At 33.3% G+C, this 144,179-nt stretch overlaps 1 protein-coding gene and 1 pseudogene across 1 annotated transcript; both read right to left on the bottom strand.

Annotated features, from left to right (window-relative positions):
- Positions 1-67,713: 67,713 nt before the first annotated feature.
- Positions 67,714-104,181, bottom strand: LOC149572525 (peroxidase 39-like; annotated as a pseudogene).
- A 6,890-nt stretch (positions 104,182-111,071) lies between these two features.
- On the bottom strand, positions 111,072-112,850 carry LOC149572524 (peroxidase 27-like). Its single transcript, XM_089811586.1, has 4 exons — positions 112,617-112,850; positions 112,258-112,449; positions 111,565-111,730; positions 111,072-111,475 (listed from the first exon to the last, which is right to left on the bottom strand). The coding sequence occupies exons 1-4, from the start codon at positions 112,839-112,841 to the stop codon at positions 111,072-111,074; spliced, it is 987 nt and encodes a 328-aa protein (XP_089667712.1). The 5' UTR covers positions 112,842-112,850.
- Positions 112,851-144,179: the final 31,329 nt, after the last annotated feature.

The following is a 144,179-nucleotide window of genomic DNA, read 5'->3' as shown; positions in this document are numbered from 1 at the left end:
CATGACAACCCTTTCTTTTGACCGACCATCCCTATAAATAAGAAATTAAGATATTTTCCCATTCATTCTCCATTTTCAAATTTAGGGTTAGAAAAATTATTTAGGATTTATTCTAGAAAATTTTCCTTTAATCCTCTTTGACTTTACCTCAAAACAGTTTGCCATGAATTTTGTGCAACCAAATCATCAATCTGATCTTCCACCTGGTTCACATAATCCAATAAAATAAACTTGTTAGCTCATATCCATCAAATTCATGATCTTTTAACTAATGCAACCACTCAACATTGACTTGCTTTTGATACTTGTCACATACTATGTTGCTCAACATCCTCTATAAAATCACTTGGCATGAACTAAAGTTTACTAGTGCTTATCATTAACTAAACTTTACTCAATATCCACTATTTTTCTTGGCCTACACTAGAAAAAAATTTTACTTGGCTCTAACTAATTTTTTGCTTGGCTTGTGTTAGTTCATAGTGACTGATCAAGAAAGTACTGTACATACTTCATAAATTCTTTGAGGCTCAAGGTACCGCCCCAAATTTTTTTCTTTTGGGCCATGGCCGACATGTGGCTGACATATGGCTGACATGTTGTAACCCTAAAGTAGCATAAAATTACTTGTATAAAAGGGCTTAGGGTTAGGTATTTTTTCATTATGTTATGTTGTGATGCAAAATTGGTTCTTGCGGTGGTATTGAGCTATAAGAAATTATAGATTGTAATAAGGTTGTAATCACTAGATTGTAATAAGATCAAACTTGCTGTTTGGTGGACGTAGCCTAGGGATTGGGTGAACCATATTAAATCTTGGTGTCTTGTGTTCTTTTTTGTGTGTTCTATTATTTTTTGTTATTGGTTATATTTGCATCTAATTGTTATTTCTGTCTATGGTTTAATCCTAACAAGTGGTATTAGAGCAAGGGTTGTTTTTTAGTTATCCTCTATAGGAAAGTCTCACGGTTGAGTGAGAGGCTCATAGTTGAGTGGGAGCAATAGAAAATGAGGATAAGTTGAGGGTTGATAGGTTTAATGGGCAGAACTTCCAGTTATGGAAGATGCAAATGGAAGACTATCTTTATCAGAAGGATTTATGTAAGCTGTTGGAAGGCAAAGCCAAGAATCAAGGATCTATGTCAAATGATGAATGAGATCTTTTGGACAAAAAGACACTCAGAAGCATTCATTTATGCCTAGCACCATCGGTGGCATTTAATATTACAAAAGTGAAGATGACAGAAGAATTGATGAAAACCTTAGCAACACTGTATGAAAAGCCCTCTACTTCAAACAAGGTATTTTTCATGAAGCATTTATTTAATATGAAAATGGAAGAAGGTGGATCTATTTTAGATCATTTAAATGAGTCTAATACTATCACTAATTAGTTATCTTTTGTGGGTACCAATTTTGATGAAGAAATTAGGGCTCTCTTGATTTTGTGTTGTTTTCCTGAAAGCTTGAATGGCTTGGTAATGGCTGTGAGTAATTCTATTCCTAGATCTAGTACCCTAAAATGTGAAGATTTGATCGGTGCTGTTTTGAGTGAGGAAACTCGTAGGAAATCCTCAGGTGGATCTACATCAAGAAGTGCTTTGAATGCATAGAACAAGGGCAGAATGACTGAGAGAGGAAGTAACTTTGGAAATCATGGAAAATCAAAGGGGAATAGGTCTCAATTGAGGGGACCAAATGATTGTTGGTATTATGGGAAATCGGGTCATAAAAAGAAAGATTTCTAGAATTGAAAGAAAAATGAAGAAGATAAATCAGATGGAGACAAGGAGGCAAATGTGGTAAGTAAAAAATATGAAGAGGATGATTTGCTTCTTTCTTTAGAAAGTGTTGATGATTCATGGGTTTTAAATTCTGGTGCTTCATTTCATGCTACACCTCATAGAGGTTATTTCATTGATTATGTCCAAGGGGATCTTCAGCTTGTTTATTTGGGGGATAATGAACCCTTTCAGATTGTTGGAAAGGGAAAAATTAAGATTAAGTTGTAGAATGGGAATCATTGGCTACTACATGAGGGAAGACATGTTCCAAGGCTGAGTAGAAATTTAATTTTAGTAGGGAAACTCGGTGATGAGGGTTGTGTAGTTACTTTTAATGATAAAAATTGAAAGGCTTCAAAAGGTTCCCTTGTAGTAGAAAAAGGTGTGAAAGTAAGCACCTTATATCTTTGTACAAGTCATATTGTTCCTTCTACTTTAATTGTTTCAGAGAAAAATGACTGTTTAGGAACAATTGCTATAGTTGAGCAGGGAGAACAAATAGCTACTATAGATTATGATACAACATTGTGGCACAATAGAATTGGGAACATGACTAAGAAAGGTATGAAAGTAATTCATTCAAAGAAATTTTTACTAGTTCTGAAATGTGTTAATATGGATTTTTGTGAAAGTTGCATGTATGGAAAAAAAGAGAGAGTGAATTTTGTAAAGACAGGGAATAAAACCAAAAAGAAGAAATTAGAACTTGTGCATACCAATGTATGGGGACTGGCTCAGGTATCTTCCCTTGGTGGCTCTCATTATTAGGTTACATTTATTGATGATGCAACTAGAAAAGTATGAGTTTATTTCCTTAGACAAAAATCTCATGTATTTCAAACTTTTAAGAAATGGAAATGTTTGGTTGAAAATGAGATTTGTAAGAAATTAAAATTTCTCAAATCTGATAATGATGGCGAGTATTATAGTCATAAATTTGAAGATTATTACTCCACAAATGGTATTCGTAGATAGAAAACTGTTCCAAGGACTCCACAAGAAAATGAAATGGAGTGGCTAAATGCATGAACATGACTATAACAGAGTGTGCAAGGAGCACAAGGTTGCATGCTGGGTTGTCCTCACACATGTGGGAAGAGGCTTTCAATACTATTGTATATTTGATTAATAGAGGCCCCTCTACTCCTTTGGGCTATGGTATTCCAGAGGAAGCATGGATTGGTAAGAAGGTGAGTTATTCTTTTCTGAAAACCTTTAGTTGTGAAGCATTTACTCACATAGATTTTGAAAATAGAACAAGCTAGAAGCTAAGTCAAAGAAATGTGTATTTTTTGGATATGACATTAATGAATTTGGTTATAGGCTTTGAGATTTTGAAAATTAGAAAATTGTAAGAAGCAGGGATGTCATATTCAATGAGAATGTGTTGTACAAAGATTTGTTGTAGCAACATGAGAAGAAAGAAGATGATTATGTAGTGCTAGATGATACTCCAAAAGTTGATGTTTTAGCCATTCGTCACGATGTGCAACAATTGCAACAACAAATACCACACACACTGGTGAATGTTAGATGGTCAACAAGGAAAATTAGACCTCCAAAAAGATTTTCTCCCTCTTTGTATTCTATTTTACTTACTGATGCTGGTGAACTTGAAAGTTATGATGAAGCTATGGAGGTGGATACTAAGATTTAGTGGGAGTCTACAATGAAAGATGAAATGGAATCTTTGTTGAAGAATAAGACATGAGATTTGTGAAAGTTGTCTACAAGTAAAAAGGCTTTACAGAATAAGTGGGTTTATAGGTTAAAATAAGAGGATGGAGGTAAGAAAATATTTAAAGCCAAGTTAGTTGTAAAAGGATTTGCATAGAAAAAGAGAATTGATTTTGATGAGATATTTTCTCCTGTTGTTAAAATGACTTCTATCTATACTATTTTAAGTCTTGTGGCTACTAAAGATTTTCATTTGGAGTAGCTTGATGTTAAAATAGCCTTTCTTCATGGAGATTTGGATGAAGAGATATATATGGATTAGCCACAGGGATTTATGGTCAAAGGTAAGGAGAACTTAGTGTGCAAATTGAAGAAAAGTTTATATGGCTTCAAGTAAGCACCTCAGCAATGGTATCTGAAATTTGATAGGTTTATGCATGAGCATGGCTATAATATGTGTCATTCATATTATTGTGTTTATTTTAAGATTTTGGATGATGATAGCTACAATATTTTATGTTTATATGTTGATGATATGCTTGTAGTTGGGTCTAACATGGATCATATTAAGGGGCTAAAACACCAGTTAGCACATGCATTTTCTATGAAGGATTTGGGGGAAGCAAAAAAAATCCTTGGTATGAAGATTTGTATAGATAGGAACAACAAAACATTGATGCTATCTCAAGTTGATTATGTGGAGAAGGTGTTGCAACATTTGTCTATGGAGAATGCTAAAGCTGTTAGCACACTTTTACCTAGTCATTTGAAGTTGACTAAGGAGATCTTTCCCAAGACACATGAAGAGGAGGATAAGATGTCCAAGGTACCCTATGCTTTATCTATAGAAAGTTTGATGTATGCTATGGTATGTACCAGACCAGATATTGCACATACAATGGAAGTTGTTAGCAGGTATATGAGTCATCTAGGAATTGAGCATAGGAATGCAGTCAAATGGATTCTCAGATATTTGAGAGGCACATCTAATAAGTGTTTACACTTTGGGGGCTCTACTACTAATTTAAAAGGCTATATTGACTTATATTTGGTAGGGGATATTGATACTAGGCAAAGTACTACAAGTTTTGTCTTTACTGTTGGTGGGGCACTTGTGAGCTAGGTTTCTAGGTTATAGAAGATTAATGCTTTATCCACTATAGAGGTAGAGTATGTTGCTACTACAGAGGCAGCCAAGGAGATGATATGATTTTAGTTCTTCTTGAAAGAATTGGGACATCCTCAGAAGGATAATTATTTGTTCACAAATAGTCAGAGTGCCATTCATCTTGCCAAGAATTTAGCTCTGCATTCGAAGACCAAACACATACAGTTGCAGTACAATTTCATTTGGTCAGTTTTGGAGGATGGAAAATTAAAGTTGGAGAAGATACATACAACTAACAATTTGGTAGATATGTTAACAAAGGTAGTAACAAGGGAGAAATTGAACTCCTCTCCACTTTTGGTTGGTTTTCTAGACTGAACATCAATAAAAGAACAACCAAGTCCAGGGTGGTTTGATCTAGTGGGAGCCCCATGTGGTAGCAGTATTGCTATAGGATTAGTCTCCAAGTGGGAAATTGTTGTTTAGTGTGGAGCTTGATCAATCCCCAAGTGGGAGATTGTTAGTTTGTGGTGATTGATCAGGAAAGTATTGTACATACTTCATAAGTTTTTTGGGGCTTAGGGCAATGCCCCAAATTTTTTTTTGGGGCCATGGCCAACATGTCATTGACATGTTGTAACCCTAAAGTGGCATAAAATTACTTGTATAAAAGGGCTTAGTGTTAGGTATTTTTTTATTATATTATGTTGTGATGTGAAATTGGTTCTTGTGGCAGTATTGAGTTGTAAGGGATTACAAATTGTAATCTAGTTGTAATCACTAGATTGTAATAAGATCAAACTTGCTATTTGGTGGACATAGCCCAGGGATTGGGTGAACCACATTAAATCTTTGTTCCTTGTGTTCTTTTCTATGTGTTCTATTATTTTTTGTTATTGGTTATATTTGCATGTAATTGTTATTTCTATTCATGGTTTAATCCTAATAGCTTGCACTAACTTTTCTTGACACCTACTATCCATTCGGTCAAGGTTGGCAAACAAACTTTGTCTAACTTGTTCTTCTAACCTTGCTTAGAGTAACTAGCCTATGTAACCTTAAGTAGATTATCAATACATCATGTTATCACTATCTTAGTTTATTCTTTTACTCCTCTACATAATTATGACTCAACCTTTCCTCTAGGTGCTATTGTTATATCTTTTGATCAAATCCTCTTCATCAATCAAATAATTGATAGTGCTTAAATAATATAAGTAGTTGTCTTACCAAAAAACATAAGGTTTTACATTAGTGGAAAAAAAATGATTGAAACATATTTATCATACTTATATCAATTTATTCTCAATAGTCTCCCTCTTTAATAATCTCTTCTTCAATCTATTCTCAACAATCTCCCTCTTTGGCATTGCTGACAAACCAAACTGATCAACCAAACTGACTAGGTTAAAATAGTTAGACCAACAAAATACCAAAAATAAAATAATTCCTTGTGTTGAAATCTCTCCCTCTATTAAAAAATTTCATCTTCTCAATAGGTTACAAAACTCTTTTGAGTCATCCTTATAACTCTCTTTAAATTACTTCTTGTATCTCCCTCTTACTAGGTAGATGTTAGGATTTCTCCTTCTTTTTTTTGCTAATCAATAACTATCTCCCTCTTTCTTGTATTTCCCTTGATCAAAAATTATTTCCCTCTTTGACAATAATGCCAAAGACTTGTCATATTAATATGCAGATATGAACTTCTTTAGTTTCTCCCTCTACCACCTTACTTGTGACTAATTTGTAATTTTAGTTATTGACTACTTTAAGAAACTACTTAAGTAAGATCCACTACATTAATTTGTAATATATGACATTCAACTTGTTTGATACATGGCACTCCTTTTGTTACTTAGATAGCCTTTGATAGCGCTATCACCCCTAGTTTACCTCTTAGATACTCATGAGCATCTTTAGGTAATTCTTTTGTAAAGATATCAACAATTTTTTATTTTGTGTTGAAATATTCCATCTTCACCTCTTTATCTTGAACTAATTCTCTCAGGTAATGATAATTGATTGCAATATGCTTAGTCTTTGTGTGCATCACATGATTCTTTGATATATTTATAGCACTTATATTATCACAATAAAGTGTCACTGGTTCTATGATCTCTTCCTTCATTCCTTTGAGTAGCTATTTGATCTATACAATATTTGAACAATTAATAGTAGTAGCAACATATTCAACTTGAGCAGTAGATTGTGAGGTGCAGTTCTATTTCTTGCTAGTGCATGCGACCAACCTCTTGCCTAAGAAAAAATGCTCCTCCACTGATTCTCTTTCTATCATCAATTTTTCTAGCCCAATCAACATTAGTATAGGCTCTTAATTCAAATTTCTCATTTTTCTTATAGTATAAACCATACTCCTTTGTTCCTTTCAGATATCTCATTATTCTCTTTACATCCATTAGATGATTCTCCCTAGGATTAGTAGAGAATCTTGCACCTATCCCTATAGATAATGCAATGTCAAGTCTTCTATGTACTACATATTGTAATTTTCCAATCATAGACCTGTATAATGTTTGATTCACCTCAGCTGAATCATCATTCTTTGACAATTTGTGTTTTGTCACCATAGGCGTATTTACTAGTTTGGATTCCTCCAATCCAAAAGTTCTTAGTATTTCCGGACATATTTTGACTGAGTGATGTATATACCATATTTTATCTCATATAGTTGCAAACCCACAAAGAACTTGATCTCTCCAAACATAGACATCTCAAATTCTTGCTTCATTTCATTTGCAAAAGCCTTACATAAAGCATCTTGACCTCCAAATATGATATCATCAAAAATTTTTTTGGATAATAAAATACCTTTTCCTTTTTCTATCTTCATGTACAGATTACTATTATCATCAGCCCTTTTAAATCGAATCTTCACAAAATAATTATGAAGTCTCTCATACCATGCTCTTGGTGCTTGTTTCAAACCATAAAAAGCTTTGTGTAATATATATACCATTTTCTTATTGTTAACATCAAAAAATACTTCTAACTATTCTATGTAAACTTCTTCCTCTAATATGCATTCAAAAATACAAATTTAACATCCATTTGATAAACTTTGAAACCTTTGTATGCATAATAAGCAAGTAAAGTTCTTACTCCTAATCTAGAAATAGGAGCAAATGTCTCTCCATAGTCAATTCCTTCCTGTTGTGCATATCCTTTGTAGACAAACCTTGCCTTGTTTCTTGTAACTTCACCATTTTCATCTAGCTTATTTCTAAATACCCACTTGGTGTCAATCACATTTTTGTCTTCTAGTCTAGGAACTAGAGTCCATGTTTTATTTTTCTCAATTTGTTCAATCTCTTCTTCCATGAATTTACTCCAATCCACATCTTCTAATGCATCTCTAAATGATTTAGTTTCTTTCATTCTTGGTAAGCATGTATCATTTCTTAATCTATTTCTTGTCATTGGTCTAGCATCTTTATCTCCAATAAAAAGTGCAACAAGATGATGTCGCTTGACATAATTGGACAATCTTGGTCCAACTCTAATTTCCTCATTTGGTCTTTCAACTTCAGAGTCACTATGTGCATCTCTATTAGGTAGCTCAAAATCTCTACTAATATCAAAATTAGAATGTGCTTCAACTTCATTTTGTAACTTAGCATTTGAATGTAGCTTGGTTCCTAAATGCAACTTGACATTCATAGTATATGACTTGGTAGTCACTAAACTTGCTATTGGTTTGTGGCTTGATTTACAAGATCTTCTTCAATAGGCACCCCTTCATAAAAGTATACAAATAATTTTTATTCTTCTACTTCTTTCATAGGTTTAGCCTTATATACTTCTGTATATTCATCAAAATTTACATTTGCACCTTCTACAACTTTTTTAGTGTTAGTATTTAAACACTTATAAGATTTACTTCTTGTGAAATATCTTAGGAATATACCATCTTCACTTTTTGCATCTAGTTTACCATTCCTAAAGTCTTTGAGAATATAACATTTGCTTCCAACTACCTTAAAATATTTTACATTGGGTGAGTATCCATACCATAGTTCAAAAGTTGCTGAATGAGTACCTTTCTTGACTTGTACATATTTCAAGGTATAGACTACTATACTTATAACTTCTCTTTAGTATTTCAAGGAAACATTTTTCTCGATCATGAGTGTTCTAGAACAATCCATTAAAGATCTATTCCTCCTTTCAGCAATTCCATTTTGTGAAGGGATTCTGGGGGTAGATCTCTATCTTTTGATCCCTCTGCCATTACAAAAAATCTCAAACTCATGTGATGTAAATTCTCCTCAATTGTCAGATCTCAAACATTTTAGACTTTACATGTTTCCTTCTCAACTCTTGCTAAGGACCACTTAAACATTTGGAAAGCATTAGATTTCTATTTTAGAAACATAACTGTCATCATTCTAGAATAATCATCAAAAAATAACATAATTTACCTATCTCCTTTGTAGGTTTTCACTTCAATTGGTCCACACAAGTTAGTATGAATAATCTCTAGAATTCTTTTAGAGATATGAGCTTTACTCTTAAAACTTGACTTTGTCATTTTTCCTACTTGACATTGTTTGCATATTATATTATTAGGTTTCTTCAACTTAGGAAAACCTCTAACTTTTCTCATGTTACTAATGCTAACCAAGTTATCAAAATTAATATGAGATAACCTTTTGTGCCATAGCCACACATCATCAAACTTTACAATTAGACAAGTAGCATCCTCTATATCAAGATAGAATAGATCACTCTTAGTTTGATCACCCTTTCCAATTAGTTTCCCATTAGTATCATATATCTTAGCAATCTTGTTTTCAAACTCAACCTTACATCCTAAATTATTTAGTTGTGAAACAATTAAGAGATTATAGTTAAGTCCTTCAACATAGTAAGCATTGTCACATAAAATCTTATCTGCGATTTTGATAGAACCTTTTCCTTTTATCAAACATGGTGCATCATTACCAAATCTTACACTATTTCCATCATAACAACTTAAGGTACTAAACTTAATTTTATCTCTATTCATGTGATATGAACACTCACTATCAATGATCCATCTATTATTCTTGTTCACACAAGTCACAAGTGTAGTTGCCTCATCTTCATTAGATTCATCTCTTGTTTCTTATTCATAAATATAACAAGACTTCTTTCCATTTTATTTGTAGTCCTTATTGTCTTCATCTCTTCTACTTTTGTACTTGTCACCACCTCTTTAGTTCTTCTTCTTTGAACATCTAGTAGCAATATTACCAACTTCATTAAAATTAAAACAAATGATAGGTAATTTACCTTTGAACTTGCCTTTACCTTTGTGAAATTTCCTTGTCATTAGTGCTTCAAGTTGTTCTACATCCTTTTCATTTGTATCACTATCATTGGACACATACTTTGTCTTCTTCTTCTTCTTCTCATTAGGTTCCATCAATGACAACTTAGCTTTGAAAGTAGATTCAATATTTTCGAGTTTGTAATTATCAAAGTTAGATAACTCAAAGGTAGTAAGCCTACCCACCAGAACTTCAAGCGATAGATTATTCCCTATTATACATCTTAGTTCTTGAATTGTAGAAAATCTAATAGCATATATAGGTAGCAGTGTTCTTAAAATTTTTCTTAGTATAGTATCATTATCTATTTTACCATTAGCTCCTCTTATTACATTAAAAACTTATTTTATCCTTTGGACACATGGATCAATATTTTTGTTAGAAAGGACAGGGTTACCATTGCACCAAAAAATTGACTTGTTAATGCACGATATAACCAATAGTCTTATAGAACCATAGTAGGTAGTTAAGTGATGTCACAAATTATGTTAGGGGTGCTGACCACTACCAACAATCTACGTCCCAACATTACTCATCAGGGCTAGCGGGATTGAAACTTGTGACCAAGCTCTAATACCAATTGTTAGAAAGGATAGGGTTGTCGTTGCACCAAAAGATTGACCTGTTAATGCCCAATACAACCAACAATTTTATAAAAGAACAAGAGGCAATTAATCAATCTTGCAAATCTTGTGAGGGATACTGGCATACTACAAACAATTTTCACCTTCTTCCATTTTCATATAATCAAACTTACCTATGAGGCTTTCAACTTTTGATATCATCAAATTTAGCATAACTTAGGGAAGAGGCAATCTCCAACATTGCCTAATTGTGTTCTTTATTCTTTTTAATACCTCAGCTATTGGGGCTCCAACAGGATCAACAAGCTCAGTAGTAATGGTAGATTGTGCATGATCTCCAAGTCCTCCAAGGTGTAGTTTCATCAAATTTTTTCAAATAGGAAAGTTATCTCTATTTAGGTTGGGTATTTCTCTTTTTGACATCTTAATCTTTGTGCTTCTAGTATCTTCAAACTAGTCCTCTTAAGCAGATGGCTCTAATACCAATTTTTGGAATACTTTAGAATAACTAAGAGGGGGAGTGTGAATCAATTATACAAGGTCCTAATGTATAAATAAAACTTTTCATAGCTTAGTGAACCCATAAAACATTTATCATCATGCATGCATCCATAAGATTATGCAATCACTTAAAACTTGTAGGTTACTATCAAATCAATTTGTAGAAATGTAAACATGAAATGTAATAGATTTAGTAATAAATTTAACACAATGATTTATGTGTAAATCCAATTTGAGAAAATCCACCAATAACATGCTACTCTTTTTCACTCTTCTAAAGTGATGCCCTATGAAAGGCCAACCCTATTAAAGGTTACAATACACACTATTAAATGTGAACCTATTAAAGGTTTTCAATCACCCTATTAGGAGTGAGCCTTGTTAGAGGACTTTAGACCATTCACTTTCAATGCCACTTGGTTAAAGGATTTACAAATGACTTTTAGGTCAACCTTAATCCAAAGGATTTATCCTAAACTAATATAATTATTAGAGAGTAACAGTAATGCTTGAGACATTTTATTAGGTGAGACATTTCTTTCTTTTTTTTCTCTTCATGAATTTACATGCTCTCCACTTCTCTTCTTTTATCTCTTGAGTTAAGCTTTGTCTGCATATCTCTACTATCCTACTCTTTCACATCTTGATGATGGATCATGTAGTATGATCCAAATCATTGATGGTTAAAAAAAACACACAATCAAATCTAGAAACTTCTTATTTAAAAATGGATTGTGGAAATCTAATGATGTTAATTAAGTAATGCTTGATTTGATAATAACTTATAGTTCCATTTATAGATTATAGATCTCTATTTTAGTCCTTTGTTCTGCTTAGCCTTTACACATTTTAGCTCTGATAGCTTGTTCACCCTTTAAGAATTCATGTCCTTATTCCTTCTTGCTTAACACACCAATGCAAACTCTTCTCTTAAGGTACTCGATGAAGCAAAACCCTTGAATCCTTGTCTTCCTTAGATTCTCTCACATGACAACCCATGCTTCTAACTAGCCATCCCTATAAATAGAAAATTAAGATATTTTTCTATTCATTCTCCATTGTCCAATTTAGGATTAGGATATATTAGCTAGGATACAATGAATCTACCTCATATTTCATATTTCTTCTAGAAATTTCTTCTTAAATCCTCTTTGAATTCACCTCAAAATGGTTTACCATGAATTCTGTGCTACCAACTCATCAATCTTATCTTCCACCTAGTTCACATAATCTAAGAAAACAAACTTGTTGGCTCAGATCCATCAAATTCATAATATTTCAACTAATGTAGCCACTTGGCATTGACTTGCTTCTAATGCTCGACACATACTATATTTCTTGACATCCTCTGTAAAATCACTCGACACGAACTAAAGTTTACTAGTGGTCAAAATCAACTAAACTTGGTATCCACTATTTTTCTCAACATACACTAGAATAGACTTTTACTCAGCTCCAATTGATTTTTTGCTCATCTTACACTAACTTTTCTTGACACCAAGTATCCACTTGGTCAAGCTTGGTAGACAAAGTTTGTTTAACTTGTTCTTCTAAACTTTCTTAGTGTAACCAACCTTTGTAACCTTAAGTAGATTATCAATAAATCATGTTATCATTGTCTTAGCTGATTCTTGTACCCCTTTACATAATCATAACTCAGCCTTTCCTCTAGGTGCTATTATTACATCTTTTTGATCAAATCCTCTTCATCAATCAATTAAGTGATAATACTTAAATCATAAAAGCAGTTGTCCTACCAACACATAGTAGGTTTGACATCAGTGAAAAATAATGATTAAAACATATTTATCATACTTATATCAATTTGTTCTCATTAGTCTCCCTCTTTATCAATCCCTTCTTCAATCTATTCTCAATAATGGGTTATGTGGAAACAATTATATTTTACTTGCAAGTTTCCTTACAAGATGTATCAAAGCTATAGTTTTCTTGTTGTAACCCTAGATTGAATATATGTGAATGCATGAGAGGATAAAAGCAACAAGAATATATATAAGTTGTTTATTTCATATGTGAGGGTTTTGGGTTTTTTTTTTAATATGGTGGGATGTTGGTAGATTATGGGAATGTAAATTTGTTGGTCAAAAGATTTTTTTAGATGTTTCATTTAACTGAGGGTTTTAGGGGGTAGTTTGTAGAAATGACCTCTTGAGCAAAAATAAACCTCACCACTGGATTTAGGTTGGATTTTCCATACATTTTGATATATAATATGCCCTAGTTTGTTCATGTTGATAGAAAATACAAAAAAGTTTTTAGTTTCAGCCCATGACGATTGTTAAGTTTATTCTTGTTAGAATTTTTGTCACAAAATAAATAAAATGCAATGAAAATGAAAATCTTGGTAAAATGATCATAACTTTCTCTCAGGATATCAAATTTTAGATTTCTTATAGCCATTAGAAAGCTAATTTAGAGCACTACAACTTAGTATAGTTTTGTTTCTATGATTTGGACATTTTGTCAAGTTTTAAGAGCCCAAAATTTAGATGTTGTTTATTTTGAGAACATATTTGAGCTCTTGGTGCATGTTTTGATTAAGTAAAAAATAGATTTTGAAAGGATCCAAAACCTTGTACAAAGGGACAAGAAAGATATAACAATAAGTATCTTAAAACAATTGTGGAATACTACCCGATAAACTAGAGGGACACACCAAAGTTCTCAAAAAGAGGGAAACAACCCAAGAAGCCACAGATTATCAAGATTTACATTTTGGTCCAATATTTTGAGAATGTAAAGACATATCAAATGAAGGTTTGGAGGATTTTTCTTTTTTTTCCTTTAACTAATGTCCAACCATCCTCCACCTTCCCAATAGCCTTTTGCCAATCCCCACTAACCCCCAAAACCTTCACAATAGGAGAAGCACAATAGCATTTTGGGTAGAGTCAGCAACAAAATAAGGGACATAAAAAAATTCTGATTTAAAGCCATCAAAGTGACAAAAATCAAATCAATAGAATTAACAATAAGAGAAAGGTCAACAATGACATTCTGACTCAAAACTATCATAGGGACAACAATCGAATCATCGGAGATAGAAACATAATCCTCAACCAAAGAGAGATCAATATGAGAAGAGCTATCCAACCCATCCACATCCATGGATACTTTCTAAATCATAAAGTGATCATCCAAAACCCCCAACCACCAAGAAGGTGATTTCTTTGATCTAACCTTGTTAGAAGAACATCATGTAGTAAGATGACTGGTCTTATGAAATTTCTTGTATTTGAAGGGAATACCCTCACAATCAAGAAGATAAATCCAATAAACATTCAGAGAAGCCAACTTCATCTTTTCAGGGAGCCCCTTGGAGACATCCATCTCCACAAGGATGCAATCATACATCATCCTATAGATATTGGAGGAAATTGAATCAACCAACAAGAAATCCCCAAGATCATCCCCTATAACCTGCAAGACTTAATTTAGCCAAAAGTGAAGGGGAAGATTCAACAACCTTACCCAAAGAGGAATCTTATTAAAGGATTTAGTAGTCTAATCAAAAGCTAGATACCAAGGTTTAGCCATCAGGGGGAACCTTTCCTCCCAATAGAAGCCATGACATAGGATGAAATTTATGTCATCAACATTTCAAAATTTTACAATAAAAAACCCCTTGCCATAGGGTAAATCTAAACTAAATATAAAATTATTGGTTCCCAATATTTGGAAATCCAAGCATACAAATTTAAAAGAGAGGGTCAAAAACCCCTAAAATGAAAAAATAGTAGAAATAGAAGAGTAATCCTCCACATATGTGGAAATATCATCAACAATTTATAAATCTAGATGAAGCACAATTGTGTTACTTATAGAAAAAGACACAACCCAACGACTAACAAAAGGCACAACTGGCTAGATTCCCTTCTTCAAAATAGGAGAACCAATACCTACCTCAAAAGCAACCACATTCGTATAAGAAATTTTAGATCTCCCCACAACAACCCAAGATGCAACTAGAGAATGTTAAGCATCTACAACATGAGCACCTAGAGAAACATGAGTAGGACCTACAATAGTAATTTGAGCCACAACAGGAGGGCAGAAAGCCTCCACAACTGTAGAAAGAGGACATAGGGAATCCTTGGTAATAGCATGTAGATGATAGGTAAGAGATAATGCATGTTGAACCCCATCCTCACCAACATGGGCAGAAGAAGGCACATAAGCTGAAGAGGGAGCCTTCATTTCAAATGGAAGCCAACTTTGGTGAATGTTAAGCATGATTAATTTGGTAATATATTGATTTGAATGGTTAATAATAAATATTGACCATGATAACATTGTGAGTTTATGGCATTACATATTTTGGAGATTTGAGATTTGATGTCATTATATACTCAGTTTATATTTCAGATTGGTCTCATGGTGATATGGTTATTAGTGTTTGGTTGGATATGTATGATGACTTTTTGGGTCTACAAGTTGTGTAGTGTTATAAGAGGTCTATATTTATAGGTTGCATTTATGGCTTGGATATGGGTTGTCTTTTCCCATTGATCTTTCATTATTGATGCATATTCATACTGGTGACTTGGATTTTGGTTGTCTATGGCCTTAGTCACATGACTTTCTAATTTTTCTTTATGTAGAAGGGATGAGATGTTGTTACTAGGTACAATCATGGTGGAGGATAATGGTTGACTATTTTATGTTGATAAGTTGTACACTTTGAGACTTAGATGCTTGATTTATAGATGTGATCAAAATGTCATAGATTTTGGCATGACATGATTAGATATACATGTACATCCTTGATGTTCATTGGTTTGGATTCCTAAATTGGATGTGGTAGTATATCTTCTTTGATTTAGGATCATGGTTATTTGATTTCTTTTGAGGAGCTCATCATGTGAACTTTGAGTTCTTTGATGGTTTGATGCCTTGGTTGATTCTCATGGTTAGAGAATGGGTTTTCATCATGATTTCACAGATAAATTAGATACATGGTTTAATTAGAGCTTGTGAAAATGATGAGGTAATAGTGCAAGATTTGTTCCTAGTTTGGTTTTTATCTTCTTAGATTGGAGATCTTGGTTTCACTTGGTTACGACACTTGGTTGTGCATGTAGACTTGGAGTATCTTCATGTAGGGGATGTATTCTATGATACGATGAGTGAATTGGTACCATAGTTGAGTGGGAGTTATTTTCATTGATATATTTATTGAGTGTTTGCAGATGACTTAGATTGGGTTGCTGTAGACACATCTTTGACATTTGCATGGTGCACTTGGTTCTTCATGGTGTGTAGAGATAGCTGCATCTTGAGGACTCATGAGGTTCTTGGTAAAGGTGTGGTTTATGCTTTTTTTTGACATGTTATCCTTAGTGTTAGAATGGTTTCATTATTATGTCATGATATACTCCTGATACACATTTAGAGTTTTGACATGTTATTGTATGTTCATATGGAGCATGTTATCTCTTTGATTGAGATGGTTTAGATCATGTTGTAATCCTTATGTTCCTGAGGCCATGGTTGGAACTTTGACATTGATCTTGGTTTAGTTTCTTGGTATTGAGTACACTGATCATTTGCTAGATACTTCATGATATTTCTATGTTGCATTTAAAGTTGGCATGAGTTTATTGGTTATAGTTGCTCATGGATACTTAAAGATGGTGGTGATTCTAATTTCACTTAGATTAGAGAAGTATTTGTTGGGATAGTCAATGGGTTAAACAATAAGTCCAAGGGGCATTCACCTGATATGGACTTGAGAGGAGATTGTTCTTAAATTATTTGTGGTTGGAGATTTGGATATTTTGATGATAATTCTCATTCCCCACTCTTGGTCTACTCATAAACTTACTACTTGAGAGCTATATCCCATTATTTCTCTTAGGTGAATTATTTTTATGCCCATCTTTCATTGATATGGATCTTGAGATATAGTACCTGAGTTAGTTGTGGAGGGTTCATTTGAGAGATGATTTAGTATTGGTTATCTCCATGTGCATGAGTTGTTGCTATGCTGGTTGAGTTTGGGAGATGGTTTTATATTGGGCATATTCCTTAGATTATTTAGGAATTGTTTATGAGTTTGGTCTTCTTGTGAGAGGCTTACATCCATTATTAGTTATATGGTATGGTTTGGGTTATATGGAGGAGACCATACTTGCACAATTTAAATCTAGAGGTGTGTGTAGAAGGACATGGTAAAAGTTATAATTTTCATGATTTCTTTGTGGTCTCAGTTATCTTTCTAGATGTTCAATTTCACTTACATTTGATTTGATATTTGTGGGAGATTTTAATCACTAGTTTATATTCACATATATCATGTGAGAGATGACATGGGTATTCCTTTATCTCTTTCCTTTTTTAGTTGTGAAGAACTTGGGAGAGTGTTGGAGACTTTTTATGAGAGATATTCTTGTAGGTTATAGTTTATGTGTTGTGGATGTCCTTGATACTAAATGGATTCACTTCTTTGAGACATTGTGAGTGGATTGGTTATAGATTTGACATTATCTTTTATAGTGGGAGGTTCTTGGTGTATATGTGGAAGGTATTGTTCTTGAGGTTTGTAATTGCAAGTTATAGATTGAATACATTGGTGATGCAAGGTTCACTTAGTATACTTTTGGAGGTATGGATAGTTGGATGGGTTGGCACTTGTTGTCATTTCTATTTTAGCTATGGATATTTGAGAACTACGAATACATGTGATTACCTTTGGACAAGGTTCTTCTTCTTGGCATTTTATTTGGTACATGATTTTATGAATCTTATGTGATAGGTTAGGTGGCTTTCTCTTTGGATGGCTTCTATGTATGTATGGTGGTAGTGGCATCATAGAATGTGGGATCATTCATGTTTGAGATGCCAAATAGTTTGATTTTGTTGTAGGTACTAGGATGGAGCACCTGATGTACTTTGATCCTTAATGGTGGATGTACTAGGGAGGATTTCTCCCTTGCTCATTTATATGGCTATAGATTGACCCTATGCAATGTATACAACAAGTGGGATATTGTTGAGATTATGTGTATTTCACACATTGCATAATATAATTATATTTTATTATTTCATTTGATTTTATTATGCAATGTAGTACCTGGGGGAACCTAGATGGATTTGCAACATGGAGAGATTCCCATAGGATATACTTGATGAGTGGTATTGTAACATTGTGATAATATTTGATGTAATTATTTAATATTGGAGAAAATATTGAATGTTTAATATTAAATGTGGGTCAATGGGTTAGGTAGCACGTGGTTTATGTAATACCACTTGGTGGCTTTGTGGGACTTGCTACTATATAAGAAACCAAAAGGGTAGTTTTACATAAAAGAAATAAGGAAAGAAGGTAAAAATGAAAGTGTGAATTCATGATTATTCATATGGATTTTTTAGTTGTGGCTATGGCATTGAAGGCTTCCATGGTTGTATTGCAATAGTTTGCTGAATAATACATGGTGATGGATTCTTTTGGAGGCTAATTTTTTCCCTCAATGAGAGTTTTCTAGGGTATATCTCATGTCATATTTTTGTGGGTATGTTGTCTATTATCTTTCTTATGGATTTTAATTGCATATTTATTTCACATCAATTATGGGTTATGTGGTAACGATAATATCTTTTGTTGCAAATTTCCTTATAGAGCCTAAGCTATACATTAGATTTTAATCATATTTTTTTTTGGTTGTTTTAGTATGTCATTTTACACCTAAAAAATATTTTTTGGCTCTAAGTATTAATGAAACTCATTATAGAAATTGTTAAGTGTCGAAGGGTCAAAAAAATTATTAGCTAAATGCATTGTCTCATACCCATTCAAAGATGCATTGATAGTCGTTCACTAAAAAACATTACTAATTGTAGCCAATTGTCCTAATAGTAATACAAAATTCAATTAATTAACAATCTAAGAATACATAAAGTATGTGATGATTAAAAATAACATTCAATGACATACATTCACCTTTGAGATCAAAAGTTGCTTTTTTTGGAGTTTTTTGTGGACCTACCATTCAAAGTAGAAAATAATCCCACATGACATGGGCATAATAAAATACTAAACTAAGTAATCTTAGAGAGAAAATTGAAACATGTTATGACATTTTTTTGGGAGTGCAAATTTTGTGGGAATTCATGAATGAAGTGAAGGTGACCATTAGTTTCATATGATTATTTTAGTTATTAAACACATAAGATTTGTCATTATAGAAATCTTCTTTCATGACCAAGAAGACTAATTAAGATGAAACTGAGCTATATGTACAAGATCTCATTTTCTATGGTAGTGGCTATGAAACCATGGAAATGGACAATATAACAAAGGTAACTTTAATAAAAAAAAGTCTTCCTTCAAGCCCACTCCTAACATGATAATTAAATCCTTTAAAAAGGTCACATTTAATAGTGTGTTTTATAACCTTTAATAGGGTGGGATCCTAATAGAGATCACTTAAGACGATTGAAAGATTGGTGACATGTTACCCATGGTTTTTCCAAAATTGGGTTTCATGTTAAATCCTAGTGTCAAACTTTTATGGATTTTATTTATAATGATTTACTATTAATATTTTAAATTCTGCACAAGTTTGTTATATTTAGCACAACAGACTGCTAGTTTATGTTACTAAAAGTTTAAGATAGTGATAGGGACTGAGCTAATGGATGTTGAGATATGAAGTAGTTTAAGTATTTGTTTGTTCAATTGGTACATCTTGAACTTGGATAATTGATTCACCCCCCTCATAGTTATTCTAAGTATTCTAAAATTTGGTATCAGAGCTTTGGTGCTTGTAGAGAAAAGTTTGAAATTACATAAAGCTAAAGATGAAGATGTACAAAAAGGAGGTGCCAAGGTTGAATAAAGAGAACTTCACTACATGGAAAATTTTATGAGGCTACATCTAGTAGGAATAGGTGATGTTACAATACATTTTGTAGATAATGCATATGTGGAGTAACAATACTTCCTCTGATATCTCAACAACTGAAGGAGAAATAAGAACACAACCATGCTATGTTGGAGATTGCATCAGTCCTAAGCTATGCCAAGTTTGATGATAAGGAAATGTGGGATACCCTAAAAACTATCTATGGAGGATATAAAAATGTTTTGAGGAAAAAATCACAAATCTTGAGAGGTAAGTTTGATGAAATGAGAATGATGGAAGGTGAGAACATTGTCTAGAATTATGGAAGAATTAAAGAGGTTGTTAATTATATAAGAGGAGAAAATGAGATGATTGATGATGAGACTATGATCAAAAAGGTATTGAGAAATCTACTTCCTGTTTATATTATTAGGGTTTTTGTAATACAAGAATTTAGATGCACTCCTAGTAATAACCTAACTTTAGAAGGTGTGATTGGTAGACTTACTACTTTCGAGATGTCATGTTTTGATAACTTCCACCCTACCAATGTTTAATCTTCTTTTAAATCATAATTGGTTCTTAGTAAGAAAGGAAAACTAAAATATGTTAAAAGTGACAGTGATTTTTTTGATGATGAGCTTAAAGCACTGATGGCTAGAAGACTTCAAAGCAACAGAAGACAATACAAAGGTAAACTTTCTATAATCTATTTTTTCACGTAACAAATTTGGTCATATTACTACAATATGTCTTGATAGAGAAGACAAGGATGAAAGAAAGGAAATAAAGTACAAAGGAAGAAGAGATGACTAAGATAATAGGAGAGATAAGGACTATAAATAAAAAGGTAAGAAATCTTGTTACATTATTGAAGATGAAACTAATACTGAATCAAAAAGTAATTATGAAGAAGTGTTCTATATTTCTATGGAAGTAGATTTTGATGAAGATGAGAAAAATGCATTAATCTCTTATATAAGAAAAGGTGATAGGTGGATTGTTGATAATGGTTGTTCACATCACATGATTGGTGATAAAACTAAATTTGAAATCATGACACCATAAAAGGGTAGTTGTGTTAGGTTTGGTAATGATGCATAATGTCTTGTGAAAGGTTAAGGATCAATAAAATTGAATGATAAGATCAAGTGTGATAATGTTTATTGTGTTGAAGGACTTAACTATAATTTTTTGAGTGTTTTATAGTTGAATAAATTAGGACATAGGGTTGAAGTTCATCCTAAGAAGGCCAAGATGTTTGATACTATTGGTGAATTGATTGGAAGTGGTGATCAAACAAAAGGTAACTTGTTCTATCTAGATTTATCTGATGAGACATTTTTTTTGCACAATATGAAGACATATGGTTATGACATAAGATGTTATATTATGTGAACTTTTACAATTTGGTAAGCATTAGTAAGATGAAAAGAGTAAGAGGTTTTCCAAAAATGAAGAAACCTGACAGTGCTATGTGTAAACAATGTCAATTGGGAAAAATGAACAAGTCTATTTTTAATAGAAAGTCATATTCATCTAATGATATTTTAGAATTGGTTCACATTGAAATTGGTAGACCTATTGGTGTTGAAAGATATTTTGGAGATAAATAATTCATTCTATTTTTTGATGATTATTCTAGGATGATGATTGTGATGTTTCTTAAAGGAAACTATGATGCTTTTCCATTGTTTAAGTGGTATTCGACAAGAGTTGAAAAGGAAACATGTAAGAGTCTAAAATGCTTGAGATCTAATAGAGGTGGAGAATTTATCTCTAATTAATTTAATACATTCTAAAATGATAGAGGAATCAAAGGGCATATGTAAACACCTAGAACCCTCCCCAAAATGAAATAGTTGGAAGGATAAATAGATTAGTTATGGACTATGCTAGATAATTTATGATGGAGAAGAATGTATCGTAGAAGTTAGGGAGAGAAATTGTAAGTACAACATTTTATATCTTTTGTTGATCTCGGATTGGTTTTGACAAGTAAGTGTCAACACACTTAAGCCACTTATTTAGTTTATGCCAAACTAGTAATACATGTCGAGTACAACATATAAATATTAGACCATGCTGAGTTGCAATGAGTGCTAAGTTACTCATATGCTGAGTCATTCAAGTGCCAAGAAAATAGACCATTTTGAGTGATTTAGGAGTTGAGTAAATAGTGGATGCCAAGTAGTGCAGGTGTTGAGTCAGAGTAGAAATACAGTGCATGCCAAGCATCAAAGACTTCATATGCCAAGTGACATCGATTGGACATATTTGTCACAAACAACTATGTAAACTATTTTTTAGCTGACCTAAGGATAGATTACAATCTTTTGGATATAAGGAAAAATTTATATTTGGAATCTCCATGTAATTACATGTAGCGAATTAGAAAATGGGAAGGTTTAAGTGGCAATAAGGATGAATCTCAGCCATAGATTCATACCTAACCCTAAGTCTCCTAGTCTTCTTAAGGAGGAAAAAACCCTAAATTTCATATTAGTGTGTAAGGGATTGAAGGAGAAATATAGAGAAGTATGCATGCAAAAATATAGCATTCTTGGAGACTTAGAAGTTATGAAGAAAGAGTGAATTGCAAAATCTATTAGAGAAGAATAGAAGATAGAGAGAAGGATACAACATTGAGACATGTGATTGAGAAGGATTAAGAAGATAAGTGTTTAGAGGTGATTCAACATCAAGCAAGCCAGTGCCAATCCTAGGATCTATGGTGAGACATTTTAGCAGGTGATTTCAGTCAAATCTCTTAATAGAGTAGTCCTAGTAGGTTGTATGAAATCCTTTAACATGGTTCTTACTTAGTTGTAAGTTGAAGTCCTCTAACAAGGCACACTTCTAATAGTGTGTTGAAATCCTCTAACAAGGTGAGACCTAATAGTCCTTGTAAGCCTTTAATAGGGAAGACCTTTCATAGGGTATATCATGATTCATGGTCAAAACATTGTAACCTTAATTGGATACACTTTACAACTATAGTAGTGAAGATTTGTGGGTGTCATCCCCACCCCAATTTTACCTTCTCACTTGGAGGGTTTCTCGATAATCATATTTGGTGTTATATGTGTGATTGCTTACATGTTTACATGATTTAGATGTATGTGCTTTACATGTTATTTCATTTTATCTATTGAATGAATGAGATGGATCTGAGGTGAACATTTTACTGGTTCATGTTTTAACTATTTATTCACCTCCACTCTCAGAAGTTTAATTCCAACAATTGGTATCAGAGATTTTTTCTCTAAAAGAGAAGCTTTACAAATTTGAGGAAAGATCTTGAAATGGAAGTCTACAAGTTGGGAAAGACTATTGAGAACTAGGATATTGAAATACATCTTATACTACATCAATTGAATAAAGCTAGAGATTCTTTGAAGAGTTCCTTTAAGAGAATGAAATAAATTGCTATTATAGAGAATGACACACAATGCATAGAGATAAACACTACTGAGCTATTTGTATATGGAGACTCAAACGAATTTGATGCAACAGTTGTATATTTAATAAAAAAGAGCAAAATTCAAGCTAAGGAAATTAGATATCTCAAGTTAGAGCAAGAATCACAAGCCATACTGGTATGTGAGGTGGTTGAACAAAAGAAGAAAGCCATGGAAGAAAAAGCCATGATTGAAGAAGACAAGAGAGTTTTTGCCAACAGACTAGAAGAGAAGTCAATATAACTAACCAAGATTTCCAACATGCAATTGGATACTCTAAGTCAAATGATGAATGCCAACTATGAACTGAATGTCAAGGACATTGAGATTATTACATTGAAGTTGTAGAACGAACACTTGAAAAATGACCTAAAGAGAGAAAAGGAGTTTTCTAAAAGTTTTAACAAACAAAGTGAAGCCATCAAATACTTTGAGCAATTAACTAAGATCCCCTATATCTAACAATGATACATTTGGATTCGGACACCCAAGCACTAAAGAAAGAGATTCATCTAAAAGTACTAAAGAAAAGAACAAAAAGGTAAGAACTCCAAACCTACTTGTAATAATTGTGGAAAGAAAGGACATATTGCTAATGTATGCAAGAGCAAGAATACAAATTAGAATGCTAAGACTAAGAGCATGGTTCATTGTCAGAAGTGAAACAAGCAAGGTCATTAGGCACATGAATGCAGGACTAGGACCATGAACACATAAAGATTTGAAGGTTATTTCTACAATTGTCAGAAGTATGGGCATAGAGCTTTTGGATGTAGATCCAAATCCATGTGGTCATCAAAAAAGCAAGCAAAGGTAAGGAGCAATGACAACTCTTTTTATTGGGATTATAATACAAGATATAGCTATCATTATTGTCAAGAATATGTACATGTTCTTGATAATTGTATAAGGACACACTTTAGTGGTAACTACAAAAGGTGGTTGAGTCAAATCACATTTTTTAGCTATTTGAAGACTGGTCACATCAGTAAGCATTGTCCAACTAGGTCAAAGGCACCAAGTTGTCAATTTGATAAAGGAAAAGATAAGGTTGATGTTGAACACATGAGAGATGAGATGAACAAGACATGGAAAAAGAAAGATGATTGCAACACATCAAATGGAGAAGAGATCACTTCACCCAATGGGTTAGGAGATGACACCTCATCAAACTAGGCAATCAAGAGGTATGTGGAACTAACATTTAAAGTGTTATATCATACGTTAGTTCCAAAGGAGATAGTAATAAAAAGACTACATTAGCATGAATAAAGATGCAAGATGTTGAAAATTCAAGTTAAATCTTTAAGTTTTTCATGTTGTTTCCAAGCATCAAATGTTTTCAATGGATGCCAAGTGGAATGATAGTTGATGCCAACCTAGTAGTCTGGCTAGTTGATGACAAACTCGTAGTAGCTGTTGAGTGATTGAAATATCAGAGGATGCTGAGTGATCCTAAGATTGGTTAATGCTGAGCTTATAGCTGTGTAAGCACTCAACATTAAATGCAACATTTTTGAAGGGTATACGATTAATTTTTGCTCACTATTCATCATTTCAAGTTCGAGAAAGAGTGAGTAGAGAAAAAGGTGAATCAAAAACTTATTCAAAATGTTTGTAGAGACTTTGATAGTGATCTCACACTAGTTCTTTAGATTTCACAAGGTATTTATAACAAGCTAAGCTACACAATTTTTGTTCACAAAAACCCTAGTTTGACGAATGGTGTCTATTTCAAACAATGTTGAAGAGAAGGAATTTTTTAAGGCCATTCCTAACATCGCCTACAAACAAGACCCTTCTAGCACTCTATCAATGATACTACCTAATGTAATTATGGTTCAAGATGTGAGAAAATGTTATAATGGAAAAATTGGTAGCATTGGGGACTTAGAAATTAGAGAAGCATATGATATATTATGTGAAAATGGTGTTCTAAAGGAAGAATATACAATTGTTGAGAGAAATAGTTTAACGCATGTCCTAGATTTTCCTAGTGTATTTAAAATTGAATAGATTAGAATTGTGTTGAGCCGAATACATGATGGATCTTTATGGTTGGAGGGTGGGCCTATTAAGATATCTAAGAGGATAATTCATAGGGTTACTAGTTACCCAATCTTAGATTGGCCCAAGAATCTGAGGAGTGATTCCAAGGAAGTTACAGAGAAAAATACTGGAGAAAAATGGAATAAGAGAGACATGAAAATAGATACTATTACTAATCCAATGCTAAACTTTTCTATTAGGGTAATCTCTCATAAATTCTATCAATATAGCATATTGAATAGTGTACCCTACATAGCTATGGATGTTGGGTATAAAATTGTAAAGAAAGATCATACATATGATCTAGCAGAACTTCAACTACAACAACTGATGGAGAACCTTGGAGTTATTCAAAAAACCAAGAGCGCACAATGCAAGTTTGGTGCAATACTGGTTTGCATATTCTTTTATGTATAGAATACATTTCCCTCTTTTGGTAATGTAGGATGGAAAACCAACAAGCCATTTGTGGTACAGATCAATGAGTTCATTGAGGAAATGGGAGAAAACTTTGAGACATTGATGACAAGCTACTTTGAAGATTTTAAGAAATTAATGAAGGAAAGAATGAGGATACTCGTTTCATTGGTTGAGAAACATTATAATGATATATGCTTTCTTGTTGATGCTGATTACACATTTTTGCAAGCTACAACACCAAGGGTAAGATGGTTGAGACCACTTGGATATGAGATTAATGTAGATGAAGCCTCAACAACCATCATTGCACTACTAATAGAATAAATTGATAAAAGTGCAAAGATATTTGGCAAGTATGAGATGGTAAAATCAAAGATTACCATGGATTTAAAAACTACATCAACTATCAAGAAGAAAGATAAGATAGTAAAAAAGCTTAAAGAAAAAATTGGTGAGGATGCAGATGAGGAAGAGGAAGAAGATGAAGAGGATGAAGACGAAGAACAAGAACAAACTCAAGGACCTCTTTCATTGAACCAAGGATTGGGAGAAGACAAGGAAGAGGAGGAAATTGAAGGTGCAAAGGGAGAAGAAGTTGAGGAAGCACCTAGTCCTATTGAGCTAGAGAAGAGGAAGGCTTAGGCATAACTAGTGGCTAAGGCAAAGAAAGTTCTAAAACCAAGTCCAGTGATGCAGAAGCATCCAGAGGTATAAGGGAAATCCTGTGTCACCAAAAAAAAAATGTACTTAGACTTAGTTTTTTATTTCATGTTTTTTCATTTTTGGATACCCATTTGGGTCAAATAAAGGTTCCAACTCTCACAGTTCCACCATTAGTTTCCTAGGTTAGAGTATTTGAGCACCTTGGGATACATGTAAATGCCAAAAAAAGAGAGTATGCAATTGAGCCATCATTTTGATAAACTATAAGGTTTAAATGGGTTAGATGATTGTAATTGTAATTTAGAGCATTCTATAAAAAGAATCAGGTCAAAAGTCACCACGATTTGAAAGTTATTGCAGTTTTTTGATTTTTGGAGACCTCCTAAGAATGCTTCAAAGTTAGGTTAGGGGCATTAAATGAACTCATGTAGGGCCAAAAAATGGAGGATGTGCAAAGCTGGTCCATAGGGCTATAGAGCACTTTGAGAGCTTTTTGGAAATGTAAACGGTTTGTCAATCAGAGCTATAGTTCAAAAGTTATGCCTCCCGAAAGTTTGGTTACCATTTCTAGACTCTTCTATTTTCATGCCGACTTCTAATGTGACTTCTGGAGCCTTCTATTTGGTTGGTGGATGCCATCTAGCACTTTCTAGAATGTATTCCTAATCCTTAACCCTTTGGGGTCTATTTAAGAACATTTTTGGCATTGTACTATTGTAAGCCCATAGGGCATGTTTTAAAGTCCATTTTATCTATACTACATGTAATATCATATTTACATAGTAATTAAAATTTACCCTTTCCTGTTGTATCCATTCTGTGCTGGGTTGTGTCTCCATCAAGTGGTATCAGAGCTGATTTTCCTAAGTGTGTAGACAAAGTGTTGACTGTGAGGCAATTTGCACCAGGAGTATGTGGTTGTGGGTTTAAAGATGCCTCCACAAAGAGAGCATGGTGGAAGGTCCAAAGCTATTAATCCTAAGGAGGTTAGAGCCCTCCAAAGACAAGTCCAAGCATTGCAGGAGGAGCTCCATAGGGGAGCAAATGTTGCTGTAGGTGACAAAAGTGAGGATGACAATGAAGAAGAATTTGGACTAGAAGGGGAAGTTGACGGGGAAGTTCTAAATCAGGAAGAGGAAAGGCTTTTTAGGTCCATTGCTAAGTTTGGGAAAAGACATACAATTGATGTTGGTGTATTTTCAAGAAATCTAAAACCAGATGAGTTGATCGACTGGATCAATGAACTGGAAGAGTACTTTGAATATGAGGATATCAGGGATCTAGATAGGGTTAAGTTTGCAAAGGCCAAACTAAAAGGCCATGCCAAGATATGGTGGCAAGAGGTTCAATTGGAAATAAATAGAAGCAGAAAGGATAAGATCACAAGGTGGGATCATATGGTGGACAAATTGAAGAAGCAGTTCATTCCTATTGACTATGAACTTGATCTGTTTGAGAAGATGCATGGGTTGAAGCAAGTAGGAAGATCAATCCAAGAATATATGGAGGAGTTTTACTGACTTTTGATTAGAGTAGGGCATGCAGAAGCAAATAAGGAGAAGATTTCTCGTTATATCAGTTGGTTGCGACCTAGCATCTAGGAGGAATTAAGTCTGGTAAGAAAGACTAGTATTGAAGAAGCATACTAGTTTGAACTATGAGTTGAAGAAAAGCTAAACAAAAGGTTTGAAGGGAGATGAAGAGGGCATGGTCAAGGAGGAAGGGGCAGTGGTAGGTCATTTGGGGGTCGAAATGAGACCCCAAAGAAAAATGAAGATGTGGGTACTAGCAGAAACCAGAGGAATGAGGGTTTCAACCACTCCCATGATCAAGACTTTGGAAATCAGAGAGGAAGAGGTAAAGGAAATGGAAAAGTAAGAGGAAGCTTCCATGGTACCTATTTCCATTGCAATGAAGAAGGTCATTGTGCCTTTGAATGCCCTCAACATCAAGGAAGGACAGATAGGAGAACTGAAGGCCAAGCTAGGGTTGCTCATGTGGATGAGGATGCACAGTCATCACATTCAGAGGATGCAAAAAGAGGAGAGACTTTAGTAAATGAAAGGGTCCTACTAAGTGATGAGATTGAACTAGGAAAAAGGAGGAGTCTATTCTGTACTAGGTGCAAGTGTGAGGATAAATGTTGTGATGTGATCATTGATGGTGGTAGCACTGATAACTTGGTATCAGAGGAGATGGTCTCTAAGCTAAAGCTCAAGAGGGAGAAACACCCCTAGTCCTATTGGATTTCCTGGGTGAAGGATGATCATAAGGTCCTAGTAAGTGAACAATGTTTAGTGAAGTTCAAAATTGAGACTTACCATGATGAAGTTCTTTGTGATATTATTCCAATGGATGTTTGCCATCTATTGTTGGATAGACTGTGGTAGTTTGATAGGCATGCAGTACATGATGGTCATGCAAACATGTACTCTTTGACAAAGGATGGAATTTGCCACAAACTAAAGCCCATGAAGAAGGAAGGAAAAAATGTATGTAGCAGTGCTAGGATTTGCCTTTTTGATGGAAGGAAGTTTTTAGATGGCATGAAACATAGCATATGTGTTATGGTTTGATTCCTAGAAAAGATAAAGAAGGTAGTAGTGAAATACCACTTGAAGTTTCAAATTTACTAGGTGAGTTTGGAGATATCATCTCTGATAATGCTCCAGAAGGATTGCCATAGGTAAGGTGAATCAGTCATCAGATAGATTTAATCCTAGGAGCTAGTTTGCCTAATAAGGCTACTCATAGGATGATTCCTACTGAAACTAACGAGCTAAATAGACAGGTTCAAGAGTTATTGAGGAAGGGGTTGATTCGAGAAAGCCTAAGTCCATGTGCAACACCTACAGTATTGGCAACAAAGAAGGATGGAGAGTGGAGGATGTGTAAAAACTCTCAAGCTATCAATAGGATAACCATAAAGTATCAGTTTCCTTTGCCAAGAATGGAGGATCTTATGGATTGCTTGAGTGGAGCTCAATATTTCACAAAGATAGATCTCAAGAGTGGCTATAACCAGATATGAATATGAGAAGGAGATGAGTGGAAAATTTCCTTCAAGACCAAGGAGGGTCTTTATGAGTGGTTGGTCATGCCCTTTGGATTGACGAACGCCCCCAACACCTTCATGTAGCTTATGAATGAGGTACTTAAGAAATTCTTGGGAAAATTTATTATTGTCTATTTGGATGATATTTTAATTTTTAGGAAGACTTTGGAAGAACATTTATTGCATATTCATAGTTTCCTTGAAAGGTTAAGGGAAGAGAAATAATAAGAGGGGATAGAAAAGAGTTCAAGTGGACTGTAGCAGCTACGAGAGGTTTTGAATTGCTAAAGAATAAGGTGACAGAACAACTTATGTTGGCACTTCCAAATTTTAGAAAGGTATTCCAGGTGGATTGTGATGCTACTGGCAGTGCTATTGGAGTTGTATTGAGCCAAGAAGGTAATCTTATTGCATATTTTAGTGAAAAATTGAATGATGCAAAGAAGAAGTATTCTATTTATGATTAAGAGTTCTATGCAATAGTTCAAGCCTTAAAGAAATGGAGACATTATTTATTGCCGAAGGAATTTTTTTTATATACTGATCACCAAGCATTATAGTACCTAAATAGCCAAGGTAAATTGAACCAGAGGCATATGAAGTGGATAGAGTTCTTGCAGAGCTATACATTTGTGTTGAAGCATAGAAGTGGAAAATCTAACAAGGTTGCAGATGCCTTAAGCAGGAGGCAGTTGTTGCTTACAATAATGCAGGTTGAGGTAGTTGGGTTTGATGAACTCAAGAATTTGTACCCTAAGGATCTTGATTTTGTTGAAGTGTGGAAAGCTTGTAAAGAGCCTGTTGTTGTAGACGGAACCAAGTTGCTAGACTATTTGATTCAGGATGGTATATTGTTCAAGGGCAGTCAATTATGCATTCCAAGGAGTTCCATGAGGGAAAATTAGATTAAGGAGAAGCATAGTGGAGGGATGGCAGGACATTTTGGTCGAGACAAGACCATTGCCATTCTTAGAGAACATTATTTTTGGCCTCAGATATCACATGATGTGAAGAAGTTTGTACAAAGTTGTTAGGTTTGTCAAGTGGCCAAGGGATTTAATCACAATACTGGACTATATCAGCCATTGCCTGTTCCATCAAAGCCATGGGAGGACATAAGTATGGATTTTGTTTTTGAATTTTCGAGGATGCAAAGGGGTAATGACTTAGTATTTGTGGTGGTTGCTAGGTTCTCCAAAATGACACATTTTATTCCTTGCCACAAAACTCATGATGCTATCCATATTGTAGACTTGTTTTTCAGAGAGGTAGTGAGACTACATGGTCTCCCAAGGAGTATAGTTTCTGATAGAGATACTAAATTTGTGGGGTATTTCTGGAGGACATTTTGGAAGAAGTTGAGAACAGACTTGAAATTCAGTTCCACACATCACCTGTAGACTGATGGTCAAATTGAAGTGGTAAATAGAAGTTTGGGCAATTTTCTGAGATGTTTAGTTGGGGATAAGCCCAAGGGATGGGATTTGATTCTACCACAAGCATAATTTTCTTACAATAACTCTATAAATAGGAGTATTGGAAAATCACCATTCCAAATTGTACATGGAAATAGCCCAAGGACTGCACCATAATTGAGGAAGATAGAGCAAGGGGAGAGGACAAGTGCTAAAGTAGAAGAGTTTGCTAAACATATCAAGCGCCTACATGAGGAGGTCCAGACACACATTACCAAGATGAATCAACAGTATAAAGCTAGGGCTGATCAAAAGAGGAGACATAAAGAGTTCCAAGTAGGGGATCTAGTCATGGTACACCTAAGAAAAGAAAGATTTCCAGTAGGTACTTACAACAAGCTAAAGATGAAGAAATTTGGCCCCTAAATTTTTTTGAAGAAACATGACTTAGGAAATGCATATGAGGTGGAGTTACCAGACGGAATTCACATTTCTCCTATCTTCAACATCGCAGACTTAATAGAGTATCATGATGATGGTGCAGATGAGGAGCTGATGTTAGAGCCATGTCCAATTCTTGCTTCTAAGAAGGAGGAGATTGAAGACATTCTAGATCATCATGTGGGTAGGAGTACCAAAAATAGGTAGTATGAAGAGTATTTGGTTAAGTGGAAAGGCCGACCGATCGAGGACTCAACTTGGATATCAGCAGCTGAGGTTTCCCATTTGGGATTTCCTCTACCATCCATAAAGTGACAGGGTCACTTTTCAATCTACCCTAGGTGTCTGATGTAGGAGCATCCATAGGTATAAGGGAAATCCTTTGTCACCAAAAAAAAAAAAATGTACTTAGACTTGGTTTCTATTTCATGTGTTTTCATTTTTGGAAACCCATTTGCATCAAATAAAGGTTCCAACTCTCATAGTTCCACTATCAATTTCCTAGATTAGAGTATTTGAGCACCTTGGGATACATGTAAATGCCAAAAAAATAGGATTCTATAATTGAGGAATCATTTTGGTAAACTAGGAAGGTGTAAATGGGTCAGATGATTGTAATTGTTATTTAGAGCATTCTAGAAAAAGAATCAAGTCAAAAGTCACCATAGTTTGAAAGTTATTGCAGTTTTTCAATTTCTAGAGACCTCCTAAGGATGCTTCAAAGTCAAGTTAGGGGAATTAAATGATCTTGTATAGGGCTTAAAAATGGGGGACTAGCAAAGCTGGTCCATAGGGCTATAGAGCGCTTTGAGAGCTTTCCGAAAATGTAAACAGTTCATCAATTGGAGCTACGGTTCAAAAGTTATGCCTCCCAAAAGTTTGGTTACTATTTTTGGACTCTTCTAATTTCGTGCCAACTTCTAATGCGACTTCTGGAGCCTTCTATTTGGTCGGTTGATGCCATCTAGCACTTTCTAGAATGTATTCCTAATCCTTAACCCTTCAGGGTCTATTTAAGAACATTTTTGGCATTGTAAAAGGCAGTTCAGAGTGGAGTTTGAGAGAAGGAATTGGGAGAAGAAATTATCTCCTGATTTATACTATTGTAAGCCCATAGGGTATGTTTTAAAGTCCATTTTCTCTATACTGCATGTAATAGCATATTTACATAATAATTAAAATTTTCCCTTTCCTGTTGTGTCCATTTTGTGTTGGGTTGTGTCCCCATCATCCAGTCAAGCCTACTACCCCTACCACCAGACAAAGCATATGTGCTACAACATAGAAAGCCTAGGAGAAGACTAAGGTAAAATATCAAGGAGGCCAAGTGCAAAAGAAATAAAGAAGAAAATATGTGGCTCAACTAGATTCAGATGAAGAGAGGATAGAATTAGACAAAAATAATCAATTTCAAGTGGTAAGTCACAATCCTTTATCTAATCTTGAAAAATTATATGAAAATATCAAAAGCAATGTAGATTTATCTGGTTTGAAACATATTGATTTTGATAAATTAGGAAGAGAAGAGAAGAGTCAAGTGGAAGAGGAATTATATGCCATGATGTCAAAGTTCAAGAATACTCCACTAGAATTTTCTAGCTCCATATCAAAAGGTTTATATGATGTTGTTGAGAAAAGTGGCATTATTGTTTAAATTTAGAGAAACAAATTAGAGAAACAACATTAGCTCAAGTGATGCTGGAGCTAACAAAGGGACATATTGCTAAGGCTATTAAGAGATATGCTATTAGGTTTACACTTAAGAATAGATTAGTAAACATTCTTCAAAATAATATCGAAGTTGTGGTCAAGAAATCAACCCAAATATGGAAACTAATCTATGGGTTAACCACTATGAAGCAAGGAGAAGTTGATCTCTTTGAAGGTAAAGAAGATGACAAGGATGAGGATAAACAAGATGGTAAAGATGAGGAAAAGGATGATGACAAGGATGATGATGAAAAGCAAGAAGATGATAAGAAATATGATATAGTTGGGGAGGAAACTGAAAAGCAAACTGATGACAAGGCAATAGTTGAACAACAACAAGATAAATAGAGTGTGTAGGACACACAAGTGTCGAACGTCAGTCCCCACATGACACAGTCAAGTCTACTAAAACCATGATTGTTAAGGATGTTCTTGATGCTTCAACTTAGATCATCAATCTCCTAACTACAAAAGACTTGAAGAAGATATTGGACCAATCTACACTTTAAGCTAAGCTATATGAAAATTCAATTTTATTCAATGCAAATGAGATCCAAAAGGTAGTAACTGATATCACAAGGGACAAGGTGAATCCACAAGAATCACCTTCTATCATCTCTTTAGTTACTCATGTGCAACCTTTAACTCAAACAACAATAGATACATCTACTAAGGTTGATACACTTGTTACAATTGAGCAAATGCAGATTGCAAAAGAAGAGAAAGACACTACTGTACAATAGAAAACAAGATAGATGGATTCATCTATACCTACAACACAAGGTCAAGGTGCTAGTAATGTCATTGTGATAGAAAAGAGAAAACTTGAAGAGAGTGAGGAAACACTTAAGGAAAATGGACAAGAGGCCATCTAACCATTAGTAACTCTACCAAGATCTGGCACTCCTTCCACACTTGCTCTTTAGAAGCCAAGCATAGAAGCTATACCATTTTAAATCTTAGTGCCAGGCTCTAGCTCTTCAAAAGTTGAAAAGGTAACTCACTATGGAGATATCACTCTTGATGAAGAGATTATAATACCTAAGTTTGATTGTGATATAATGACGTTAGATCAAATAGGCATATTGCAACAAGCCTTAGAAAAGAAAAAGCATCAAGAAATGATTAGGAGAGAAAATAGGAAGAAGCAAGAACTTCAAGACATTAAGGACATCTTTCTAGATGCATTTAGTCTACCTACTCCTAAAGAGACCAAGCCACTACTAGAACAACTATTAGATGTAGAAGAAAAGGTAAATAATAAAGACATTGATACTAGTGCTAAACTCTTAGAGTTGTTTGAAAAGAAATTCCATAGTAAGGTCAATGAGAAGATATCTAGTGAGATAGCACTGACTCAAGTTGCATTGGCAACACAGGTTGAGGATGTGAAGAAGGTACTTGAGAATATATTCTCATTGTACACCAAATTGTGTGACCCTAAACTCTTCACCCAATAGACTAGACATCATATTTTGAGCCTGGAGAGAAACCTCAACATATTTGTTACAATGTTACCTTAGAACCCAACTTAGAGTGAGAAACATTTTAATAAATTTCTTTAGTCACAAAGTCAATTAGTTGTATTAATAGTAGAAGAGGCTAGCATAAGAGCCAAATTTCCATGTATACAAGCATCCCTCACCCCTCATATGGAGATACTACACAAGGAGCTAGGTTATGCAGAAACTTTATTGAAGAAAGAACCTAATCTTTCTACTCTAGATGGCCTAGTACATCTTTCTATTGAGCTTTCCATCCAACTTAAGTCACTAGATGTTGCATGTGAGAACTAGGATGTGGCTCTCAAGATAATACTAGAAATCCATAAATCATTTTTGGAAAAACACACTATACATGTATAGCCCATTTGAAATAAGTGTTAAAAAGGGGGAGAATATCTTATGGGGAATATATATATGGGGGAGAACAGAAAAAGGGGGAGATAGAAATAGAGAGGAGAAATAAAGAAAAATTAAGATATAAAAAGGAACATAGATTTTGGATATAGAACAAATATATTAACTCAGGGGGAGTTATAAATTTTGAGGTTTTGTACATTAGCCAAGTCATGGACATGTTATGCTTGAGATGATTAAGATTGATAGTGATATTCAAGTGTTTTTGACACTCATGTCAAAGGGGGAGATTGTTGATCTCAGATTGGTTTTGACAAGTGAGTGTCAACACACTTAAGCCATTTACTTAGTTCATGCCAAACTAGTAATACATGCTGAGTACAACATATAAATATTAGAACATGTAGAGTAGCAATGATTGTCGAGTCACTCATGTGTCAAGTCACTCAAGTGCTGAGTAGATAGACCATACTGAGTGATTTAGGAGCCAAGTAAATAGTGGATGTCGAGCAGTGTAGGTGCTAAGTTAGAATAGAAATATAGTGCATACCAAGCATCAAAGACATCATATGTCAAGTGACATAGATTGGAAATATTTGTTTGTAATGGCACAATAAACTATGTAAACCATTTTTCAACTGACCTAAGGATAGATTACGATCTTTTGGATATAAGGAAGAATCTATATTTGGATTCCCTATGCAATTGCATACAACCAATCAGAAAATGGGAAGGTTCAAGTGGGAATAAGGATGAATCTCAGCCATAGATTCATACCGAACCCTAAGTCTCCTAGTATTCTAAAGGAGGATGAAACCCTAAATTTCATATGAGTAAGGGATTGAAGGAGAAATATAGAGAAGTTTGCATTTGCAAAAAAATAATTCATAGAGACTTAGAAGTTATGAGGAAAGAGTGAATTGCAAAATTTGTTAGAGAAGAAAAAAGGATAGAGAGAAGGATACAACATTGAGACATGTGATTGAGAAGGATCAAGAAGATAAGAGTTTAGAGGTGATTTGTCATTAGGCAAGCCAATACCAATCACAGGATCTATGCTAAGACATTTTAGTAGGTGATTTTGGTCAAATCTCTTAATAGAGTAGTCCAAGTAGATTGTATGAAATCCTTTAATAGGGTGCTTACTTAGTTTTAAGTTGAAGTCCTCTAACAAGCCACACTTCTAATAGGGTGTTGAAATCCTTTAACAAGGTAGACCTTTTACAAGGTAGATCATGATTCATGGTCAAAACATTGTAACCTTAATTGGATACACTTTACAACTATAGTAGTGAAGATTTATGGGTGTCATCTCCACCCCAGTTTACCTTCTCACTTGGAGGGTTTTTGGATAATCATATCTGGTGTCATATTTGTGATTTCTTACATGTTATTTTAGTTTATCTATTGAATGAATGATATGGATGTGTGGTTAAAGTTTTATGTGTTCATGTTTTAACTATTGATTCACCCCCTCAGTCAAAAGTTTACCTTTCCTATTGTAATTCCAACACCTTTAACAGAGTGCAACTCAAGAAAGGTTCAAATGTTACACCCTTTGAACTATTGTATGGATGTGGACCTAATGTGAAGTATTTTAAAGTTTTTAGAAGAAATTTTTATATACTAAAGGATAATAGAAAAGGAAAATTGATGCTAAGAGTGATGAAGGCATATTCCTAAGATATTCTACTAAGAAGAAAGCTTATAAGTCTTTGAAATCTAACACTAACAAAGTTGTGGAAAGTGCAAATATGAAAGTTGATGAATATGCATAAAAGAATGAAGTTAAATGAAAAAATAAATCTAAAGCTTATAACACATTAATATATGTGAATACAATTTTTCTTTATAGCCTAACATAGCTAAAATTCAGCAACAAAATGTGAATGTTGAGCTATAATAGCCAATTGCCAAGCAACAGACTGTGCGTGCCAAACAATAGTAGAATAATACTGAGGTATATGTAAAAGATGTTGAACATTAGAAAGACAATGTTGAACAAGTAGAACCTAAACTAGAACATGAACCAGAGAGACAAAACAAACTTGAAATAAACTTTCAATATGAACATGTAGAAGAAGAAAGAAGGAAAGAACATGTACTAGGAAAAAAATGTGAGAAGACATCATGCACCTAAGAAAATCATTGGTAATAAAGAATCCAGAGTTATGTAAATGAAAAATATTGAAAACAAATTGATACAAGTATGATAAATGTGTTCCAATCATTGTTTTGTCACTGATGTCAAAGCTACTTTTTGCTAGTAAGATAATGTTGGCATTAAGTTATAATTGCCATTAGTGACAACACTTACTCGATTCTAAATGATTACTGAGTGCATCACTCAGTCTATAGTGTATACCGAGCCTTCAGTGGTTACCTTGTAGGTTCATCACTCTAGTGGTTCATATCGAGCATTCATGAAGCTAGCAAGTGGGTGTGTAGCCTAGCAGTATCTATTGAGCTTCACAGTTTACACCGAGCATCTCAGTATCTACTGAGTAGTCTGACTGTGTCATGGAAGTGCAATGTTTATTGAGTGATACAAGTGCAATGTTTATTCAGTGATGGAAGTGCAATATTTACTGAGTGATGGAAGTGTAGTGTTTACCAAGTGAAATCAAGGTAAATGAAGGATGCAATTTTTACCAAGTACACTACATCTACCAAGTCACCTGTGGTTACCAAATTCAGAACTATGTTGAGTGATTAGTATGGACCTAGCCTTCACTTCTACCAAGTGCATGATGATGTCGAGCAATGCAGTGGATGCCGAGTATCAAAAGGTCACTGAGTAAGTTCAGTGAACCTGAGTTTTCTACTATTTGGCTGACTCAATAATGTTTTGTTCACTTGTGTTTTGGTCAATCTTGCAATTATAATTTTTGGAATGATATATATGTAATGCATTATCATTTTCAATAGGCATGATGAAATAAATGTGTTTGAAGAAAGATATGTAATGTCTTGAAGTAGAAGTGCAAATTAGCAACAGAGTAGAATATTCAGCAAGGTCAACAAGGGACAGTAAAGATTCATCAATCACAAGAGGTGATCTATACTTCAAGGATCTAATTAGCAAATCAAATTTTTAAGTAGATCCACTATTTCATCCTAATAGGTGAATCGGTTTTCTAAATCCTTTAATAGGCTAGACTTAATAGTCTTAGTAAAAATCTCCTAACAGAGTGCATACTTCAGTGCATGTTTGTAAATCCTCTAACAAGGTGGACCTAGCAGTCCTTGATGCTCCTAATAGGGCAGATCACCAGAAGTGGTCAATATAAGCCTTAATAGGCCAACTTTATACTGTAGTAAAGAAGTTTTGTGGGTATCATCCCCACCCCAGTTTTACTTTCTATTTGGAAGGTTTCTAGGTTACCAAATCTCTGTGCACATGCGTTATGAATGCTTGACCTCTCATATACAATAGATTGGATGAATGAATGGTGAATAGTATATATGATTAAAGTGTTGAATTGTCTTAAAAGTTTTGAAGTTACTAATTCACCCCTCCCATCTTAGTAACCTGTCATATCTTGAATATTTCCAACAATTGGTATCAGAGCTTTGTGGTTCTCAGGATAAAGTTTGACAGCTTGAGCAAAGATCAAGGAAAATGGAGATATTCAGACTTGACAAAGCTATTGAAAATGAGAAGCTAGATCTAGAAATGGCTATGGCTCAACTCAAAGAAGCAAAGAAGCATCTTTCTCAATCCCTAAAGAGAAGGAAGGAACTTGCAAGACAAATGAATGATCATTAGTATGTTGAAGAGAAGATTGAAAGCCTTTTACCATCAAGAAGTTTAGATGAAGCTAATGAGGCTATCAAGGAACTCCTAGCAAAGAATGGATCTCTACAAGAAGAGGTAAGAAAGCTTAAAAGAGAAGAAGAGATACAATCAATCAGGATATGTGAAGTTTTGGAAGAGAGAAACAAGGCAACTGAAGACTTAGAAGCAAGAAATAATCAATCCCTTCAACATGAAAATCTTGTTGATCAACTATCTAATGCAAATGAAGAAATTATGAATTTGAGATCTAAAAATGAAAGCCTGAGGAATGATTTAATCATTAAAAGACAAATCAATGAAAGCTTACAAAGTGACTTAAGATCTGAAAGGCAAATCAACAAAATTTTGGAAAATGACCTAAATGCTGAAAAATAAATTAGTAAGAGAATGGTGAAATCTCAAGCAGACATGACTCAACTAAATCAACAAAGTGAGAAAAATATCCATAAGAAAAAAGGGTAAAGCAGGACTTGGTTATAAGGAAGAAGGTGAAACCTCCAAACAAGGTGCCCAAAGGAATCAAAAACTTACTTGCAATCACTGTGGTAAGATAGGTCACACATCAAATAAATGTTGGAGCAATGGAAAACAAAAATTTAATGGTAAATGCTACAATTGTAGTCAACATGGTCATAAAGATAATAAATGCAAGGAGAAACCAAAATTTGAAGGAAATTGTCACAAATGCAAAAGGCATCGTCACAAGGCATTCCAATGTTTATCCAAATCATTCAATCCAGCTGAACAACTTGTTAAGGCAATCTTTGGATGGGATTACAATACTTGGTGTAGATGTCATTACTATGGAGAATATGGACACATTGGAAAAGATTGCTCAAGGCATCACTTGAGAAAAAGAGATACAACAGTAAGATGTTATACATGCATTGAACTTGATCATATAGCTAAAAATAGCATGAAAATAGGAGGAATTGAAGATGAAAAGAAAACTAAAATTGACAGCATTCAGAAGAAAATGAGGCAACAATGGATTCCTAAATCTACTGAGCAAGACAGTTCAAATGATGGTAATATCACTCAAGAAGTGCGTGAGTCCACCACTTCTAACTAGACTCATAAAGAAGGATCGAGAACTATATTACCAAGCTATATCTATAGTAGTTCCAATTGAAAGGAAGCAAAAGATCCAAACAGTATTCCAGATACACAAGGATCAACGAAAGTGTATCTTTTGCCGAATTGCATCTACTAAGGAAGGTCAGTTGAAGACCTTACTGAGCTAGGTCAGGAGGAAATAAAGTTATGTTTAATCATTGAGTTGCAAGCTTCTAATGAGCAAGTGAATGATCGATAGCCTGTCAAGCACTATGTCATCTCATCTACCTTCGTACCAAGCATTAATGACAAAATTTTCATCAAAAAGGTAGAATTTGATTTCATTCTTCATCACGATTTCAAAGCTAAGAAATTTTTAGGTGCAATTCAAGAAATTATGAGTGATTCCAAGCAATTTTATAGAAAAAGATTTGTTCAAAAAATTTCTATCTTTTACCGAGCATCAATGGCATTCAGGAGCAGCAATGGCACCAAGGCAAAGAAGGGTTTGGAGATGTTGGTAAAGGGTGCAGAATGGAAAGTGTCCAACTTCAAAATTGCTCCGACCATTGCAGAATCACTTGACCCTAATGACACTAAAATCTCAAATTCCACCTAATGTACTCATAAATGATATTTTTACACATTTTAAATGTTCTATTCAAGAAATTGGAAACCTAGAAATGGACAATGCCCTAGAAGAAATGAGTATTGATGGCTCTTTGAAACCTGAGCATAAGCATCTTGAAACCAAAGGTTTAACTCATATCTCACATATGCCAAGAAGATTCCAAACCAAGTGGATTAGGTATATTCTGAGTTGGGTGCACAATGGGCAACTATGGCTAGAGTAGCTAGTGTTAATCACAAAGAAGATGATTCACAAGATCGCGGGTCTCCCTATGCTCAACAAAGTGAAGGTTACCAAAACCCTAGGATGAGATGAGTTGTAGAATCAAACCATAGCTGAGTGGGATGGTAGAGGTTTGAAGGTTAGCACTATATTTGATGTCAAACTAAGATTTGGCATTCATGTCATTTCCCACAAAATCTATAACTCTAGTCGACTGAACAATGTACCTTGTGAGGCTATGGATTTGTCCTTAAAAATTGTAAAGAAGAACCTTGAATTTGACCTATTGGAATCACTCTTGAAACAATTGAACAAGAACATGGAGAGTATAAGGACTTCAAAGAATGATCCCTGTAAATTTAGTTCTCTATCGACTTGTTTATTCTTTTATATTCAAAAATTATTTCCATCTAAAGGAACTGTAGTGTGGAGAAAAGATATTCCCATTCTTTATTAGATAAATGAGTTTGTAGTAGAAATGGGTGAAAATTTTGAAAGCATCATGGAAAAGTATTTTGAAGATTTCAAGAAAAGGATGAACAATAGGTTTTGAATTCCTCCAAAATTGGTTGAAGATTATAGAGATGATGTATGCTTTATGGTTGATTGTGATAAGGTATACATTCAGGCAGTTAGACCCTGAGTTGCATGGGTAAAACCTCTTCCCTATGAGGTAAATATTGATGAGGCTAGGGACATTATTGAAGCACTGGCAAATGAGCCAGTAGACTCAAGGCAACCAATTTTCAAAACATATGATGAGGCAAAGGCCAGAATTGAGCTTGAAATCAAGCTACCCCAAGCCATAAGTAAAGGCAAGAGGAAGATAGCCAAATTGAAAATTGCTATAGGCCCTCTTATGCTTATATAAGGAAAAGGTGAGGATGAAGATGATGATGAAGAAGAAGAAGGAGAAGAAGAAAGAGAAGAACATGAATCTGAAGAGGAACTGCCAAAGAAGAAAGGTAAGGCAATTATTACCAAACCTAAGAAAAAGCCTACTACAATATTCTCTAGAAGAACCAGAAAAGGCAAGTAGGAACCTATATTTGTCAAGCCTCCACTCAAATTTGAGAAAAGGCTAAAACAATTGGAAGAGGGAGCAGGCATCACAAATTTCAAGGCATTAAAATTTGAAACAAGAACTGATGCTAAGAAAATGTAGATTGAGGAACTGGTACTCAATAAGATGGGTAAATGGAAATACTCCTCAGACCAGCTTGTCTCTCAAATCTCCAAAGAACTATTGGAGAGATTGCAACTGAGATGGGAGTCAGCCACCCAAACAACTAAAGACATATATGAGCAATCTCTGAGGAATCTTCTACTAAGTCTTACTGAAGTGGAAATAAAGGCAGCAATGAAGGATCATGAAGGTAAAATGATGATTAGATTTCACACATGTTTGATTTTAGTTAAGGACATTGAGAATGTTGTAAATGATGCAAAAAACATGTGGAAGAACATCTATCATCTACAAAAGCTCAGTATTGATCCTGTTGAAATCAAGGATGATGACAACAGTGACAGTGATGATTTTGATAGCACTTCATCTATCACAGTTACTCTAGGAGAGCTGCATGCACTCATGAAAGAAAAGGAGGAAGAAGCACATGAGGAAGGAAAAGAAGAAGAGGATCTAGTTAAAATTGCAGCAGAAGTGATTGCATCCCTTCCTCACTCTCCACCAAAGATAGTTACATCTACTTTGGAGGTAACTTCTGCAAGAGAGATTGTAAGCACAATAGTCACATCAATTTCTCAATCTTCTCCAACTCCTCCCAACTCCAGGTATCTAAAATAGAGGTGCCAAGCACTTCATCTACTAAGCTGTCTGTACTTCTTCAGCTACCAAGCTAGCATCCTTAGCTCCTTCATCATTAGTGAGTGTATTAGTAAGTTCCACAATTTTGTTTTCATTAGTTCCAACAAGTTATATAGTTTTGTTTCCATTAGCATCATATGTATCCACCTTGATTCCAATTAGTTCAGATACTACTATGGGTACTCTACCGAGTATGACACCATTTTTGGGAAGTGTTTCAATTTTTTATTCGGTCAACACTTATGTTGGCATTTCAACCTTGAGTCCTATCCCAATTTTTACTACTAGCCCTTCCATCTACACCATTGTGTCTATTCCTAAGGTCAAACCAGTCATCACAGAAGTCAAACCAAAGCATCCATTAAAACTGTTGATCACTGGAAAGGAAATTGATGAAGACTTTGACCTAGACACTGAGATAGTGATACCTAAGATTGACTATGACACTGCTACCATTGAAGAGATGAGGTTATCTAGTCAACTCATAGAGATGAAAGCTAAGCAGAAGCAGTTAAGATTAGAAAGGGATAAGGAATACATAATAATTGAGAATGCCAAAGATATAATTACAGATGCTATAGGTGTTGAAGTAGATTCTACTCAACACATTTTGATTCGGTTAGAAGAGGCTATACATAAATCTAATGAAGATTCTTCCAGTCAAGAGAAACTTATTGAGAAAGCTGAAAAGAAATTTGATAATAAAGTGCTAGAGCATATTGCTCAAAAGATAGCAATAAAGAAAATTGAATTGTCAACCTTTTTGGGAAATTTTGAAAATTCCTTCAATAATGCAACATCACTTTTTGCTTAGCTTTGTGATGTTTCTAGTTTTACCAAAGAAATAAAGGATAAGTTAAATAAGATTGACATTGATATGCAATCAAATACTTCCAAGCTAAAGATGGACTCTTCCTCCACAACCTCCCATCACACCAAAATTAGATATTTGGTAGATGTATAGGAAAAACTATCGAGAGAGGAAGCAAGGATCTAGTCTACACTCATAGACATCGAACACATGATCCTTCCTATCATGGACACAATGTAGAAACATCTTTCTCATTGCAAAACATTGGTCCATGATCAAAACTTCTCAGTGGCTGATCACTTGATTCAATTATCAGCAGAAGTTCAAATTGCTCTCTCCACCTGTCAAATTTTGTAGCAGACTTGGGATAGTACTTTTGCCACCATCCTCAATGTACATCAATAATTTCTATCTTACTTTGGTGTAGTCATATAAATTGTATATATTTAGTGCTTTGGCATTATCTTCAAAAAGGGGGAGAGATTCAACATAATAAGTGAGGTGAATTATCGCTACAAGTAATAGGGGGAGTTAGCACTCAAAAGAGTTAGCATGTGTACATAAGTATCTTTTTATATACTTTATAAGTCATCAAGGAGATATATAGGAATGTATATGTAGTAGTTCTACAAAGATCAATTTAAAAAAAAAAAAAAAAAACCAAAATTAAGTGTTTTGTCACTAATGCCAAAGGGGGAGATTGTTGGCATTAAGTTATTATTGCCATTAGTGACAACACTTACTCAATTTTGAATGATTACTGAGTGCATCACTCAGTCTATAGTGTATACTGAGCCTTTAGTGGTTACCTTGTAGGTTCATCACTCTAGTGGTTCATATCGAGCATTCATGAAGCTACGAAGTGGGTGTGCAACCTAGCAGTATCTACTGAGCTTCACACTTTACATTGAACATCTCAGTATCTACGAGTAGTTTGACTATATCATGGAAGTGCAATGTTTACCAAGTGATGGAAGTGCAGTGTTTACCGAGTGATGGAAGTGCAATGTTTACCAAGTGATGGAAGTGTAGTGTTTACCGAGTGAAATCAAGGTAAATGAAGGATCCAATTTTTATTGAGTGAGACTACATCTACCGAGTCACCTGTGGTTACCAAATTCAAAACTATGTCGAGTGATTAGTATGGACCGAGCCTTCACTTCTACAGAGTGCATGATGATGCCAAGTAATGCAGTTGACATCAAGTATCAGAAGGTCACCGAGTCAGTTTAGTGAACCTGAGTTTGCTACTATTTGGCTGCCTCAGTAATGTTTTGTTCACTTGTGTTTTGGCCGACCTTGCAATTATAATTGTTGGAATAATATATATGTAATGTATTATCATTTTCAATAGGCATGATGAAATAAATGATTTTCAAGAAAGATATGTAATGTCTTGAAGTAGAAGTGTGAATCAGCAGCAGAGCAGAATATTTAGCAAGGTCAACAAGGGACAATAAAGATTCATTAGTCATAAGAGGTGATCTATACTTCAAGGATCTAATTAGAAAATCAAGTTTGTAAGTAGATCCATTGTTTCATCCTAATAGGTGAATCAGTTTTGTAAATCCTTTAACAAGGTAGACTTAACAGTCTTAGTAAAAATCTCCTAACAAAGTGCATACTTTAGTGTATGTTTGTAAATCCTCTAACAAGGTGGACCTAGCAGTTCTTTGTGCTCCTAATAGGGAAGATCACCAGACGTGGTCAATGTAAGCCTTAACAGGCCAACTTTATACTATAGTAAAGAAGTTTTGTGGGTATCATCCCCACCCTAGTTTTACTTTCTATTTAGAAGGTTTATGAGTTACCAAATCTCTGTGCACATGTGTTATGAATGCTTGATCTCTCATATACAATAGATTAGATGAATGAATGGTGAATAGTATATATGATTAAAGTGCTGAATTGTCTTAAAAGTTTTGAAGTTACTGATTCACCCCTCCCTTCTCAATAACTTTTCATATCTTGAATATTTCCAATAGATAACTACTTATATGATTTAAGTACTATCACTTGTTTGATTGATGAAGAGGATTTGATGAAAAAGATGTAATAAAAAACCTAGAAAAAAGGTTGAGTTATGCTATAAAAAGGAGTACAAGAATCAACTAAGAAAGTGATATCATAATGTATTGATAATATACTTAAGGTTTCAAAGGTTGGTTACACTAATCAAGCTCAAAAGAACAAGTTAAACAAAGTTTTTCTACCAAGCTTGACCAAATGGATAGTAGGTGCCAAGCAAAGTTAGTGCAAGCCGAGTAGAAAATTAGTTGGAGCCAAGTAAAAGTTAATTTTAGTGTATGCCAAGCAAAATAGTAGATTTTGAGTAAAGTTTAGTTGATGCCAAACACTACTAAACTTTAATTCATGCTGAGTGATTTTTTAAGAAGATGATAAGCAGCGTAGCATGTCTCGAGCATCAAAAAAAATTAATGCTAAGTGCTAACATTATTAGAAAGATCATGAATTTGATGCATCTGAGATGACAATTTTTTTTTCTTGAATTACATGAACTAGGTGGAAGATAAGATTGATGAGTTAGTGGCACATAATTCATGGTAAACCATTTTGAGGTGAATTCAAAGAGGATTGAAGAAGAAGTTTCTAGAAGTGATATGAAGAGAGGGGTAGATTCATTGAATCCTACCTAATCTATCCTAACCCTAAATTGGATAATGGAGAATGAACAAAAAAAGATCATAATTCTCTATTTATAGGGATGGATGGTCAGAAGCAAGGGTTGTCATGTGCAAGAACCTAAGGAAGACAAGGAGTCAAGGGTATTGCTTCATCAAGTGACCTAAGTGAAGAGTCTGCATTGGCATGTTAAGCAAGAAGGCTTATGGGTATGTATGCTTGAAGGGTGAACAATCTATCTGAGCTGAAATGTGTGAAATCCAAGTAGAATGGAGGACTAAAATACAGATTTGTAATCTACAAATGGAATTGTAAGTTGTTATCAGATCAAAGCCTTAGCATTACTCTCTAATAATTGTATCAATTTAGGGTAAATCCTTTGAATTATGGTTGATGTAACTGTCACTTGTAAATCCTTTAACCGAGTGACATTCCAAGTGAATAGTCTAAAGTCCTCTAACAAGTCTTAGGCTTACTCCTAATAGGGTGATTGAAATCCTTTAATAGGGTCACATTTAACAATGTGTATTGTAACCTTCAACAAGGTTGGCCTTTCATAGTGAATCACTTCATAAGAGTAAAAAAGAGTAGCATGTTACTGGTGGAAATCCAAATTGTGTTTCATATTTACATTTCTACAAAATGATTTGATAGTAACCTACAAGTTTTAAGTGAATGCATAATCTTATGGATAAATGCATGATGATAAATTTTTTATGGGTTCACTAAATTGTGAAAAGTTTTATTTATACATCTAGACCTTAGATAACTAATTCACCCCCCCTCACAGTTATTCTAAAGAATTCCAACAAAAAACTCAAAAGTGAGACATGTTTACTCTATGAGTTTGAGTTTAAATTAGTAAAAGATGCTTTGGAGAATGAGGATTGGATTCAAGCAATGAATGAAGAAATTGAATAGATAGAGAAAAAAAAAATATGGACATTGGTACCTAGACCTAAGGACAAGAATGTTATTGGAACAAAATGGGTATTTGGTAACAAGCTAAATAAAAAAGGTGAAGTAACAAGGAACAAGGCTAGATTGGTATGCAAAGGCTATACACAAGAAGAATGAATTGACTATGGGGAAACATTTACCCCTCTTGCAAGATTAGGAGTTATAAAACTATTTTTATATTCTTCTTATAAAGGATTTAAGGTATACCAAATGGATGTCAAATTTGCATTTTTGAATGGATTATTGGAAGAAGTTTACATTGAACAATGCGAAGGATTTATTGACCCTAGTAAGAAGAAAATGGTATGTAAACTACACAAGGCTTGATATGGTTTGAAACAAGCCCCTAGAGCATGGTGTGAAAAACTACATACTTAGTGAAGATTGGATTTGCTAGAACTAATGATAATACTAACCTATATTTGAAGACTGGTAGTAACAATGAAATATTTTTTGATGATATCATATTTGGAGGAAAGGAAACATTATGCAAATCATTTTTTGATGAGATGAAGGAATTTGAAATTTCTATGTTTGGATTAAATTCTTTGTTGGTTTACAAGTATATCAAATGAAGTAAGGTATCTACCTTAATCAAATACATCAAGGAGATATTAAAGACCTTTGGAATGGAATATTCAACAATAGGATAGAAACAGGAAGTTGGGTCTCAATTCTACAAAAGTTCACAAATTGAGATTTTTCTCTTTTAGAAACGGGCACCAATTTAAAAAAAATGGGTACTTGTATTAAGTTCGGGTACCCATTTCTAAAAATTTAGATTTTTTATTTTTTTGGGATTTGAAATGTGTTTTAAATGCCAATTTTACTTTTTCAAATTGGGCACCTTTTTTTTGAGTTTCAAATAATGGCTGTCAGTTTCTTACAACATGGGGTAGGATTTTTTTCTCCTACCTTGGATTTTGGTTCGAGATAAGCTTAGTGAGACAAAGCCTATGCCTTGACCTCTCAATATTTGGGTAAGACATTGAACTGATAAATTCACACCTTGCCATAATTTTTAGAGGGTCTTCCCAATCAAATTTTTTTACTAAACAAAAACCCATTAGAGTTCTCATTGTCTTGATTTTAGAAATATAAATTTTAGAATGTTATGATTTTATTTGCTATTTTTACATTATTTTTTAATTAAAAGTGGCACTTAAATATAAAATAGTGAGGTTCACTAAAACTTTAATAACTTTTTTATTTTTATGTTTTTTCTTAAATTAGTTTATATGTCATCAATCTACATACAATTTTTTTGAAGTTAATTTTTTTTCAAAAAAATTAAATTTTGATCAAATTATGGTGTTCGTACATGAGAGGTTTGAAAATTTACATTTATAGCCAATTAATAATTAATAATAAAAAATTATTCAATAAAAACTTAAGGAAAAATATTATCATCAATCTTAGGTGTATTAGGTAACTCCCTTTAAAAGGATTTAAAGAAATTCATTTATTTCCGTCAAATTATGGTGTATGTACACGAGTGTGGTATGGTCTTGAAACAAGCATTTTGAAAAAGTGGTTTTTAAAGATCCATACAAAAAAAATCTATAATATGGGTACACAAATAAATTACATATTCAAAAAGTAGATTCTAAATGCTACAATTTTTATTTCTAATTTTTTTTTAATATTCAATTTCTAAATGCCTTAAATTTTGACATCACTTGATAAGAAATTTCAAAAGTAGGAAAAACACTTCCACTTTTGCCCAAAAGTGAGACCCAACTTCTTGCACTTACCCAACCATTAGTACAATTATGGCTACAGGGTACAAGCTATCTAAGAATGATGATTTAGCTGATGTGAACTAGACATTATGTAGATCAATGATCTAAAAACTACAATATATTTTTCATATCAGACTTTATATTGCACTAGTAGTTGTGATAATTGTAATATTTTTTGCAAGTCCTCAGGAGAATCATATGATGGTAGGAAAAGAGCTACTAAGATATTTGAAAGGAACATAAGACTATGGATGGTATTACAAGAATAATGACAAGTTTGAAGTAAAAGTGTACATAGATGTTGATTGGGTAGGCTATGTCTATGATAGAATGAGTACAAGTGCTGGAGATTTCTGATCCGAGGGATATTTTCACCAAAAATTGAAGTATCTCCAAAACTCCAACAATCAACATCATTTTAAAGTCTTCAAAATTCTGCACCCAACATAATTCGAATGGGCAAAAATAGAGTTCATATGCTCGAGATATGGCTAGTCAAAGTTAGGTCAAACCTTGGGTAGAGGTCATCAAAAAGGTGAAATTTCAAACTCTCCAAAATTGGTCAAAGTTGGCACCAAAATGAGGGTCTCATCAAGAGCTTTTCAGAAATGTTCGTTTCGTTGAAATTGGACTCCGTATGCAAAAGTTATGTGCAGTCAAAGGTGGTTGACCAAAAAGATTATGATGATGATGTGGTAGATTATAGAGGTGACATGTGTCACCAAAGTGGCATAAATTAACTAAAAAAATTAGGTGCCACGTGTGTGGCAGGAAGCCACGTGGCACCTTCGGGCTTGTTGGAAGTATGTCTACGTGGCAGCCTTTTAATTCCAACATTGAGCAATGGGGCTCGACCCCGTGACCACCGGGTGTCAAAACAGAGCCAGTGGCCATTACGCCACCGACTGTCTTCAAAAATATACTGCGCCACATTATTGATAAACTTTCACTGACCCTAGTCTGGTGTAAAGGATAGTGCGGTGGTTGGAACCACCGACCACCCCTTTTCTTATGCGTTTGCAAAACCTTTCCTTGCCACGACACCACGTGAGTGGCATGTGATGTTTTTAGCATAGATTCTATTTGAACTTTATCCAAGCCTGATTTCCCCTTGCCAAAATAAGGGAAATTATTAAAATAAGGACAAATTATAAAATGGAAATGAGTCCCATTATGAGTGGGGACTGTTGTAAGAGTCTAAAATCTTGTTTTGCCCTATTATTAGGCAAATATTTTGTATAAAAAGAGGGTTTAGGGGCCTTTTGAAGGCATGAATGTTAAGGGAGAAATTATGCAAATGGTGAAAGAGATTTTATGTATTTGGAGACTTAGTGATTTTTCCTGCACATAGAGGAATTTTGCTGCGTGTGCTTGAAGGGAATTGTCACCAATCATTTGTATTGATTTATTGGAGTTAATTGGATCGGTCCCCCTATTGGAGTTGGACCCGGAGACGTGGTCCTTCTCGGACGAACTCCAAAATCAAATGTGTTGTGTCTCTATCTCTCTTTCTATCATCTCATCTTGTGTTTTCTTATTTGCAATTACATTAATTTTGCTTTATTAAAGCTTTAAAATTAACTTTATGTAATTGGTTAACATTATCTGTAATAATCCTAGATCCTAGAAATCAAATCAAATTTGGTATCAGAGCTTTGTTGGACTAGTATTGCAGATTTGAATGTTAACAAGATCCAGGTTGAATCAAGGCGAAGGTGATCTTGAAGAATATAATCCTGAGATTGGAAAACGAAGAGCTAATCCACTGTTTCAGATGGAAGATAAAGGTGGTGGACAAGGTTCAGAAGATCAAAATGTCCAGAAGACTCTCCAGAGTTTGCAAACAATGGTAGAAGTTTTGTTACAAGAAAGAGAAGAGAAGATGCAAAGGCGTGCAACTCGTGATGAAAAAGGGAAAAAGAAAGGTGCTAATCATGATCTTGATCATGAGCCTCCATCTCCTCCCTCATCTCCCTCTTCTCCTTCTTCCCCTTCTTCTCCTTCTTCTACACATTTCGAGTCTTCTAATATTTTTAAAGGAGGACATAAGCCTCAAATTAAGTTGGATGTAAAATTTGACTTGCCAAAATATTGCGGGGAGTTAAATGCTGAGAAGTTAGATGACTGGATTCAGCAAGTAGAAGTCTATTGTAGAGTTCAAAACCTTGTAGATGATGTTGATAGAATTCAGTTAGCCACTCTTCGGTTAGGCAGTGTAGCTCTAACTTGGTGGGAGAGTAGGACCCAACATGAAACTTCAAAACATGGTAAGTTAAATATGTCTTGGTCAGAATTTGTTAGTGCTTTAAAGAAGCAATTCTACCCCCTAGGTCATATGCAGCAATTAATGATGAGCTGGAAACATTTTAGGCAAGGGAAAGGTCAAACTGTCCAAGAGTACACCCATGAGTTTCATAAAAGGGCTATTTCGTTAAATGTCCCATTGTATACCCAGGAAACTTTATTCAAGTATATAGGTGGTCTTCATTCTTACCTAAGGCACTCTATTCTCATCCTAAATCCTTGTAATTTGGATGAAGTATGTGTCCAGGCAACACATTTAGAGTCAAGAGGTAAGGGTACCTTCATTGATAAGTCTGACAAAAAGTCATCTAAGTCTGAGGAAAAGTCCAAAGGAAAAGGGAAGGATAAAAAGACAGCTACAGTAAAGAAAGAGGGTGAGAAACCCACATGCTCACATTGCAAGAAAGAAGGGCATGATGATTCTAAGTGCTGGAAGCTGCATCCTGAAAAGAGGCCAAAGTGATTTGGTGGAAATAAAGGCAAACAAAAGACTATTGTTGTAGCTCAACATGATCTTGGATCTGACTCCGGTGATGAAACAAAGATCGTTGCTACCAGGATCCAAGGTAAAGGAAAAGGTATTTCTCTTTCATCAGCTACCAGTTCTTCTAGCATAAGTGCAAGTGCAAGTGAAGATTTTTCTCCTAAGAATGACAAGAAAAGGAATGAATTATTTCACATTCAAGTTTTCATCAAGCAAAATAAGGTTTATACATTATTTGATACGGGTTCTCAAGTTAACTTGATATCTGAGGAAATTTTTAAGAAGCTCAATCTGACTACAACACCTCATCCAAAGCCATATCCTCTTGGATGGGTTTGCAATGATGCACAATTATAGGTAACCAAGCAATGTAAGTTAAGATTTTCTATCACTGCAAACTTTGTAGATGAGGTAGAAGCTAATGTAGTCCCTCTAGATATTTGTGGTCTTGTACTTGGGAGTCCTTATTTGTATGATCGACAAGCTATCTTCTATAGGGGGGAAAATAAGTATCATCTATTTAAAGATAAAATTGAATACATTGTACAGGCACATAAGGTTAAGACTAATCTGGCACTAGTTAATACTGGTCAGATGAAAAGCTTAGTCAACTCTAGTAAGAATTTTGTGCTGATGATTGTAAAAGTCAAAGAAGATGAAACATCTGAGGCATTTAAGGCATGTGATCCAAAACATGAAGATGAAATGGTCAAAGTTGTTTCTGCCTATGATGACTTGTTTCATGAACCGAAGGGATTGCCTCCCAAAAGAGAGATACAACATGAAATTCAGTTGCAGCCAGAAGCGCCACTTCCTAATATCAGCATGTACCGCTTATCAGTCTTACAGAATGAGGAAATCAAGAAGCAAGTTCAAGAGCTCATGGAGAAAGGAGTTATCTGTCCTAGTACTTCTCCTTGTGGTTTTCCTATTGTGTTGGTTCCAAAGAAAGATGGGACTTGGAGAATGTGCATTGACTACAGGGATTTGAACAAGATAACAGTAAAGAACAGGTATCCTCTTCCTAGAATTGATGAGTTACTTGATCAATTGAAACATGCAATTTATTTCACTAAGCTAGACTTACATAGCGGATATCATCAGATAAGAATAGCATAAAATGATATTTGGAAAATTGCTTTTAAGACAAAACAAGGACTTTATGAGTGGTTGGTTATGCCATTTGGGCTTTGTAATGCACCAGCTACATTCATGAGAGTCATGAATGATGTCTTTCGTCCTTTCATTGATGCTTTTTTCATTGTCTATCTAGATGATATTCTTGTATTTAGTAAGTCTTGGCATGATCATGTAATTCATGTAAAAAAAGTACTTGATGTATTGAGAAAAGAAAAACTATATGTAAAGATGTCAAAATGTGAATTTGCAAAGACATGCTTAGTGTACTTAGGCTATGTCGTAGGAAATGGTCAATTGAAAGTAGACCCTGCGAAGGTCAAATGTATTGTAAAATGGCCTAAGCCAAGTATAGTTACAGAAGTTAGGAGCTTTTAGGTGCAATTCAGTACTAAAGAAAGTTCATTGCAAACTTCTCTTATATTGCATCACCGTTGCATGCATTGACTAGTACCAAGGCAACTTTTCAGTGGGGAGGTCCACAACAAAAGGCTTTTGACACTTTGAAGGAAAAGTTGAGCACTAAACCAGTTCTGGCTTTACCAGATTTACATCAACCATTTGAGATAGAGATGGATGCAAGTGGGTTTGCCATGGGAGCTGTACTCATGCAAGGAGGTAAACTAGTTTGCTACCACTCTGAGACTTTTTCAGGAGCAGTAAGTAACTATCCTACTTATGATAAGGAACTTTATGCTTTAGTTCAGAGTGTTAAAAAATGGAAGCACTACTTAATGGGAAAGGAAACTGTAATCCACACTGATCACCAGCTACTACAATATTTGCACTCACAATCTAAGTTACAACAAAGTAGGCACTTTAGGTGGATGGGTTTTCTACAATAGTTTCATTTGGTAATTAAGTATAAAAAGGGTTCCCATAAAAAAGTAGCAGATATGCTCTCTAGGCCTCCTGTTAAGAATGCTTTGATAATCCTTCAGAATAGTTCTATTGTTCATGAAAGTTTTTAGGAACAATATGCTAATGATGAGGACTTTAAGGATATCTATGCAGCTTTAATCCAGGGTAAACATGTGGAAGAGAAAGATTACTATGTGCAAGAAAATTTGTTGTACCACTTGGGAAAAGTATGCATTCCTAAAGATGAACAGGCACATGTAATCCATGAAGCACACACCTCTTTGATTGTAGGGCATTTCGGGGTAAGTAAGACATTAGCTCAATTGCAGAAATATTGTTACTGGCCTCGTATGCAGGAAACTACCACCAAGTATATAAAAGGATGTGTAATGTGTGCAACCAATAAGCCAAGTAATAGGAAATTGGGTTTGTACACACCATTAATTGTACCATCCCATCCATGGGAAAGTGTGTCTATGGACTTTGTGGGGGGTTTACCTATGTCTAAGAAGGGTCATGCTTATTTGTATGTAGTAGTTGATTGGTTCAGCAAAATGTGTATTTTAATGCCTTGTAAAAAGCAAGTCACTGCTGAACTGACTGCTCATTTGTACTTTCAAAATGTATGGGTTTATTTTGGGTTACCCACTTCCATTGTATCGGATTGAGATTCTCGATTCTTAGGGGAATTTTGGTCATCTTTATGGGGACTCATGGATACCAAGCTGAAGAAGAGTAGAACCTTCCATCCATAGATAGATGGATAGACATAGGTAGTCAATAGGATAGTAGTTCATCTACTTAGAGGTTATTGTAGCAAGCATCCTAAGTTGTGGGATGAAAGTCTTCACTATGTGCAACACACTTACAACCATGCAACACACTCTTCTACAAAGAGGTCTCCTTTTGAGACTTGCTTCGGATATTTGCCAAAAACACCAATGGATTTTTCTTTTGGAAAGGACAACATCATCGATGGATGCCATGATGCAAAAAGGGCTTTGAAGTTCATCCAGAAGGTCCAAGCAATCCATCAGGTAGTAGAAGCACAGTTGGAGCAGAGCCAAGAAAAATACAAGGCTCGCCATGATAAGCATTGCATTGATCATCAGTTCCAAGTTGGTGATAGAGTTTGGTTACATATCAGTAAGGAAAGAATGCAAGGTGAAGGAAGGAAGCTCAAGCCTGTCAGGTATGGTCCTTTTGAAATCTTAGAAAAGATTGGTACTAATGCCTTCCACCGTAATCTTCCCCTATACATGAAAATTTACTCAGTTGTTAATGTTGAGAATCTAAAGTTGTATGAGCTTCCAATGGTCTTGGATGAAGACATCAATGTTCAGGTTCCATTAGTTGATGATCTTTCACTAGAGTATATGACAGAATTGCCAGAAGATGTCATCCTTGACAAGAATGTCAGAACTTCACGAAGAGGACCAGTTGAATACCTTCGAGTGGGATTGAAAGGGATGCATCCAAGCAAGGCAAGATGGATGGAGATTGGTAAAGTGAGGGAGAAATACCCTCACGTACTTTCCAAGTAATCCAAAATTTTGGTGGTCCAAAAGCTTCTTAATGGGGAGGCTTGATCTAGGGGATATTTTCACCAAAAATTGAAGTATCTGCAAAACTCCAACAATCAACATCATTTGAAAGCCTTCAAAATTTTGCACCCAACGCAATTTGAATGGGCAAAAATGGAGTTCATACGCTCGAGATATGGCCAGTCAAAGTTGGGTAAAACCTTGGGCAGAGGTCATCAATAAGGTGAAATTTCAAACTCTCCAAAATTGGTCAAAGTTGGTGCCAAAATGAGGGTCTCGTCGAGAGCTTTTCGGAAATGTTTGTTTCATCAAAATTGGACTCTGTATGCAAAAGTTATGTGCAGTTAAAGGTGGTTGACCAAAAAGATTATGATGATGATGTGGCAGATTATAGAGGTGACACATGTCACCAACGTGGCATAAATTAACTAAAAAAATTAGTTTCCACGCGTGTGGCAGGAAGCCACGTGGCACCTTTGGGCTTGTTGGAAGTATGTCTACGGGGTGACATTTTAATTCCAACATTGAGCAATGGGGGTCAACCCTGTGACCACCAGGTGTCAAAATAGAGCCGGTGGCTGTTACGCCACTGACTATCTTCAAACACATACTGTGCCACGTTACTGATAAACTTTCACTGACCCTAGTTTGGTGTAAAGGGTGGTGCAGTGGTTGGAACCACTGACCACCCCTTTTCTTATGCGTTTGCAAAACCTTTCCTTGCCACGACACCACGTGAGTGGCATGTGATGTTTTTAGCATAGATTCTATTTGAACTTTATCCAAGCCCAATTTCCCCTTGCCTAAATAAGGGAAATTATTAAAATAAGGACAAATTATAAAATGGAAATGAGTCCCATTCCGAGTGGGGACTGTTGTAAGAGTCTAAAATCTTGTTTTTCCCTATTATTAGGAAAATATTTTTTATAAAAAGAGGGTTTAGGGGCCTTTTGAAGGCATGAATGTTAAGGGAGAAATTATGCAAATGGTGAGAGAGATTTTATGTATTTGGAGACTTAGTGATTTTTCTTGCACATAGAGGAATTTTGCTACGTGTGCTTGAAGGGAATTGTCACCAATCATTTGTATTGATTTATTGGAGTTAATCGGATCGGTCCCCCTATTGGAGCTGGACCCAGAGATGTAGTCCTTCCTAGATGAACTTCGAAATCAAATATGTTGTGTTCTATCTCTCTTTCTATCATCTCATCTTGTGTTTCCTTATTTTCAATTACGTTAATTTTTCTTGATTAAAGATTTAAAATTAACTTTATGTAATTGGTTAACGTTATCTGTAATAATCCTAGATCCTAGAAATTAGATCAATTTCATTATAGAAAAAATACTAGTTTCATGGACAAGCAAGAAGTAGAGCTGCATTTTCCAACCAACAACTAAAGTTGAATATGTGGCAGCAACAGTGAATTATTCAAACATCATATGGATCAAGTAATTGTTGAAAGGGATAAAGGAGGAGATCACTGATCTAACTATTATCTATTTTGATTATACTAGTGCTATGAATATATCAAATTATCTTATGATGCACACAGAGACTAAACATATTGTTATCAAGTATCATTACTTGAGAGAGCCAGTTCAAGATAAAGAAGTGAGATTGAAGTATGTGAACACTAAAGAGAAAATAGCTAATATTTTCACTAAATATTTACCTAAGGATGCTCATGAATATATAAGAGGTAAATTAGGGGTGACTCCCCTAGACAAGGCTACTTAAGTTGAGATGGAGCTTTGCATCAAATGTGTTGATCATAATATCTTACAAGTTGATGTAGATAGTCCTACTTTAGGTGCTGCCTAAACTAGTGAAGGAAGAAGAATTTTTTTTAATATTAGTCATACACAGATGATAGATTATGAACTCAATATTGACATGAAGATATCTACATGATCAACATGTAAGAGACAAATGAAGTGTCTTTGGCATTGTTGTCAAAGAGGGAGAGAATGCAAGTTATCATAAAGTAATAATAAGAAAGAGGGAGAGTGTATGCTAGTCACCATATGAAGATGGAGAAATAGTATTCAGTAAGAGATATTACAAAGATAGAGAATTTATGTAAGGTATTGGTAGTTATATAGAATAATTTGATTGATTTCATGATCTAATATGATAGAGGGAGCATATATGTGGCATATTAAAGTTGCATGGTTGAGAATCATAATGAAATTGAAAAGAAAGAGAGTGTTGGATACAAAGATTGAATCAGAATGAAACTAAGGATATTAATGCAGATCTAACAACACAAAGGGATTTTTCTCAATGCACTTACATGTTTTGGATTGCATGGTAACTAAAGGTGTTGCTATCAATGACAATGAGGGAGATTGTTGGAAACTACAATTGGAACAATTATTATGTTTTCATTGATGTCAAACCTTATTGGTAAGACATATTGCTATTTGATTTGAGTTTCATATCTATATGATTGATGAAAAGGATTTGAGAAGTTTCTCATAACAATAACACTTAGAGGAAAGGTTGAGTTATGGAAAGGAAATTGTAATGGGCACCTAATTAGTTAGACTTTGACAAGATAAAGTGATTATTTAAATCATGCGACAACTAAAGAAGATAGTTATAATAAATACTTATAGAAGTGATCAAATATTAACCAAATGCATAGGCTTGACCAAGAAAAAGAGTAGGAGACAAAGAAACTTGAAGTATATGTGGAGTGATGCTAGTGTCAACCGAGTGCCAGTATAAACCAAAAAAAAGTAGTGTTGACCGAGCATCACTATTGACCAATCATCAATAAATGTGTCTAATAAAGAAGTTAGAAATGATTGAGTAACCCATAGATCAATAGGTGTTAGAAAAAAATGTTGGTCGAGGGATAAAAATTAATAATTAATGAGAAAATTGTGATTTCCAACTGATAGAGTTTATTCCTTGGAATATGTAAAGTGTGTTGAAGATAAGGATGGATGACATGGACCATTTAATGCAAGTAAAGGGTTATGTAAGTGATCAATGGACTAATTTGAAAGATAGGTTTCTAGACAAGGAGAGAATAGACAAGGTGGATAGATTCATTGTAAATGTTGAATTTGATCAAAACCCTAAGATCTATAGTGATGTTTAAATGACAAAAGATTAGAATTACCTATTTAAGGAGGTGCAAGGGATAACCTAATAAGAATGGAGTAGTTGTTGATGATATTGATTGGAAAAATTAAGAAGAAGGCTGAAGAAGAGTTGTGAAGAAGAGAAGAGTGATTGCTTGAAGGGTTTCTAAGAAAATCAAATTCATAAATGACAATGAAGGCTAGTTAGTAGATCAATATGTGATCCAAATTGTGATTTGTGTTCACAAAGTGAGTAGTATCTATCATATCAAAACTTGTTCTTACTTCCTAACCATTGTATCAGTATTGAAATCCTTTAATCAAGATTGACCTATTAGTCATATGTAAATACTTTAATCAAGGTGTCATTCTAATGGAATTTTTTAAAGTACTCTAACAAGGCCACTGCTAATAGGGTGATTAAATCCTTTAACAAGATCATATTTAATAGTTTGTTTTGTAACCTTTAACAAGTTTGACTCTTGATAGAGCTCCCTTTAGAAGAGTGAAATATTGGTGACATGTTATTGGTGGTTTTTCCCAAGTTGGGTTTCCACATTAAATCCTAGTGTCAAACTGGGGTGGATGCTATTTGTAATGACGTATTGTTAATATTTTACATTCTGCAAGTCTGTTATATTTAGTATAGTGAACTACTAGTTTATGTTGTTGAAAGTATACAATAGACACTAAGCTAACATATGTTAAGATACGAAGTAGTTGATTTTTTTTTTTGTTTAATTGGTACACCTAGATCTTGGATAATTGATTCACCCCCTTCTCAGTTATTCTAAACATTCTAATAATTTGATCTCTTTAGACTAGCTTATGTGAAAATATTATTTACTTGTGAAATAAAATACTTAAATAATGAAAATATTCATTATATTTTATTTAAAATAAATTCCATATCTAGTCACCTTTGTAACTATCAACCCACCTATCTCTGCATTATATCATTAATCCAAGTCTAATTTTTCTTACTTTTATTGGTTGATGCCTATTTTCTTTGCCTCTAATGAAATCATCACACCCCCCAAAAAATAATAATGTAGAATTTTTTATACTTCATATGATCTTAGTTGATCAATGCACATTGACTTCTAATCTATCCAATTATTGTAGTAAGCACTTCAATATATGACGTTTGTCACATAGAATTCTTGAAGTTTTTAAAGAAGCTATTATCTTTCATCTATTTGTCAAAATTCTTTTGGGCAATAAAATTTGTGAGTAGGGAAGCATCGGATTGGAAGAGGCCCTTATTTCCTTCAAGATTAGAAAAATAATGATTGTCAAAGGTGAGGGAGCTATTGGGATCCATTTCAACAATAGTTGTAGTGTCTATCATACTAGTGCATTTGGTTTTTAAAAACTTGGGCATATATTGGGTCAAGTTAAAGGTCCATGTCTCATTTCCCTGTAAAGTTGTAAAGTCTATTGCCAAATAGATTACAATGACTAATTCTAATTGCGTGCCACTTGATACCATTAGAAATAATAATAATATGACAATTTTATTTTAGGATCAAACAATAGTTCAATATGAATATTCTTTTGATTTGTTGCATACCATAGAGAACAACAAAGTCTTTGACACTTAGTCCCTTACTTGGAAAAGATGCACAAAGTTGTGGGAAGTTCATAAATGGTAAGGGAATGTTACTCAAGGCCTCACTTTGTTGAGATACAACTCCATCCCTATGTCCTATTCTCACATGCCAAAATGGACCACCACTCTATATATAACTTCAAACATTACTTTAGTATTTATACAAGACAAAAAAAAATATACATATAATTACTATTAAAGAAATTTAGAGAATAATAGAAATAGACCAATTTATTGTTTGCAATTTAATTAAAAATTTTATGGAATATTATAACCTTCAATTGTGTTTTGATTTTCTGAATGTGCTTTAAGGTTTTGAATAAAAGTCACACTAGCATTAGTCAAAGGATAGAGCTAAGTCAAAGGATAACATGGAGAATTAGGGAAGGACCATTTGTTATTGGGAGCTTCAAGAAAACCAAAAAATGAGATTCCAGCATTTGAATAATTAGTTCAAAATTTGACCTACATTTTTCAGTAGTAGGGATGGAAGCTCGAACCTATTAGAATATTGCATCTACCTAATAGACCATCTAGAAAACACATTCAAAGAATTTTAGGGTATTTTATGAACATTCTTATATTGGGGTGTTATTTTTTCTTTCACTTCCTCAATTACTTAAAATATGTGGAGGCTTAGATTTGGAATGAAATCTCTCTCAGCTATGTTGCTTGCTGTGGAATTCAATAGCACTAACCCATCACAACTCTATTCAAACAACATCAATAGAGTGATATGGTAGTTTTAGATAACTTATATGTGATCTAATATAATGAATGCCAAAGATAATTAAAATTATATCAAATTTAAAATCTATTCTTGTAATATTGGTCTTGTGGATATTGTGAGTCAAATGAATTGATCTATGTTTGAGGAACAGTAGTTCATAAGAAATAGTTTTTTTATGAAAATGAAATACTTAGCATTCTATCTCAAGTACACTTAATCATTGAATTTTTCTTAAGGCTAAGCCCACTCTACTTAAAACCTCATTTTTAGAACATTCACATAATATTATGAGTTGTGTACTATTCATTATTAAACCCATTGACTTACTATAAAAAATATCTTCTTATGGGAATTCTATCCAATCAAAGTCTATCCTACTCTGTTGAATGATCCTCTAGCCTTCTCTCTCCCACTCCTTGATTTCCTCATTACAAAAATTAGGGTTAAACTGTATAGGTCAATAATTATAATTCCAAGGGTATTTGGCTGAGTATCCCTTGACACATTGGTGCCAAATGGTACCAATAAAGACTTGAATGAGTCTGACTCAAATGAGTCTAAGAGTGTGGATCTCCTACATCTCCTACATCTCCTACTACTCTCTTGCATTTTTTTGATGGATCATAGAGTGTTATAAAAAATATTGATGCATATAAATATTACACAATCAAGTCTTGAAACTACAACAATTATCCCCACTTTCTTGAGTAGAACTTGACTAAGCCCTCCTAGTTAGCCTTAAATGTGACATTTGTTCATGTAATTACCTAGAAGGTCTCAAAATGAAGTGCATATTAATGCTCTCAAATATGTGTCCAAAAAATCTAATAAAAGAAGTTTCACAATCCATGAGAATCCAATTAATAGTGTATAGTCGATTAGATTTTTATTGCACAATTTTATTTCCTATGTACTAATGATGAACCTCAATTACTAAGGGAGACACTCTCTTCTAACAAAAGTGATTCCTAGATGTATACCATGCAAGAGGAAATGATAGGTTTGATAGTTTTGACACATATGATTTGATTATCTTCCCTAAAGAAATGAAGACCATTGGATGCAAGTGGGTAATTGATTAATTTAGTGCGGATTAAAAACTAGATTAATAGAAGGCTAGACTAGTGGAAAAGGGTTTACTCCTTGAGAGGGGATCAATTATAACAAAATATTATTTACTGGTGTTAAGCTAACCTTTATTAGTTTCCTATTATCTATTTTTGTTGTTTAATATTTTGAGATTGAGTGTGGATGTTAAAATTTATTTTTTACATAGGGATCTTAAAGAAAACATTTTTTGGATAACTTGATGATTTTATTATGAAAGGAAATAAAAACATGGTTTGTATGTTAAAATTTTCATTTTATGGTCTGAAATATCTACCCAAAAATTGATACTTGTAGTTTGATAGTTTTGCATTAAATTTGGTTATATGACAAGAAAAGAGAATCATTATCTTTATATTAAGGTTTATAATGATCAAATATTGATTATTTTCTTGTATGTTGATGAAATAATTTTATTGGAAACAATAAAACATTGATTATATAACTGAAAACATAGCATTTTGGCACCTATATATTCTAGGTTTATCACTAGTGATTAGGGAATAAAATTTACAATAAAAATCTAGTGGAACATACCCTATGAATTGGATGGTAATGTCTTTTGGAACTTCTCAATGGCAGAGTAAGGAGCTCTTTCTCATGCTCTTCATTGTGATCAATTTTTTCTATCACAATTGAATCTTTAAAAAAATAAAACTTTAACTCTTTTATTCCTCACCATATTTTAGTTCATCCACATGTTAATATTCCTTCATAATTTTAAAGTGCATTCTCTTTGAATTTTTCTTTTTTCTTCCTTCAAAAGTCAGCTCTAAATTCATTAATAATCACATGTCTAGAAAATATCATTTTATGAGTTAGAGGAGCTTAAAGGTTATATCAATTTTTTTCTCACTGTATTCCACAAAGATGTCATTTTGATAATTTTTGATCCATTAAGATATTTCCTCTTTAGGCACATGAACAAAAGTCTCATAGTCAAAGACTCTTGAATGTAAAACTAAGGGAGGTTCTTAATCTACCACATTTCATAAGGTATTTTTATCAAAAGATATTTACAACAAGATTTATTAAATTAAATAACAAATAGTTGAAAGAACTTATACCATAAGGAATTTATTTATCTTAGCACAAGTCAACATACTCCTAACTCTTTTACATTCATGTATGATTCATTACTTTTGTTATCTCATTTTACTCAGAGTGTAAGGTGTTATAGTAATATACAACAGACTAACCCAACTCCAAATAAGTGAACCCACACATAGTGAATAGAATAATATACAAACAAATTTTAATTTGTATTCTTCATTAGATGGAATTTGAGAAATGACTACTTCCAACCTTGACAAAGAAAAGTTTGAGAACTATTAAAATCAAATTTTATTCTTAACCTCACTATCAAACATACAAAGAGTTTGGAATATAATGGAACAAACTACACTTAGTGTAACACCCCACCAAGGGATCCAAAATAATTAACCAAAATTTTACTAAGTTTGCCAAATAATTTTTTTAAACAAGAAAGATAAACCATTCATATCAAACACATAGTAGCGGAAGCAATACACACATTCCACTAAAAAGTATACATAACAGTTTACACTCCTTAAGGGTCCCAAGATGTTGAGTCACATTTAATCTAACTAATACTAAGTCTAAAAACTACCAAATCCACATAAAATGATATTTAAAAAGTCCAAAGTCCATAATATACATTTGTTCCGAATGCCTCTTGGCAATTAAATTTAGAATGCTCAATCATCCACTGTACATGTCACAGGGTATGAAAAGCTTATCAAGATACATCATCCTCATCAAATCCATGATAAGAGTGCAATAAAGTAAATGAAACCAATAACATACATGATACATCCATCCCTCAATAAAGATATAACAACCATCATAAAAGATAACCATAAATCATAACACATAATTATCTAAGTGCATGGTTCCTCCCAACTGTAAGTAGCATCATTAGACCATCATGGGCCCTAGCCATCCCTCCGTGCATAAAATCTCGAGTCACCAAAGAGATCATCGGTACTATCATAGTAGGAATGTCACTCCTAAAACATACTACATCATATGTAGAAAGAAATCTAACATGCTATAACATATGCATCAGAAATCTAATCATGCAAAATAAGACATAAGATAAGTAAATAACATCATCTATCATATGCTAATCATCAATATAAGGATATGTGTCCATCATCATAATCCAAGAATAGAATGAATATATATGCCATCAAAGAATGCTTCAGCCATGGTGTCTCAAACAGACCTCAAATAGTAAGAGTGAAAAAGAACTACCATCTGACTGCGTAGAACCTAAATGGTCCACTCCCACCATATTTAGGAGATAGTCTCAAGTCCCAAACAAGATATTAAATCACATAACACAAATACTCTCTAAGTTCAGGAATCCTAAAAGTAGACTAACTCAAAGGTTCCAACACCAACTGACATCTAATCCTAGAGGCACAACAAGACATGTAGGAAACCTACTATGTAAGAAGGAAAGTGTCATCACACGGATCATGCTAGAGTTACCCTAGTAGTCTCTCAATAGACCCTACCCCCCTAGTGATCCACTAGTATCCTCTCATATTGATAAGGCATACTATGGAATGCAAGGTCGCAACCAAGCATTCTCTCTACTCCCATCATAGTCTATACTGGCACTCGAGGCATGGGCGAGAACATACAATTATCTTATTATGTTAATTTTAATCCCCATTTAGTGTAAATGTTTTCACTTATTAAATAACTTACAATGAGTTACCCTGGCAGCTACTTAGGGCCCTGGCCCCCATTGCAAGCCACTTCCTGACACTACAAGTAGATAACCTACCCTAGGCTCAAGAAATCACAAATCACAAAATCACCTCAATCCTATACAAGTGACTGGAAAGCATCATAAAGATAATCCATAATAAGAACATCAAATCTCCATGAGCAATTGAAAAGCATCCATTGATAATCATGACCACAATAGTTCTCTATTGGCAATTGAGGGTATCAATGATAATCACAATATCCATCAGTCCTCATCGAGCAACCATATAGTATTCTAAAATAAATCTCAATATCCATATCAATGATAAATTACAACATCCATTAGTTCTCAACAAGCAACCAAAAAGGCATCTCAAAGAAAATAATACTGATCAAAGACTTCAAAATGGTCAAGTCAAACATGCCACAACATGACATCATCAAGATCAAAGCAAACACTTCAGTCCCATCAAGGTGACTGGAAAGGAACCCAAGTATAACTGATCGATGACTCAAAAATGGTTAAGTCAAGTATCTCAAATACATACACCTCAGTTTCACACAAGAAGATTGGAAAGCAATAAAAATCAGTAAATACAAACATCTCATAAAGCATACCATCACATTACCATGGTTGGGTTTTAAAAAGATCGAGATCAAATAACATCAACATGACATCACATCTCATAACCTCTGAGCCTCTGGTAGACGTCCTATGATTGGTCAACAATCTAGTCAACCCCAAAACCCCAAAACATAGATAACATAGAGATACAAGATACAAACACATGTTTTGGTTTGCTTTTGCAATCACATGGTTAAGCCAAATATGAGGTTTTACTTTCATTTCAAGTATACTTCAAGTGTATAAGATTCTTCATTTAATCTCCAAGTCAACCCATTTATCTTTTTTGAATAAAACATAGAATTATCCCTCCATTATTTTAAACCAATTTTCTAAAATAATCAGAAGATACTTGTTTACTTATTTAAATCATTGAACTAGTTCCCATTGACTTTTAGATAAAATTATTCACATTATTTCACTAAAAATCAATGTTACTAATAATTCCAAGAAGCGTCTCCCATTATTCAAATTATTAGAATAATACTTATCAACCTTCAAATAATCAGTTTACAATTTCCTTAAAACATTTCAAGGAAAATCATTTATTTAAAATAATCTTCATTGATTTTAAGTAAAATCAATCTCATTAATAATTCAATAATTATTTAATTCCACTAAACACTTATTGATATCTCTTTTCTTTTAATTTGCCCTCATTTAAAAATCCATTTACTTAAATTGACTAATAATTAATCACACTTCTTCTACTATTAACTAATCTTAGTTAAATTAAATTAAATTAGATGAGTTAATAAATCATATAAAACTAATGCATAATAATAAGATTCTATTTTAATTCGAACCCAAACCTGAATCAATTTCCAAATCTTGATTCTACTAAGGCAGATTGTAATAATATTTTTAATTCCCATAACTAGATGAAACAATGTGCATGTCCAAATTCCAAATTAAAAAATTGAAGATTCATTCATAAGGAATTATTCAGACACACATAACAAACACGATAAAGACAGGAAGAGAAAGAGTGTAATAAAATATGCAAAATAATCATGTGTGCCTACTTGGACACTAATACTAATTCGCTATGCCTTAGAAAATTTTAGAGAAGCTCCTCCTCTTAGAATCTTCTCCTTTTCAAAAATTCCTTCCTTCTCCAACATTCGCAATTTCTCCAAAAACCGAACCCCTCCGAGTGACTAGAAGTGCTTGTAGAAGCATATGAGGATGTAGAAGCCTATGAGCTTGTAGAAGCATATGAGCTTGTTGAAGCATATGAAGATGTAGAAGCCTATGAGCTTGTAGAAGCATATGAGCTTGTCGAAGCATATGAGGATGTCCATACACACTAGGAGAGCCTCTATATAAAGGCCTCTAAGATGCATCTAGAATGTGTCTAGAAAGAACTAGGAGATAAGAATGAAAACTAAGCACATAACTTCCACAATAATAAGATAAACATTATGAGGTGTTTAGAATGTTGTAGACACCATGTGCTCAAATAATGTGCTAACTCCTAAGTGTAGACAACATGTGCATAATTAGAGTGCAAACTCCTATATTGTCAACATGACAACTCACAAGAGTTCGCATACTCCTGTGTGAATAAATATTAAAATAATGCACATTAATTTATTTAATGTTCATTTTATTTATTTATTTTTATTTTTTAAAAATTAATTTATGAATTTTAAATCTCATGAACTCACTTTATTAAATCCACTTGTTTTATCTTAATATATTTTAATCACATGCACGCATCATGTGATCTAGAATCTTTTAATAATTTTAATATATTTTCCACTTTTAAATTTATTTTTGAAACTTAATTAATAAAATATTTATTAACTTAAATAATAATATTATTTAGCATTTATTTAAAAATGTACTCTAAATATATTAGTATTAAATTAAATAAATATTATCACATTCCAAATCTAAACTTATAACTTTTATTTTCAAATTTAATTCTTTAATTTAATTAATTTCCCAATTAATTAAATAAAATAAATATTAAAATATCATATTAATTTTCCATTAAATTAAATCATTAATTTAATCTTTTAATTAGACTTAATTAATAGAAAATTCACCGAGAAAGAGTTTGGCAATGATAACACAAATGCGAACTAGGGCAGGCACTACACTTAGAATATAAGATAAAATTATCTACAATGTCACCATAAATCAAAAAAGATGCATAAGAACCAACAAAAGCTTTAAAGATGAACAATGCCATTAAAATCAAATTATGAATTCTTAACTTCACTATCAAACATTTGAAGAGTTTGGAATATAATGGAACAAACTACACTTAGAATATAAGATAATATTATCTACAATGTCACCATAAATAAAAAAAGATGCATAAGAACCAACAAAAACTTTAAAGATGAACAATACCATTAAAAAAGTTTTGTTGATTCAAATGCATGGTGGGATAAAATAGATTATAACTTATTTTGTATTGAAAGTGTAGTTTAGATTAATTAGTAAACCAATTTGTGTCATTTTGTATAATAAGATATATATATTCATGTGATTCTTAATAATTTATATTTAAGTATTTGTTAAACTGAGATTAATAAATTAAGACTTCTGAATAACTACAACTACTTGAGAGATTGTTTTAGAATAGCTTATTTGTAAATAAATTATTTACTTTCCTTATGAAATAAAAAAATTAAATAATGAAAAAATTCATTATATTTTATTCAAAAAAATTCCAAACCTAGTTACATTTGTAAATGTGAACCCACCCTTCTTGGCATTACATCAATATACCTAGTGTAAATTTTCTTACTATTATTGGTTGATACCTATTTTATTTTCCTTCAATGAAATTGCCCACACCAAAAAATTAAAATAATGTAGAATCTCTTGTGCTTCATATGATCTTAGTTGATGAATGCACAACGATGCCTAATTTGTCCTGTTGTTCCAGTGAGCACTTGGATATCTGACATTTCTTGCATGGAATTCTTGAAGTTTTCAAAGAAGCTATTATCTTTCATCTACTTGTCAACATGTTTTTTGTCAATAGAATTTGTGAGTAGGGCAGCATCAGACTGGAAGAGGCCATTGTTTTCTTCAAGATTAATAAAATCATGACTATCAAAGGCAAGGGAACTATTGGGATCCATTTCAATAGTAGTTGTAGTGTCTGTCACACTAGTGCATTTGGTCTTCAAAAATTGGGCATAGGTGAGATCAAGTCAAGGACCCATGTCTCCTTTCCATGTAAAGTTGTAAAGTCTATTGCTAAATAGATTGTAATGATTGATACTAATTATATTCCCACCTATTCACATAATTAATGATAATAATATTAGAATCTTAATTTGGGATTAAACAATAGTTCAATAAAATATTTCGTTGATATTTTTCATACTAGAGAGAACAATGAGGTCTTTGACACTTAGCCCTTTACTTGCAAAAGATGCCTGAAGTTGTGGAAAGTTCATAAATGGTGAGGGAATGTTACTCAAGGCCTCACTTTGTTGAGACATCACTCCATCCCTATGCCCTATTCTCACATGCCAAAATGGACCACCACTCTATATATATCATCAAACATTAATTTAGTATTTATCCAAGACAAAAAATACATACATAAATATAAATGCTACCAATGAAAATAAATTAGAGAATAATAGAAATAGATCAATCTATTGTTTGTAGTTCATAAAATTATATGGTATATTATAGCCTTGAATTGTGTTTTGATTCGTTGAATGTGGTTTAAGGTTTTGAATAAAAGTAACACTAGCATTGAAGATTATGTTAAAGAAACATATATAGGCTAACTAAATAAGTCAAAATTCAAACTAAGAAATATATATATATATATATGAGCACAAAGTTGGGTTGCAATTCCACAGAAGTCAAATCTATGGAATTGGACCTCTTAGAAATGGGTACCCAATTTTTGAAAAGCGGATTGGGTGCCTGAACTACTTAAAAATTGGGCATGGGTACCCGATTTCAAAAAATTACAAATACCCCTTTTTTGGTGTTTTGAGTGTCATTTTTAGCATTTAAAAAATGGGAGCCTAATTTTAGAGCAATATGGGAGCCCGTTTTTGACCTCTACCAACCGCCCCCTACTACTATTTTCCAACATACCAGGTATTTTATTTTGTTATGTACTATTTTACTTAATTATTTTCAGTTTTACATTTTATATACCATCAAATTTATTTGTTTTAAATTTTTTTTTTCAATTTTAATATTCATAAAATTGTAAATTTTTATTGTTAATGAGTATTATCTTTAGATTATTGTATCTGTTAATTTAAATAATAGTTTCGTAGATGTTCATTTAAAAATTATTATTTTAGATGTTTTGAAATGTATTTAATATGCAAATTATAATGTTGAATGATTAGATTATAGATGTAAATTCATTGTTTAAACATGTAATTACAAATAAATATTGATTTCAAATAACTAGTGACTAATTATAGATTAGTTTGTAAACCATATAACAAAGAAAGTAAAACTAACTATATTCATAATGTTAGCCTCAAAATGGTTTTTGACACTTGAGTGCCAACACACTTAATCACTTTCTACATTGAAGCTGAGATCACTATGTATGCCGAGCCACAATATGTGCTGAGTAAGAAAAACCAACAGGTGCCGAGTGATCTTCAGGTGCCGAGTAGCCTTCAGGTGTCGAGTGAAGATCAAGTGCCGAGTGAGAATCAAGTGCCAAATGACTTTAGGTGCCGACCATTATCCAAGTACCAAGCAATATTCAGGTGATGAGTTATAAAGGGTGCTGAGTTATAAAGGATGTCAAGCAATACAAGAATGTAACAGGAGCTGAGTAAGCTAGTTTATTACATGTGCCGAGCATCTGGAATCAACAAGTGCCGAGTAACACAGAATTAGCATATGAGTTTGTAACTTCACAAACTTAGATGTAAACCATTTTCATGGCCGACATATGATGAATCTTGAAGGATTAAAATGATAAGATTAAATATTTTGTATTTCCTATGCAATCTACATGCAACCAAAAAGAAAAATGGAGAAGGCATGCAACCAATAGCAAATGTGCAAGGAAAGAGTGGGAAAATAGAGATTCAATATGGATCACAGATCCATACCTAACCCTAAGTCTTCAAATGCCTTTATAAGGAAGACGAAATCACATTTTAAATATATAGATGGATGAAGGAGATAACGAAATCACAAGTGGAGCTCTAAGTGAAGAGTAGTAAGACTTAAAGAAAGAGATCAGCAATTAAATATCTAGTTAATCAAGAACAAAGTAGGTGACACAAACAAGTATTAGATCTCAGAGGACCAAGATCAAAAGAAAGTAGATCAAGTACCTTTAATCAACAATCAAGGATTATAAGCTATTAGGTTTATCATACCTAATACTCTCTAGCAATTGTATTATAAAAGAAATCCTATGATGATAGGTTAGCTTAACAGCTATCTTGTAGATCCTTTAAATAGGTAATTAAATCCTTTGACAAGGTAACACTTCATGTAAAGTGTTTACAAATTCTTTAACCAGGTCACTATTGATACAGTGTAAAGCCTTTAACAGGGTAGGCCTTTAATAGGGCAGACCATCAGAAGTGGTCAAACATTATTACTATAGTGATTTTGTGGGTATCATCACCACCCCAGTTTTACCTTCTTATTCTTGTAGGGTTTCTAGGTTACCAAAATCTCAAGTGTTATGTGGTGATGCATATTTGTTTTTCATGATTGCTTAATGTTTATATGCATGCATGTTCATTTCAAAAATATATTACTAAGGATTGAAAAATATATCAAAGGCTAATACTTCTGATTCACCCCCCCACTCTCAGAAGCATTCTTTCCAATAAGATCTTCCAATAATTGGTATCAGAGCCACTTTCTCTCAAAAAGAAGCATAACAACTTGGAGGAAAAGATCTAAAGATGGAAGTTTTTAAACTTGGAAAGATCATTGAAAACCAGGTGATAGATGTGCATCTCGCTCTACAAAAAGTAGAGGAAGCTAGAGTGGAATTAAGAAAATCTTTAAAAAGAAGAAAGGAGATAGCCATAGCTGAAAATGATACACACTACAAGGAGATTGATACCATACAAGTGTTTTCCAATGAAGACACTAAAGAGTTTGATGCAGGAATAGCAGAACTGATGGAGAAAAAAAAAGCTCAAGCAAATGAGATAAGATCTCTTAAGATGGAACATGAATCACAGACCATAATGTTATGTGAAATTATTGAACAAAAGAAAAGAGCAGTTGAGGACAAAGTTATGATGGAAGATGAGAAAAGGAATCTTGCAAATAGACTTGAAGAAAAATGTACTGAATTATCAAGGATCTCTAACATGCAGATGGATACACTTGCTCAAATGATGAACCTTCATCATGAACTTAATATGAAAGATATTGAGATCTCTACTTTAAGGATGTAGAATGATCAATTGCAGAATGAATTGAAAAGAGAAAAAGAGGTAGCAGAGAATCTCAACAAATCAAGTGAAGCCATCAAGTACTTTGAACAGTTGATGAAATTTCCAAGATCAGCCCATGATACATCAGGACTTGGATACAACAGCACTAAAATTGGAGAATCATCAAAGAGTGTTGAGAAAAAAGGTGACAAAGTTAAGGACTCTAAACCCATTTGTTATTACTGTAATAAAAAGGGGCATACTGCTAATGTTTGCAAGAGTGGAAGAATCAATCAGACAAACACACCCGAAAACAAGAGTTACTATCACAAGTGCAACATGCAAGGACATATGACACAAGACTGTAGAGTTATAAGGACACAAAGATTTGATGGACATTGTCATAATTATAAGAAGTATGGACACAGAGCATTTGAATGCAGATCAAAGCCTATGTGGATATCAAATCAACCAACAAAAACAAAAAGAAATGAAAGTTAGTACCATCAGGACTACAACACTAGGTGTAGCTATCATTATTGTCAAGAATATGGACATATACCCTAGAATTGCATAAGAACACATTTGAGAGGGAATTATAGTAGGTGGCTAAGCCAAACCACATGTTTTAGTTGCCTAAAAATTGGTCACATTAGCAGAAACTATCTTACAAGGTCAAAAGCACCAAAAATTGAATCAAACAAGGGCAAATAAAAGATTGATGTGGAACACATAAGAAAAAACATGAAGAAGACATGGCAGATAAAGAATGAGTCAAGTACATCAAATGAAAGGGTCACTTCACCCACAAGGTGAAGTGATCATTTCTCATCCAATTAAATCTCAAGATGAGACTAATGGGTTGATACATATAAGGAAGTATCATACATCAACCCTAAACCATGAAAAAGCAATGCAAAATATAAATCAGCATGAAACAAGATGCCAAGACAAAATGGTGATGCCAAACTAGCTTTGGATGCCAAGTAAAACTCCAATACATGCCAAGTTCCTAATAGCGACCGAGTTGAGTAACTCCTATGGAAGCCGAGTGAAGTGGAAATGTAGTGTAAGCTGAGTAATGTTAAAAATCCTTCAGAGGCCGAGTTTGTAGTTGAGCATTTAATACAATGAAAATAGGGTATATTATCATGATTTCAATCACTTTTCCTCATCACAATCAAGAAGCAGAGAAAGGAAAGAGAGAAGAGTGACTTCATACCAGTGAATCCAACATTCCAAGTAGATTGCAACCTCTTATAATGCATTTTCATCGATCTTGAGGTATTTTCATTTCTGCTGAGCTACAAAGTTTCGTATTTCTGTGAAAAAGAAACCCTAGTTTGCATAAATGGCTTCGAGTTCCAAGACAACCAAGGACAACGAGTCGTTTGAAGTCCAATTAGTATCTAATGAGGTTAGGTAGCCTAATTTTTTCCCTATCCCTAAAGTTGCATACAAAAATGATCCCGCCGAAGCCCTTTCTTGCATACCCCCAAATGTTGTTATGGTTCAGGATGTAAGAAAATGCTATAATTGCAAGATAGGAGCCATAGGGGACATGGAAATAAGAGAAGCCTTTGCGAAGCTATGTGTCGATGGAGTCTTGAAAGATGAATACAAAATTGTCGAAAGGAAGGGTTTAACCCGAGTTTTGAGTTTTCCCACTATGTTTAAAATAGAATGGATCAGACTTGTGTTGAGCAAAATTCATGATGGTAGTCTATGGTTAGAAGATGTCCCTGTCAAAATCACAAAAGGAATCATTCATAGGGTAACTAGATATCCTACCCTAGATCGATTCAAGACCTTGAGAAGTGAATCGAAGGAGGTTATTGAAAAGAAAACTGTAATGCCCCGCCAAGGGATCCAAAGAATTTCACTAAGTTTACCAAACAATTTTTATTTATTTTAAATATGAAAGATAAACCATTCATAACATTCGTAGAAGCAATAGTAACATCCAACTAAAAGTAAAACATAACATACATAACAGATTATATTCTTTAAAAATCCCTTAACGTTGTATCACATCTAAATTAACTATTCATCTAACATTACATCCTTATGAAATAACAATGATACATCCAATGTTCTTAAACAATATACAAGTGTCTTTCTAGAAATTACATTTTAGTTTAGCTCAATTATCCACTGTACATATCATAGGGTATGAAAGGCTTAAAAGAATAAACATCCATGTAAATAAAGAACATCATCATCTAATACTAATCCATGATGCAATTAAAGTAAATGAAACCACATATCATACATGATACAACATCACAAAAGATATAAACATCCATCATAAAAGATAACCATATATCACAAACATAATTAACTAAGTGCAAGGTTCCTCCCAATCGTAAATAGCATCATTAGATCATCGTGGATCCTAGCCATCCCTCCATGCATAACATTCCAAAGCACCGAAGAGATCATCAGTATTATCATAGTAGGAATGTCACTCCTAAAAACATCCTACTAACATGCAAAGTAAAACATAAGATAACATCATCATATGCAAATCATCAATATAAGAACATACCAGTAAATACATCCATCATAGGGTATATCATCTATCATAATGCTCCAAGAATAGAATGAAGATAAATACCAACCAAGAATACTCTAGCCATGGTGTCTCAATGGATCTCAAATCATAAGAGTGGAAAATACACTACCAACAGACCATGTGGTAGCTAAGTGGTCCACTCCCACCATGCTGAGGAGATAATCTGAAGTCCCAAACAGGCTATCAAAACCACATAGCATAAATACTCTCTAAAGCCAGGAATCCTAAAAAGTATACTACTCAAAGGTTCCAACACACACAAAATCGACATCTAATTTCCAAAGGCACACAAAGACATGTAGGAAACCTACTCTATAAGTGGGAAAGTGTCATCACAATTATCACGTACAAGTTACCCTGGCAGTTAGCTAAACTCCACGGGTCCATACTGATCTCATGCAGCCACTAGTACCCTCTCATACTAACGAGGCATACTACGGAATGCACGGTCGCAACCATGCATTCTCACTACTCCCATCCTAGCCTGTACAAGTGCTCAAGGCATGGGCGAGAACATCAAAACAATTATCTTTTTAGGTTCATTTAATCCCCATTTAGTGTGTAAATGTTATCACTTATTAACCAAACTTACAATGAGTTACCCTGGTAGCCACTTAGGGCCCCGACCCCCATTGCAAGCCACTTCCTGACACTACAAGTAGATTACCTACCCTAAGCTCATGGAATCATAAAATCACCATAGTCCTCTACAAGCAACTGTAAAGAAAATCCAAAAGATAATCCATAAAAAGAATCATCAAATATCCACAATATAAGCATCAAATATCCATAATAAGAATCATCAAATCTCCAAGATAAGAATCATCAAATCTCCATGAGCATCTGAAAAGCATCCATAGAAAATTATGACCATAACAGGTCTCTATTGGCAACTGAAGGCATCACTGATAATCATAAGTATCCATTGGTTCTCAATAACCAAAATACATCTCAAAATAAATCACAATATCCATTGGTTCTCAACAAGCAACCAAGAATATCTCAAAATCATACTGATTGAAGACTCCAAAATGGTTGAGCCAAACATGTCACAACATGACATCATCAAGAAATAAATCCACATTTCAGTCCCATCATGGTGACTAGAAAATAATCCAAGGATAACTGATCGATGACCCAAAAATGATTAGCTCAAGTGTCTCATACATCTCAGCTTCACACATGAAGACTGATGAACAATAACAATCAGTAACTACAAAGATTTCATAGAGCATACGATCACATTACCATGGTTGGGCTTTTAAAGATTGAGACCAAATAAGATCAACATGCCAACACATCTCATAACCCCCGAGCCTCTAGTAACAACCTAAGATTGGTCAACACTAGTTAACCCAAAACCCAAAACAAGAAGCATAGAGAATACACAATGCAAACACATGTTTTAGTTTACTAAATTCACATAGTTGAATATTGTGTAGGGGTTTCCAATTTTCTGTTGCAAGTATACTTTCAAGTGTCTCAAGTTTCATCATTTGACCTACAAGTCAACCCATTTGTTCCCCGATAACATTATCCTTCCATTATTAAGAATTACATTCTAAGAATAACTTAAGCATAAATATTCACTAAACTGATCATCATTAACCTTTAATTAAATTGTCCTCTATGTTTAACCATGATCCATATTCTAATTGATTAACCTTTCAACTTTTCTAGGATTATTATTTGTTATATTATAAGAGGACCAATTATCATTCTTCGAATAAGAGATTATAACTTCATTAGAATGATCAATTAATATTGGTTCACAATCCTTGACCTTTTATCATTCTAATAATTCTCAATTATATATTACTAAGTCTTCACCATTAAAATATCTAAAGTCATTATTCAAGTCATAAGAATAAGACCTATCAACTTCATTGTAAATACTTCACAACTTCGCTAGAGGAATCGATATTAGTATATCAATTAAAAATTTAATACATAACTTCATTATTAATTAAATCTAATTAACTCTAATTGATTTAATTAATAATTACATAACCATATCTATGACCTAATGAATATCAGTTGATTTAAAATCGACTATACTCTAATCCAAATTATAACTTGTTAATAATAACAAGTTATTATAAAGATCTTGTTAATAAATCGACCATAATATTCCACCTATGAATTAAATATTCTCCTTCAACCATTATCCAATTATAATTAAATCTAGTTTAATTAGATTAATCATATAAAACCAATTAAAAGTCATCTACACTTAGAAATGCTAACAAATAGTTAACATATTAATAAGATTTATCTTAATAAGAATCATACTAACATTGATTACCACTGTTTAATATTTATATATACCCATATTATAATCATTTTAGAACATCTTCCTTTATTAATCTTAATTAGATAGTATTTAATTAAATTAATCAATATGATATATTCAGGATTCACGGTCTATACCTCTGAAACATATTGATGGTAACTTAAAATATAACTGAATATTACTAAAGATTTAAACCCCTCAATTATAAGTTGGGTAACACACCATTTAATCCTACTTTATAAATTCTAAACTCTTAAAGTGTTTAGCAATGATTATAAATATTAAATGGCATAAAAAAAAACAAGTTAAAAAATGTAAATACGTTTTACATAAACTAAATTTATTGTGAATCAGAATTCATAAACACAAATAAATAATTAAGGGATATCTCACACCCCTGTGAACTTTTAAAGCTGCATTTCTTATAACACATGGTCATGCGCTACCTTAGTGATCGTGCAGTCTCTATCTCCAGCATAGAGGCCAGTACCCTTATGTGACAGGTGAATGGTCAGCGGATGAATTGTGTTATATATATATATATATATATATAGTTTATTTAACATTAACACAAGTTAATGATATTTGGCAGTGTTTTGAAAGAAAAGCATGACAGCATGGGTCGCGTGGTTTAAAAGCCCGGTCAGATAGTCTTGGTCTATAGTTGCAGGTCCGCCGGCGCACTCTTCAAATGGTTACGGGTCATGGGGGTACGGGGTGGGCAATCCCGCCCCTCCCTAATTAAATTATCTTGTTTATACTAATGATAAATTTCAAAGTAAACTTTACAAACTGGTGAATGACCGAACGGTTGCATCTAGCTCACTACTAATTAAATAAAATTGCATTCCAATTCAATATTAAAACTACGCATAGATATAACCTATGATTAAACTTATCATAAAAATATTACAAAGAAGCGATTATTAATCGCTCAGTCCCTTCAAAGCTATCCATAAGAGTGACAGGCCATGTGATATTGTAATCAACATATAATGAAACTAAAATCTCCGCAAAGCTCAAGACAATTTTAAGCGATAGTTATATTGCATGTGATGGGCTTTATCATGTTTTAAACTAAACAAATATAAAAGCATAATCCAATCAAATCATGACAAGCATTATCAAATCGCTGTATGGCTTAATAAGCCATTAACGCATTTATCCCATCGATAATGTTAACCTTCATTAAACAAAACAAATTAAAAATGAGACTTTGGACAATATTATAATTTTAAGCTTTACTGGTTCCCGATCTTTTTTAACAGCCGTGCTGCCTCTGAGCGAACTCTACTGCGGGTACACTACCACCGCAAGAACCCTGCGGCCAAATGGGTCGACCAGTCTGTAGAGGTGAAAGGGTATGTTTCTCCAGACGCACCATAAATACATTTTATAAATTTTCATTTCATAACAAAACTATATATATATAAATAACTTTTCCCCACTTCATTTTAAGTAAAAATAGTTTACTCATATACATATTCCTAAATGGTCGTATGAATTTTCAATATGATTCTATTTTAAATAAAATTTTGAAATGTGTATATATATATATATATATATATATATATATATATATATATCTTGTTGTAGACAGAATCTGGAAGACAGATTAACTATTTGGATTTAATCCTAGAATTATTCCATTTTAAGTACAATCCCTTGTCAAATCACAATCTCAATTCTATTTAATTCGGACCCAAACCTGAGTTTAAGCTAATTTCTTTCATTGCTAAAACTAAGGTTTTCTATTGTTTTCTTATCAACCAAATAAAATATCTAGATTCCGATTTCAAATTGTAGATTCAATCATAGAGAGTATTCAGACACATATAACAGACACAATGAAGACAGGAAAAGAAATAGTGCAAAGAGAATATGTGAATATCACGAGTGCACCTGGACACTGATGCTAATCCACCATGCCTTAGAAATCCATAGAAAATCTCTTCCTTCTCCATCATTCGCAATTCCTCCAAGATCCAAGCCAATCGAATCCTCCAAGTGGCTATAAGTGCTAGAAGAAGCATGGAAGCATATAGAAAATATATGAACTTCTCCAATGCATGTAAGCTTTGAAGCTTCCATTTTAAGCTTGTAGCTTGTAGCTTCCATTCAACTTGTCCCAAAACACACTAGGAGAGCCTCTATTTAAAGGCCTCTAAGATGCATCTAGAGTGTCTCTAGAAACAACTAGAAGATAAGCATGACAACCAAGCATGGGTCTTCTCCAACCTTCTAGATAAGTCTTAAGGTTGTAGACACCATGTGCTCAAATAAAATTCTAACTCCTAAGTGTAGACAACTAGTGCATTCTTAGAGTGCAAACTCCTGTGTTGTCTACATGACAACTCCCGAAAATTTGCAAACTCCTAAATATTAAAAATAATGCACATTAATTAATATAATATTTAATTTACTTTTTCCAATTTAATTTATTTATTTATTAAATCTCATGCACTAACTTTAATAATTCCACTCTTCAATCTTAATATATTTATATTTTAAGCACATGAAATCTAGAATCTTTTAATAATTTTAATATATTTTCCACTTTTAAATTTTCATTTTCCAAAACTTAATTGCTAAAATATTTATTAGCTTTAATAATAATATTATTTAGTCATTTATTTAAAAATGAACTCCAAATATATTATTATTAAAATAAATATTGTCACATTCCAAATTTAAACTTTTAACTTTTATTTTCAAATTTAATTAATTTCTCAATTAATTAAATAAAATAAATATTAAAATATCATATTAATTTTTCATTTAATTAAACTATTAATTAAATCATTTAATTAAGCTTAATTAATAGAAAATACATCAAAGACTCACAAGGTAAAAATATGAAAATCCATCATAGCCAAAATACATAAAAAATCAAACCAAAGGTTATATCACGAATTATGTCATCTGACACATTCAGAGGGTACTCAACTTAGATACTTGTCCTAATTTTCCAATTAGAACAAATGTCTTAAAAGGTTGGGATTTGGACTTGAGAATTTATCTCCCCTCTCTTATCATTGAGATGATATGATAGGGTACGCTCATCTTGACAATTCAGGGAAGTCGATACCCAGTACCTGCAACCTGCATAAAAACCATGCATGTACAAGCACAATATATATACTAAGCTAAACAGGCAATGGAAGGAAGTGGTGCATCGTGTAGATCCCGACTAGCAGGTGACTATGACTCCCTTCCTTAACCACATCAGACACGCTATATAAAAACAAACACGCAAAGAAATCACGCACACCATACACATGCAAGTATGGGGTAAGTATCCATAAGAAAACACATATGATAATAAATCATCTTACTAATCATCATTAATAATTGCGAACACTAAAAATAATCATCATACATACGTGAAATGCAAAATCTAAGTAATCACATCACATAATAAGCTGAATCCATAGCACAATATTTGATAGTCTCAAAACAATGCTGCTAACCAACAACATAAAACTAGCTCTAAAAGAGTTCAGCAATGATAACAAAATGCGAACTAGGGGTAGGCACTACAAAAACAGATGCACAGTGGAACAAAAGAGGAATGACAATTCACACCATTCAGGATCCTCTAGTTGAGTTTGCTGTTAGAGTTATTGCACATAAGTTCTATCAATCCACTAGACTCAACAGTGTTCCATGTATTGTAGTAGATGTAGGCTACAAATTGGTAAAAAAGGATCATACTTATGATCTTGCAGAACTGCAACTAAAACAGATTAATGAAAACCTAGCTGCCATAAGAAGGACAAAGGGTGCACAATGCAAATTTGGAGCAATCCTGGTTTGTGTATTCTTTTATGTTCAAAATAAATTTCCCTCTTTTGTAAAAGTTACATGGAGAAGTGATAAAACTATCATATCCTAAATTAATGAATATATAGAACAAGTGGGAGACGATTTTGATACCTTAATGACTAGCTATTTTGAGGATTTTAAGAAATCCATGAAGTAAAGGGTGAGAATACCAGTTTCCTTAGTGGAAAAACATATTAATGATATATGCTTCTTAGTTGATATTGAATTCACCTATATCCAAGTAGTAGCTCCAAGGGTGAGATGGCTAAGGCCATTTGGTTATGAGATTAACATAGATGAAGAATCTGCAACCATAACTGCATTATTGGAAGAAGAGATAGATAAGAGTGCTCCACACTTTGGCACTTATAATGTGGTAAGGTCAAAGATAAATATGGAATTAAAGACCCCCTTCACATTAAAGAAGAAATATAAATTGATGAAGAAAATCAAGAAGAAATTTGGTGAAGGAATAGAGGCTGAAGAAGAAGAAGAAGATGATGATGACAATGATGATGATGAGGATGAATAGGAGCAAGGCCAAATGGGATTAACTCAAGGCCTAGGTGAAGACAAGGAGGAGGATGCTGAGGAAGAAGAACCAAAGGAAGCACCAATCTAGGCCAAGCCAAAGAAGAGAAAGGCAACAGAATAGCCTCCAACTCAGCCCAAACCAAAGAAAACTGCCACGCCATCACCCCAAAAGCCAACAACTAGAGCTACAACAAGGGCCTCTACTCAAAAGGCTAAAGAGGAAGCTATAAAGAATAAACCAATCAAGAAGACACAGGAAGAGCCAAGGAAAAGAAGAAAATATGTAGCTCAACTTGATACTGATGAAGAAGAAGATCAATCTGAAAAGGTAAGCCATTTTTCAGTTGATACATTATGTAAAAAGATTGGAAATGGAGATTTAAGCAACATAAATAAAGTTGATTTCAATAAGTTCACTAAAGAGGAATAGAATAGAATAGAAGAATCATTTTATGGAATGATGGCATAGTTCAAGTATACTCCTCTTGAACTAGATGGACAATTGCTAGGTGAACTGTCAAAAATTGTAGAAGATAGATGGCATTTTTGTTTAAGAATGGAGAAGGAAATGAGAGAATCAACCCTAGCAAGTATACTGCCTGATTTGACCAAGGAAAAAATAGAGAAAGCAGTCAAAAGGCATAATACTAGGTTTACACATAAGTACAGAGCATTTTTCATTCTCCAAAACAAAATGGAAGAAATTGTACAGAGAACAACAAAGTCATGGAAGAACTTGTACAAAAAGATTGAAGATCTCCTTGAAGGAGAATACAAGGAAGAAGCTACTACTCCACCATAAGAGAGAAGAAAAAGGAGAGAAGAGAAGACAGTAGTAGAGCAAGGCAGAGAGGAACATAAGGAAGAAGAAAAGAAAAAAGAAGAAGAAAAGAAAGAAGAAGAGAAGAAGGAAGAAGAAAAGAAATAAATAGAGGAGGAGATATAAAAGCAAAATGAAATGGAAACAGCTGACTAAGAGCAACAACAAGATCAAAGTGTGCAAGACACACAATCCCCACCCTTAAGCCCTCCTCATGTACCCATCACACCTGCAAAAACTATAACAATACAGATGTTCCTAATACTTCTGTTCAAAACATCAATCCATTAATTACAGAGGATCTCAAAAGAATCCTTGACCAATCCACACAACAAGAAAGATTATGTACAAATCCAGTATTGGTCAATGTGGATGAATTACAAAAACTAGTAGAAAACACAATTAGAGATAAGGTGAAACCACAAGAACCACCTTACATCATCTCTACAACTACTAGTGCTCAACTTCAAATGCCAACAGTTGTTTCATCAGGCATAGTTGACATAACAATACAAAAGCTAAGTGCAGAAGGAGACAAAGGAATAGAACAAACATGATAGACTATTACATCTAATCCTACATCACAAACTCAAGGTGCACTTCCTAAAATTACAATAATTCATCAAGGTAGACAACAGGAGGAGAAAACAATTGAAACTCCTAAAGAGCAGGAGGCAGTAGAAACATTGATAAATTTTCCTACCTTGGGGACTCCTTCACAATAGCCACTGCAAATTTTTGCACCAGGATCTAGTTCTACAAAATTTGCAAGGGTAATTCACTATGGAGATCTTGAACTAGATGAGGAAATAGTCATAGCAAGTTATGACTCAAAAACAATAAGCATTGATCAAATCAATGAAGTGCATGAAGCCTTAAATAGAATAAAAAGGCAAGAGATACTTAGGAAGGAGTATAAACAAAAACAAGCACTGCATGAGATTAAAGACATCTTTATGGATGCCTTCAGTATTCAGTCACCAGATGAATCCAAGCATATAATAGAACAATTGATAGACATTGTAGACCAGGTCACAAATGTAGACCATGAAACAAATGCAAAACTCATGGAATGGTCAGAAAGAAAATTTCAAGGAAAAATTAATAAGAAAATATCTAGTGAAATAACACTTTCACAGATTGGATTGGCAAAGGTCATAGATAAAGTAAAAAAGGTACTTGAGAATATATTCTCATTGTACAAAAAGTTGTGTGACTTTTCATACTTCACACAAGAGACCAGCCAAAAGATAATGAGCCTGGAGAGAAATTTGAATATTTCTAGCATGCAGCTACCAAAAGATCTAGCTCAAAGTGAGAAGCATTTTGCTCAAACGCTTCACACTTAGAAAGAGATAGCTGTATTAACAATAGAAGAAGCCACTATCAAGCAAAAACTATTATAGCTTCAATCCTCCATTACCCCACATTTGGAGATTCTCCATAAAGAACAAGTCTATGCTAAAACTGTTCTCAAGAAAGATCCTAATCTTTCTACTTCAGAAAGACTTATTCAACTTGTTGCTAAGACTGCCATCCAGCATAAATTATTGGAGATTGCTTTGCATAATTGGGATGCATCTCTCAGGATGATTATGGAGGTAAACAACACATTTTTGGCAAAATATGGTCTTAACCCTTAAAACCCTTTGACATAAGTGTCAAAAATGGGGAGATAAGATAAAGGGGGAGACAAGAATGATGGAGATGAGAGAATGGGGGAAATAAGATAAAAAGTCAGAGCATACAAAATCAAATTTTAGTTACCAAGATAAGCATAGATAATGGCACAATCAACTCAGGGCGAGTTACAATCATTTTGAGGTACATATATTGTAAATTAAAAAGTTTTGATTAAGATATTAAAACCTTTTTATGTACATCAAGTAGATTAGTAGATGTACTCGTAAGGTCAGTTATGTGTTTTTGTCACTCATGTCAAAGGGGGAGATTGTTAGCCTCAAAACAGTTTTTGACACTTGAGTGCCAACACACTTAATCACTTTCTACATTGAAGCCGAGATCACTATGTATGTCGAGCCACAATATGTGCCAAGTAATAAAAACCAACAAGTGTTGAGAAGCCTTCAAGTGCAGAGTGAAGATCAGGTGCTGAGTGAGAATCAAGTGCCGAATGACTTTAGGTGCTGACCATGATCCAAGTACCACACAATATTCAGGTGCCAAGTTATAAAGGGTGCCGAGTCATAAAGGATTCTGAGCAATACAGGAATGTAATAGGAGCTGAGTAAGCCAGTTTATTACATGTGCCAAGCATCTGGAATCAGCAAGTGCCAAGTAACACATAATCAACATATGAGTTTGTAACTTCAAAAACTCAGATGTAAATCATTTTCATGGCTGACATATGATTAATCTTGAAGGATTAAAATGATAAGATTAAGTCTTTTGTATTTCCTATGCAATCTACATGCAGCCAATAAGAAAAATGGAGAAGGCATGCAACCAATAGAAAATGTGCAAGGAATGACTAGGAAAATAGAGATTCAATATGGATCGTAGATCCATACCTAGCCCTAAGTCTTTGAATGTCTTTATAAGGAAGAAAAAATCACATTTTAAATATATAGATGGATGAAGGAGATAACGAAATCACAAGTGGAGCTCTGAGTGAAGAGTAGTAAGACTTAGAGAAAGAGATCAACAATAAAATATTTAGTTAATCAAGAACAAAGAAGGTGACACAAATGAGTATTAGATCTCAGAGGATCAAGATCGAAAGAAAGCAGATCAAGTACCTATAATCAGTAATAAAGGATTGTAAGCTATTAGGTTTATTATACCTAATACTCTCTAGAAATTGTATTAGAAAGGAAATCCTATGATGATAGGTTAGATTAACAACTATCTTGTAGATCCTTTAAATAGGTGATTAAATCCTTTGACAGGGTAACACTTTATGTAAAGTGTTTACAAATCCTTTAACTATGTCACTATTGATAAAGTGTAAAGCCTTTAACAAGGCAGACCATTAGAAGTGGTCAAACATTATTACTGTAGTGATTTTGTGGGTATCATCCCCAGCCCAGTTTTACCTTCTTATTCCTGGAGGGTTTCTAGGTTACCAAAATCTCAAGTGTTATGTGGTGATGCATATTTGTTTTTCATGATTGCTTAATGTTTATATGCATGCATGTTCATTTCAAAAATATATTACTAAGGATTGAAAAATATATCAAAGGCTAGTACTTCTAATTCACCCCCCCACCTCTCAAAAGCATTCTTTCCAATAAGATATTCCAACACATAAGTCTTTAACCTCGACCTAACCATATAACTATACAATAAAACCCTAAACATATGACTAAGTATTTAATCATGTAACACCTCGCCAAGGGATCCAAACACAAAACTTAGTATTTAATGATTTTACTTATTGTATTGTACTTTGTTTCATGGATAAAAAATGGATGATGTAAACTATTTTATAAATGTATATTCTTTCAACCTTTCATACCCTGTGACATGTATAGTGGATGATTGTGAAATCCAAATTAATTTGCCAAGTGGCATTCAAAACAAATATATATTATTTAAATGGATTGAACTTGTAGTTATTCTTTCATGTGGATGTGTTATTTATTTTACTTCTAGTCGTTATAATTATTTAAAAATGAAATGTAAATGTGCTCATTAAGGAATCATTAAGGAATGTAATCTCTTATATTTTTTATGTAAATTATTGTACATGTTATTGCTTGCTTAGTAAAACTTTAGGTTAGTTCTTCAGATCCCTTGGCTAGGAATTACATAATGTGTCCCCTTACTTTACATCAAGGTTATTATTGTGGTTAGGTTAGGGTTCAAGTATTAGGCATAGGATTTACACTAATAGTTCTGGATTAAGGGAAAACATTTAGGATTAACTTGTTGGTGTTTTAAAAAGTGCTAAAACTACTAAGTGACAAAATGCTTAATACCAAAATGACAATACATACACAATCTAAAGGCTAGCCTATTCTTATTAACAATTGCATATGTAAGGTATTTGGACCCAACTTCAACAAAACTACAGATGGTTTTCTACTCTTTTGGTTCTGCAAAACCAGGGTGGGTGTACCTAGGGATGGTTCAAAACTGAAACAAATGTATGAGGATTGTTCTTAGTTTCATTCTGATTCTCATTTCAAGATCCTTAAACATATACATAATTCTTACTAACTTGATAAACACATCCCATAAACAGATATGGCCAAGAATTCTTCTATAGATCTGCAGATGTTTTCAACAACAATGGCTAACTGAAGCTAAAACATTCCATGCAGACAAGTGTTGGCCAACTTTGAAGATCTACAGGAAATAAAAGTAAAATTTGATTTGATGATGCATTTGAAAAACCATTTGTAAGATATTTCTCCTTCAACTGAAATAACTTGATCAGTGCCTAATCCATTAGGGTTTAGAGTCTATAGCAAATTCTTAGATCTAATTTGTTGCCTTACAACAAATTCTATGAGCAATTCTTATCAGAACTTATCATTCAAAAATCCTTTTCAATACTTAAGGAATCTTATCACATTCATCAAAGCCTTTATTTAATCCATTGAATTAAAAGAAATGATAAATGGATATACAACCTAATTAGATTGCATTCAATTGCACAAGCTTTTACTCATACAACATCAAGGTAGCTAAGTATTTAAAAGGAGACAAAATTCAGAAAGAACTAATATGGGGACAGTTCATAATTTGTATTCATTTCCTTTAAAAATGGTATATCCTTTACAGTAGACTCAGAATGGCCTTCAAAAAGAAACACATGTCATTCTATATTCATGTATTCTTAGAGAATTTGATAGCAAAATACATTACAAACTTGCTTTCAAAATTTGGACCAAAAACTAGACTAAGCACAATACTTAGAAGAAATAGAATTCAGACCCATTCTTTAGCCTTGGGATCTCACTTAAATAGTGTGAGATGCAACAAGCTTCAGGCTAAAGAAAGTGACAAGTGTCTTCTAAAGGATACTCACAAATGTCTGTCACAAAAGACAAAAACAAATAACAGAAAAACTAATACATCGAACAATCCTTGGTGGGTCCCTTTTTGTTATGCTTCTCAGTTGTTGAAACAAGAAGATAAGATTTGATTCTTCAATTATTCTTCATCCTCAGAGTAAATAGCCATGAGGTTTGAAAGTGATGTATCATCTTCAGTTACCTATAAATTTATTTCAACCTGGGGATTTTCCATGTCCTCATTATTAACTACAAGGGTGACTTTTACTTTTACATTTTCCTCCTCATCATCTTCTGACATTTGTTCTAGAAACTAATTTTTCCATTTATTAAAAGCATCATCATCTAGCCAATCAAAACTTAGAGCTTCTCTTTGTATCATTATTAAAGAATTTGCACTTTCTTCTAAATCATCAAATTCTTTTCTCATAGCAGTATAAAATAACTATATTTTTATTAGCTCTTCATTTGTCTCTGCCTAGAACCAGTGGCCAGTCTCACTCATGATGTTTACTATTCTTTTATTAAATAACTCATCCAACTCCCTTTTCCACTTTTCCTTTTCCTTTATTGTATCAATAGATTCTAAAGCACAAGAAAATAAAGTGAATTCTTCAGCCATATATTGGGAAAAATAGAATGTTAATCTTCTCTATAAAGAATCTCTTTCATCATCGAAATTTTCTAGCTTATTTAATAAATCAAAAATCTTCTCAACTTGATGATAAGGCATTTGGACTGCAGATATACATATGATTGTAACATCATTGTTTCTCTCCCTCCATTTCTGTGCAAGAAGAGTCAGTTTATCCTTATCTCTGTTCAACTCATCCATGAGGGTTGCAATTCTTGTCAACAGATCAAAAAAAGTTGACCATTGTATTTTATCCCTCAAATATATCACCCCCTGCTTTAATTTCTCTTCATATTGATTCCTCAATTCCATCTGCAACTCATGCAATTTTGTTTTTTCCTCTTCAAAATCTTCTGCAGTATAGAATTGGGGCCTTTCAGGGGTTTCAGGTATTTCAATAATAGGGGTTGATCCAGATCCAACCAATGATTGTGAAGGGTATGCAATTGTAGGTGCACTGGATTCTCCCATTTTTCTTTTCCCAAGTATCCTCTCCATTTGAGACATTTTTTTTTCCAGTGATTGTATTTGTATACCCCTTTCCTCATATGCTTTCAGAACTTCTTCAAACCTAGCATTGAGTTGGCAAAATTTATCTTCTTCTTGTCCAGATACAACACCACCCAATTTTAGCATTTCTGAAGCCATTCCCATTACTTGTTTACTACTTACCTCACCAGTCCTGTATACTATCAATGTACTAGTATGTTCTGCAGTGGGAAACTCATGCATCTTGGTACTTTCTCTCTTATCTATGGACCACAAAACAAGGGCTTGGTGGTCATCACTAAATTTGACCCCTCTATGAGCTTGTAGTACTTCTTCAGGGGTTGTTAGTTGAACATCCTTCTGCTTTCTTACTGAATCAAAAATAATAGCATTTGCTATATCCCATTCTAGTAGAAGGAGGACTCTTGATTGTCTAACTATTTTCCTTCCAGCTTCAGGAGTGAACTGGGCAAAATCACTCAAGAACTTTGATTTTACATCTTCCTTGATAATCGGGTCAAATTTATTTGGTTGCTCAGCCTTGATCTTCTCACAAGTTTTCTCAAATTTTTTTATATTTAATCTCCATAAAAACTGAGCAAAAGCCCTAGATCTTACAAAATTTTCATCATTAATAAATCTTTCAAAAGCCTGGGCAACAATTGGGTCAATTTCCTTACCTTGGTAATCGGCAATGGTCAGGTCCAAGGAAGGTGTAGGAGGTTCTTGTGGCTCTCCAATATCCAAGTCTGTAGAGGTGACAATCACATCCCCTTCTCCTCCCATTTTTCTAAGCTGTTCCTTTAGAGATGCTTCATCATCTATCTGGATTGGAGACTGGCTTGGGGAGTATTGTTCTTTTTGAGAAGAAGAGGGCCCCTACTCTAATTTTCATTTTTTTGGAGAGCTAGCTGCAGAAGGACTTCTTGACCTTTGTTCCTTATGAGGGGGTACCTATTGAAAACTTTGAACCATGACATAACCTGCCCTTTTCTGCAATGTATATTGGCCAGGAGTTACCACATTTCTACCACTCATTCTTCTTTGTATTTCTGCTTCCTTGTCTGGGTGTGTCTTAATAAAAATATCTTTCTTTTCATTCATAGTCTGAATTATTATAGAAAAATTATTCATTAATGCCTGTATTTTATCTCCCCAGTATTTCTTATCTTTCAATGGGTCGTACTGGGGGTCAAAAGCATTAATGAATTCCAAGTTTTTACTGAAAACTATCCATTTCTCTTTCCTTAATTCTTGCTCCTGCAATGTGAAAATATTTCTAATTATATCTTTTGAATAGTAAACCCGATGTACCATATGGGAAGATCTCACCCTTTCTCTTAATAGATCATAGAATCCTTCAGGGTCAATTAATCTGGTGTGAGATTCTGCCATGTTATATTTATTCAAAAACAAATTTAAATGCTTCCACCCCTTTTTAACAAAAACAAAATCATGCACTGCAGTAACCATTGGAAAGAAAGTGCCCTTCTTGACCAATTCCCTCTCATCTGTAGTACCTATCTACCATAAGAGCTCGACTATCCCTATCTTCAAAGGTGCATGAAAAGGTAACACATGAGGTTTTCCTAAGAAACCATAAACTCTTATTATTGTTGAAATATTGTAGGGAATTATATCCCCCCAGTTGTGGCTGACAAGTAGCCCTTTAGCATGGTCCTTGGGTCTGACCAATTCTAATAATGCTTGTGGGATTCTAGGGCTATCTCCTCTTAAAAGCAGTCTAAGATTTGATGCAAAATACCTGTCAAATCTTACATAACTAGTGTCAGTGGCTTCTGAAGTCATATCCACACTCCATAACTGCACTGGATTCCTTTCTCCATCCTTTTTGGTTTCTAACTCCATACCCTTGGAGAAGAAAGTATATCCTTTGTATAAACATACATGCATCATCAATGAATAGAAACAGAATGGTTTGTTTACTTTCCCCTTTGCTATTCCAACCAGACCATTGTGAATCTCTTTTGCTAGGAAAGTGGAAAAATCCAGAATAGTACTCATTCCGAATTGAAGGGTTTGAGAAATTATAAGGACCACAAAACCTGGAATTTGATCACCCTCATCTATCCCCAAGATCTTGCAAAGAGAAAAATATAGTGCTTGAGCTCTCAGATTGAAATGTCTTCTTAACAATGGCTCTGGAGTACTCACTGTGATCACAGGCAAATTACCAACCCTAGTAGCATGCTCCTGTAGTGGCCCTATTCTCAAGTACACTCATTGTGCATCATATCTAGCTTGCAAATCATCCAAATCAATGATTTCATGTACAACGTGGTTAGGGTTTAGGTTGAAAACCTCACTGAACAACTCAGGGCAAACCCTAAAAAGGTTGACCCCTAAATGATTTTTTACCCACCCTGTGATAGGATCATACATCTTTGCTAGGTGCATCAATAAATCACTATCAAATAAGACACTGGGGACTACTAATTTTCCAATGTCAAATTCCCATACATTGCTCATAGGAGTGTCCAATTTTTGCTCTGAAAACCATTTCTTAAACAACTCCAAACCTCCCATGGAAACCTGGGCATCCCTTATCCAATTAGCTTTGTCATAAAATCCTTTTGCCACAACCAATCTAGGGTTTTTTGGAATGAGTCCCCTTCCCTTTGTTATTTCATGCACTGATAAGGGGAATTGTTCGAGAAAATCATCATGCACTGAATGTTTTAGATAATCTTTTTGTCCAGTAAACTCTTTTTGGGGCAGCATTTTTAATGAAACTTTGGAAAAATTCACAACAGCAGAATGCTTCAAATTTTACTCAGAAAGTCACAGAGCACTTACCCACCAGAAATCACACTTCTGCACTATATGATGTCTTCTACAATTTTATTGGAGTATTAACCAAGAAATTTTGTGCCTTAGCTCTGAAATCTTGAATGCCCTTTTCTTTCTGCGCTTTGGTGATGCATTAATGGTGAAATCGTGGGTTCTTTTTTATGAATTAAAACTGCATGAACCAGGTCTGGATCACATTTACTCTCAGTAATCGTTGCCTGCAATTTGTACTCAAATTTGAATCCCATCCGTAGATTTTATCAGATCGTATGGTCCTGATTTAAAATAAACAAGCTCTACAGTCCTTTTAGGAAAATGTTACATGTCACCATTGCGTTTCCCCACATTACTTAAAAAACTACATCTTCATAATGTGGGGATACGCCAACTGTTGATCAAGACAAGATCAACGATCGGAATAATCCATTTTGTATTAACGACCAACTAGCTGTATAGACCAATACGAAACTGCCATACTAGCTCATACTATCTGACAACACTTCATGCCAGCGGACACCGTATCTTCTTCTGAGCAAGCAAGTGTTTGACGTCATCACAGAAATGCGTCACAAATGTGCTTCCGCACATTACTTAAAAACTTGCATCTTTGTTATGCGGGGATTCGCCAACCATCGATCAAGACAAGATCGATGGTGATAAGACTCTCACCTTCATTAAGCAACCAAAAACCCTTCTGTGAATACCTAGCATTACATGTCATTAGTCGTTTGCAGTGTAGCATATTGAAAAACAAATACTTGACCCCACTTTGCCACGTGTCACCACTGCGCTACCCCGCATTACTTAAAAAACTACATCTTTATTATGCGGGGATGCGTCAACCGTTGATCAGGATAAGATCGACGGTGATACTGCTTGGTAAGTAATTTTCATAGCTGTGTCGATGAATCCACCAATGATATCACAAAAAAACAAAATGTGTGCAAAAGTACTGACAAAGCTGACATACAAGAGCTTTTGCAGTGTACTGGATCTCATAAAACATCAGGGGCTACATGTCACAATTGTGCTTCCTCGCATTGCTTAAAGATCTACAACTCTATAATGTGGGGATACGCTGACCCTTGATCTCTAATAGATCAAAGGTGACTGAACAACACTTCAACTTGGCATCCTTTCAAATGGAAAATCACAATTAGAGGTACATGAAAGGTTAACCAAGGGCATTTTGATGTAGATAAAACATTAGGATAAAAAGCCCCGCCAAAAATTTAAGAAAATACCTTTTTTCAAAAAAAATTGAAAATGAGGGTGCCACAAAACAAAGGCATAATTGATTTTTTACCCAAATATAAGAAATTTTCTATACTATGAAAAATCACACCAACATAACTATAATCCCAATTTTAACCAAAACTCTAATCATAACCCTTATTGTCATCCTGACCATAATCTTAATTTTCTAAAACCTACACCCTAATATAAATAATTAAATAAGTATCCTAAGAACCAAGTACTAATTATAAATGTCAAACCATAATCCTAACCTTAAATGATAAACTATTATCCTAAATGCTTAATCCTTATCTTAAATATTAATATTCCTAATCCTAACCTTGTCCCTAAATCCTAACCCTTATACAATCTTTAACTTTTATTAAAATGCTAACCCTAATCCTAAAAGATTTACATAAATCTAAAGTATTGAATACTAAATATTAGATCCATACCTAAGCAATAACCCTAAGTTATAGTAAATGATAATTTAAAATGAAAAAATCTAAACTCTTCAAATACTAAACTATAGTTGTCAATGATATTATAATCTCATCCCTAATTATAAATGTTAAAATTGTACTTTAGATGGTAAAACATGTGCCTAATACAAAATATTAAACCTTGACATTAAGTTTTAAATTCTAATCTCAAGTCTAACCCTTATCCTAAACCTTTATCCTAAATTCTTAACCCTTGGCCTAACTAAGTTATCCTAAATGCTAAACTTTTATCCTAAAAATAATCATAAATGCTAAGGCCTTCTCCTAATTCTAAATAAAAATATTAAGCTTAAATGTTAAACCATAATCTTGATCTTAACTATGATTTACATATAAGGTTAGGGTTTAACATTTAACATTTAAGATTAGGATCTAGTATTAGGATTTGTATTCAATTCTAGAATATAAATAGGATAAATATTATAATTTAGATTTTATAATTAATGTGTATATTTAGATTTATGATTAAGGTTTACAATTAAGGTTTATAATTAAGATTTATGATTAAGGTTTATAATTAAGGTTTATATCTAGCAACTCATTAAAACACCTTAAGAAAAATGATAATTTGTGAAGTTGCTTCCACCTACAAATCAGAATTAGGAAAACATATTTTATTTTAATCATTGAAACTAGTGAGATTAATGTTTGGATGAGGCAAGAGTAGTTTGCAGGTGGGAGATAAGTAAAGCATCCAACAATAATTATAAAAGATGTGATTAATATAATACAAAGTTTTCTAATAGTAAAAAGACTTTGTTCATGATTAGAAAATGCAATTAATATAACACATTCCAACATAGAGATTTAGAGGGAAGAAAAGTTCTATTAGCAAAATTCATAACAATTCTTAAATGATAAGTTAAGATTTAAATTACTAAAGAAGATAAATTATAAGTTTAAATATTATGATCAAAATTAGGATTATGATTAGAATTAGGATTATTATGGTTAGGGATAGGGTTCATGTATTAGAATTAGGATCTAGACTTATAGTTTACATTAGTGGATAATATTTAGGATGAAATATAATCATAAATATAAATCAAATCGTAATTCTATCTCTAAGCTTTCATTCTAATTGTAACATTAACTCTCATCCTAACACCATCTATTATATATCCTTTAAACAATAGCACCATAATAAATATCCAAAAACTAAATATAATTCTAACTAAAACCATAATCCTAGGTAAACCCTAACATTAGTCATAATCATTATAATAATCTTAAGCTTAGCCATCATGAAAACTCTAAACATAAAAAAATTCTAAAGCATAACCTTGCCATAATCTTAACTTTTTTTGATCCTGAGATGAATATATAATACATAATGAGAATACAATCTCCCAGTGTCACAAAATAAGTGTACATAAAAATTGATCTAGCTACTTGAATATAGAATTTAAGGGAAACAATTTTCAGGCAAACAACCCTAGAACAAACAACACATTAGAAGTTGCATTCTTAGTCCCCCTACCAATTTCTTCATACTTTCCTTCCATAATCTTAATTATCTTTATTTTTATCTCATCTTATCCTTATATTTCTTAATGATTTTGTGCATTTCCTCACAAGTTTAGTAGGCCAAATAAATGCATAAATAGTGTTGAATAAAAAATCTTATAGGAGTATCAAAATATATTTTCCCTTTCTATAAGGTCAATTAGGGGTCTAGGACAGAAACATATAACTGTAATATTTTTTTAACAAGACTTTAAAAACTAAATAGAATAGGAATATAACTAATCTAGAATTCAATATAAAATATATTAATAATAAAAAAATACTACAATATATTTCATAAAGTAATTCTATTTAAGATCTAGATCATAATCTAACAAAACAATGGTTAAACTATTGGGCACTTTTACATCCATTTCCTTAATATCAAAAACATGTTCCCTTGAACTTGCATAGACAAAACAAGTTCATATCTAACATTAAAACCAGATCTATATTTAATTTATTAATATGGTTTTTTGGAGTATTATTTTATGATTAGACTTAAATTCGGTATAATGTTCAATTGGCCTTAATATTAAAGTTTACTTAAGTGTCTAACTTTATTTATTTAATTGATATGGTTTTAAACATCTATGCATTTATATAATTGATATTTTAGATTTAAATTTTATTAAATAGTAATTTTGTCATTTTTAGGTTGTTTAAACATATATGCAGATTATATTTGATGGACTCGTCACCACCCCCTCCCCCTCCCCCACCACTACCTCTACCTCCTCCATCTCCACCTCCACCTCTACCCCCACCTCCATAACCACCTAGTCCTCCTCCACCACCCACCATAGATGATTTATGAGAGAGCATGAGGTGTAACCTTAATGACCTCATCTAAGATATTGAGGCTATCAGACACAAGGCACACCCCCCTCATCACCTACTACACCTTGCAAATAGCATGCAAGGCATCATTCACTCCATACAACATCTAGATTGTGATATTGATTCATTTAGATTATGGAGGCAAAACATCTGTGTCTTCTATTCTGATGGATTATCATATAGAGAGGTCCATAACCTCAAAATAGGTAAAGGACATTTTCAATGATATTTTGTAAACCCTAAGATGGGTGAGGATATTAACAAGAAGAAGCCTCATATTTCTATTAGATGGTGCACACATCCACACATAGCAGCACACTTTTGGGAGTAGTGGTGGATGGTATTTGACCATCCACCACATACTAATCATGAGGCACCCATGTACTTCCTTAGGAAGCTATGGGCTGTGTTTGAATTGGGTTTGAAACCCAATTATTTTGATATTAGATATTTTCAGGGGGTTGGTGGAGGGATGCCTTAGGATAGGCTTGGGGCAAAGCTGAGTGATAGAATGAGAAATTGTAGGCAACCTTAGCCCCTTGTACCTCTTCCTGTGCCCATTGTACTAGCTTGACACCATCATCGAGCAGTTTCATTTGCTCTTACCTCTTTGAGTGCCCTTTTGGGAGATTTACTACAATAGTGGATGCAGGTGACACAAGTTCACCCACTTTGACATATTTGTACTAGGTATAGAGGCAAATGCAGAGGCCCCTAGAGAAATGCTAATGCAGTGCATGATGATCATTATGCTAAGGGTGTTGATTTTGATGATGATGTATACACTTCTCATGATGATGGTAGTGATGAGATTGATGTGTCATCATTTGTTGACCTCATGAAGGGAGAGCCCAGAGATGGTCCAGATCAGTAGGTAAAATTTTAATTAAAATTTAATATAAAGTACATAATTATTTACATTCTACACACATGTGTAATTGTATTAACCGTATTAATTTGTACTTTTGAAATAACAGAGGATAGATGATACTATTCCTCCTAGGACGTAGTATAGTCTTTTTTCGAGATCTAAAAATGTTGGCATCCCTCATATGGTATGCACTTTGAATTACACTGTAAAAATGTACATTCAAACTTGAATTTAATAACATGTGCTCATATGTTCTTCTTATCTGATTTTATAGGGATTGTCTAGTGCTACACAATTTGATGTCAGTAGAGGTCTTGATCCAGTTACCACTGAGGCACAACCTCAAATACATATGGTATGAACTTTTGACTGAAGAAAAATAATTTCTACTATTTTTATGTATGTACATTATTATTAACTTATAATCTAAACAATTTTGACTCATGTATATATTTTATGTGTATTGATTTTACGAACAGGAGATGAATCGTATTGATCCATATAGGCCTCAATATAGTTTATTTTCGACTCCATCTTTTGATCATCATGCTAGCATACATGTTGACACATCCGTGACAGTGGCGACTACTCAGGTATGATATATATATGTACATGTTTTTATAGTGTATAAAAAATGTAGTGTACAAATTATGTACTTTTCAGTTTACATACTTTGTAATTATTCATGTATATATAATTTTGACTCAATGTTTATGTATCCATAATTTTAGGGCTATGTTGCCATGAGTGTTGCCGAGAGTACGAGGCTTAGCTAGATGGAGGTACCTAAATCATCCTTTGAGGTTAGTATTGTGATTTATGTACATACATAGTTCATTAAATGCTCTTTATCAAATTTTAAAAAATTATGTATTGTAAATTATAGGACCTCACCACTGTTGCATTTGGTAGCTTTCCCAGTGCACCTCCTCCCATTACATAGGATGATCCATTTACCTAACAAGGTGTCCCATATGATGAGACAACTCATATTACACAGGATGATTCATCTGTGTGCTCTTTGGGTGGAGTAAAGAGGACATTCGATCAGATAGATCAAGTCTTGTTGGCACCTTTAGATTGTGTTTTTATGACACATATTGTTTATTTTGATACACTTTGTATTAGGATGGTTAATTGTATTGTATGTATTTTTTGACTTCATAGATCATGTTATGACATGTTAGACCATGTAGTAATTTTTTTGCAACTTCTTATCATGCTAGTGTATGTAGTATATATTATTATGTTTCATCATGTTTTAAGTATTCAAACCATTTTCTTTGTTGTGACATATTTTATTCATGAACATATGCCACATTTTGTAAGTATAAATGCTATATGAATAATAATTTTAACTATTTATAGAGCATTAGTACTGATATCAAAAAGATTATTGGATAAATATCACATCAAATTTATGCATTGAGATTCATACAAATAAATTTGACCTACTATTATAAATATTTTTCATCCTAAAAATTCAAATTTATTAAATTTAGGTAAGGATTGAAGATTCTTTTAATGAAATGATGGATGATACCCTTCCTTTCACAAATTTTCTCATCAAGGCTATGTACATATATTCATACAATCATGAATCTAGGAAAGTCATGTACCTAGATGGTTCCTTGTAACTTTGACATAGGTTTTCTTACACCCCAAGTAATTAAATAACCAATTGAGGTAGTTTTAATGTGTCCTAATTGGTCCTAATATATTATAAGGTTTTGCAATGGGTCTTGTGGCCACTTACAATCCATTATGACCCCTTATGATACATTAGAATCATTAACATCCCATTTGTGTGTCCTATTATAGTTAATGTGTTCTAAGGGATCCTAATAGACCCTAAGATGTCCTAGGACCACTAAGAACCCATTATGATCCTCCATGATATATTAAGACCACAGTTTAAAATCTAAGAGGAAACATTAGGACTGATTACAACCACTCAAGAACTATTATAATGCCTTTGGACATAGTAGTGTATCGTATGATGGTGAATGTGTTCAGAGGCGTTATAATTGGTTCTTATGAGTTCTAATGGCCCCTAATGGATTATAAGGGTTCCTAATGGGTCCTCAAAGGTCATGGGATCACTTAAAACACAATAGAACCCCTTAAGACACATTAAGACCCATTAGGGCATATTATAACCCATTAGTGTGTCTTAAATGCCCCTTAAGATTATCTATGAGGCATTAATGGATTTTAATATGCTTTGAATGGTCATAATGTGCATCCTAAATGGTATTAATGGGTTTTCAAACCACATAGGACCAATCGTGATCCGTTGTGAGATTTTAGGACCACTTAGGACACATTACTATGTCTTGCAATGGTTAATGTGTTATAAGAGGTTTTAATGGGGTCTAATGGGTCCTAATGTGTGCAAGTGGACCTTAATATGTCCTAATAAGACCTAATGTGCACTAATGGGTCCTAAAAATCCCTAATGTCCCCTTAGAACATATGACTCATTAAGGCACATTAGACCTCTAAATAGTGTCATACAATTACTAATATGATATAAAGGCTCATAATGGGTCATAATGGTTCTTAGGAGGTTATAATTAGTCTCAAGGATTCCTAGAACCACTTAAGACCCACTAAAACTCCTTAGGAAAAAATAGGATTGAATAGGACACATTACAACCCTAAAGTGTATCCTACGATGATTAATGTGTTCTAAGGGTTCATAAAGTGTGTTGATGGTATGAATGGATTCCAAGGAGTCATAATGGGTCCTAGGGTTTCTTATGACCACATATGACCCATCAAAACCTCTTGGAAATATTAGAATGTACTAGGACACATTAGAAAAGATTACTTTGAGGACTACAATAACTAATGTGTTGTAAGGGGTCCTAAGAGGTGCTAATTTGTCCTAAAGTGTCCTAATGGGACACCTTTCTAATAAATTACAAGCACTTATAACCCTCCCCATATCCCTCCCTCCCTCTCTCTCCCTCTCTTCCTCCTTCTCTCCCTCTCACTTAACATGGTTAACATGGTTAAACATACATGTCAATTATCAACATAACAATAGCATATAATCACTACAATGAGTAATGATCTTTAAATTATCATGTACAAGTGAAGGGTTATTAATTAAAATCAATAGTAATTTGAAAATTCAAACAAACATTAATTTAAATATGCTTGAATGTTAAAGTAATGGAAAAAAATAGGAGGTCATTACTTAAATTGACAATTAATTTATAATATCAAGTGCACACCCTTAACTCTCAAATAGAAGTAAACTCCTATTTTTAAATTTTTTTTTTACAACATATTTCATAATATATGTAAGACAATGCCAATGATAAATTTAGATAAGTGAACTCAAAATATAAAATTGGTTCAACACATCTCTTCAAATGAGGTCCTATAAAATAAAATTGTAAAACAAAAACACATGTTAATAAACACATAAATTAATATGAGGTATCTAAACTATGTAAATATATGTATAATTTGTATGTACTCACTATGTGGAATTACACAAGATGCAAATGCTCGATCCACTTTAACATTTAAATTTGCATAAATTGTAATTGAGACCTAAATAAGAGGAATATATATAAGTTCTCTATTTTGGCATTGATAGTGCAAACATACATGTAATTAAATTATATAAGTACATATATAAAAATAACACAATAAAGAAAAAAATTACATGTGTTTGATTTAAATTTAGTCATCCCATTATACCATTTGCATCCTCTCTCTTTTTCAATGCATCTATGATTGTCTCGTGCTCGTGCATTGAGATTGTCCATAATACCTTATTGGCAGTCTCCCTTTGTATCTTTCTAATTTGATATTTGTTGCCACAAACAAATGAGAATAGTGTAAAATATTCTTTTTAGATTGGTAGTATTCAAATTTTGGTAAACCATTTCTTCTTGTTAGGTATTTACGTAGCTAGGTGCCAGCTACAATGATAGACCCAACTAGATACTCAAAACCATCATCGTCTACTTGATGACATATCAATTTTTTCTTAGGTTCCACACATCTAGCTAGCCAATACTCAGTCTATTCATCATTATTACTAGGCATAATAACAACATAAACATGTCCTACAAGATAAGACAAAGTATAGAAAAACTTTAATCACATGAGTACATATGCAAATTATATAAATTGAAGCATGATATCACAACAAAATATAATTAAATTGTGCATACTAGGTTCTATGAGATTTGAAATACGATTATAGTCTTTTGATGCAAAAGTAACATTCTAGCCTTCATTTACTATATCATCTTGAAAATGCATGTCAGTAGGTGCTAATAATTTTTATTTCCAATCTTCAACCCATTATGTATTCTCGCATTCTTCCCATTCACCTGCAAGACAAAATTGATAAAAACAAGCAAGCTCCCTAGCTCATATAGTCTAAGTGTTAGAATAAGTGTTAGAATCTGAACTCCTAAATGAATGTCATTTAGTTGACCCACTAATTGTATCATAGTCATATCTTGAAAGGATATTCTTTTCTTCAACTAGGTAGAATTAACATTTGATTGTAGAGTTCTCACTTGATCCCATGTATAAATATTTGTTACACCATTTGACAATCTCATGTGCAATTTTGAATTTAGCTTTTTCCTCAAATTTTAATTGCTCTCTACTAAGGGCTCTCTTCATGCATGTACCAGCACCATCATGTTCTCATTTACCATGTCCAACCTCAAAAAAACTCCAAACATGTTGGATGTTAGTTTGTCTATGTGTCCTACTCAACCAGTATAATATTCTAGTATTCTTGAATTGTCCTATACAATTATTTGACCATATCCAATGTTGTGTCATTTGAATTTGTCTCTCTTTTAAATTATCATAAAAGACCTTGAAACAATATTGGAAAAACTTAGATGAATGGAGTTTATTATCACTCATATAAAAATGGTACTCTCAATATTTTTTGATCCTCCTCTGTACTATCAGGTGCATGCCTATAAACTATATGAACATAAATTATTACTTGCACTAAATTGTAATATTTTGGTTGAACGTCTTCTTGCAGTGCAAGCGTTTAGTTCTTTGCAAAGTTAGTAACTGAAAGTATAGTACCAATTGTAAATGTATTCTTACATATGTGAAATTGTCCATCAGGCTATCTAGCATATTGAGAGTGTTTAACATATTTTGGTATGATCACACTCTTAAACTCATCTATAAATGCATGAGAACTAATTTTATCAGTAACTAGATCACACCTTCTTCCAATCTTCCCATCCTTCAATGGATATTCAATAGTTTTGAATCTTTTTACCTCAACTAATTGTTGTCCAAAAGTAGTCAAATGATTTTCATGCAAACATTCATCTAATAAAGAAATATTTCCATGCATATCACATGTACTAGAAAGACATGCATTGAAAAGAAAATATTGATCATTAGGTGGCTTACAAAACAAACCTAATATGAAATCCTTTATAGTTTGAGGTGGTATTTTTATACCACATTCTTACAACATTTCTTTACTATGCATGGTACCATGTATAGATCAAAATACATCATTATGTTTACAGGATTGAATATGAGTTTTACAACAACATGAGATTCTTTCCTTGTTAATCCTTACATACCATGGTTTACACTTTTCAAAAGATCTTTGACTAATGGTAATATTTAATACCTTAACATCTACAAATTTTCTAAAAAATTTAGTTTGAGTCATGTCCAAAAGGTGTTTAAGATGTGGATCACATATTTTTGACCCAATTTTCAATTTAAGAACATCTCTTGAATTAGGTGATACTCTTGTTTTATCATGCCAGAAAATTTCAACCAAAATTTTGACTTCACTAGTAAGTTTCATATCACATCTCAGGAGTCTACCACTAGAAGTCTACAAAATATTTGCTGGATCAAATTCAAAGTTAACCCTTTTCTTTACAAATCTTTCTAAAGTCTTACAATTCACATTAAGATATCGACTTATGTTGCTAATCAATCATTTTTCAGTTGTTGATTTGTTAACTAAAGCTGTTGTTATTGCTCGTCATGTTGCATTCTTATCTTTAGACTGAATTCTCTTTCTGATAACATCAAATGCACTAGAAATAGTGGATACAACTTGTTTTAAAGACTCATTTTTATTCTTGGGTTTTTCATACATTCCCAACCTTCTCATTACTTTTTGCACTTTAGACATTTTAATTAGTTGCAACATCAACTGGCATTGAAACCCAAATTTCTTATTATAAAAAAATGTCTATGTCTACACAATCTATTAGCATGTGTCCTAATTTGTCTCCATGAAACCAATCCCTCAAGATTATCTAGCACATCATTAAGAATATGAAAATTATGTTCAAACACTTTACTATCATTCTGACATGTTTGTTTAGTAGTTGGTGTTTCTATGTCTACATTCATGAAATTTTTATTTTCAATTGACATTTCATTTTCACTGTTATTTGGGATTTGAATCTCATTTCCAATTTTTCTTGGTATTTCTTTTAGGGCATACATTTTCATTGGAGTTTTTTGTGCATGATCATTTGAGAATTTATTCTCATGAAGAAAATCTAAATCATTTAAATTGTAATCTACTTCTAAGAAATCACCAATTTCATCATGAGAAAAAATTTAAGGGTTTGGAGACACACCATGATTAGAATGTGCACCTGAATTTTCTTGTATTGGGTTTTCTTCTTTGACCTCTTCATCCATCGTGGTATCCTCAATGTCTTTCTCCTTTTAAACATTGTTTAAGTCTCTAATTGTTTGTCTTCTCTCTTATTGAAATCGTGCTTCATTCTCTTTATTTGTTGTAATCTCCTCATCTATCAGAGTTTTTACTTTCTTCTTTATTTGTTGTTTTGATCCCATGTTTGCACTAGTTTTGAATTTGAATCAATATCTTGCAAATTGTAGAAGAAGACAAGAAAATAGAATAACTATGACAGAATTTACTGTTGTAGATCAAAATTGTTATTCAATTATTTCAATCATTGAATGTTGGCCTGTGGGGCAGCTTTTGGGGTCCAATGGGTACATAAGAATCAAGTACCCGATTGTTTAAAAATTGAGTACAATTAGGTACCCACTTACAAATTGGGTACCTAATTTTAAAAGAATTAGGCACCTGATTCTTACAATGATTAACATGCAATCGGGCACCCAATTTTTGAATTACATATTATGTGCCCGATTCTTGAGACATGAGCAAGATTTTGGAATGGCATGCAACTTTATGATCCATTTTTTCTAAGGCATTTAATTGACAATTTCAGTGATTGTCGTAATTTTTATATAGTCATCCCCATTGAATTTTTTGATGAAACAAAAACCCATTATAGGTCTTACTGTTTTGACTACAAAAATGTAAATTTTATAGTGTTATTAGTTTATTTTCTATTTTTCCATTATTTATTAATCAAAAATATATCTTGAATGTTAAACAGTGACATTCACTAAAACTTTAATAACTTTTATATTTTATATTTTTTCTTAAATTAATTTATATGTCATCAATCTACATACAATTCTTTTGAGGTTAATTTTTTTTTTGAAAAAAGTGAAATTTTGATCAAATTATGGTGTCCGTACATGAGAGGTTTTAAAATTACCTTTATAGCCAATTAATAATTAATAATAAAAAAAATTCAATAAAAAATTAAGGAAAAATATTTTGATCAATCTTAGGTGTATTGGGTAACTCCTTTTAAAAGGATTTTTGAAAAATCATTTGTTTGTGTCAAATTATGGTGTTCGTACACAAGCATGGTATGGTCCTGAAATAGGCATTTTGAAAAAGTGGTTTTTAAAGATCTATACCAAAAAAAAATCTATCATATGGGTACACAAATAAATTACATATTCAAAAACTAGATTCTGAACACTAAAATTTTTATTTCTGAAGTTTTTTTATATTCAATCTCTAAATGCCTCAAATTTTGACAACAATTGACAAAAAATTTCCAAAATAGGAAAAACACTTCCACTTTTTGGCCAAAAGTATAAAGCTAAGTTAGAGCATAAAGTTGAGAGTTGAAGAGTGAAAGTCCATAGAGGGACCATTCATTATTGAAATCTTCAAGCATACTAGAAAAGATGAGTTCTAGCATTTAAATAATTAATTCAAAATTTGACCTAGATTCAAAGGAATTTAGGGTACTTTATGCATATTCTGATAATGGGGTATTAATTTTCTATCTTACCCCAGCAACGAGAGCATCTTGGTCACCCAGGGTGAGAATGTCAGCACATGCAATGAGTCTTGGACATGTCTTCTCTATTACTACTTTCGCTTCTTCAATTACTTCAAATCTGTGGATGCTTAGATTTGGAATGATGTCTCTCTCTGTCATGTTGCTTGCTGTGGAATTCAAAAACACTGACCTATCAAACATCAAGGTAGTGATATGATAGTATTATACAACTTTCATGTGATTTGACATTACGAGTCTCAATCATATTTAAAACATTGAACTAAAAATATATTAAACTTAAAACCTATTCTTGTAATATTGGTATTTAGAAATTGTGAGTCAAATGGATTGATCTATGTTTGAGGAATAGAAATTCACAAGAATATTTTTTTTATGAGTATCTATTTCAAGTACACTTAATCATTGAATTTTGTCCAAGATTAAGCTCACTCTACTTAAAACCTTATTTTGTAAAACATGCATGACTTATGTACTATTCATTATTAAACCTGTTGACTTACTATAGAAAATATATTCTTTACAAAAGTCTATCCAAACAAATATTCCATGAGCTTATGCTAATCTCATGATTCATTATTAAACCCACATCTATAAACTAACTAACTACATGAAGAAGAGAAGATGAAAATAGAGAAATTATTGCAAAAGGTGATGTAGTATTGACTCAAACAAAGCAATCATGGAAAAGCATGAGGAGGAGAGAAGGGGCGAGCGTGGGATCCTTTGCTACGTTCTTCTCCACCACTTCCTTCACCTTCGCCTCTGCCGACGGGCAACTCTTCTTATAGAAATTGTACCTCAATTTTGATCCCTCACATGCATTCATCATCAATACAGCCATGAAATAGAAACAAAAAAAAAATGTTGGCCATCTCTCTCTCTCTCTCTCCCTCTCCCATCTTGTTCTACCAATTGTAATAATGTTACAAATTCAAACTTGACCTTCTACTTATACCATTCTTATTTGCAAACAACTAATGCAACTTGAGAGAGGAGGACCAAGCTACTCTGGTCAAGCCATTAAACTATGAAATGTCTTGCTGGTTGAATCTCATCACCACTTCGAGAGTGTATCTACTTCTTTTTATAATAATTCCATGCACGTTCTCTTCTTTAGCTTTTATTCTTTAAGCCCGTTTGGCAATGGGAATAGAAGTGGAATAGGCATATGTATATTCTTAAAATTTTGAATTCTTTGTTTGGATGCACCAAATTGGAATTGGAATAGGAATAAAAATGGAATACATATTCCAATTTTGGACCAAAAATGAGGATTTTCTATTCCACCTAAATAAGTGGAATAGGAATATGTATTCCTATTCCATTTTTTTAAAATTTTAGAAAACATAATTTTTTTAGCCCATGAATTCTGCATCAAATTTTGGGTGAACCAAACAAGAATAGGAATATGTAACCCCATTTTCTATTTGGGAATAAGTATTCTAGAATAATTATTCCTATTCCCATTTTCATAATCATGCAGCCAAATAGACCCTAAATGGTTCTATTTTATTCGATGAGAGCTTGCTTTAGTCAAGCCCTAGATTCACGATTCAACCTTGAAATTAAAATATAGATATTGATAAAGGAAATCTTGGCATTTAGTTAAACAAAATCAACATTGAGAAATATAATTACCTTTCTATATGAAATTAGATTTAGTATGTGATCAAGTATACAAATTTGTGATATCCTTGACTCAAAGAATATAAAGGAAACCATAACATTCAATACTCAAAGAACATGAATGTTTTTTATATGCCTTGATGAAGAATATAAGAACTTGATTGAATGGATTGAAAGTCTCCTCCTTGCAAGACAAACACCATTACTACCTTGAATAAAAAATCCTAATGCAATAAGGAACACTAGAGCTTGAAGAATTCTTATAGAATGCTTGATGTATACCTTGAAATTACTTGCTTGAAGTCTTCTAGTTCTAATAATGTGCATGTATTATAGATTGTGGATTGATGGATGATGAAAATTAAATGACCAAGACTCCTTATTTACTAGTTTTTTGGGATAAAAAATAAAAAATACTAACTCAAGAGAAGAATAAAATAATTTAAGAATACAATATAATTTGATCCCCAGATCAAAATTCCTCTAGGTATAGGTTGAACATATTGGCCTATACTTGAGGTATTACTAAGAAAGGGGACCTACATGTGTCTAGGGGAAAGGGCATAAAGATTTAGGAAATACTGAAATAGTTGGATGATATGATAAAAAAGGTGATTAAATAACACCTAATAGGCCATACAAGAAATGAGAGACGAGCTTTAAATATGAGAAATATTGGAACAAATGAGAGGGACCAAAGCTACACTAAGTAGGGCTAAATAGTTTCAAAATGAAATGTTGCCATTTTAAGATAGTACACATACATACATACATACTCACATGTGTGTATGTTTCTTATGCATGTGCGAGAAAGCTAAAAGAAGATTCACAAGATATTATAATCCAATTCATATGATATAGTCCTTTAGATTTTCATTGTAATTTGTCTTTCCTATGTACTAATGATAAACCTGGACTATTAAGGGATACACTCTCTTCTAACTAAAGTGATTTCTAGATGCATACAATGCAAGAGTAAAGGATAGATTTTATGGTTTTGACACATTGGATTTTATTATTTTTCCCAAAGAAATGAAGTGGATGCAAGTGGGTAATTGATTACTCTAGTGCAAATACCAACCAGATTAGTACAAGGGTAGACTAGTGAAAAAAGGCTACTTTTATAGAGGGGATTGAATTTAATAAAATATAACTCCGTACCATAACCTAACCCCTATTAGTTTACTATTATCTATTTTTATTATTTTATATTTTAATATTGAGTGTGGATATTATGTTAGAAATACATAATAGTGAGGGGGGAGGGGGGGGATGGATTAGTATTCTACAAACTTTTACCCGCAACTGAATATTGTTAATTACTTTATAGCTTGCATATGAAATTATACAAAAAATGATTAATAGTAAATACAACCATACACATAGAGATCTCATAATACCATTATTTTTTAACTAGGGAAACCCTGGCCAAGGGAAAAGCCCGGTGAGGATGATACCCACATGATGATTCACTTAAATTTTTAAGGATATTGACCATATTAAGAGTCTATGAAGTACATAGAATGTCTCAAGTCCTTGTTAGAGGACTAGGCCTTGTTAGAAGCCTCAACCCTATTAGGAGTTGGTAGATCAAATACAATGTATGTAAGAGGAGCCCACTACCCTAACATGTATTTATACAATAAAGTTATTCACAAGAATAGATATGCATAAAATACTTTCACACTATTGTAGTTCACACTTTTTGTAATCATACAACAGTCTTGCATCACATAAAGCTCATGTATCTTTCAAGTTGTCTATACAATAGGTTGCAAATTATACAACTTTCACATCTAGCACACTTATCTGCACAAGATAAGATCTCTACTTATACTTCAAAAATTAGTAATTGTTTGCTTAGCTAGCCTTCATGTCTTCACATGTGCTTGATATAATATAAAATAACTTATGGATTAATATCCAAAAAGTCAATTCATCATGACTTATTAATTATTTTGACACCAAAACAATTTCTTAAGTCATACAAATCAATTCTCTACTATGCTCTATTTTGCTTTGTTCTACTCTGCTATACTCATACTAGTATTTTAGTTGTAACTTGTGTCATACTATCCATATACATCTATGCACTAGCATATGTCATCATGATACTATCATAAAGATATACTCAACTACACATAAGCTAATTCATAGTATGGCATTCGTACCCATCATATTTGTCTCTATGTTATTGCAAACTATCTAACACTTATAACAAGTAAAAGTAACTACACAAAATTGCCTTCAAAACATAACAATTTTATTCATGTTTTGATGGATTATTACATTCCTTATCACTCCTTACGTTGATACATAAGTGTACTCCCCCTTACATATACATTACAATAATACAATTTTCCTTACATTGATACTCTCCCTTTGACATCATTGACAAAGGTGTCAAAAACTGTATATAAAAACTTTGTGGTCTGCTACTAATCAACTTGATATCCTGCAAAAATAATTTGCATATACAATTTTCAATCTTTCTACTTCCTTCTTCCAGGCCTCCTTCACTGTATCATAGATAATGATTAGTGTACATAGTGCATAACATTCCACTTCAACTATGCTCAGGTCAGTATAGGAAAACTTATCATAGGAAGCCTTTACTGTATGACATTCCTCTAGTTGTCTCTACAAAATTATGATCTTTGGTGACAAGATTTCTCTAAGAGTAGAGAACATTTTTGCTATCTTTTCCTTATCAGACTCCAAACCTATGATCACATTATGGATCTTCTCTCCTCTTTACCTCTTCTTTTCTCTTCTCCTCATCTTTTTTTTTCTTTTCCTCTTCTTTATCATCATCATTAGAATTGGAGCATGTTGTGACATTTCCAACAATGGATTATTGAAATGCTACAAAAGGATTCTCCTTTGGATCCACAGTTATGTGTGTACTTTCCACTTTCATGGACTCAATACCCATAAAAATGTGTGGTGGTGAGAGTACATATTGTGTCTCTTCTACATCTTCCTCATCACTCAAAGGTGAAGTTTCTTGTACATAACTTGGGATTTTAGGTTTGGATTGCACACTCATCTCTACAACTATAGGCACTAAGGTCATGTATTTTACAATGGCCTCTTCTATTTCATTTTTTACATCTTCATAATCACCTCCCATCAGAAGAATTTCTCTTCTTTTGTTCCTTAGCAAGGGCTCAATACCCTTCAAAATTCTCTTTAATTCCTCCTTAGAGTTAATTTCATATAACTTATTGATCATAGTCTCTCTTAACTTAGTGTCCTCTCCAGTCACTCTTTTCTTTCTATTCAACAACATATTATATAGGTCTTCTGGTATCTTATTCTCAATGTTATCAAACCTTTCATACCTCAAAATCATATTTTTGACTATGGCATTTTCTAGTTGCCTTATATCCATATTATTGTACAAACTATAATAATTATTTAACTATACAAAATTGTCATCATTAATGATTTGCATGTTAAGGTTTTCTACCTTTTGCTTCCATGTTTCGTTTTGTGATGGTGTCCTACCTTTTTGCATGGCTTGCTCTGCTGGTCTATCCTCGATTTCATCCTTAGGATCCTCAAAATCACTAACTTATAATGTATTCCTTCTCTTTCCTAGTCCACTTGTGGTCTTCTTGACCCTTTTCCTGGTGGATGGTGTTGGTTGTTTCTTATGAACCTTCACCAATCTTCTGAATTTCTGTGCGCAGCAGGTTTTGGTTCTTGCTTAACCTTCACCATACACATAGATAACTCATAACACCATTATATGTTAACTAGGGAAACCCTAACCAAGTGAAAAACCTAGTGGGGATGATAGCCACAAGATGATTCACTAAGAAAAAGGATATTATTAAGGATATTAACCCTGTTACGAGACTATGAAGTACATATAGTGTCTTGAGTCCTTGTTAGAGGACTAGGCCTTGTTAGAAGCCTCAACCCTATTAAGAGTTGCTTCAACCTTGTTAGGAGTTGGTAGATCAAATACAATGTATGCAAGAAGAGCCCACTGCCCTAACATGCATTTATACAATAAAGTTCTTCACAAGAATAGATATACATAAAATACTTTCTCACTGCTATATTTTGCAGTTTCTCTGATCATACATCAGATCTTGCATCACATAAGGCTCATGTATCTTTCGCACTACCCATACAATAGTTCACATATCATACCACTTTCACATCTAGCACACCTATTTGCGCAAGATAAGATCTCTAATTAAGGTTTTCTATCTTTTTCTTCCATGTTTATTTTTGTGATGGTGTCCTACCTTTTTGCATGGCTTTCTGTACTGGTCTATCCTCAGTTTAATCCTCAAGATCCTTAGAATCATTGACTTGTAGTGTCTTCCTTCTCTTTCTCAGTCCACTTGTGGTTTGCTTCACCCTTTTCTTGATGGATGGTGTTGGTTCTTGCTTATAAACCTTCACCAGTCCTCGTGAATTTCTCTGTGCAATAGGTTTTGGTTCCTTCTTAACCTTCACCATACACATAGAGAACTCATAACACCATTATATGTTAACTAGGGAAACCTTGAAGCTGACCAATCAAAAACACTAGTGGGGATAAGAAAAAGGATATTGACCCTATTACGAGACTATGGAGTACATATAGTGTCTTGAGTCCTTATTAGAGGACTAGGCCTTGTTAGAAGCCTCAACCTTGTTAGGAGTTGGTAGATCAAATATAATGTAGACAAGAAAAGTCCACTACCCTAACATGAATTTATGCAATAAAGTTCTTCACAAGAATAGATATACATAAAATACTTTCTCACTGTTGTAGTTCACACTTTCTCTGATCATACATCAGATCTCACATCACATAAGGCTCATGTATCTTTCAAGTTGTCCATACAAAATAGTTCACATATCATACCACTTTCACATCTAGCACACTTATCTACACAAGATATGATCTCTACTTATACTTTGCAAATTAGTAATTCTCTGCTCAATTAGCCTTCATGTCTTCACATGCTTGATATAAAATAAAATGACTTATGGATTAATATCCAAAAAGTCATCTCATCACGACTTAGTAATTATTTTTTCACCAAAATAATTCCTTAAGTCATACAACTCAATTCTCTACTATGCTCTGTTCTACTCTATCACATACCCATACTAGTATTTCAATTGTAACTTGTGGCGTATTATCCATACACATCTATGCACTGGCATATTTCATCATGATACTATCATAAAGCTATCATCAAGTACACATACACTAATTCGTAGTGTGTCATCTATACACATCATATTTGTCTTTGTGCTGCTACAAACTGTCTAACACTCAGACAATTTTCTAAATCTAAATGCATAAATGAAATGCTAAATATATGTTGCCATAAATGACAACACTCAAGACATCTTATTGACCATATTTCCAATAGATTGAAGTTTATTTCTTACATGGGGATCTTAAAGATAAAATTTGTATTGACAACTTGATGATTTCCTTTTGAAAGGAAAATAAAACATTGCTTCTATGTTAAAGTGGTAATTTTATGGTTTGAAATAATCACCCAAAAAGTGGTACCCATAGTTGAATGCTTTTATACTAAGTTTGGGCTATGTCACATGAAAATATTATCATTATGTTTATATTAAGGTTAATAATGATCGTGTATTGATTATTGTCTTGTATGTTGATGAAATGTTATTTATCTAGAAACAATAGGGCATTGATTAGATAACTTAAAATATATATTTTTAGCATAATTATATCCTAGGTTCATCATTAGTACTTAGGAAATAAACTTACAAACAAAATCTACTGGACTATACCCTATGAATTGGAAATAAAATTAAGACTTCTGAATAACTACAATTACTTGTAAGATTGCTTTAGAATAGCTTATTTGAAAATATTATTTACTTTCCTTGTAAAATAAAAAACTTAAATAATAAATTTTTTTATTATATTTTATTCAAAAAAATCCAAATCTAGTTACATTTGTAACTACAAACCCACCCTCCATGGCATTGCATCAATATTCCTAGTGTAAATTTCTTACTTTTATTGGTTGATACCTATTTTATTTTCCTCCAATGAAATTGTTACACCCCAAAAATAATAATAATGTAGAAGCTATTATGCTTCATATGATCTTAATTGATGAATGCACAACGACGCCTAATTTGTCCAGTTGTTCCAGTGAGCACTTGGATATCTGACATTTGTTGCATGGAATTCTTAAAGTTTTCAAAGAAGCTATTATCTTTCATTTGCTTGTCAACATGCTTTTTGGCAATATAATTTGTGAGTAGGGTAGCATCAGATTGGAAGAGGCCCTTGTTTTCTTCAAGATTAGTAAAATAATGACTATCAAAGGTTAGAGAGCTATTAGGATCCATTTCAATAGTAGTTGTAGTGTCTGCCACACTAGTGCATTTGGTCTTCAAAAATTGGGCATAGGTTGCATCAAGTGAAGGGTCCATGTCTCCTTTTCCTGTAAAGTTGTAAAGTCTATTGCTAAATAGATTGCAATGACCGATCCCAATTGTATGCCCACCTATTCATATTAGCAATGGTAAGATTATTAGAATCTTAATTTGGCATTAAACAATAGTTCAATAAAGTATTTTGTTGATATTTTCATACCAGAGAGAACAACAAGGTCTTTGACACTGAGCCCTTTACTTGCAAAAGATGCTTGAAGTTGTGAGAAGTTCATAAATGGCGAGGGAATGTTAATTAAGGCCTCACTTTGTTGAGAAACTACTCCATCCCTACGCCCCGTTCTCACGCGCCAAAATGGACCACCGCTCTATATATAACGTCAAACATTAATCTAGTATTTATCCAAGACAAAGAAACCATATATACATAAATATAATTGCTATATCAAAAGAAAGATTTAGAGAATAATAGAAATAGATCAATCTATTGTTCACAGTTCATAAAATTATATGGAATATTGTAGCCTTCAATTGTGTTTTGATTCTTTGAATGTGCTTTAAGATTTTGAATAAAAGTCATAGTAGCACTACAAATTATGTTAAGTAAACACATACATACTAACTAAACAAGTCAAAACTCAAACTAAGAAATATATATATATATATATATATGTGTGTGTGTGTGTGAATGGTATAAAGCTAAGTCAGAGTATAACATTGAGAATTAAAGAACGGAAGTCCACGGAAGGACCATTCATTGTTAAGAGCTTCAAGCGTACCAGAAAAGATGAGATTCTAGCATTTAAATAATTAATTCAAAATTTGACCAACGTTTGAAGAAATTTGGGGTATTTTATGCACATTCTGGTAATGGGGTATTAATGTTCTATCTTACCCCAGCAACCAGAGCATCTCGGGCACCCAGAGCGAGAATGTCAGCGCAGGAAACGAGTCCTGGACATGTCTTCTCTATTTCTGCTTTCGCTTCTTCAATTACTTCAAATCCGCGGAGGCTCAGATTTGGAATAGCATCTCTCTCTGCTATATTGCTCGTTGTAGAATTCAGTAGCACTGACCCATCGCAACCCTATTCAAACATCAAGATAGTGATAAGGCAGTATTAGACAACTTTCATGTGATATTACATGAACTTAGGCTAAATTCATGATTCATTATGCAACCCACATCTGTAAACTAACTAACTACATGAAGAAGAAGAGAAGAAATGATTGCAAAAGGTGATGCAGTACTGACTCGGACGAAGCAATCATGGAAAAGCATGCGGAGGAGAGCAGGGGCGAGCGTGGGATCCTTCGCTACGTTCTTCTCCACCACTTCCTTCACCTTCGCCTCTGCCGACGGGCAGCTCTTCTTGTAGAAATTGTACCTCAATTCTGATCCCTCACACGCATTCATCATCATCAATATTATGGCCATGATACTGAAACTGATAGCAGCAACAAACAAAGTGCTCGCCATCTCTCTCTCCCTCTTCTCTCTCGTTCTACTGATTGTATTAATGTTACAAATTCAAACACGACCTTCTATTTATACTATCCTTAGAGCGCAAACAACTAATTATGAGAAGGAGTCCAACGCAACTTGAGAACATTAAATTATGAAATGTCTTCGCTGGTTGAATCTTATCACTACTACTTTTTATAATAATTCCATGCACGTTCTCTTCTTTATCTTGTTTTCTTTAAATGGTGCAAGCTAGTTTGAGCAATTAAATTAGTAGTCGACTGCTATCTGCAATCTGAAATAATGGTGGACAAAGGATGTTCTGTCGTTTATTCTCTTTTGGGGTTGCCCCATTCTTGCGAACAACCAGGCAAAGATGACACAGTCTAATTGCCAGCCAAAGATTGAACATGGGTAGCTAATATTAAAATGAAACTAGTTGACTTTCGGAGCGGAAGCGCAGGTTTCTTCCCGCATAAAACTGTATGGCTGACTTCCTCGTATATTTTTAAATTTGCAATTAAAAGATTTGAAATAACACTTATTAATATTTGGAAATTCACAATGAGACAAAATTATGTTATCTCAAGTTACCACTTTTGTATCACTCGATGAAAGTTGAGCTAGTCACTTTTGTTAAAAAGTGTACATGTTTAAGTGATCACTCACGTACAATAATGAATGATTTTATTATATGAGAGGTTGCTAAATCATGGTGACTCACTTCATACAATTTAATAATTAATTCATAGGTTTAATTATGTAGCTTCTTAATTTTCAGTGTATTATTATTATTTGAATATTGTAATTCTAATTTTGATTTTCTATTTTGATTATTATATATTGATCTACTTAACACAATTCTTAATATGTTCTTAAAGAAAATTAATCCGCTCACGTAAAAGATTATCTTTCAAAAGATTTTTGCTTGATGATGAAATTAAACTTGTTAAAAATAGATTGATATTTTCAACACATTCTACAATTGTAAATGATGAATCGGTGTACATATATGTACATGATGATTTTATAAATTACACATCTATTCAATTATTTTAGAAATACAATTGTTTTTCATAGTTTTGTTGTTTGATTTTGTCCACTCAATTTCTTTTAATGTAACTTTTGCAGTTTAGTTGAAATGGTGTTGATTAGTCTACTCATAAAGTACAACCAACCGATAGTTGAATAGCTATTATAAACACATACATAACCTACACATATATATGATATAGATACATATACATATACAAACACAAACATAGATATAGTGTCATATACACAAATACAAATACAAATTGAGATAATTATAGATACACACACATACACATTTTTACATTAAATTTAAACTTATAACTAACATGAATGGATTAGTACTTTAGATATTATCAGTGCTCAAAATGTAACTAAAACTATTATTTCCATTGTTGTTTAGAATTGAAGAAAGATTGACTCTAAACTTGGATGAGCATAGGGGTGATTTAGTTTTAAAAAATACATATGCATTATGTAGAATTTATGAATTTTCACAAATTTAATTAGGTTATGACCATTACAGGCTAGACATTTTTTGACCAAACTCATGATATTTAATTACACGAGGATAAAAAGTGTCATGTCATGGTGATTACTTTCTATTATAGTTATACTTAAGGTCTTTACTGAAATATGACTCTTATATGTAAAATGTAAGCAATTATGAATCTATTTTATGATTAAATACAATATGAATTTGAATTATAATGTTACTAAACTTTGGGTTTGATGAGCATTTCTGGGTGGGTAATTTTTTCAAAATGAACAATGAGTTGATCACAATAGGAGATGTTTTAAGCATGATAGGTTTAGAGAAAAGGCCTATATGATAATCATTTGGATTAGGAATCTTTAAATTCATGCCAACATATTGTTCAAGGGAAATAAGAGAAGATTCAATATTGTCTTTGGAGCCAAAACCATTTTAGGAAATACAAACTTTGAGATGCAAATTTTCCTATCCAAACCAAAAGACCCTCATATCCTTCCTTGGATGGATCAATAAGGATAAAAAACCTTCGTTTGATATATTCTTTGAAGATAGGCACACTGTACTATCTAGTAAGCTATCACTAACTAACTTTATTTTGATTTATCTAGAGACTAAAGATATAAATGGGATGAAGGGTACAATATAAATTCTTCTCCTCTAAATCACTCTAAGGGGAATGATGTCGAGCACTCTCTATAAGAAAGGTAATGCAAAATAAATGGTTCTTGGAGCATGGCAAGACCACTACTACTACTCCAAGGTTCATGTAAGATAAAAGTTTCTTGGAATGAGGTAGGACTTGTAATTTTATTCCTAGGACATAAAAATATTATCATCCTAACAAAGCTTTACAAATAGAAACTTATGATATATATCAAACCTCTCCCACTAAGAAATGTTTATTGCTTCCTTTGGATTATACTAAGGGAAAATCTAGTTTGCATGGAATAAATATTCCTAATCAAGTTGAGCATCTAAGTTTTTCTCGCCTTCTTAGGGATTCCTTTGAATCTAAAGACAACATAAGTTGAGAAACTAGTTAAAAGTGATCTACCCCCACCCAATGCTAGTGATAAAAAGAACACATATAAGAAAAAAAGAAAATGTAAAAATGAAGGGTAATAAGTACCAGAGAAAAACTCCAAAGGACACTTTTAAATGACTAAGAAAGGAGAGAAATAGTGACATCGCTTGACTACGAGGACAATTTCTTGATTGAGATAAGGATAGAGAGACTAAGAATCCTTTAAAAAAGATACGGTTTCTCACAAATCACTTTCAATAAGGACCAATAACAACCAAAAATTCATGATATTAGGAAGGGATAAATTCTCTTTAATTTTTGGAACCTAACTTTAGAAATTAATAATATTAGAGTTAGTCTTCTAGATGAATGGGTTGGCATTTCTCAAACTTTTAAGCAGATAAAAATGATGGTATTTTCTATGTCATATTTTATACTCCATTAGATAATATTTTCTTTTGAGTTAATCCTTGGGTTCTTGAAGTATTATGTCTTTTCATGCAACAATGGATATCAAATTTCAAAGCTAATCAATTTTCAACTAGAATTTTTCCTTCTTGTATGTAATTCCAAAACTTTAAGTTCTACAATATAGGGATCTTAATATCATTTAAATTATGGCTAATCATGTTGGGAGCTTTCCAAACCATGACTACTCTTCCTATAAAGATCCTTCTAGACCAGTATGAGTGTGTATAATAATTGATACATTTAATGATATTATAAATTTCACAATGTTCACATACAAATATAAAATATGGAGTAGGATATATTGATTGTGTCTTCTTTTAATGTGTGTTACATATGTAATTCTTATTATTACACAAGTCCTAATTAATATTCTCACACTAGTTCTATTCACTAACCTTCTACATACACACCAAATATAGATGAGGACTAGTTACATCAATCCCAAAAGAAACATGATAATCAAGATATGGGGAATACCCAACTTAAAATATGCGATGGACCAAATTTATTTTGATTTATCTAGAAACTAAAGATCTAAATGGGATGATGGGTATAATATGAATTCTTCTCCTCCAAATCACTCTCAAGGGAATGAATTCTCACTCTCTATAAGAAAGGTAATTAAAAATAAAGGGTTCTTGGAGCATGGTGAGACTAATACTACTACTCCTAGGTTGATGTAAGAAAATGGTATCTTGAAACAAGGTAAGACTAGTAATTTTATTCCTAGGACATCAAAAGATTAACATCCCAACAAAGATTTACAAATAAAAAATTATGATATAGCTCAAACCTTTGTCACTAAGGAATTTATCTTTCTTCCTTTGGATCCTACTATGGGGAAATTTAGTTTTCATGGAACAAATGTTCTTGATTAGGTTGAGCTTCTAAGGTTTTCTCACCCTCCTAGGGATTCCTTCAATGTAAAGGAAACATAAGTTGAGAAAATAGTTAAGGGTGATCTACCCCCACCCAATGCTAGTGATAAAAGGAACACGTATAAGAAAAAGAAACATGTTAAAAATGAAGGGACATTCTAACATGGTGAGATGTTTCCATGGAACCCCTTTTGTCCAACTTGCAAATCCTTGACTTAGTCATAGTAGCCACTTACCCAATGACTTTCTCCATTGTCATTTTGTGGAAAATAATATCCCAATCAAGTCCAATAGTAATTTTACTACCAACATTTTCCTTGGAAAAGCCATAGTCCACTCAGTGAAACCTTTTTTTTGTAAACCCTAGGTTTTAGTTTAAACCTCACAAAGATCAAAAGGAAGTGCAAGGTGTGGTTCGGGGTTATTCAGGCTTTGAGTATGGAGAATCATCTCACCAAGCTCATATCAGAATGACACCTTTCTTATACCAAATGTTGGAACCTCCCCAGAAGAACTATTTTAGTAAGAGAAAAAAACATTTAATTAGTGCAGGAAGGGAAAATATGCCAACATTTAGCCGGTCTTAGATATTTGTGAAGGTATCCCCCCAGGATCCCCTGTGCAAATAAGTTATGCACACATGACTGTAAAAAATTCCAATATAGTTCTGGATGCTTCCAGAGTTAGAGCACCCTTCAAACAAAATAAAAATTGGATGCCTATTCGAAATCACAACCCTTCAACACAAGCCCACTTGCATACTAATGGTCAATCTCTAGAGTTTGGAATGCATTATCACAAAGACCCAATAGATTATGAAGTGCATTATTGTGGAGATTTGGTTATGAAAAAAGGCATCAAGAAACCTATGGAGATCACCCTACCACAAAATTTTTTACAAAACCCAATTAAAGCTTTGTAAGGCACAATGCTCATTTGCAAACTCGTCTCTTGAGTTTGAGGTTATCTGAAAATGGGCTTTTGATAGCTAGAAGGGTTTATCAGACATTTTAAACTGGATTCAACTATAGGTATTTTTGTAGCTTCCTTTGAATCATCAAATTTTAAGGATGATGTCCACCATTTCAAAGGATGGTTCTGTAATGGCTACAATTTATTTACATGGGTATGGACACCAAACTTCAATCTTATTAAATTTGAATGTTGTTCTTATTCATATGGGATTTCCTTCTTGTTTCTCCCTTTAGAATATAGGGATCTTGAAATTGTAGAAATTATTGCAAATAAAATTGGCATTTTTGTCAAGCATGATCTCTACCCATATCATCATACCCATGTTTGTGTGTTACTTTGTTCTTCAAAAATGACACCAAATCAGACTAAGATTAAGTCAAAATGGGGGATATTGGTTCAAAACATTTTTGTGGAGGATGCAAATACTTTTCAGAAACATCAAAATTGGCTTGGTCATTTTACCACACATTGCAAGAATTTGGGGTACTCTAAGACCCTCATACATGTGGATCATTGCACTAATCTAGCAAAATGTTTTGTGCAAAATCCCACACAAAATATGGTAGAGGAAACCAAAATGCACAAGGATTTGAGAATTTATTATTCAGGTTTTAAGGCTAGGATTCCCCTCCCCCCCAGTAATTGAAATAGTAATAAATAAATAGTTGATCTTAGTGATTAATCTTCCTCATCATAGCTTGCTCTTGCAGATTCAGAATATGTATAACTTCTTCACCTCTGAGATTACCAAATTGTTAGTCCTTTACTGGATCACCCAACCTAAACCATATTCAGTTCCCTTATTACCAGTGATTACTATGAGGGAACAACCAAAGTTACAATCTTCAAAGGTAAATAATATAGTAAACAAGATGATGTATCAAAATTCACCAATCAATATTTGTAGCATTCAAGAATCACTTAGTCATCAAGAAGTTAGTAATTTGAAGGCTGGATAGCTTTCAGAACAAATGATTTTAGAACTGGTCATCAAATTAATCTTTGAGATAGTGAAAGAAGTGGGGTTACTTGAGGAATTAGACCAAATTAACACATAACTAGGTTTGACACTTTTTGAAGTTGTTGTTCATAAGGACAATCTATCACCTATTTCTCATGGTCAGAATTCTCTTCCAAGAATACCTTGGGAATTACAAGAATACAAAACTCCACTTGTTACTTGTAATCTTTTGACCATTTAGGATATTTCAAAATTTGAGCACGATAACAACTTGGAAGAAATCCTACATAAGAAAGTTGGAGAATGGAAGTGAGATATTGCATTTATGGAAATAGACTATGAGGAGATACAATATCTTGGAAATCAGGAGCAAGATATGAAATCTCAAAATTTAGGTCAGGACATAGGTGCCTATAAGAAGAAGACTCATGAGATAGAAGAAGTAACTTTAGATTACTCAGAGCCAAATATCAATCAAACCTCAATTCAATTGGGTTGCAACTATACACTACTGTCTATCCAACAAACCCCCTCTATGACTGCCCTGGTCAAGCTCATAATGAAAAAGAGAGGAAGAAAGCCCAAAAACACTTAGACTGAAGAAGAAATTGCAGCAACTTGTATCCAATCTACTTTGAATGGAAAGTTCACACCTGCCAAAAGATTGATGAGAAGAATGAGGTGTTCTCCTTGTCAGCCATGAAGATTATCTCATGGAATGTCAGAGGTTTAAATGCCTCTGACAAAAGGGGTAGAATTAAGCAAGAGCTTGATTCTATGAGAGAAGATATCATCTTATTACAAGAAACAAAATTGTCATAGAAGAATTTTGATAAAACATTTGGGAAATGGACAAACTGGCAATCAGTCCAGAGACTAGGCTTGGGTGCATCTGGGGGCTTGGCTATACTATGGGATCCTAAGTCAATCCAAGGATAAATCACAAATCATGCAGATAATTGGCAAGTAGTAAGCATGAGTTATTATGACAAAAAATTCCTCCTCATCAATTTCTATGGTCCCATTGCAATCATGGATAAGCAGAGAGTTTGGCAGGAGCTAACTTAAATGATTCTTTCACATCAATTACACCACATAATTATAGGGGGTGATTTTATTGCTATACTAAAAGTGTTAGAAAATGTGGAGGCATTAGTCCACCCTTGAAAACAATACAAGATTTTTCTCACTTTGTACAAGATAATAATCTTGTGGACATTTAGCCAAGTAAAGGGATATATACCTGGACCAATGAAAGATATAGTTTTTCTTAGATTGTGGTTAGACTGGACTAGTTTTTTGTATCACAGCATTGGGCCCTTTCTAAGACAACCTTTCAATCAAAAATCTTACCAAAAATAGGCTTAAACCATTTTCCCATCAACACCCAAGTAAATTTTAACTTGGTTTCTCAGAATATACCTCATAATTCATCCTTCAAGTTTGAAATAATGTGGTTACGACATCCATCATTCATGCCTCTAATCAGACAATGGTGGATGAATCTCCCTCACTTGGATAGTACCAAAATGCATCAATTTGCAACCAAGTTGAAATATACTTAAACCCAAATAAAAAAGTGGAATGAAGTGGTTTTCAAAGATATCTTTAAAGAAAAGGAGTTTGTAAAGAAAAAACTAGAGGAAGTGTTGAACAATATTACAAGATACGACATGGATAATGACTCTTTCCTAGCTTAGAAAAGCCTATCTTTGGAGTGGGTAGAACTATGCAGTAGAGAAGAGATTTATTGGAGATAGAAATCTCTAGAATTATGGCTGAAGGAGGGGGATAAAAACATAAAATTCTTCCATGCATCAACTAAACAAAAAACAACTAGCTAGATTTACTCAATCAACAATGTAGAGATAGGTGCCTCAATTACAGATGCCCAAAGCATACAAGATGAAGGGGTGAGATTCTTTAAATCCTTGTTGGCCCCCCAAATTCCACATCCCTACTCTATTTACTAGGAGGCGAATCTTCTTGTAGCCATTCTATCTATTGTTACAGAATCAGATAACATCAAGCTAATGGCACCATTCACAATTCAAGAACTAAGGAAAGAAGTCTTCTCCCTTCCTCTAGATAAAGTGCCAAGTCTAGATGGATTCATGGCTCTCTTCTTCCAAACATGTTGGGATGTAGTAGGGTGGGACCTATTAAGCGCTATTGAAGAATCAAGATCTAGTAGGACCATGTTAAAATACTTCAATACTACCAATATAGCTATTATTCCCAAAGTGAAAGTACCTAAGACCTTTGTGGAGTTTAGACCCATCTCCTTGTGTAATACGGTTTACAAAATCATTACAAAAGCCATATAGCCTAGAATGCAACAATTAATTCTAGGTTTAGTATTAAAGCCTTAAGGTGGTTTTGTCCTTGGTTAGGAAACAATGGAGGGAGCACTAGTAGCACATGTAACACTCCATTCCATTAGTGTATGCAAAACTCCAAATTTTTTCATTAAGTTGGATATGATGAAAGCATATGATAGGGTCTATTGGAATTTCCTATTTAAATTCTTGCACAAATTTGGATTCTCAAAAGCATGGTGTAAATGGGTATGAGCCTGTTTATCAAGGGCCTAGTTTTTAGTAGTGATTAATGGAGTCCAATAGGATTCTTCTCATCTACACAAGGTTTTAGGCAAGAAAATCCTCTATTCCTAGTTCTTTTGATACTAATGGCTGAATTTTTTAGTAGACACATCCAACACGAGTAGACTATATGGCTATGGAAAGTTGAATGTATTAGTGAAACAAACATTTTCGTTACCCACACCTTATTTGCAGATGACACCCTTCTGTTTGGAACTTCTTCAATTTCAAAAGAAAAATAGATTAAACAATCCTTGGATTTGTACACATCAATCTCAAATCAGAAAGTGCATTCGCAAAAATCTATGATTTTGTTGTTTAATACAAATCATATAATTGGCAAAAAGATTGTCAATATTCTATGCTTCATAGTAGACTTTCTGCCATCAATTTATTTGGGAATTCCTTTCTTTGTAGGAGCCAATAGAAGAAGCTATTGGGTGCTAATTATTGATAGAATCAAATCAAGAGTGGTTGCATGGAAATAAAGGTGGTTGTCCTTCCTAGGTAGAATCCTTCTTATAAAGATAGTGCTTTCAACAATTCCAAATTATCATCTTTTGGTACTCAAAGCTCCCTCCTTATTGGTTAAAGCCATACAAAGGATTTTGAGAGATTTTCTATGGACATCAAATATGAATGGAGAAAAGAAAATTCCATTGGTATTACTTGATTGTATGACAAACAAAATAACTTGGCAGAGTGGGGATTCCTGATCTTCATAAAAGGAATAAAGCATTTGGAGGAAAGTTAATTTGGCAAATGTATTCTAAGACCAATAATATTTGGTGTCAAATCATGCAACAAAAATATTTAGACAATAACAATCCTACTAGAATCTTGACCATCCTTGATCCTCCAAAAGGTTCAACAATATGGGACTTCATGGTAGCCTCAAGGGAGATTGTAACTAACTATATTTCCCAGTAAGTTAGTAGTAGGTATTAAGTTAAATTTTGGCATAACTTATGGAACGGGGCCCTATCATTAAGCATGATGGAAGGAGTGGATCACATGATAATTGCATCATAAAATTTGTGGCGGTCACTCCTAATAAACTACATATCTGCAATCTTAGTACAGTCAAGAAAGGTGATCTAGAAAGATCCATCAAATTTGAATCTTCCTCCTCAGGATTGCCAACTAATGGAAAAGATTTTCTCAAAAAAATAATGTACTTATCAAATATAGATGATAAGATGCTTTGGGACCTTGGAAAAGAAGGTAGTTACAACATTAAGGATGGGTATATCATCATCCAACAACAGGAAATCAAACCTCCTTCCTACCGAGCATTCACATTTTGTTGGAGCCAATTAACATTACCCAAAGCAGGCTACTTCTCATGGTTAGCATTGAAAAATAGGGTTTTAACCAGTGATAGATTTCACAAACTAAATATTGCACAACTTTTTAATTTCTTACTGTGTGGCCAAGTATCACAAAGTGTAGACCATTTATTCTTATCCTGCACATTTGTACAACATTTTTGGACTTTTGTGCTGAGCAAACTTCATTATTTGATGCCATTTCCAAGCAATCTCTAGGACTTGTTCCAATCTTGGCTAGAATTGTACCCAAATTCCTTATTTTCTACATTATGGACATGTATACCAGCATTAGTTGTGTGGACAATCTGGTGGGAGTGCAATAAAAGAATCTTCCAAAAAGTCTCCTCTACAATTGAGGTAATACTATCTAACTTGGAAAACTCAATTTTTGAAATAGTGAACTCTAGTCATTCAAATCTTCAATGTAACCTACGTATGATAAATTTGGATAAGGTGATTGTAAGGGAATGGAAACACATTCATGTACTATTTGGTTGGTGTCAAAAAAAGTATAAATTAGATTCACAAGATCGCAAATTGATTCATTAGCTCCCTCTAGTTGAAGGGATTGTGAAACTAAATTTTGATAGATACTTTAGAGGTAACCCAGGTGATTCAGGAGGAGGTGTATGTATCCAAGATCATCATAGAGTAGTTAAATCATTAAAATCTTTCCTTCTTCCTTGTGGTACAAATAACATGGCGAAAGCACATGGACTATTCATGGGCCTCACATTGGCTAAAGTAGGAGGATTTAAATGACTGCAAATAGAAGGGGACTCTTTGATCATTATCAATAGCTACATAAAATGGGAAACACACAGCTGGCAATTAGTATATATCTTCCAACAAATTTTTTTCCTTTTGGATTCCTTTGATGAAATATACATATCTCATGCCCTTCATGAGGGGAACATAGTGGCAAACTATCTTGCTAATATAACATGCAATGGCTTAGACATGATGTCACTTGTACCTGCCGAACTCACTAATTAGGACACTAAATTGCAGGATCTGGTTTGTGTAGATATGATAGCCTCCTCATTTGAGAAGATTGAAAATTTGAAAACTTAAATTATTACTTGGTGTGGGTGCTATGAGGAAGTACATTCCCAGAATATTTTGTGAGAACTCTTAGTTCCCAATGTACAAATGGAAACCAACTTACTTCATCCTTGAGATTTGTGGAGATTTGATAGACAAGGTAATTTATGGCTTGAATGATGGGAGTACACCTATGGCTCTATTTATTTCCTCATTGACACTTACACATCGGTCATTTTGTTTAGTCCAATTTGCAACAATGGAGCTATGGATTGGGTAGATTTTGAAGTATAGACAATGTGGTAGGTATCACCATGATGTGTTGCCAAGAAATTATAGAGTGAAGATACAAGCTCTAGGGATGGAAGCGGTCATGCCTACAAACATTGAGGAGGACTCTTTTGATGTCATTTTTGTCTGCCACTCAGCAAGAATTCATACTACTATCCCATAGTAATTGGGTAAGAAATCTTGGCACCACATGTTCATCAATCATTTTTTCTAGCACAACTTATAGCCATCTTCCTGTCCAATGCTTTAGGCTTTAGTCAATCAGTGCCCCTGTACATTTCATTTGCAAAGAAAGTCATTAACCCAAGTTATTTGCAAAACATTGAGCTTATGAGGGTGATACAGAAATATGATCTATGGGACGAACTAACATTAGTTGGTGGTTTATTTTCTAAGTGCCAATTGGATATCTTATGTAATTGCATATGTAACTGAATACTATTGAATATATAATTGTATATAACAATGATCCTAGGGTTTCTTACTAGTTCTTCCATGCTCCACTTTTTCTTAGAAAAAAAAAGAACCAGGGAAAAATTCCAAAGTACACTTTTAGATGAGTAATCAAGGAGAGGAATAATGATATCCCTTGACTAGTAGGATGATTTCTTAATTTAGATAATGACAATGAGACTAAGGATCCTTTGAAAAGATATGGTTTCACACAAATCACTTTCATGAAGGACCAATAAAAACCACAAATTCATCATATTAAGAAGGGATAAATTCTCTATAATTTTTGGAACCTAACTCTATAAATTAATAATAATAGAGCTATTCTTCTAGAGGAATGGGTCGGCATTTCTCAAACTTATTTATAGATCTAATATGGCACATTTTATACTTCATTAGATAAATTTATTTTTTGAGTTAATCCTTGGATTCTTAAAGGATTAGGTCTTTTAATGCAACAATGGATACCAAATTTCAAAGCTAATCAATTCCTAACAATAATTTTTCCTTCTTGTATGCAATTCCAAAATCTTACTCTATAATATAGGAATCTTCATCTCATTTAATTTAATCATGTTGGGATCTTTCCAAAACATGACTACTCTTTCTATAAGGATCCTTCTAGACCAATATGAGTGTGTATGATAATTGATACATTTCAAGATATTCTAAAATTCACAATGTTCACATATGAATATAAAAAATGAAGTAGGATATATTTATTGAGTCTCCTTTTGATGTGTGTTACATGTGTCATTCTTATTATTACACAACTCCTAATTAATATTTTTATGCTAGTTCTATTCACTCACCTTCTACATACAAACAAAATATAGATGATGATAAGTTACATTAATCTCAACAAAAATATGATAATCAAGATATGGGGACTACCCAAATTAAAATATGTGATGGACCTATTGGTAATTTCTTTTTATGAGGCATATTGGATACAAAGAATAAGATGGGCAATCTTTTCTATATTTCACATCATACAAATCCTATATATCATAGTAGTCAATAAGTATTTTCATAAGGTATTGATGTAATCAATATTTTAGATACTTCCAATAACTTTTCAATATCATTATTTAAGTGGTCTACAATAGGATTAAGTGTTCAAGTAGAATGAGAAAAATATTATTACTTTGGATATATCCTTGAATGGGATGAAAAATGAGGTAAATAATTTTGAACTGCTTCAAACTCATAAATAGATCAATAAAAAAGATTTGGCTTGAATTCCTCTCAAGGACCCTATTTCTCCCTTATACAATCTAGAGAAGATGTATAGGGAATTACTTATTATAGTAGGAATGGATTTTGTAATCACCTAAAATTGATCTAGTAAACTAAGAGCCACTTATCTCAAATAATTGATCCAAACAATACACTAGACATACTTATATGGGTAAATAAATCAAATGACTAATTAATCAACCAGTCATCAAATTATCAATAATTCAATTCTAATCATTAAGGCTATTTACAGATCATCAATCAAGTCTTTTACATAAAATTCCTACACTTTTAATTAAAGGAACTCATTCAATACATATGCACACAATTCCTAATTAAAAGGGAATTAAATCCTCAAGGAAAAAAATTCTCATCCTCCAAATAAAGAAACACACTTTCAACCACTAAAAGTGCACTAACATGGATCAAGAAAGGGAGAATCTTAACCCTTCAGACACTTTGCATAGAATCCACTCAAATGCCATGGGATTCCTATAAAACCAAGCATACCATAAGCTCTTCTTACCTAGAATTTCCATTAGAAGGTTTCTAGTATTATTATCACCTTACATTTACATCTTTCATTTCATATCTTAAACTAGGTTTTCATCATGATAGAATCTCTCATGTTCTTAGTTTTTAATATGTATTAGATAACAATATTTTGGGTATTGACTGCAATCTTTGTATCCTATCTTTATTTAATCTTCCATTTATGGTAGTCCACTCATTAGTCTTGTATGCTAATCTAAGAGAAAATTCAAGAAGACCACACTCTCCTTAGCTAGGAAGCATCAAGTTGCTTCCTCTTGGGTTTAGTTATTTTTATTTTATTTTAATAATTTGACTACTAACCAATATAAGTAATGACTTATTGAAATGTTGGTATTCTTAGTATTATTCCACAATTAACACATATTTTTTATGCCCACCATGGGGATACAATTTTTTTTAGCTCCATTTTTCATTTAACTTTCCAAATTAAAAAAACTCCTTTGTTCATCATACAGTCTAAGATTCCATGTCATACAATGTTGTGATTAGAGGGTGTTTTATCATTTTTAGAAGGGGATTTTTTCATATGTGCATATGCCAAGGGTCTTATTATCACATGCAACCAAATTTTTTATTGTATGCCATATCATCTTGAGAATTGTATGATACCTTTAAGTGAGTTTCATCATATGATATCATGGTGAGAATTCACTATATATTTTATTATATAAAAAATAGTGAGGAAACTCCAAGGAATTAATGTATTAGTTTTTAATTTTTGATTGTTAATATGGGGGTGAATGCACAAAGTTGGGTCACAATTTTGCAGAAGTCAATTCTGCAGAATGAGACCTCTTATGAAATGGGTACCCATTTTTGGCCCGAATGCCCAATCCTAAATTTAAAAAATGGGCACCCATTTTTTAAAAAATTGGGCAACTATTTAAAAAAAATCAGATATCCATTTTTTATTTTCAAAAAATGGGTATCCATTTTTGAAAAATAAAAAATTGAATTTTTAGAAACGGGTACTTGTTTTTCAAAAGTAACAAATGGGGCCCATTTTATAAAAATATAACTTTTTTAATTTTTGAGGGGATTTTGAATGCCACTTTTTATTTTTCAAAATAGGTACCCATTTTTTGAATTTCAAATAACGGGTGCTTATTTCATACACAAGTGGATTTCTTTTTGTGCCTCAGATTTCAGATCAAGATAGGCCTTGTGAGACCAAGCCTATGCCTTGACCTTTCAAGATTTGGCTAAGGCATTAAACTGACAAATTCATGCCTTGCCATAATTTTTAGGTCTTCCTAGTCAAATTTTTTTATGAAACAAAAACTCATTAGAGCTCTCACTGTCCTGATTTTAGAAATATAAATTTTATAGTGTTATGATTTTCTTTTACTATTTTTGTATTATTTTTTAATCAAAGGTGGTACCTAAATGTAAAATAGAGTCTTTCACTAAAACTTTAATAACTTTTTTATTTTATAATTTTTTGTAAATTAATTTATATTTCATCAATCTACATTCAATTCTTTTGGAGTTACAAAAAGATTTTTTGAAAAAAGTGAATTTGATCAAATTATGGTGTCTGTATGTGAGAGATTTTAAAATTTACCTTTATAGCCAATTAAAAATTATTAATAATAAAATTATTCAATAAAAAATTAAGGAAAATTATTATCATCAATATTTGATGTGTTAGGTAACTTTGTTTAAAAGGATTTACAAAAGTTTATTTATTTTTGTCAAATTATGGTGTCCATACACGAGTGTGGTATGGTCTTGAAACATGCATTTTGAAAAAGTGGTTTTTAAAGATCTACCAAAAAAATCTATCATATGGGTACACAAATAAATTACATATTCAAAAAGTAGATTCTGAACACTAACATTTTTATTTTTGAAGTTTTTTCATAATCAATCTCTAAATGTATCAAATTTTGACATCATTTGACAAGATATTCTAAAAATAGGAAAAACACTTCCACTTTTTGCCTGAAAGTGAGACCCAACTTCTTGCACTTACTTGTGGTCTTATATACTCTCTATTATTCTAATTTTGTAGTTTAAATAGTTTTTGTAGAATATATTGTAGAATAAATCAATCATTAATGAGCTACACTTAGATACATTTTGTTGCAAACTACTTATAATTATAGCTACAGGCTTCCTTGGCCAAATAATAACACTCCAATTACATATATTATTTTTCTTGCATGTATCCTCTAAAGATATCAAGAAAACTTAATATATTTCTATTAAATTTTTTTATAGGAACATAGTAAGTAAGGTAGGTTATGAGTGTTTTGTCAAAAGGTAGGAGGATTATGCTCTCTTCCATTCTTGAAAAGTACCAATAAGGAATGAGTAAGAGTATCCTATGTTCATGGGAGAAAACAACTTGTTTATGAGAGTATGCTCTTTTTCCTAGTGGAAAATTAGAAATATTTCCAATCCATCTCATTTATTAATAATCTTTTACGAAGCTAATTGTTGGGGAAGAAATCTCATAGGAATGACTCAAGTGGGAACAAGGAAGATGTTAGTCCTTCCAAACCACTATAAATAAATGTCTCATTGATATTAAAGTCTTAAAGTATATTGATATTGATATTTTATATATTCTTCTAATATTTGTAAGGGTGAGTGTCCTACTTATAGGAATATGTTATCTTGACTACTTGTAAGGTTGTATGACTCAGTCTTTCTTGCAAAGCTACAGGGGATATCTAGGAATGGATGGATTAGTTATAATCTTTACTATATAATATACCTATATTATCCCCAAAAAGATGATAGTAAATGCACCAAGACACTCACCATATCATGTCTCCTTTAGTGCTAATAATCAAATAGTAAAGATCAAATCACAAATGTTGGTCAAAAGAATAGTCTTGACAATTGAGTGTCAACACACTTAACCATTTTCACTATATATGTTGAGTACACAATGTATGTCGAGTGATCCAGAATTGTTTAGATGCCGAGTGATCTAGGGACATTCATGTGCCAAGAAATACAAGATATAGTAGGTGCCAAGCAAACCAAGATATAATAGGTGCAGAGTAAACTAGGATATAACAAGTGTTGAGCAAACCAAAAATGTAGTAGATGCCAAGCAATCCAGAAATAGTATGTGCCAAGCATCAGGAATAAAATATGTGCTGAGTAACTTAGGATCAACATAAGAGTTGTGCCATCACAAACTAAGATGTGAAATAGTTTTTGCATGACTCACAAAAGGATAAGAAGATGAGTTTGAATCCTTGCAATTACCTATGAAATCAACATGTAGCCAATTAGAAAAATGGAGAAGGTATGCAACCAATGAAAAAAATGCAAGGTATGAGCGGGAATTTGAAATTCAATGTGGATTGTAGATCCATACCTAAACCTAAGTCTTTACAATCTTTAAAAGGAGGTCAAAAACCCATTTTCAAGTGGATGAGAATAGTGTATGGGGAGATTATAGAGAAATTTCAAGAGAAGAAGGAAAAACTTAGAGGAAAAAAGAAACAATTTCATATCTAGTTGATTAGAACAACACAAGAGACAAGGGACAAGATTAGATATCAGATCTCAGAGGATCAAGATCAGAACAAGAAGAGTAGATCTAGCACCTAAATCTAGCAATTTGAGATTGCATTCAATCAGGAAAAATGTTCTAATACTCTCTCACAATTGTATTAGAGGTTGAAATCCTATGTTGATAAGTTAGCTTAACAACTAGGTAGGAGAACCTTTGGAGAAGGTCATGAAAGTCCTATTAAATTAGGTGGGTTTAACAACCTACTGTAAATCCTTTAACAGGGTGGCACTTCATGTAAGTGTTTGTAAATCCTCTAATCGGGTCACTATCGACATATTGTAAAGCCTTTAACAAGGTAGGCCTTTCATAGGGTAGACCATCAGAACTAGTTGAACATTAATTACTATAATGATTTTTGTGGGTATCATTCCCACCCCAGTTTTACCTTCTTATTCACTGAGGGTTTCAAGGTTATCAATTCTGATGTTATGTGTTGATGCATGCTTTCATTTCATGTTTTCTTATATGTTTACATGCATGTACATTGCTTTTAGTTATGTGTTGATAAGGGTTTAAAAGGATAAAAATTGGTTACTTCTGATTCACCCCCTCCCCCCCCCCCCCCTCTTAGAAGTACTCTTCCCATTTGAATATTCCAACAATTGGTATCAGAGCACTAGTTCTCACAAGGAGAAGCCTAATAGCTTGGAGAAAAGGGTCAGAAGATAGAAGTCTTCAAACTTGGGAAGATCATTGACAATCAAGTGATTGATGTGCAACTAGCTCTACACAAGTAGAGGAAGCAAGGGAGGAATTGAGAAAATCCTTAAAAAGAAGGAAGGAGATAGCCATAGCTGAAAATGACATACACTAAAAGAAGATTGACACCACACAAGTGTTTTCCAATGGAGATTCCAAGGAATTTGATGTAGCAATAGCAAAATTAATGGAGAAAAATAGAGCACAAGCTGAAGAAATCAAATTACTCAAGCTTGAACAAGAATCACAAGCCATAATTCTTTGTGAAGTGATTGAACAAAAGAAAAGAACTATTGAAGACAAGGCCAAGATAGAAGATGACAAGAGAAATCTTACCAATAGGCTGGAAGAGAAGAGAATTGAATTTGAAAAGATCTCAAACATGCAGCTAGACACCTTAAGCTAGATGATGAATGTTCATCATGAGCTAAACATAAAGGACATTGAGATCTCCACCTTGAAGATGCAGAATGAGCAATTCTAGAATGAATTAAATAGAGAAAAGGAAATAGCAGAAAGTTACAACAAACCCAATGAGGCCATCAAGTACTTTGAGCAATTGCTGAAATCACCAAGGGCTAGTAATTATACTTCAGGACTTGGCTACATCAGCACTGAACAAGGAGAATCATCCAAGATTGCAGAAGAAAGAAGCGACAAAGGTAAGAACACTAAACCTACTTGTCATTTCTATTGTGAAAAGGGACATACCTCTAATGTGTTCAAAAGCAAGAATAGTCATCAACATGATAAACCTACAAATGCAAACTTTTGTCACAAGTATAAAAAGCAAGGACATTCAACACAAGACTGCAGAAGCAAGACCATAAGGACACCAAGATTTGAAGGTCACTACTATAACTGCAAAAAGTATGGACATAGAGCATTTGAATGTAGATCAAAGCCTATGTGGGCACCCTAATCAGCCTACAAGAGGAATCAATCATGCACATCGCTACAATTGGGATTACAATACTAGGTATAGCTATCACCATTGTCAAGAGTATGGACACATTCTTAAAAATTGCATAGGGACACATTTCTAGGAAATTTATAGCAGGTGGCTAAACCAAACTACATGTTTTAGTTGTTTGAAGATTGGTCATATCAGTAGAAACTATCCTACAAAGTCAAAAGCACCAAAGACTAAAGTCAACAAAGGAAAAGAGAAGATTGATGTTGAAAAAATAAGAGGACAAATAAACAAGACATGGAAGAATAAAGGTGAATGCAGCACATCAAATGGAGAGATCACTTCACCCAAGAGGTCAAGTGATCACACCTCATTCAATTAAGCACAAGATAGATACATGTGGCTGATACATATAAAGATGTATCATACATTAGCACAAGAAAACATAGAAGTACTACAAAGAAGAAATATGCATGAGAAAAGATGCCAAGTTGAAAGTTAAAAGATGATGCCAAGCTACCTTTAGTTGTCGAGTAAAATTTTAGTACATGTCAAGTTGAATAGAATAGTAGCTATCGAGTAGATGAACTTTAGTGGAAGCTGAGCTGATAAAATCTTTGGAAGCTGAGTGTATAGCTGTAAGCACAAATGCAATAAATGCTAGGTTTTAAAACCTAATAAAGGTAAAAATCATTCATTTTCAAGCCATCCAAAAAAAAAAGCGAATTCAAGTAGAGCGAATAGGCAATCACACAATGATTTGTAGCAATTCCAACCATGATTCAACTCTAGTTCATCAATCAATAGGTATTTCACTCAAGTGTTGAGCTACACAGAACTTGAAAGTTTATTTAATTTTAAACCCTAGTTTGGTAAACAATGGCATTTGGGTCAAAAACCACTAAAGAGAAGGAAAATCATGAAATTCAACTTGTCAGTAATGAAGTCAAACAACCAGAGTTTAGGCCCATTCTTGAAGTTGCCTATAAAAATGAACATGCTAGTGCTTTGTTAGTTATTTTGGACAAAGTTGTAATGGTCCAAGATGCTAGAGAATGCTATAACTATAAGATTGGAGCCATAGGCGACTTAGAAATTTTCAATGCCTTTGATAAGCTATATGACAAGGGTATATTGAAGGACGATTTTCAAATAGTTGAAAAGAAGGGTTTAACCAAAGCCCTAGTTTTCCCCATTGTGTTTAAGACTGAATGAATTGATATAGTGTTGAGTTGAATTCATGATGGGTCATTCTGGTTAGAAACAGGGCCAGTGAAGGTTACAAAGAAAATTGTTCATAGGGTTACTGGTTACCCAACCCTAGATCAGCCCAAGACCTTGAGAAGTGATAAAAAGGAGGCCATAGAGAAGAACACTAGTGTGAAATGGAATAATAGGGGAATGATCATTGATACCATTATTGTTCCACTACTTGATTTCCCTATTAGAGTCATATCTCAAAAAATTCTATCAATCAAGTAGATTGAACAATGTACCATGCATAGCAGTAGATGTTGCATATAAACTTGTGAAGAAAGACCACACATATGATCTAGCAGAGCTCATGCTACAACAAATTAATGAAAATTTGGGAGCCATAAGGAAATCAAAAGGAGCCCAATGCAAATTTGGATAACCATTGGTCTACATATTTTTCTATGTTATGAAGGAATTTCCATTAGTTGGAAAGGTTAGATGGGATCCTGACAAGACAATTGTCACACAAATCAATCACTTCATTGATCAAATGGGAGATAATTTTGATGCTCAGATGACAAGTTACTTTGAGGACTTCAAGAAGTCTATGAAAAAGAGGATGAGGATACTAGTCTCACTAGTTTAGCAACATGTAAAGGACATTTTCTTTCTTGTGGATATTGATTACACTTATATACAAGTAGTCATACCTAGAGTGAGATGGCTTAGGCCACTAGGTTATGAACTTGATGTTGATCAGGCCTCAACAACAATAACAACACTACTTGCAGAAGATATTGACGAGGCAAAAAAACATTTTGGAACTTATGATGTTGTTAAATCTAGAGTGGTCATAGATCTTAAAACGGCCACTATAGTGAAGAAGAAGGACAAATTGATGAAGAAGATCAAGAAGAGATTTGGTGTTGAAGTAGCAGGCACAACAAAGGAAGAGGAAGTAGATGAAGAAGAGGATGACAGTGAAAATGAAGAAGATGATCCTAAACAAGAGCTGCTACAACTAACACAAGGCCTAGGTGAGGAAAAGGAAGAAGGTGTAGAGGAAGAAGAACCTGAGGAAGCACCTATCAGAACCAAGGTCACTAAAAGAAAGGCTAAAGCTCAACTTGCTCCTCAACCAAAGGCAAAGAAAGTGACAAAACCTGCAGCAAAGAAGCCTACTATCAGAGCCACCACTAGAGCCACTACTCAAAATGCTAAAGAAGAGGTAGAAAAGGAGAAGAAAGCCACCAAGAAGACTGATGAGGAGCCAAGGAAGAGAGGAAAATATGTAGCTCAACCTGACTTAGAAAAAGAAAAGATAGACTCAGATGATAATAGTCATTTCAAAGTGGTAAGTCATCCACCTAAGTCTTCAATTGATAAATTATGTGCAAAAATTAGGAATAGAGACTTAAAAGATTTGAAGAATTTAGATTTCAATAAGCTCACAAAGGAAGAGAAAAATAAAATAGAGGAATCTATGTATACAATGATGGCAGAGTACAAGCACACACCTATAGAACTAGATAGCTCAATGCCCAAAGAGTTGTATAAAATAGTAGAAGACAAATGGCATTTTTTCTTGCAAATGGAAAAGGAAATAAGGGAGTCTACCTTAGCTAGATTATTGCTTGATTTGACTAAGGGTCAAATAACTAATGCATTCAAGAGGTGCAATAGTATATTTACTCCAAAGCATAGGGCATTAAGTATTTTGCAAAATAAAATTGAAGTTGTTGTGAGGAAACCCACATAGTTGTGGAAAATAATTTATAAGAAAATTGATGATGTTTTTGATGAGGAATACAAGGCAGAAATAGGTGCCAAGATAAGGGAAATAAAAACAATAGGAACGAAGGAAGAAGAGAAGAAGGTTGAGAAAGAGAAGAAAGTGGAAGAAGAAAAGAAAGATGAAGAGGAGAATAAAGAGGAGAAAGAGGAAGAAAAGGGTACAGATGAGCAGCAAGAACAAAGTGTACAAGACACACAACTATCATCTCCTAGCCCTCTTCATGCTATTATCACACCTATAGAGAGTATCAAAATAAAGGATGTTATTAACACTTCTTGTCAAAACATCAATCCATTGACTATAGAGGATCTCACAAAGATCCTTGACCAATCAACCCAAGCAACTAGACTATGCACAAGTCCTATACTGGTCAGTGTTGATGAGTTGCAAAATCAGTAGTAAAATCAAAGGAAGTCAAGGTGCAAACACAAGAACAACCCTCGACCACTCAAACTACTGGACTCCTATTCCTTCCTCCACCATCTCCACCAAAAGCAGTCATACATGCACTTCAAGTATTGAGTGCAGCAGTAGGGGAAGACAAAGAAAAATTAGTATAGTCAGTAGGTACACCCCCAACCATTGATAGTGAAAAAGAAAAACAAATAGAAGAGAAGGAAGAGACAAGAGATGAGGAGGAATTTGCAATACAAACTCTGGTTCAACTACCCAAAATAGGTACTCCCACTCAAACTCTTTAGAAGTTGAGCACTAACATGCTAGCATTGCAAATTAGAACACCAAGCTTGAGCTCAACAAGGGTAGCTAGGAAACTTCATTATGGAATTCCTAAGATAGATGAAGAAATTAAAATACCCTACTATGAATCCAACACCCTCACAAAAGAAAAGATTAATGAGATATAGAGTGCATTGGATAGAAGAAGAAGACAAGACTTATTGAGAAAAGAATATAAATATAGGAAAGCATTGGATGAGATAAAGGACATCTTTATGGATTCCTTCAACTTGTAGACACCTGATGAGTCAAGGCCAATAGTAGAGCAACTATCTGACATAGTTGACCAAGTGACAAATGAAGATCATGATACAAATGCCAAATTAATGGAATGGTCAAAAAGGAAGTTCCAAGGTAAAGTTAGTTAGAAGATATTTGGTGATATAGCACTATCTCAAGTTGAGCTGGCTAAGAAATTGGAAAGAGTAAAGATTGTACTTGGGAATATATTCTCCCTATACAACAAGTGGTGTGATTTTTCAAATTTCACATAGGAGACTAGCCAGAGAATAATGAGCTTGGAAAGAAATCTAAAGATTTCTAGTATGCAACTCTCCATCAATCTAGCTCAAAATGAGAAGCATTTTACTCAAACACTTCACACTCAAAGAGAATTAGTTGTATTAATAGCATAGGAGGCTAATAAAAAAGAAAAGTTGATGCAAATCCAGTCCTCTATAACCCCTCAATTGGAGGTACTCCATAAGGAGAAAATGTATGCAGAAACAGTCCTCAAGAAAGATTCAAATCTTTCTACCTCAGATGGACTTGTACATCTAGTAGCAGAGATTTCCATCTAGCATAAGTCATTGGACATTGCACTAGCAAATTGGGATGTAGCTCTGAAGATACTCCTGGAGGTAAATAACACATTTTTGGCTAAACATGGTATTACTCTATAGAACCCTTTGAAATCAATGTCAAAAAGGGGGAGAAATATGTATAGGGGAAGAAATAAGGAGATATGTATATAGAAGTATGGGAGAATACCAAATTTTGAGAAGAGAGTAGAAATTTTGTAAATAGCCAAAAAAGGGGAAGTCAAGTAATAAGGAGAAAGGGAGAGATGCAAAATTTTGAACTTCACATAAATAAGATACAACATACAAGCTCAGAATGCAGAAATAGGACAAAGGAAAGAGAGGATCAAGCAATTAAGCACAAAATTTCAGTTTCAATAGTGGACAAGACATAATCAACTCAGGGGGAGTCATAAGGTGTATTGTTACTCACAATATTTTTGAAATTTTGCATGAATGCCAAGAAAATAAAGAATGTATTCAATAAGGTTAAGTTCATAAATTCTTAGTTAAGTGTTTTTGACACTCATGTCAAAGGGGGAGATTGTTGGTCAAAAGAATAGTCTTGACAATTGAGGGTCAACACACGTAACCATTTTCACTATATATGCCGAGTATACAATGTATGTTGAGTGATCTAGGAACATTCATGTGCTGAGCAATACAAGATATATCAGGTGCTGAGAAAACCAAGATATAATAGGTGTCAAGCAAACCAGGATATAATAGGTGCCAAGCAAACCAAAAATGTAGTATTTGCCGAGCAATCCAGAAATAGTATGTGCCAAGCATCAGGAATACAATATGTGCCAAGTAACTTATGATCAACATAAGAGTTTGTGCCATCACAAACTAAGATGTGAAATAATTTTTGCATGACTCATGAAAGGATAAGAAGATACGTTCGAATCCTTGCAATTACCTATGAAATCAACATGCAACCAATCGAAAAAATGGAGAAGACATGCAACCAATGAGAAAAATGTAAGGTATGCATGGGAATTTGAAATTCAACGTGGATCGTAGATCCATACCTAACCCTAAGTCTTTACAATCTTTAAAAGGAGGTTGAAAACCCATTTCAAGTGGATGAGAACAATGTATGGGGAGATTATAGAGAAATTTCAAGAGAAGAAGGAAAGACTTAGAGGAATAAAGCAACAATTTCATATCCAGTTGATCAAAATAGCACAAGAGACAAGGGACAAGATTAGATATAAGATCTTAGAGGATCAAGATTAGAATGAGAAGAGTAGATCTAGTCCTTGAATCCAAAAATTTGAGATTGCATTCAGTCAGGTCAAATGTTCTAATACTCTCTCACAATTGTATTAGAGGTTGAAATCCTATGTTGATAGGTTAGCTTAATAGCTAGGTAGGAGAACCTTTGGATAAGGTCATGAAAGTCCTATTAAATTAGGTGGGTTTAACAACCTATTGTAAATCCTTTAACAGGGTGGCACTTCATATAAGTGTTTGTAAATCCTCTAACCAGGTCACTATTGACATAGTGTAAAGCCTTTAACAAGGTAGGCCTTTCACAAGGCAGACCATCAGAAGTGGTTGAACATTGATTGCTGCAATGATTTTTGTGGGTATCATTCCCACCCCAGTTTTACCTTCTTATTCATGGAGGGTTTTTGGGTTATCAATTTTGATGTTATGTGTTGATGCATGCTTTCATTTCATGTTTTTCTTATATGTTTACATGCATGTACATTGCTTTTAGCTATGTGTTAATAAGGGTTTAAAAAGACAAAAATTGGTTACTTCTGATTCACCCCCCCCCAGAAGTACTCTTCCCATTTGAATATTCCAACAACAAATCCACGTCCCAACCCTCGATTTCAGACATACCATAAAATAATTTAGACAATAGGTTTGATTCTAGTAATTCCTACAATCACCTTGATTGGAAATGGAATGCTCCACACCGTCCCCATACAAACATCCATACATCTTCTCTAGAAACCAGATATGGATTCCTCCATAAACCTAACCTGAACCCCATTAAACTGGTAGTAGTTTTAGAAGCCAATATTATATCTATAGGTAATAACCCAAAATTATAGAGGAACTTATCACATCTCCATCAGTACCCACATACAAAGATGCCTCCAACTATACCCATCCAAGATCAAACAGGCACACATAAACCTTTTAACAAGAAGTTATCAAAAAGCCCTAATTCTAGGCATATTTCTCCCAAGCCATATATTCCACCACATAGAAAAAATCTAATTACTACTATCCAAAACTCTAACCAGATTCCCTCGAGCTCTAAAAAGGAAAATCCTAAAAACACCATCATTATCAGCAATGACATTATGGAAGAAAACTGACATGAGTGCCAAAAGAGATGACTGCATGCATACTAGAATGCTCTAGAAAGTAGAAAAGAAAGACTAGGGGACTAGTTTCAATCGTTCAATCTAGAAAAAGGTAAGTATATTTCCCTTATCTCATAGATTAGTATATATTCATTGCAATTATGAATCAAATAGAAATAAGCTTTTTGTCAACATATGCTTGTTTCTTTAAAGGAGTCTTGATTAATTATATTAAATGGACACCAAACTTCTTTGAGACTTCAATTCAACATCCCAAATTCCTGAAATGGTTAATGACCAAAAAAATCCACATGGAAATACTCCACCCACATACCTTGGTAAGGCTAGGCTTGGCTCTAGGGAATATCATAGGGATAGAGGTGGATAAGAATAATTTTAGCTTAAGAAAACTCTTAGTTAACTTAAACCCTGAAAAAAAGTAAATATATCAATTAGAATTAGAACAAATATATCATTCCATGACCTTCAATATGCGAAATTTGATGGCCAAACCAAAGACATATTTTTCATTAAGAATATACAACCAAAATATTCATCAAAATCTAAATTTATACCAATAAAAAGAAACACAAACCATGGAAATATAATTATAAATCGCAAACTATGAGATCCCTCCAAAATAACCATAGAAGAAGGTGATCATTGAGAATAACTCTGTAAAAAGGATGTCAACAAGAAAAAATCATAGAAGGGGAAATTCAAGATAGAGAGGAAACTAGAGGACCAATCCTAGAAAGAGGATTACAAGCCAATGAAGTTATCGAGAAAGAAATAAATGATAAAAAAATAGAGGATTTCCTAAGCGTCAAGGCTCTAAGCATGAGGATAATATAAAAAAGATCAAGTTCTATTAAAAATGTGTAGAACATAACATTTCAATTGAATACATCAAAGATAATTTGAAAACATATATTCAATTGATAAATGAGTTTACCCAGATCCATAATGATATCATGGATCAACTTGAGTTATGGAAAAAGAACACACAAACCATCATGAAACCAACAAGAAGGATTTAGACCCCTCAAATAGAAATGAGGAGGAATTAATAGAGAATTGATATAGCCCAAAGAATACTAATACCTCTACTTGGAATTGTCAGCATATGCAGAACATAACCCAAGAGAAAGAAACAAACATGCCTAAGGAGAATTAAAAAACCAACAAAAAATGAATAACCTAGAGCTCTCAGAACTCAAGGAATTGAGAAAAGATATCTAAATATAGATAAAAAAAAAGGAAACATCAAATAGAAAATGTTGGACAACACAATATTGATATTAACATGGGTCCAAAATTTCAAGAAGGAATAGTCACTTTTATTTAGGAAACAATCTATGGACCTAATGAAGAAGTGGCACAAATAGATGAATCAGGAATGCCAAAAACACCATAGAATAGAAATAAGAGTCCACAAGATAGCCCCAAAAGTTTTCACAAAAACAAGTTTTGGGAAACACTAGATAATGGAAGAAATCCATTTGCAACAACAAAAGAGATCCACAAAAAGATCAAGAAACATTCTTGTCAAAATTACTCATACCTCTAGAAACTGAAACCATTATGGTTGAATGCACAAAGTTGGGTTGCAATTCCACAAAAGTTAGTCAATTCCCTAGAATGAGATCTCTTTAGAAATGGGTACCTTATTTGTTCGAATTAGGTATCCATTATGGTTTGGGTGCCCAATTCGTATTAAAAACTTGGGCAGTCAATTTTTGTATATGGATCGGGAACCCAAACCGTGATTTAAAAATCATGCACCTGATTTGTTCAAAATCGGGTGCTTAATTTAAAAAACATATAACCCATTTTTTTGTGGTTTTTTTTATCATTTTAACTCTCATTGTAGAATGGGACCTTGATTTATGCTTGGAAATGGAAGCCCATTTTGTATTTTCTATTGACGTTCGACTAATTTTTTTTGCTCTACTAGGTATTTTACTTTGTTTTCTATTATTTTATTTCATTGTTTTTAGTTTTTTCTCTTTATAATTCTATCAATTTATTTCTTTTTTTCATGTTTACTAGTTTTGTATCTGTAAAATTCTACATTTCCATTGTTAATAATTTTATATTTAGACTATTGTTAATTTAAAATCTTTGCAAATTAAAATGTCATTTTTTTTATAGTTAGATGTTCATTTAAATTTTTATTTTGTAGATGTTCATTTACAAATTATTATTTTGGATGTTTTGATGTAATTAAATTAAAGTTAAAGTGATGAATGATTAGATAGATGCATTAGATGTTTAGATTGTTGAATCATGTAGCTAACCATGTAATCCAATTTTAATTAGAGCCATAATAACATTGAACTTAATTTATGTAAATTATAATTGAACCCTACGTAATACACATAATCTAAAACTCTTACTTCAATCCTACATCTAACTCTAAACCTTAAATTCCTAGCTCTAGATAATAAGTTAAGTTTCAGTCCTTATATTTTTAACCCTACCATATAGACACTAAATTCTAAATGTAAATGTAAAACATGATGTTAGCTACCCATATTCATACCTTAACACTAGACCTAGAACCAAGTTTAATGAACTCATACCCTAAAATGTTATTTCTAGAACTTAACCATGTAACCCTAATCTTGTAGTTTAAGGTTATGTACATGTATGTTTGAATTTAATGTAAGTTTAATATTCTAGGTAGATGTATTAAATTTATAAAATTTGGTAAGTGTTGCAATCTCTCAATTATTCACATATGTTGACATGTATGAATTGATAACATTATATATGAAAAATCAAGTTAGAATTTATTTTAATTTTTAAATAATAAATAATAAATCTTTATGTATTAAAAAAATTCTAAATTCAATATATCAAATAATAGACAATTTATGTAATTTACCTATATATCAAATGATCTTGATCACAAATATTGAATCATAATGGTAAACAAGGTGCATAATCTTAATACTAATCTTGACATAGACCTCAAACATTATCCTAAGCCTAACCCTATTATAAATTGTATCTTCAACCATAAAACTAACTATATTGCTAAGTCTAACCTCAACCTAACTATAACTATACAATAAAAATCTAAACCCTAAAAATAAAACAAAGTATAATGTGCTCCCTTACCTTAAAACTATAATTTTAACTATAAACCCTAGATTCATGTAACTCTAATCCTAAGCCCAACTTTAATCCTAACATAAACTAAAACCCTATTCTTAAACAATGATAACCAAATCCTTAACACAACCTTAGCCCTAACTGTGACATAAACCTAGACTCTCTTAAATTCTATTCAAATGATTTTCAATAACTCATGTTTCCCTTCCAAATCAAATGTACAATTTTAAATCCCATACTCCAAATTATGTGTCATCGTATCCATTTATCATTTCATTATTTAGTTAGATAAATTTTACAACAAAATTTTCAATAATTTAATGGCCATATCTTTTTTTATAAAACTACACACTAACTCTAAACATATATTAACCTTGATGTAAAATCTCACTCTCACCATAATTCTAAGCCTAACCCTAATACTAATTAAAATTTTGACCATTATATTAAAAATGAGAAACCTAACCCTAATCATTAATTCCAAACCCTAATATAAGTGTTCTAACCCATTTCTTAAATGATAAACCTAATCCTAAATGTCAAACCCTAATTCTAATTGTAACTTCAAAGCTTAAACCTAACACTTGAACCCTAGCCCTAACCATAACAATAACCATGATGGAAAGTAATCTTAATCCTAGCCATAATTAAAAATTCCAATCCCTAAAACTAGCACATGATCCTAAAATGTAAACCCTAATTCCAATCCTAATTTTTAAACACCAATTTTAAGTGCTAAACTCAAATATTAAATTATCATCCATAAATCCTAAATCTTAACCTAAACCATAATTCTAAATTCTAATGTCCAATCTTAAATGATAAGCTAAAATACTAGTCGTAATCCTAGAAATATTATATTTTGTGCCCTAATCATAATGTTAATTACTCTACCCTAATTCTAAATCGACAACTCTGAATCCTAAACCCAAACCACAATCTTAAATGTTAAATCCTAATTGTTAATATTGAACCTGAATCATAAATGCTAAACACTCATATTAAATCCTAGAAAATACATACCATAATTCTAATCATATTTCTAATAATGATGTAAACCCATACCATAATCTTTACCCTAGCCCTAATTCTAAAGGCCAATCCATGATTATAAATGCTAGACCCCAACTGCTCAATAATTGCCCTAAATGCTAAAATCTAAATTACTAAACACTAAATCCAAATCTTAACCATAATTAGAAATCCTAATCCTTGAAGCTAGCACATGATCCTAAAATATAAACCCTAATTATAATTATAATTTTTAAACACTAATTCTAAGTGCTAAACTCTAATCACTCTACCCTAATTTTAAATGGATAATCCTAAATCCTAATCGAAACCATAATATTAAATGTTAAATCCTAATTGTTAAAATTGAACCTTAATAGTAAATGCTAAGATATAATCCTAAACATAAATATAAGTTATTTTTATAATTCACATTTAAGTTGATTTAAATTAATAGTTTTGGAGTATTATTTTATGATTAAGCTTAAATTTGGTTAAGTTTACTTAAGTGTTTAACTTTATTTTAGTGTTATGGTTCTATTTGGTAAAGATTAAGATTAAGTTAAATTTATTATTAGAATTTTTTTTAGATATATATATTTTGGATTACATTAGATTCCAAAAAAGGACATTAGCATTCACTTTTATTTAGTCTTCAATTTCAATATTATTTAAGATGATATTTAATTTCATATAACGTTAAAGTAGGTTCTGTTTACTATACTTTGTATAGCTATATATGTTTATGATGTCCACGATATTTCTTTAATCCAAATATATTCTCTCCTGTTTTTGTTATATTCAAGTAGTTAAAGATTTATTAGATATAAATTGATATGGTTTTAAAGATATACATTTATATAATTGATATTTTAGATTTATTTTATTAAATAGTAATTTTGTGAATTTTTATGTTGTTTACATATATGCAAATTATATTTGATGGACCTACACCCACCCGCTCCCCCTCTCCCACCCCCACCCTCTCCCCCTCCATCTCCATCTCCATCTCCATCTCCATCTCCAACTCCACCTCCATGGCCACATAGTCCTCCTCCACCACCTACTACAAAGGATCTTAGGGAGAGCATGAGGCACAACCTTTGCAACCTCATGCAAGATATTTAGACCATTAGGTGTGAGGCCCACGCCCCCCCCCGCACCCCCCTCCACCACTCACCTACTTCACGTTGCAGATAACATATAAGGCATTGTACACTCTATTGAGCATTTGGATAGTGACAACCATAGCTTAGACTATGGAGGAAAAACATGCATGCCTTCTATTCTAATGTCCTATTTTATAAAGAGGTCCATCAACTCAAATTACATAAAGGACATTTTAAAAGATATTTTATAAACCTAAAGACGGGTCTTGAGAAAAGTGATAAGAAACCTCACATATCTATTAGATGGTGCACACATCCTCATATATCACAACACTTTTGGGAGCAACAGTGGATGGTATTTGACCATCTACCACATGCTAATCATGAGATACCCATGTACATCCTTAAGAAACTATGGGTTGAGTTTGAATTGGGTTTGAAACCCAATGATTTTGATATTGGAGAATTTCAAGGGGTTGGTGGAAGGATGCCTTAGGATAGGCATGGGGAAAAGCTCAACAATAATACAATGAATCACAGACATCCTCAGCCTCTTGTTCCTCTACTTGCATTAGTTGTCCCAACACCTCTCCATCATTGAGCAATGCCATCTCCTCTTACTTCATTGAGTTCCCTTTCAGGAAATTTAGTAGACTAGTGGATGCAGGTGACAGATATTCATCCACTTGGACATTTTTGTACCAGTTATGGAGGTATATGCAAAGCACCCCAGGGTGATGCCGATGTAGC

Source organism: Cupressus sempervirens, chromosome 2, assembly GCF_028749045.1.
Source record: "Cupressus sempervirens isolate cs-2001-9-10 chromosome 2, ASM2874904v1, whole genome shotgun sequence".
Lineage (NCBI taxonomy): Eukaryota > Viridiplantae > Streptophyta > Pinopsida > Cupressales > Cupressaceae > Cupressus > Cupressus sempervirens.
The sequence above is the reverse complement of the archived record's forward strand: the minus strand, read 5'-3'. Positions and strand labels throughout refer to the sequence as shown.

Excerpts from the sequence above, each read along its gene's own strand:
- LOC149572524 (XM_089811586.1), bottom strand. The coding sequence starts at position 112,841 with ATGGCGAGCACTTTGTTTGTTGCTGCTATCAGTTTCAGTATCATGGCC. Across the intron at positions 112,450-112,616 it reads TCCATGATTGCTTCGTCCGA|GGTTGCGATGGGTCAGTGCT; the intron begins GTCAGTACTGCA and ends ATGTTTGAATAG. Across the intron at positions 111,476-111,564 it reads AGACCTTGTTGTTCTCTCTG|GTGGGCATACAATTGGGATC; the intron begins GTATGAAAATAT and ends TAATATGAATAG.